At 43.4% G+C, this 123850-nt stretch overlaps 1 protein-coding gene across 1 annotated transcript; it reads right to left on the bottom strand.

The window, feature by feature from the left end:
- Positions 1-54899: 54899 nt before the first annotated feature.
- On the bottom strand, positions 54900-119916 carry LOC311119670 (uncharacterized protein; the record flags this gene model as incomplete). The annotated part of the gene is made up of 4 exons (XM_084194338.1): positions 119212-119916; positions 117971-118068; positions 117658-117835; positions 54900-55642 (listed from the first exon to the last, which is right to left on the bottom strand). The coding sequence occupies exons 1-4, from the start codon at positions 119756-119758 to the stop codon at positions 54900-54902; spliced, it is 1566 nt and encodes a 521-aa protein (XP_084050464.1). The 5' UTR covers positions 119759-119916.
- Positions 119917-123850: the final 3934 nt, after the last annotated feature.

Raw genomic sequence — 123850 nt, 5'->3', positions numbered from 1 at the left:
GTCTGTTCCATACCCACTTTCTCTGCTTACCTCATGTCAAAATAAAAGTCCCCCACAAGTTCTTCCTTTTTTTGTGCACACATGCCATGCTTTTATTTTTACAAGAGCAGCTATACTCACTGGTGTCGTGTTCAGTCTCCTCCTCCTCTCCTTCCTCTTCCTCCTTCACCTTTTATTGAGATAGCATCCTCTTCCTCTCTAAAATGTTCTTCCTCTTCTTTCACTGTAATATCCTCCTCTTCTTTAGCAGGGGAGTAGCTAAGTTCATGGTTGGGGGATGTTAGCTAATTAGTGACTAGCATCAGCGATTAGCATTAGTGCTAGGCTGAGTATCAATCTCAACAAATAGAACAATGAAATTAAGTTGAAATTAACTAGTAGATACATAAACAGAATTGTGTTCAAAACACTCAGATTAATATATCCAAAATGTTCTAAAAGAACTTCAATGTTTCGGTTTTATATTAGCTAGCAAGCTACCGAGGTGGTTGAATCAGTAGCTTTGCTGTTGTTGTTGTTGAAGAAGCATCTTCTTCTATGGTATAATGGTGGTCCGCAAACAAACCTTCAGGGTGTTTGCCGCCACCTAATGTGCTGGAGTGTGTGGTCAATCATGGTTTACATGAGCTCTACATTGATATACTGTATACAATAAATATGAATAAAAAAAAAATTAAATAATTTTTTAACCTTTATTTAAACAGGAAGCCACCATTGAGACCAGGGTCTCTTTCCTGCACATAACATTTATAGACCAAATCTAATCAAAATCGGAAAGTACAAAACAAAGTAAAATACAGTTCAGACAATCCAGAAAAACAGTCACATTCCTCAGCCAATAGTTCCTCAATCAATATTGTATATTGCCCAAATGTAAAGAATTTAGGTAAAATCTTTATTTTATTTTCAAACAAAACGTTAGTTTTTCATGTATTTTATTAAAGAATAAAATGATATGTAAAAGTACAAAGAGAATCATGTGTTGATCATTACAGATTTTTAATGAGTGAGTATTTTAAACACAAGGTTACAACAATATCAAGATATGCAGTTGGGTCTATACTGCGCCTACATTTTGTAACAATACATAATGTAGATGTACAGTACCAGTCAATGTATGGACACACCTACTCATTCAAGGGTTTTTCTTTATTTTTACTATTTTATACATTGTTGAATAATGGTGAAGACATCAAAACTATGAAAAAACATATGGAATCATGTAGTAACCAAAAAGTGTTGAACAAATCAATATATATTTTATATTTACATTCTTCAAAATGGCCACCCTTTGCCTTGATGACAGCTTGGCATTCTCTCAACCAGCTTCATGAGGAATTATTTTCCAACAGTCTTGAAGGAGTTCCCACATACAGTGGGGAAAAAAAGTATTTAGTCAGCCACCAATTGTGAAAGTTCTCCCACTTAAAAAGATGAGAGAGGCCTTTAATTTTTATCATAGGTACACGTCAACTATGACAGACAAAATGAGAAAAAAAAATCCAGAAAATCACATTGTAGGATTTTTTATGAATTTATTTGCAAATTATGGTGGAAAATAAGTATTTGGTCAATAACAAAAGTTTCTCAATACTTTGTTATATACCCTTTGTTGGCAATGACACAGGTCAAACGTTTTCTGTAAGTCTTCACAAGGTTTTCACACACTATTTTGGCCCATTCCTCCATGCAGATCTCCTCTAGAGCAGTGATGTTTGGGGCTGTCGCTGGGCAACACGGACTTTCAACTCCCTCAAAGATTTTCTATGGGGTTGAGATCTGGAGACTGGCTAGGCCACTCCAGGACCTTGAAATGCTTCTTACGAAGCCACTCCTTCATTGCCCGGGCAGTGTGTTTGGGATCATTGTCATGCTGAAAGACCCAGCCACGTTTCATCTTCAATGCCCTTGCTGATGGAAGGAGGTTTTCACTCAAAATCTCACGATACATGGCCCCATTCATTCTTTCCTTTACACGGATCAGTCGTCCTGGTCCCTTTGCAGAAAAACAGCCCCAAAGCATGATGTTTACACCCCCATGCTTCACAGTAGGTATGGTGTTCTTTGGATGCAACTCAGCATTCTATGTCCTCCAAACACGACGAGTTGAGTTTTTACCAAAAAGTTATATTTTGGTTTCATCTGACCATATGACATTCTCAATCCTATAGAAAATGTGTTATTGTGGGAAGCTTGTGGAAGGCTACCCGAAACGTTTGACCCAAGTTAAACAATTTAAAGGCAATGCTACCAAATACTAATTGAGTGTATGTAAACTTCTGACCCACTGGGAATGTGATGAAAGAAATAAAAGCTTAAATAAATCATTCTCTCTGACATTATTCTGACATTTCACAATCTTAAAATAAAGTGGTGATCCCAAGATAGGGAATTTTTACTAGGATGAAATGTCAGGAATTGTGAAAAACTGAGTTTAAATATATTTGGCTATTTTGCAGAAAAATAGCCCCAAAGCATGATGTTTCCACCCCCATGCTTCACAGTAGGTATGGTGTTCTTTGGATGCAACTCGGCATTCTTTGTCCTCCAAACACGACGAGTTGAGTTTTTACCAAAAAGTTATATTTTGGTTTCATCTGACCATATGACATTCTCCCAATCCTCTTCTGGATCATCCAAATGCACTGTAGCAAACTTCAGACGGGCCTGGACATGTACTGGCTTAAGCAGGGGGACACGTCTGGAACTGCAGGATTTGAGTCCCTGGCGGCGTAGTGTGTTACTGATGGTAGGCTTTGTTACTTTGGTCCCAGCTCTCTGCAGGTCATTCACTAGGTCCCCCCGTGTGGTTCTGGGATTTTTGCTAACCGTTCTTGTGATAATTTTGACCCCACGGGGTGAGATCTTGCGTGGAGCCCCAGATCGAGGGAGATTATCAGTGGACTTGTATGTCTTCCATTTCATAATAATTGCTCCCACAGTTGATTTCTTCAAACCAAGCTGCTCACCTATTGCAGATTCATTCTTCCCAGCCTGGTGCAGGTCTACAATTGTGTTTCTGGTGTCCTTTGACAGCTCTTTGGTCTTGGCCATAGTGGAGTTTGGAGTGTGACTGTTTGAGGTTGTGGACAGGTGTCTTTTATACTGATAACAAGTTCAAACAGGTGCTATTAATACAGGTAACGAGTGGAGGACAGAGGAGCCTCTTAAAGAAGAAGTTACAGGTCTGTGAGAGCCAGAAATCTTGCTTGTTTGTAGGTGACCAAATACTTATTTTCCACCATAATTTGCAAATAAATTCATTACAAATCCTACAGTGTGATTTTCTGGATTTTTTTCCCTTAATTTGTCTGTCATAGTTGACGTGTACCTATGATGAAAATTACAGGCCTCTCTCATCTTTTTAAGTGGGAGAACTTGCACAATTGGTGGCTGACTAAATACTTTTTTCCCCACTGTATGCTGAGCACTTGTTGGCTTTGTTTCCTTCACTCTGCGGTCCAACTCATCCCAAACCATCTCAATTGAGGTTCAGGTCGGGTGATTGTGGAGGCCAGGTCATCTGATGCAGCACTCCATCACTCTACTTCATCACTCTACTTCAGTACGGAAAACACTGGAAAGTCAATACACAAGACACATTCAGAGTCTCTACGGCCTACTGATCCACCATGTATTGGACCTACATCTGTCCTATGTCCTACTGTTCAGCCTACATCTGTCCTATGTCCCACTGTTCAGCAGCCTACATCCTTATCTCCTGTGTGCGTCCTCTCATGTCTTCTCATGTGACCTAACCAGGCAAAACTCTTTTCACATTGGGAGCAGTGGTACGGCTTCTCCCCTGTGTGTATTCTCTCATGCTGTTTCAGGTGACCTAACTGGGTAAAACTCTTTCCACACCGGGAGCAGTGATGAGGCTTCTCTCCTGTGTGTATTCTCTCATGTATTTTCAGGTACCCTAACCAGGCAAAACTCTTTTCACATTGGGAGCAGTGGTAGCACTTCTCCCCTGTGTGTATTCTCTCATGCACTTTCAGGTGTCCTAACTGGGTAAAACTCTTTCCACACTGGGAGCAGTGATGAGGCTTCTCTCCTGTGTGTGTCCTCTCATGTTGTTTCATGTTCCCTAACTGTGAAAAACTCTTTCCACACTGGGAGCATTGGAAAGGTTTATCTCGCTTCTCCCCTGTGTGTATTCTCTCATGCTCTTTCAGGTATTCTTTCCGGTTAAAACTCTTTCTACACTGGGAGCAGTGATGAGGCTTATCTCCTGTGTGTATTCTCTCATGTATTTTTAGGCTCCCTAACTGGGTAAAACTCTTTCTACACTGGGAGCATTGGAAAGGCTTCTCCCCTGTGTGTATTCTCTCATGTCGTTTCAGGTCCCTTAACTGGTTAAAACCCTTTCCACACTGGGAGCAGTGATGAGGCTTCTCCCCTGTGTGTATTGTCTCATGTCGTTTGAGGTCCCCTAACTGGTTAAAACCCTTTCCACAGTGGGAGCAGCGGTACGTCTTCTCTCGCTTCTCCCCTGTGTGTATTCTCTCATGCTCTTTCAGGTATTCTTTCCGGTTAAAACTCTTTCCACACTGGGAGCAGTGATAAGGCTTTTCCCCTGTGTGTATTCTCTTATGCACTTTCAGGTGTCCTAACTGGGTAAAACTCTTTCCACACTGGGAGCAGTGATGAGGCTTATCTCCTGTGTGTGTCCTCTCATGTATTTTCAGGCTCGCTAACAAGGAAAAACTCTTTCCACACTGGGAGCATTGGAAAGGCTTCTCCCCTGTGTGTATTCTCTCATGTCGTTTCAGATCCCTTAACTGATTAAAACCTTTTCCACAGTGGGTGCAGTGGAATCGTCTTGCTGGTTTGGACGTCTCTAGTTCCTCTGAATCTGGTCTTTCTCCTGCCAAAGACAGAGCGTTTATTTAAACAGAGACCTGAATGAAACCTCCACAACTCTGCATATTGGTTATTGATTTGGACACGTTAAAACTGTGTTTTGACATTGGGCTATCCCACCTTGCAAAATGTTGTTGAAAAGAAGACTATGCTCGAGGTCCAATCTATGTTCGGTTTTGGTTGAATGTGAAAGTTGAAGAGATTTCTCAGGTCGTTGTTTCAACGACTTGAAAACAACTTCATTCAACGTACTTGCAGCCTATAAACATTGACGCAGGATAACACATGCGTCTATGAACAATTTTATTAACAATCTTACATCACTCCAGTATTTCTTGACAATATTCAAGTGCTAATTGTCTTTATTCCACTACTGAAGAAGCATGACTCAAATCACCTACTCATATTTCAAACATCCAGCCTGACAAAATTTACATTTGTAATTATTCCATGCCTCCCTATTGGAAATGAATTATTGACAATACATACTGTGGGGAAAAAAAGTATTTAGTCAGCCACCAATTGTGCAAGTTCTCCCACTTAAAAAGATGAGAGAGGCCTGTAATTTTCATCATAGGTACACGTCAACTATGACAGACAAAATGAGAAAAAAATCCAGAAAATCACATTGTAGGATTTTTAATGAATTTATTTGCAAATTATGGTGGAAAATAAGTATTTGGTCAATAACAAAAGTTTCTCAATACTTTGTTATATACCCTTTGTTGGCAATGACACAGGTCAAACGTTTTCTGTAAGTCTTCACAAGGTTTTCACACATCTGCTAGCCCCGGCCCGCTAGCACACGCTAGCCGTGGCCTCTTACTCGCTAGTGCTTTAGCGGCCTCCGAACTATCCTATTGCTGTTCACCGGACCTTACGATAACTCAGCTATACAGCTGATGTCTGCTGGACTGTTCCTTTTTTACTACATCCTGTTTATGTTTAGCCTCAGCCCAAACATGGTTAGCTTATTGTTGTTTCGGTTATTTCTAATTGTACTATTTCACTGTAGATCCCCCAGCCCAGCTAAACCTGCCTTAGATAGCTCCTTTGTCCCACCCCCCATACACGCGGAGACCGACTCAATTGATGCCTCCAGTGATGCTATCTCTTTCATTGTTACCCAACGCTTAGGTTTACCTCCACTTTACTCATATCCTTCCATATCCTTGTCTGTACATAATGCCCTGAATCTTTTCTACAACACCCGGAAATCTGCCCCCTTTATTCTATGTACCCAACGCACTAGAAGACCAGTTCTTAAAGCCTTTAGCCGTATCCTTATTCTAGTCCTCCTCTGTTCCTCTGGTGATGTATAGGCTAACCCAGGCCCTGCAGCCCTCAGTATCACTCCTACTCCCCAGGCGCTATCATTTGCTGACTTCTGTAATCGCAAAAGTCTTGGTTTCTTGCACATAAATATCAGAAGTCTACTTCCTAAGTTTGAGTTATTCACTGCGTTAGCACACTCCGCCAACCCTGATGTTCTAGCAGTGTCTGAATCCTGGCTCAGGAAGGCCACCAAAAATTCTGAAATTTCCATCCCCAACTATAACATTTTCCGTCTAGATAGAACTGCCAAAGGGGGTGGAGTTGCAATCTACTGTAGAGATAGCCTGCAGAGCTCTATCATACTATCCAGGTCTGTGCCCAAACAGTTTGAGCTTCTGCTTCTAAAAATCCACCTTTCCAGAAATAAGTCTCTCACTGTTGCCGCTTGCTACAGACCCCCCTCAGCCCCCAGCTGTGCCCTGGACAACATATGTGAATTGATTGCCCCCCATTTATCCTCAGAGTTCGTACTGCTTGGTGACCTAAATTGGGATATGCTTAATACCCCGGCCATCCTACAATCCAAACTAGATGCCCTCAACCTCACGCAAATTGTTCTGACTTTTCGTTATTTAGCCCTCCGAAAAGGCTCACCAGGAAGCACACAATGTCATGACTCGTGTTTTGTCCTTAAATTTTATTTTAAATCCTATGACCACAGGTCATAAACCTGAATTACAACAAACAAATAATGACAATATATTATTCAAATATATAATGTAAATATTATTCAAATAATATAATATAATAATAATGCAAATAATGAAAATCAAAATAAGCCTACAACACCATCAAAATGTGGCTAATCAGGCTTAAAACAGTATTGACTACATCACCCAGAATGCCTAGCGCCAGAGGAGCATGCGCACAGCGACTCCGCCGTTGCCACGGATGCTGCCACAGGACACAGAACCCATGCCACCACATGCCTTGTCCAAAGGACCCACCCATGCACAAACGCAACACAACGCGGCGCTCCACCATGGATCACCGAACCAAACCTCCGCTATCACCACCGCCACCAGAAACCAGCAGAGTGCGCTGAACAATCAGCACAACGCAATGGCTGATAATGATAGCCTAATGCTATACAGCATCTGGGTCGCTGAGCTACCGCACCCAGCGAGCCACAAGTTACTCTCAGCCAACTAACACCGACACAGTGAGGTAAACGTTTAGTGCTCAAACATATAAGTGACTTAAACATTAATACTAGACTGTGAGTAGTTCGCAGTTACATACCAACGGGCTGTGTGCTCCTGATGATTGTCTGTCGTGAAATGATTACCAGGTGCCATAATTTAAGTCTCTAGTGAAGCTGCGCATGCGCACATAACGTAACATATCCGAGCATCTAAGAAACTTAAAGAAATCACTCATTCCCCATTTAATTGAACCCATCAGATCCATTTGCTTCTCTTTTATCTATTTATATATATATATTATTATTTTCTCTTGTTTCTTTTTCTGAGTGAGCTAGAAGTCTCAACACCTCCCACTTGGCCGACTGATCAAAGATCCAAGGAGGGCACAGTCTCTTGAGTCTCTCAGTGAGAATTTCAAACTAAAGGCATTTACAAACAAATATGTATTAACTAAGGAGGTAGGCTCCACCACCTTTCCTCCTACTGAGTGTAGGTTTGCCCTTGAAGCACTCAGTTGCCTCCCAGGGTTACCCGCTAGCTAAGCAAAGAACACAGAGTCACAGTCTTTGGGTACCCATGGCGAGGACTTATCTTACCTCCTCTTGGTCTTCAGCAGGAATCAAGATCACCAACCTCCGCACATCCCTGCGAATGACGATTGTCGTGTGCATGTTAGAGTCCTTTCTCCGGGCCCCGGGAACCATGGGAGCAGGAAGACCCATGCAGGTTGTTATGTCCGCATCCCGGACAACCCCCTTCTCGTCTGGATATGTTGTAGCAACCCGGCCGAGCCGGAACTGCCCCCTTAGGGCGTTCTGGTCCTCAATCCAGACTACGTCTCCAACCTTGATACTTCTCTCTGTTCAGTGCCACTTGTGTCGTATGAACAAGTTTGGTCCTGCCAGTTCACTCCATTTCTTCCAGAACCTGTCGACTCCAGCCTGGACAGCTCTCAGTCTGCGCCAAGAGCGGGTTTCCATGTCGATTCCGTGTATGTCTCCTCCCTGTCCGGTGCGCCCCAGGATAAGTGAGTTGGGGGTCAAGTACTCCACTGAGTCCTCTTGTTCCTGTGCCCTGGCGTCGATGGGTCGCTCATTAGTCAAGTTGGCTGCAGAGTAGAGAAGGGTCTGGAACTCCCCCCAGGTATAGCAGCCAGTTGTTCCGCCAAGACTGTTAAGAGCTCTTTTAAGGAGCTTGACAGCTGCCTCTGCTGCTCCATTCCTGTGTGGCGAGTCTGCAGGATGAAAGTCCCATTGCCACTCTGTGCTATTTTTGGCAGCCTTGTCTTCGATGGATGCCTTCTGCAAACAGGCCAGGTGCTTGTGTAGCTCCCTCAGAGCAGGCCTGGCGCCCACGAAGTTTGTGCCTCTGTCTGACCATAGCTTTTTGGGATGCCCCCTCAGAGCAGTGAACCGGGAGTAGGCCTGAAGAAAGCTCTCAGAAGACTGGTCGTCGACGAGATCAGCATGGACGGCTCTGGAAGTCATGCAACAATACACAATTCCCCAGACCTTTTTCTTGGTTCTTTTCTTAACAGCGTCCATCACTTCAAAGGGTCCAAAGAGGTCTAGTGTAGTGTACTCGAATGGGTTTGCTCTACTGGTACGTTCCTGAGGAAGAGCGCTCATCACTTGCTGGCACAGCCGGGCTCTTTGCTTCTTGCAAGTGATGCACCTGTTAACCACCTTCTTCACTGTCCTCCGACCTTGCACAACCCAGGCCTTTCTTTTAGTGTGCAGCAGTGTGGCAGCCACCCCTTCATGATTCGTTTCATGAGCTTCCCTCGCAAGCAAGGCCCCCAGCCACGACCGGAACGGGATTAAAGGTACAGCGGTTCCGTCTTCATTCCAAGACTGGACTCTACCACCACAAAGTAAGAGTCCATTGTTGTCATCTCTAATCACAACAAGGCGGTTTAAGGTCGAATCCTGAAAGTTCACGCCGTCTTGGGCTGCAAGGGCTAGGTCTTGGAAAGCCGCCGTTCTCTCTCCCACAGACAGCCTGGGGCCCTTCACCTCCCACTTTGCTGAGCTCGAGGCTTGGTAGCTTGTCCTCAGCCAGGATTCTGCAGCTCTTCGAACCCAGGCGATTGTTCCACACAATTTAGACAAGCTACTGAATCGTTCGGGCCCAACAAGGTGCACTAGAGCTACACCCCAGGGCTTCCTCTTTGGCCTCTCTACTGCTGGAGTTGGACCTTTGTCTTTCATCTGCGGTTGCGGTGCGGAGTCTTGCAAGTTTGCCCCAACATCAGTATTGCTGGGGCCTGAGAATTTCTCTGCCTGAGACCTGGTGACTACAGCTGAGAACGCTCTTCTCTGCAACCTTTTAACGTCATCAGCCACGCTGGTCACTATCTCACTGGCCGTTTTCACAGGCCACTCAGCCTCAGGCCAACTCAGGAACTCTGGGCCTTGTTGCCACTCTGACCCTTCATCGAGTTCCTCAGGCGTTGCTCCCCTTGTGATGATGTCTGCTATGTTCAGGTTGCCCTCAATCCACCTCCAGTCTTCCACTGGTCCACCCTTCTGGATTTCTCCGATGCGGTTAGCAAAGAAAGTTTGGTAGCCATAGCTATCCTTGTGAATTGCTCCCAGGATTGTTTGGCTATCCACGAAGTGGACCCAGCGTGCGACCTTGATGCGGCAGTGCTTTACAAGGTATTTTCTCAGGCGGATCGAAAAGACAGCACCACATACCTCTGCTTTAATCACGTCTCCTTTCTGGTTGAGAGGGGTAAGCTTTGCTTTTGACTCAACCAGCCTCACTACGACCCCATTCTGCGTCTCCCAACGGAGATAGAGCACCACGCCGTAGGAAGCCTCACTCCCATCTGAAAACATGACTCCCATTGGATGGCCTATGGTTCCGGTTGGTGTGAGGCTTCTTTCGAACCTGATCTGGGCAAGTCTCACATATTCTTCGAGGAGTCTTATGGAAGCCTCCCGTAGTTTTGGTGAGAGTGGGTAATCCCAGGTGTCCTTAACTGGCCTGCTTCTACTCACTTCTTGGTAAGCATCTCTCACAAGCATCACCCCTTTCTGTTTTGCGGGTGTGGCAAGACCAATGGGGTCGTAGAATCCAGCGATCTGGCTTAGCAGCATCCGACGGGTCAATGGGTTTGGAGTTTTACCTCTGACCTCCTCTTCGCGCAAATCGACTCCTGTCCTCATCTTTCCTCTCTTCTTTGAGAAATTTACGGAGATCATCACCCGAAGTTTGTCAGTCTCTGGTTCATAGCCGACTCCAAGTGCTTTGCTTTCTTCGTCCCGCATCTGGTTGGGTAACACCAGTGTTTTGGGCACACTCACAGTTGTCTTACCGATACTGGCATCAGTTGTGGTTGCGGACCTCCCACTTTGGCCTGATAAGACCCATGGCTTAAGGGAGAAACCTCCAGCCTTTAAGATATTTTCCACTCCTTTGGTGATTTTCTCCAGTATCCGCAAGTCATTGTGGGACGTCAAGATGTCATCCACATAACTATCTTCTACCACAACTCTGCGCTCCTCAACCATGGCTGCAAACTGGGGCAGGTTGGCTGTTTCTCTCATTGCCATCTGGGCGATACAACCAGCAGGTTTATCGCCAACGTTGACCCTGACGACAGCAAAGACTTCGATCACCTCCTCAGGATTGTCTCTCCAGAGGAATCGATGGAGGTGTACTTCTTTGTCTTCTAGCCAGACAGAGTTGTACATTTTTTTCACATCGCCCAGGGCAGCGTACAACCCAGTCCTGAATCTCAGAAGCACGCCCCGTATCTGATTTAGGACGTCAGGACCCTTGTACAGTAGATCATTTAAACTTATTCCCATGAATTCTTGGCTACTGTTCCAGACGATTCTTACAGGGGTAGTGGTTGAGTGAGGATTAGGAGCAACTAAATGACTGATATACCACTTAGGTCCCTTCCAGCTATCGATTTCCTCTTGGGTGACTTTAACGGCAGCCCCTCTTGAGACCATATCGTGGATTTGCTCTCTGTACGCAGCCTTCCATTCCGGCTCCCTCTCCAGTCGTTTCTCAGTGTTTAAAAAGGTCGCTTCCACTGCACGTCGATTGTCAGGCAGCGTTGCGGGATCTCCTTTCCACGGGTAAGCTGCGTCCCAGTGAGGGGATTCGCTGTGCTTGTCAGCTTGCACGTAGGTGAGACATTCCTTTATTTTCTCCAAGTCTCTTTCCTCTCCTAGGGTCATTTCCTTGCCTCCAGGGGGGCACCTACCGCATCTGCAGCCACCACACTGAGGGTCACAGGCAGCGCCAATACTGTCCCACTTGAACCATTCAAAAACGTCTTTGTTGGTAGTTGCAGTGTTTCGGAGGATTGCGTCCTCTCGTTCCACCGAAACTCCACAGGGTCCTTACGTCTTCACGAGAATCTCTTTGTACGCCCTAGAAGCTGTTCTCATTGACCTAGCGAAATGTGTTTCAGACCTGTGCACTGCTAGGTCTATCACTTCAAAGAGGTCAGGATGCGTTCCACCAACAGTCTTCCCAAGGGGGCCATCCCAGAGGACGAGGTCTCCAACTACTCTGACTGGCTGTGGGACCAGGCGACCCTCCCTGTGGCTAATCAACAGGTCGATCTTTCCGGGCCGGACCAAGTCCTTGAGTGGAACATTTGGAAAGAACTTCTGCAGTTGCTGTGGCGTTACAGCCTGGTTCACTTTCGCAACATCTTCCAAGCCGTAACAAAGGAGTTTGTGCTCTGCTATTGTACCTTTGGGAGTTTTTACTCTTAGCCTCAGGGTATACTTCTTGGTAGTAATGGTTTTCTCCATCCCTCCAACACCTTGGACAATCAACTTAATGTTCTCACCATTTAGCTTAAGACGCTCTGCTGCTTTATTAGAGATATAATTAGTATCTGAAGCGAGGTCAATCAACGTACCGACTAGCTGGCCAGAATTTGTCGTCACATCCAACAGCATCATAATGACAGGGCACTCTTTTGGCTCACAACCAGTGCTAGCACACACTTTTGTCGTGATCTTATTTGAAAAGGCTTCTTTGAACTCTGCTCGCAGCTCTGGAGAAAGTTTGGCAAAGAGCTCCTCCTGTTTGTTGGTTAGTCCAAGCCCCCTTTTCCCCAATTTTGCCTCGCTCTGTTCTCCGCTCTTTTCCTCTTTCTTCTTGATCTGTGGCTTTGGACAGAGCAAGTAATTGTGGTCTGAAGAGCCCTCTTTCTGACAGTCATCCTTTGAGCATAGATACTTTTGTGTGCAGCCGCCATCGTCACCATGAAGGCGCAAGCACTTAAAGCATGCTCCTGCTCTCCTCAGCTGAGCCTTCTTGCCTGTCAGATTGAGCTTCTTGAAGACCTTGCAGGCGAACAGCCTACCTCCGTGCTCGTTGTCTCCACATGTGATGCATGAGCTTGGTTGAGAGCCCTTTAGGGTGTTTCCTGATGTGGCTCTGGTGAATGCCCTCCTTTCCTTTTTCTTTTCGCTTGACCTCTCAGTATTGTCCGCCGGGCTAGGCTGTAGCTGGTCTAGCTCCTCGAGAATGTCCTCCTGCTTTTTCAAGTATTGCAGTAGACAGTCGAAGTGGTTGCGTGGTGAAAACCCGCTTCCAGGGTCATTTTTGTGTGTTATCCACTTTTCTTTCAGGGAGTCAGGAAGCTTACTTTCAATCGACTGCACAACCACTCGGTTCTTTACAGCATCTTCCTCCCCTAAGACTTGTAGGTCACGAAGAGCTCTCTCCACGGCTTGAATCAGTTCGATTGTCTTCCTCGGATGGTTTCCTTTAATGGGGAAAAGTCCTTGCACTTCTTGTGCAATCAGCAGCACTATTTTCGGCTTATTTCCGTACTTGTTGTCCAGGAGCCTGAACACGTCATTGGCGGATCCACAGCTGGACAATACGAGGTCCCTCTTGACTTTTTCATCTAGGCTTCCCAGGAGATGGAATTTCCTCACATTTTCCAATCCATGAGGGTTTCCCAGACGTTGCAAGTCCTCCCATTCAGCTTTCCAGCGGTAATAATCCCTCATATTACCAGCAAACATGATCTGGGGCCTGTAGTTGTAAGCCCCAACTGGCTCCTCCTGCTCCACAATTGGTTCTCTTCCCAGTTTCTCTTCGTTGTCAGATTGAGAACCGCCTTTCCATGCCCACTCATCCCACAGTTTTTCACGCCTTTTCTTCAACTTCCGGATCTGGTCCTTTGACTCTGTTGCCTTGGACCGAGGGATCAAATCCTTCCACTCATCCAATCCTTGTTCGAAGTTGTAGACCTCCCGTTCCAGGTTCCTATGAATCAATTCACATTCCCTCCTGGTCATATGGTGGTGATCGGTTGCCTCGGCCTGGTCCATGGCTGATCCAGCCTCTTCAGTGAGGGTGGTAATTTCCGCCTCAGCGAACCTTGTCCAGAAGTTGATCAGGATGATTTGTTCAGTTTCATCAAACTTACAGTCACATTCTGCTGTTTTTCCGTCAATGTTTTCCGCCTTCTTTTTGACTTCATCGTCGTCCACTTCTCTCAGGGCCATGGCATACTCAAATCCTGCATCTCTGACTCTGGAGTGATCCACTTTAAAGTTCCTCCACTCACTTCTCATTTCACTTTCCCCCAGTGCACTAGCTCTGGAGACGAGGTAATTGGCTCTTCTAGTGAACGCAGTCTGGGCTGCTGACCGCTTCTGTTTTAGCCTCTCCAGCTCCTCCTCTGATGCTGCCATCTTGCCAACTTTTCTAGCGTTTAACTCAAATTCACGTGTTTTCCGCCAACTGGGTTTTAAGTAGTCCTTTAACTGTAGACTCTATCCTCTTCTTGGCTTTCACTCATTAATGATTTGCCTAGTAAGTCAGCAGATGAGCAGACAGCTTTATGGGTGGACTGTTAGCTTATCAGAAGTTAGTCTCATGACGAATGTTCTAGTCCTTGCATTATCCATGTAAAAGGAGAACCTTGGTTTATGACTGTTCGGACTTTTCGTTATTTAGCCCTCCGAAAAGGCTCACCAGGAAGCACACAATGTCATGACTCGTGTTTTGTCCTTAAATTTTATTTTAAATCCTATGACCACAGGTCATAAACCTGAATTACAACAAACAAATAATGACAATATATTATTCAAATATATAATGTAAATATTATTCAAATAATATAATATAATAATAATGCAAATAATGAAAATCAAAATAAGCCTACAACACCATCAAAATGTGGCTAATCAGGCTTAAAACAGTATTGACTACATCACCCAGAATGCCTAGCGCCAGAGGAGCATGCGCACAGCGACTCCGCCGTTGCCACGGATGCTGCCACAGGACACAGAACCCATGCCACCACATGCCTTGTCCAAAGGACCCACCCATGCACAAACGCAACACAACGCGGCGCTCCACCATGGATCACCGAACCAAACCTCCGCTATCACCACCGCCACCAGAAACCAGCAGAGTGCGCTGAACAATCAGCACAACGCAATGGCTGATAATGATAGCCTAATGCTATACAGCATCTGGGTCGCTGAGCTACCGCACCCAGCGAGCCACAAGTTACTCTCGGCCAACTAACACCGACACAGTGAGGTAAACGTTTAGTGCTCAAACATATAAGTGACTTAAACATTAATACTAGACTGTGAGTAGTTCGCAGTTACATACCAACGGGCTGTGTGCTCCTGATGATTGTCTGTCGTGAAATGATTACCAGGTGCCATAATTTAAGTCTCTAGTGAAGCTGCGCATGCGCACATAACGTAACATATCCGAGCATCTAAGAAACTTAAAGAAATCACTCATTCCCCATTTAATTGAACCCATCAGATCCATTTGCTTCTCTTTTATCTATTTATATATATATATTATTATTTTCTCTTGTTTCTTTTTCTGAGTGAGCTAGAAGTCTCAACACAAATTATCAACGAACCTACCAGGTACAACCCTAAATCCGTAAACATGGGTACCCTCATAGATATCATCCTGACTAACATACACTCTAAATACACCTCAGCTGTCTTCAACCAGGATCTCAGAGATCACTGCCTTATTGCCTGCGTCCGTAACGGGTCCGCGGTCAAACGACCACCCCTCATCACTGTCAAACGCTCCCTAAAACACTTTAGCGAGCAGGCCTTCCTAATTGACCTGGCCCAGGTATCCTGGATGGATATAGATCTCATTCCGTCAGTAGAGGATGCCTGGTTGTTCCTTAAAAGTAATTTCCTCTCAATCTTAAATAAACATGCCCCATTCAAAAAATACAGAACTAAGAACCGATATAGCCCCTGGTTCTCCTCAGACTTGACTGCCCTTGACCAGCACAAAAACATCCTGTGGCGTACTGCATTAGCATCGAATAGCCCCCGCGATATGCAACTTTTCAGGGAAGTTAGGAACCAATATACACGAGCAGTCAGGAAAGCAAAGGCTAACTTTTTCAAACAGAAATTTGCATCCTGTAGCACTAACTCCAAAAAGTTTTGGGACACTGTAAAGTCCATGGAGAATAAGAGCACTTCCTCCCAGCTGCCCACTGCACTGAGGCTAGGAAACACTATCACCACCGATAAATCTACAATAATCGAGAATTTCAACAAGCATTTTGCTACAGCTGGCCATGCTTTCCATCTGGCTACCACTACCCCGGCCACCAACTCTGCACCCTCTGCTGCAACTTGCCCATGCCCCCCCCCCCGCTTCTCCTTCACACAAATTCAGACAGCTGATGTTTTGAAAGAGCTGCAAAATCTGGACCCCTACAAATCAGCTGGGCTAGACAATCTGGACCCTTTCTTTCTAAAACTAGCCGCGGAATTTGTCGCAACCCCTATTACTAGTCTGTTCAAACTCTCTTTCATAACGTCTGAGATCCCCAGAGATTGGAAAGCTGCCGCGGTCATCCCCCTCTTCAAAGGGGGTGACACTCTAGATCCAAACTGCTACAGACCTATATCCATCCTGCCCTGCCTTTCGAAAGTATTTGAAAGCCAAGTTAACAAACAGATCACCGACCATTTCGAATACCACCGTACCTTCTCCGCTATGCAATCCGGTTTCCGAGCTGGTCATGGGTGCACTTCAGCCACGCTCAAGGTCCTAAACGATATTATAACCACGATTGATAATAGACAGTACTGTGCAGCCGTCTTCATCGACCTGGCCAAGGCTTTCGACTCTGTCAACCACCGCATTCTTATTGGCAGACTAAATAGCCTTGGTTTCTCAAATGACTGCCTCGCCTGGTTCACCAACTACTTCTCAGATAGAGTTCAGTGTGTCAAATCGGAGGGCCTGTTGTCTGGACCTATGGCAGTCTCTATGGGGGTGCCACAGGGTTCAATTCTTGGGCCGACACTTTTCTCCATGTATATCAATGATGTCGCTCTTGCTGCTGGTGACTCTCAGATCCACCTCTACGCAGACGACACCATTTTGTATACATCTGGCTCTTCATTGGACACTGTGTTAACAAACCTCCAAACGAGCTTCAATGCCATACAACACTCCTTCAGTAGCCTCCAACTGCTCTTAAACACTAGTAAAACTAAATGCATGCTTTTCAATCGAACGCTGCTGGCACCCGCCCACCCTACTAGAATCATCACTCTCGACGGGTCTGACCTAGAGTATGTAGACAACTACAAATACCTAGGTGTCTGGTTAGACTGTAAACTCTCCTTCCAGATTCACATAAAGAATCTCCAATCCAAAGTTAAATCTAGAATCGGCTTCCTATTTCGCAACAAAGCCTCCTTCACTCATGCTGCCAAACATAGCCTCGTAAAACTGACTATCCTACCGATCCTTGACTTCGGCGATGTCATTTACAAAATAGCCTCCAACACTCTACTCAGCAAATTGGATGTAGTCTATCACAGTGCCATCCGTTTTGTCTCCAAAGCCCCATACACTACCCACCACTGTGACCTGTACGCTCTTTTTGGCTGGTCCTCACTACATGTTCGTCGTCAAACCCACTGGCTCCAGGCCATCTATAAATCACTGCTAGGCAAATCCCCGCCTTATCTTAGCTCATTGGTCACCATAGCAGCACCCACCAGTAGTCTGCGCTCCAGCAGGTATATCTCACTGGTCATTCCCAAAGCCAACACCTCCTTTGGCCGCCATTCCTTCCAGTTCTCTGCTGCCAATGACTGGAACGAATTGCAAAAATCTCTGAAGCTGGAGACTCTTATCTCCCTCAATAACTTTAAGCATCAGTTGTCAGAGCACCTTACCGATCACTGCACCTGTACACAGCCCATCTGAAATTAGCCCACCCAACTACCTCATCCCTATATTGTTATTTATTTTGCTCTTTTGCACCCCAGTATCTCTATTTGCACATAATCTCTTGCACATCTAGCATTCCAGTGTTAATACTATTGTAATTATTTTGCACTATAGCCTATTTATTGCCTTACCTCCATAACTTGCTACATTTGCACACACTGTATATATATTTTCTGTTGTATTTTTGACTTTATGTTTTGTTTTACCCCATATGTAACTCTGTGTTGTTTTTATTGCACTGCTTTGCTTCATCTTGGCCAGGTCATGGTTGTAAATGAGAACCTGTTCTCTACTGGCTTACCTGGTTAAATAAAGGTGAAATAAAAATAAAAATAAAGTGTGGTTCTGGGATTTTTGCTCACTGTTCTTGTGATCATTTTGACCCCACGGGGTGAGATCTTGCATGGAGCCCCAGATCAAGGGAGATTATCAGTGGTCTTGTATGTCTTCCATTTCCTAATAATTGCTCCCACAGTTGATTTCTTCAAACCAAGCTACTTACCTATTGCAGATTCAGTCTTCCCAGCTTGGTGCAGGTCTACAATTTTGTTTCTGGTGTCCTTTTGTCCTTTTTACAGCTCTTTGGTCTTGGCCATAGTGGAGTTTGGAGTGTGACTGTTTGAGGTTGTGGACAGGTGTCTTTTATACTGATAACAAGTTCAAACAGGTGCCATTAATACAGGTAACGAGTGGAGGACAGAGGAGCCTCTTAAAGAAGAAGTTACAGGTCTGTGAGAGCCAGAAATCTTGCTTGTTTGTAGGTGACCAAATACTTATTTTCCACCATAATTTGCAAATAAATTCAATTGCTGGTTTGGACGTCTCTGGTTTCTCTGAATCTGGTCTTTCTCCTGCCAAAGACAGAGCGTTTATTTAAACAGAGACCTGAATGAAACCTCCACAACTCTCTTGCTAGGAGGTTTAATCCAAATCAGATCCCTCAAAAACCCGAGGCCAGTTTACAAAACAATTCTCATTTAAAATAATCTTGGCAGGGATGATTGGTTGGGTTACTTTCTAAATGTAATCCGTTACAGTTGCTAGTTACCTGTCAAAAAGTGTAATCAGTAAAGTAATATTCCATTCCGTTACTTTTAGATTACTCCCCTTAATGCATTAGTAGAAGACAAAAATGTATATTCCCAATTGAAGAACATCTATTGCAGGATAAATCAACGTTAAAGATAATTATTATTCATTATTTTTGTACACCTTTTTACTCCCCAATTGGTAGTTACAGTGTTGTCCCATCGCTGCAACTCCTGTACGGACTCGGGAGAGGCGAATGTCGAGAGCCGCACTGCTTTTCTTGACACAATGCTGGCTTAACGCGGAAGCCAGCAGCACCATACGTGTCGGAGGGAACACCGTACTGTTGCGCCCGGCCGGCCACAGGAGGAGCTAGAGCGCGATGGGACAAGGACAAACCCAGGCCGGCCAAACCCTTCCCCTGAGCCGGATGACGCTGGGCCAACTGGGCGCCGCATCATGGGTCTCCCGGTTCACGGCCGGCTGGGATCGAACCAGGATCTGTGGTGACGCCTTAGAACGCTGCATGCTTTTGAGCACTACTGAAAAAGTACTATTTACATGTGAAAGACGAAATGCTGCATTTACTACAGGCCTATTGTTTACCTTTGTGTTGGGGACACTTTGATATCTTGATAATATGCAGCTGTTTAAAGGGCAAAATCCACAGATGAAACAATAACAAAACGGTCGACCCTGCCTCTGTTTTGGTAAACAGCTGAGGGATGGAAGAAATGTAATGTAAGATGAATAGAGAGAGCTATGGATGCAAGGACTGACCATCCATGATATCAACATTATTGTTTTAAACATGTTATGAGGCTATATAGTGTTTGTTTACATTTACAATGTTTAAAAGCTTGGATAAAAACAAAACTAGCCTTCCACAAGCTTCCCACAATAAGTTGGGTGAATTTTGGCCCATTCCTCATGACAGAGCTGGTGTAACTGAGTCAGGATTGTAGGCCTCCTTGCTCGCACATGCTTTTTCAGTTCTGCCCACACATTTTCTATAGGATTGAGGTCAGGGCTTTGTGATGGCCACTCCAATACCTTGACTTTGTTGTCCTTAAGCCATTTTGCAACAACTTTGGAAGTATGCTTGGGGTCATTGTCCATTTGGAAGACTCATTTGCGACCAAGCTTTAACTTCCTGACTGATGTCTTGAGATGTTGCTTCAATATATCCACATAATCTTCCTTCCTCATGATGCCATCTATTTTGTGAAGTGCACCAGTCCCTCCTGCAGCAAAGCACCCCCACAGCATGATGCTGCCACCCCCGTGTTTCACGGTTGGAATGGTGTTCTTCGGCTTGCAGGCTCCCCCATTTTCCTCCAAACATAACGATGGTCATTATGGCCAAACAGTTCTGTTTTTGTTTCATCAGACCAGAGGACATTTCTCCAAAAAGTATGATTTTTGTTTCCATGTGCAGTTGCAAACCGTAGTCTGGCTTTTTTATGGCGGTTTTGGAGCAGTGGCTTCTTCCTTGCTGAGCGGCCTTTCAGGTTATGTCGATATAGGACTCGTTTTAAATGTGGATGTAGATACTTTTGTACCTGTTTCCTCCAGCATCTTCACAAGGTCCTTTGCTGTTGTTCTGGGATTGATTTGCACTTTTCGCACCAAAGTACATTCATCTCTAGGAGACAGAATGCGTCTCCTTCCTGAGCGGTATGACGGCTGCGTGGTCCCATGGTGTTTATACTTGCGTACTATTGTTTGTACAGATGAATGTTGTAACTTCAGGCGTTTGGAAATTGCTCCCAAGGATGAACCAGACTTGTGGAGATCTACCATTTCTTTTCTGAGGTCTTTTCCCATGATGACAAGCAAAGAGGCACTTAGTTTGAAGGTAGGCCTTGAAATACATCCACAGGTACATCTCCAATTGACTCAAATGATGTCAATTAGCCTATCAGAAGCTTCTAAAGCCATGACATAATTTTCTGGAATTTTCCAAGCTGTTTAAAGGCACAGTCAACTTCTGACCCACTGGAATTGTGATACAAATTAATTATAAGTGAAATAATCTGTCTGTAAACAATTGTTGGAAAAATTACTTGTGTCATGCACAAAGTAGATGTCCTAACTGTGGAGTGGTTGAAAAACGAGTTTTAATGACTCCAACCTAAGAGTATTTAAACTTCCGACTTCAACTGTGTATATATATATATTGGAGGGTATTTAAACTTCCGACTTCAACTGTATATATATATATATATATTGGAGGGTATTTAAACTTCCGACTTCAACTGTATATATATATATATTGGAGGGTATTTAAACTTCCGACTTCAACTGTGTATATATATATATATATATATATATATTGGAGTGTATTTAAACTTCCGACTTCAACTGTGTATATATATATATTGGAGTGTATTTAAACTTCCGACTTCAACTGTGTATATATATATATTGGAGTGTATTTAAACTTCCGACTTCAACTGTGTGTGTGTGTGTATATATATATATATATATACACACACACACACTACCGGTCAAACATTTTAGAACATTTTCATATACAGTACCAGTCAAAAGTTTTAGAACACCTACTCATTCAAGGGTTTTTCTTAATTTTTACTATTTTCTACATTGTAGAATAATAGTGAAGACATCAAAACTATGATGAACTATTGCCTTACCTCCATAACTTGCTACATTTGCACACACTGTATATATATTTTCTGTTTTATTTTTGACTTTATGTTTTGTTTTACCCCATATGTAACTCTGTGTTGTTTTTATCGCACTGCTTTGCTTTATCTTGGCCAGGTCAGTTGTAAATGAGAACTTGTTCTCAACTGGCTTACCTGGTGAAATAAATGTGAAATAAAAAATAAATAAAAAATGAAATAACACATATGGAATCATGTATTAACCAAAACAGTGTTAAATCAAAATATATTTGAGATTCTTCAAAGTAGCCACCCTTTGCCTTGATGACAGCTTTGCACACTCTTGGCATTATTTCAACAGGTATTTCAATGCATTTCAATTAACAGGTGTGCCTTGTTAAAAGTTCATTTGTGGAATTTCTTTCCTTCTTAATGCATTTCAGCCAATCAGTTGTGTTGTGCCAAGGTAGGGGTGGTATACAGAAGATGGCCCTATTTGGTAAAAGACCAAGTCCATATTATGGCAAGAACAGCTCACATAAGCAAAGAGAAATGACAAGTCCATCATTACTTTAAGACATGAAGGTCAGTCAATACGGAACATTTCAACAACTTAAAGGAAAATAGAATAATCAGAAGAGTTGTCAGTCCAAAACAACAGTCAGAACAAAGCCTCTGTATTCTCTCATGTCATCTCAGGTCCTCTAACACTACACAGCCCATTCAAATCAGAAAAGCTTGATGATGAGTTGGTTAACTGAATAAGTTGTGCTAGAGCAAAAACCAAAACACGCACCCAGCAAACAAATCCACAAACCCAATCCACTATAATACATGCTGTACGGAAAACACTGGAAAGTCAATACACAAGACACATTCAGAGTCTCTACGGCCTACTGACCCACCATGTATTGGACCTACATCTGTCCTATGTCCTAATGTTCAGCCTACATCCTTATGTCCTGTGTGTATTCTCATGTCTTCTCATGTGAACTAACTGATTAAAACGCTTTCCACACTGGGAGCAGTGATGAGGCTTCTCTCCTGTGTGCGTCCTCTCATGTCTTCTCAGGTCCCCTAACCAGGCAAAACTCTTTTCACATTGGAAGCAGTGGTAGGGCTTCTCCCCTGTGTGTATTCTCTCATGCTGTTTCAGGTGTCCTTTCAGGTTAAAACTCTTTCCACAATGGGAGCAGTGATGATGCTTATCTCCTGTGTGTGTCCTCTCATGTATTTTCAGGCTCGCTAACGAGGAAAAACTCTTTCCACACTGGGAGCAGTGGAAAGGCTTCTCTCGCTTCTCCCCTGTGTGTATTCTCTCATGCTCTTTCAGGTATTCTTTCCGGTTAAAACTCTTTCCACACTGGGTGCAGTGGTGAGGCTTATCTCCTGTGTGTGTCCTCTCATGTCTTTTCAGGCTCCCTAACAAGGAAACATTCTTTCCACACTGGGAGCATTGGAAAGGTTTATCGCCTGTGTGCGTCCTCTCATGTCTTTTCAGGCACCCTGATGAAGAAAATCTCTTTACACACAGGGAGCAGTGGTAAGGCTTCTCCCCTGTGTTCAATCCCTTGTGGCATTTCAGGTGCCCTAACTGGGTAAAACTCTTTCCACACTTGGAGCAGTGGTCCAGCTTTTCTCCTGCTTGTATTCTCTCATGTTGTTTCAGGTTCCCTAACTTGTTAAAACCCTTTCCACAGTGGGAGCAGTGGCGGGGTCTTGCTGGTTTGGAGGTCTCTGGTTCCTCTGAGTCTGGTCTTTCTCCTGCCAAAGACAGAGTGTTTATTTAAATAGAGACCTGAATGAAACCTACACAACTCTCTTGCTCGGAGGTTGAATCCAAACCAGATCCCTCGAAAACCAGAGGCCAGTTTACAAAAAAATGTCTAATTTAAAAGATCTTGGTGTAATTTGAAAAACAAAAGATGTAGAGTTCCAACTAGAATCTTGCTCTCATGGAATGTCATGTTTTTAGGCTGAGCAGAGCACTAGAATAACAGATATTGAGGACTACAGTATTTCAATCAATGTCATAGGCTGCATTTGATCCACTGTTAATAATGTTTTGTTGGGAGGCCCACTCTATGATGGCAAACATCTTACAGATACTGAGAGATTCTGGTCCCTAGTGTTAGCGCAAAGACTAGAAGTCTACAAGTAACAGTAGCATAGAATATCTGTAGACGTCCAGTCATTTCACTAACGCTAGTTAGCGCTGGCTCGCCATACATCTAACTTTATTCATGCTACAAACAGAGACAGAAAAATGGTTTCCACAAGTTAATCAGACTATGTAAGGAATCCCCAACACAAAGTGTCATACCTGCCAAAATAAAGGAATCCCCAACACAAAGTGTCATACCTGCCAAAATAAAGGAATCCCCAACACAAAGTGTCATACCTGCCAAAATAAAGGAATCCCCAACACAAAGTGTCATACCTGCCAAAATAAAGGAATCCCCAACATAAAGTGTCATACCTGCCAAGATAAAGGAATCCCCAACATAAAGTGTCGTAACTGCCAAGATAAAGGAATCCCCAACATAAAGTGTCGTAACTGCCAAGATAAAGGAATCCCCAACACAAAGTGTCATACCTGCCAAAATAAAGGAATCCCCAACACAAAGTGTCATACCTGCCAAAATAAAGGAATCCCCAACACAAAGTGTCATACCTGCCAAAATAAAGGAATCCCCAACACAAAGTGTCATACCTGCCAAAATAAAGGAATCCCCAACATAAAGTGTCTTGGTCGTTCGGACCCCACAACAGCTTCAATGTGTCTTTGCATAGATTCTGCATGTTTCTGGAGCTCTATTGGAGGGATGCATCACAATTCCTTGATGAGAAATTCAATCATTTGGTGTTTTGTTGATGGTGGTGGAAAACGCTGTCTCAGGCGCCGCTCCAGAATCTCCCATAAGGGTTAAATTGGGTTGAGATCCAGTGACTGAGACACAAACTCCCTTTAAACCCCCTACGCTCCTTTGAGACCCCTCTTTCAAAGTCTCTGAGATCTCTTCTTATAGCCATGGTAGCCAAGATAATGGTCAACTGGGCATTTTTATACATGACCCTAAGCATGACTGGATGTTAATTGCTTAATTAACTCAGGAACCACAGCTGTGTGGAAGCTGCTTTCAATATACGTTGTATCCCTCATTGACTCAAGTGTTACCTGTATATTGAATCCTCAAAACATTTGGGAAATTACATACTCATACAATTTCTCAGAGAAAGATATTTTAACAATAGTGGTGGTGGTGGGTTTTGCATCAAAAGTGTCAGAGCGGGATCTCTACTAGTTTTAATGTTATGGCTCATTTTATACAGAGAAATTGGCAAAGTAGGAAATGTTACCAATCACAGCTCTCCTTTGACCTGCAAATCACCAGCAGAGGGCAAACTATTTAAATACATTTTTACATTCATTATGTTGGTAATGCTTAACAAGTGTATCATATCTCTAAAAGAAGCAGAGATCCCACGCTGGAACTTTGATATGTCCATAGAGTATATTATGCTCAACAATATATTGACTAATTAGCCAAATAATATTGTATATTTTCAATATTAATGTTTATATTTTTCAATAGTAATAAATTAATGTAAGAAATGTTTTATTGAAATCAAAATACTAATCATACTACAGAGCAAGCGGTAAAGATTAATATGACACCAATTCTCATCTTTCAATTTTTGCTTTTGTAGCACCTACAGATGAAACATTATGGAGTCTTAAAGGAGGCTTCACCTACAGATAAAACATTATGGAGTCTTAAAGGAGGCTTCACCTACAGATGAAACATTATGGAGTCTTAAAGGAGGCTTCACCTACAGATGAAACATTGTGGAGTCTTAAAGGAGGACTGTAGCATCTAATGATTAAACATTATGGAGTCTTAAAGGAGGACTGTAGCACCTACAGATGAAACATTATGGAGTCTTAAAGGAGGACTGTAGCACCTACAGATGAAACATTATGGAGTATTAAAGGAGGACTGTAGCATCTAATGATTAAACATTATGGAGTCTTAAAGGAGGACTGTAGCACCTAATGATGAAACATTATAGAGTCTTAAAGGAGGACTGTAGCACCTACAGATGAAACATTATGGAGTATTAAAGGAGGCCTTGGTATGGATTAAATGTCCTGAGAATTACAGAGTAGGAAGCCAAGTCTAGAAAAAGGCCTTTCATTCAATCATATTTCAAAGCTTTTACAAAGGGCTTACAGAGCTGGTTCTTCCACTTACAGCTGTCTCCCAGTATTAGTTATGAATACTCTTCATAACTTGAATTTGTCTTAATGCTTTTATGATATTTAAAGTAGGATTAGGTTTTATTTGAGTAGGATTAGGTTTTTCGTCGTTTGGTTCGCAATGGGCCTTGCATGCATGCATCATTTCTGTCTATATAATGCTTTGCTGAACTGTACGGTTTGTTCGAATTTCTCATGTGATTTTTATATCTTGCTATTGTTCCTTCTCTGTCTCATTATTACTTTAGGTATCCCATGTTTTAGGTTATAGAAAAATAACTTCTAACTTTATGATATAGCCTAGAACTCGGTTAGATTCATTCATTGTTTGATCATGATATAGCACGGCACGAGAAATCTAACCTGCATTAACCTGAGTGTCTTAATGGGCCAAGTCATATTCATATCAAATAGAGAGGAAATCTAACCTGCATTAACCTGAGTGTCTTAATGGGCCAAGTCATATTCATATCAAATAGAGAGGATAGAACATGTGGGCAATAAGACACCGGAGTGTCCGCTATAAAAATACACTTCAGCTATTGTCCCAGATCATCCAATGTTCAAGAGAGAAAATAATAATGTCTAACCGGATATTTTGCACTGCTTTGGTGAGACTCTTAGCTCTGTCTACAGCGCATTCGGAAAGTATTCAGACCCCTTGACTTTTTCCACATTTTGTTACATTACAGCCTTATTCTAAAATTGATTAAATTGTTTTTTTCCCCTCCTCAATCTACACAAAATACCCCATAATGAAAAAGTGACTCCAAATTGATCTCCAGTGCATCCTGTTTTCATTGATCATACTTGAGTTGTTTCTACAACTTAATTGGAGTCCACCTGTGGTAAATTCAATTGATTGGACATGACTTGGAAAGGCACACACCTGTCTACATAAGGTCCCACAGTTGACAGTGCATGTCAGTGCAAAAGCACAGCCATGAAGGAGGTCGAAGGAGTTGTCCGTAGAGCTTCGAGACAGGATTGTGTCGAGGCACAGATCTGGGGAAGGGTACCAAAAAATGTCTGCAGCATTGAAGTTCCCATGAACACAGTGGCTTCCATCATTCTTAAATGGAAAAAGTTTGGAACCACCAAGACTCCTCCTAGAGCTGGCCGCCCGGCCAAACTGAGCAATCAGGGGAGAAGGGCCTTGGTCAGGGAGGTGGCCAAGAACCCGATGGTCACTCTGACAGAGCTCCAGAGTTCCTCTATGGAGATGGGAGAACATTCCAGAAGGACAACCATCTCTGCAGCACTCCACCAATCAGGCCTTTATGGTAGAGTGGCCAGACCGAAAGCCACTCCTCAGTAAAAGGCACATAACAGCCCGCTTGGAGCTTGCCAAGAGGCACCTAAAGACTCTCAGACCATGAGAAACAAGATTATTTGGTCTGATGAAACCAAGATTGAACTCTTTGGCCTGAATGCCAAGCGTCACATCTGGAAGAAACCTGGCACCATCCCTACGGTGAAGCATGGTTGTGGCAGCATCATGCTGTGGGGATGTTTTTCAGAGGCAGTGACTGTGAGACTTGTCAGGATTGAGGGAAAGATGAACGGAGCAAAGTACAGAGAGATCCTTGATGAAAACCTGCTCCAGAGCGCTCATGACCTCAGACTGGTGCGAATGTTCACCTTCCAACAGGACAATGACCCTAAGCACACAGCCAAGACAATGCAGGAGTGGCATCGGGACAAGTCTCTGAATGTCCTTGAGTGGCCCAGCCTGAGCCCGGACTTGAACCTGATCGAACATCTATGGAGAAACCTGAAAATAGCTGTGCAGCGACACTCCCCATCCAACCTGACAAAGCTTGAGAGGATCTGCAGAGAAGAATGGGATAAACTCCCCAAATACAGGTGTGCCAAGCTTGTAGCGTCATAGCCAAGAAGACTCGAGTCTGTAATCACTGCCAAAGGTACTTCAACAACGTACTGAGTAAAGGGTCTGAATACTTATGTAAATGTGATATTTCAGTATTTTCCTTTATAAATTAGCAAAAACCCTGTTTTTGCTTTGTCATTATGGGGTATTGTGTGTAGATTGATGAGGGGGAAAAAAGATTTAATCCATTTTAGAATAAGGCTTCAACCTAACAAAATGTGGAGAAAGTTAAGGGGTCTGAATCCTTTCCTAATGCACTGTGCAGTAAACTAGTGTTCCCCATGTTGAAGCCAGCATAACGCGATGTTAATGAAAATGGATTAGTGACGTACTAGTGGCAGACATGACAAAATGTTTACCATCCAATTTTACTTCAAAGTTAACTGTAATATAGAATAAGTAATTATATTAACCCATATTTTAAGATGGCATAATATGGACATCTTAGGGTAAGCAACGGTCATCACACTGGATTAATTATATACTAAAAACATATCAAGCTCATTTAGATCTTCCTGTGTGTGTGTATCATGACCGTGAACACATCTTGCTTTGACAATTTAACATTTCCTAACCAGCACCAACGTTAGGCTACTGCAACCTCTGCAGCCTCACTCTACCCGTGATATCAAAGTCATTTTTATAAGGTGCGAAAATAAAATTAACGATTTGGTATCATTTTGATTATGAAAGATTGAATAAGTTTGGCTCAAACTGTTTGCTTGGAATGATTTGTAGCTATCGTTTCTGTTGGAGCATTAGAGAGCATCCGACTCAGTTTCCCTCCCAGAAAACACGCGGTACAGTTAAGTGGTATCTATTCGGTAAGAAAATTCAGGCGGAAACAGAAGGGTGGGTGGCTTGACCACGTTTTGCGAATGACGGATCACTTGACCGCAGTCTTTAAGACGACACATTAGTTCAATAGTTCAACAACTACAGAGTTTGTGCACCTCTTTTTATAATACCACTTACTGGTGTTAATCACCTCTCCAGTCTCCTCTTCTTCCTCCAATGTGACAGTAATCTCCCCCTCCTCCTTCACTCCAAAAACTGCATCCTCCTCTTTCACTCTGAAACCTTCTTCCTCCTCTTTCACTGTAACTTCTTCCTCTTCTTTCACTGTAACTTCTTCCTCTTCTTTCACGGTAACAGCTTCACCCTCTACTTCTGTTTTAACTGTGACATCCTCCTCCTCTTCTTTCACTGTAACGTCTTTCTCCGTCCAGCAGACCTCCTCTTCTTTAGGAGGAGGAGAGTAGTTTAGTGAGCTCATGGTCGGGGATGTTATCAAGCTAGTTAGCATTAGCCTCGTGTTACTTAGCCAGATAGCTAATAACGTAAATGTGAAATCAAATGGAGTAACTGCTAAATACACAGACAGTGTGTTTAAAACACTGATGTTAATATACACAAAAATTGTCTAAAGAGCTTCAATATTTTGGTTTTATGTTGGCTAGCAAGCTACCAAGGCGGCTGAATTGTTAGTTTTGAAAAAGCGTCCCGTCCCGTCCACTAGAATATACGTCACTCAAGAATCATCACCTGAAAGACTCACATCGCCATCTGCTGACTGGAGTGGGAAGAAGCATCACCTGAAAGACACACATCGCCATCTGCTGACTGGAGTGGGAAGAAGCATCACCTGAAAGACACACATCGACATCTGCTGACTGGAGTGACGCAGTTGAACAAAAAATATATTCTGGCAAACAATGTAAACAAATAATTTTTAAATAACCGATTGTCTTACAGGTAATAATAACAAAACTAGAGCCTGCAGAACTTGCTACGGACAGACCTCTCCCCATCTTTTTTTATTTAACTAGGCAAGTCAGTTAAGAACAAATTCTTATTTACAATGACGGCCTACACCACCAAACCCGGACGACGCTGGGCCAATTGTGCACCACCCTATGGGACTCCCAATAACGGCCGGTTGTGTATACAGCCTGGAATCGAACCAGGGGGTCTGTAGTAACACCGCAAGCACTGAGATGCAGTGCCTTAGACCGCTGCGCCACTCGGGAGCCCATTGAATCTATATGTTTTGACCATGATAGTTTACAATCTAAGGTAACGCCAAGCAATTTAGTCTCCTCAACTTGTTCAACAGCCACACCATTCATTACCAGATTCAGCGGAGGTTTAGAACTTAGGGAATGATTTGTACCAAATACAATGCTCTTAGTTTTAGAGATGTTCAGGACCAGTTTATTAGTGGCCACCCCATTCCAAAACATACGTTTTTTCAACAACAGGTTATGGTCAATAATATCAAAGGCTGAACTGAAATCTAACAGTACAGCTCCCACAATCTTCTTATTATCAATTTCTTTCAACCAATCATCAGTCCTTTGTGTCAGTGCAGTACATGTTGAGTGCCCTTCCACATAAGCATGTTGAAAGTATGTTTTTAATTTGTTACAGAGAAATAGCATTGTTTTTGGTCAAACACCATTTTTTCCAACAGTTTGCTAAGAGCTGGCAGCAAGCTTATAAATGTAGGTCTACCGTTAGAACCAGTAAAGGCCGCTTTACCATTCTTGGGTAGCAGAATGACTTTGGCTTTCCTCTAGGCTCAGATTAAAGATATGCCAGATAGGAGTGGCTATAGAGTCAGCTACCATCCTCAGTAGCTTTCCATTTAAGTTGTCAATGCCAGGAGGTTTGTCATTATTGATCGATAACAATACTTTTTCCACCTCTCCCACACTAACTTTACAAAATTCAAACTTTCAATGCTTTTCTTTCATTATTTGTTTTTTTTATGCATGAATACGATGGCTCACTGTTCCTTGTTGGCATTTCCTGCCTAAGTTTGCCCACTTTGCCAATTAAGTAATCATTAAAATAATTGGCAACATCAAATGGTTTTGTGATGAATAAGCCATCTGATTCGATGAAAGATGGAGTTGAATGTCATTCTACCCATATTTCAGTTAAAGTACTCCAAATCTGTTTTCCATCATTCTTTATATCATTGATCTTGGCTTCATAATACAGTTTTCTTCTTCTTTTTGTTGAGTTTAGTCACATTATCTCTCAATTTGCAGTAAGTCAACCAGTCAGATGTGCAGCCAGACTTATTAGCCACTCCTTTTGCCCCGTCTCTTTCAACCAGACAGTTTTTCAATTCCTCATCAATCCACGGAGCCTTTACAGTTCTAACAGTCAGTAACCAAACAGGTGCATGTTTATCAATAATTAAAATAAACCCTGCTATAATGAACCCTGTTATAATGAACCCTGTTATGACTTTTCCTTTACAGGGGATCTGCAGTTCAAACAATAACAAAGCGGATACCCCACCACTGTTTTGGTAAAAAGCTGAGGCTGGAGAAATACAACCACTCTCAAATTCCCAGAGCTATGGATGCAAGATGATATTTTAAATTCTAGTTTATCCACGTTTTCAGGCGAACAGTGTTTACAATGTTTACAAACCAATGGAGTTAAACAGGTTGGTTTCTGATGGGGTACGGCAGTTGAACTAAGCTCATTAGGCATGTATACGTTTATATTCTTAAAAAGAGTCAATGGGTACATAAATCATTAATTTAAAAGTTTGAAATTGGATGTAGCAAATCGCTTATTTCCCCTTTAAAGTCGCTCAGAAAAAAACAAAGCTCTGACTAGGAACAATTATATTTCAATGGTGATTCAACTCTTATTTCCAATTCGGAAATATTTCTACATCTCCGACTTTCCGACCTGAAAATCACTGATGTCATGATTTGACCTCTTCCCCCCCCCCCCCCTCCCCCCTCCCAGAGTTCCCAGTTTACCACAAGTTTACCTGTTTTAATAGACGCAAATCACTGTCACCACGCACTCCTTAGGCTATATGCTATCAATTTCTATGGAGGGCTTCACGTGTTATGGTTAAAAGCAGGTCTTGAACTTGAGGGCGTGTGTGACGATGTAGTTCTAACCCTTGTTATAGCGAATGGCAAAAAGCATCGGCTACCCGTTGTTGGCTTATAAATGGTGATAAACAAAACAATGATCCACGGTGCAAGTATCATTATCCCACAGAAAATATGGCTGTTTTAAATGCTCCGGAATTGAGTGGTAGGTTGTGCCTATAAACAGTTTTGATGTCCAGGAGTGGGGAATTGCATTGAATCAGGCTATTCGTTTCAGTGCAGTTGCGTTCTTCCCCATAACCTATAGCCTAAACCGAACCCTTACAATAAAATATTGCAGTTTTTGAAACTGCTGTAAAAGTGCAGTAACGGCAGTCGACTGTGGTATTTTGGACGCAGTAATTGCAGTTATACTGCTCTCTGATTGCATTTTTTTTTCTGTAAGGGAACCCGAACACGTCCCAGCCTATTTTGATCATAGATCAAGACTGAACAATTCGGCTAGTTTATATTTATTCTGGATTTGACCATTTATAGCCCAACTTCTAGGATCTTTTGACTTCTCCCCGCGGCTGTTTGTTATGTTTCCGGTTAGGATAAATGTAGTCATATGAATACGTTCAGAATGTTGTCCTGTTAATTTGAAAAGACTAACCATTGTGATTAATGATATTTACTATCTTCTGCTTTTTATGAATAAACATGAATCGGTAAAAAATTATAATTGGTTTCGATGTTCCGCATTTGTCCTTTGAATGTTCCTTTGTTTTTCATAAATGACTACTGCTTTATACCCGAACACGTTTTTAAAGTTCCCCCGAGGCTTATTCCTTGTAAAGATCGGGCTATGCATACTGAGTATAATAAAAACAGATGTCTAGACAAGAAGAAGGGAACGGTGTGAGGCGAAAACGCACTATAGGCAAGTCTCTGTCTCCAGACAAATAGTGCGCATGTATTGTGACATGGCGTGAGTTGTTTAGGCTAACTTTTGTTTGTTCATGTTGATCAATTCCCCGTTGTATCATCACCGGTAAATGTTCACCGTTAATTCCCGTCTTTTATCATCTACAAGGTTTATTTACGAGTAATTTGTGTTAACGCAATTCAAACTGCTATACTTGATGAACAACTTTTGTTTTATTTCATACCATTTACGAGTTTTGTCAATTTCTTAATTGTTGTGTACAAAACAAAAATCAACCAGCATTTACATATTTCTTTTTCAGCTACATTACTCTCATCATTGACATCAATTTTAATCAGCAATGACAAGAGAGAAACAAGAAGAAACCCGCACACTGCTCCTGATAGTATAGACTGCTCTTTATCTTTAGGTATCTGCCTCGAGGCCTTCGTCAGAGCTTCTGTGAGTGTTTTGAATTTGCACCTTTATGTAGACGTTGCTCCACCCACATCCGTTCAATGCATCCAATGGGGTTGGAGTCGAGGGAAAATAAAACAAGTTTTACTAAATAAAACAATGTGCCTTTCATAAGTATTCTACTGAAGTGTGTACATAAAACGTATTAAAACACGTCTGTAAAACCACAACGAGCACATCGATCTATCAAGTAAGTTTTCATAACTCATTGGGTACAGTGCAAGAAAAAACATCGGAGTAGTCTGAAGTGGCGGCATTAGTTCACGTTCTCATTTACAACATAACATGCATGGACATTTCATCATTTAGACCTTTAGGGAATAATGTCTGGAGGGTGAAAATCCCAAAACATTCTCTTTTGCTCAAGAGTTATTTATATCGCCTCGTCTGTCTGATATCTTGACTCCCTTTTTGACACTAAATCTAAAAAGGTAGAAATGTCATGTTTTTGGCCATTAAAATGTACTGCGACTGGATAATCCCTGTCGTTTCTTCCGGTTGAACTTTTATGTTCACGAATTCTCTGGTTTGAGAGAACGAGAGGTTTTATCTACATCCCACAGCCCACATGGACATTTAATCATGGAGATGACATGGGTGGAGGAGCACCTAATAATGCCATTTATTTGGAACCGTCTTCCTGTATTTGGGTGGCATATCGTTGCACTGTGCGCAGCCTCTGCATTTATAGCTGCCGTTCGGAAGAGGGCGTAAACGAGCCTGGCTCATTTTCTTTTGTGGCTGGCAGTTGGCATCGACCAACATGTCGCGTAAATTGCGACCTCTCCTTTGTACAATAAGTGGCCTATTAAGACACTCAGGTTAATGCAGGTTAGATTTCTCGTGCTGCGCTATTTCATTTTAATTTTAATTTCATTTTATTTCACCTTTATTTAACCAGGTAAGCCAGTTGAGAACAGGTTCTCATTTACAACTGCGACCTGGCCAAGATAAAGCAAAGTAGTGCAATAAAAACAACACAGAGTTACATATGGGGTAAAAAAAAAACATAAAGTCAGAAATACAACAGAAAATATATATACAGTGTGTGCAAATGTAGCAAGTTATGGAGGTAAGGCAATAAATAGGCTATAGTGCAGAATAATTACAATATTATTAACACTGGAATGCTAGATGTGCAAGAGATTATGTGCAAATAGAGATACTGGGGTGCAAAAGAGCAAAATAAATAACAATATAGGGATGAGGTAGTTGGGTGGGCTAATTTCAGATGGGCTGTGTACAGGTGCAGTGATCGGTAAGGTGCTCTGACAACTGATGCTTAAAGTTATTGAGGGAGATAAGAGTCTCCAGCTTCAAAGATTTTTGCAATTCGTTCCAGTCATTGGCAGCAGAGAACTGGAAGGAATGGCGGCCAAAGGAGGTGTTGGCTTTGGGAATGACCAGTGAGATATACCTGCTGGAGCGCAGACTACGGGTGGGTGCTGCTATGGTGACCAATGAGCTAAGATAAGGCGGGGATTTGCCTAGCAGTGATTTATAGATGGCCTGGAGCCAGTGGGTTTGACGACGAACATGTAGTGAGGACCAGCCAAAAAGAGCGTACAGGTCACAGTGGTGGGTAGTGTATGGGGCTTTGGAGACAAAACGGATGGCACTGTGATAGACTACATCCAATTTGCTGAGTAGAGTGTTGGAGGCTATTTTGTAAATGACATTGCCGAAGTCAAGGATCGGTAGGATAGTCAGTTTTACGAGGGCATGTTTGGCAGCATGAGTGAAGGAGGCTTTGTTGCGAAATAGGAAGCCGATTCTAGATTTAACTTTGGATTGGAGATTCTTTATGTGAGTCTGGAAGTTGAGTTTACAGTCTAACCAGACACCTAGATATTTGTAGTTGTCCACATACTCTAGGTCAGACCCGTCGAGAGTGGTGATTCTAGTCGGGTGGGCGGGTGCTAGCAGCGTTCGATTGAAAAGCATGCATTTAGTTTTACTAGTGTTTAAGAGCAGTTGAAGGCTACTGAAGGATTGTTGTATGGCATTGAAGCTCGTTTGGAGGTTTGTTAACACAGTGTCCAATGAAGGGCCAGATGTATACAAAATGGTGTCGTCTGCGTAGAGGTGGATCTGAGAGTCACCAGCAGCAAGAGCGACATCATTGATATACACGGAGAAAAGTGTCGGCCCAAGAATTGAACCCTGTGGCACCCCCATAGAGACTGCCATAGGTCCAGACAACAGGCCCTCCGATTTGACACACTGAACTCTATCTGAGAAGTAGTTGGTGAACCAGGCGAGGCAGTCATTTGAGAAACCAAGGCTATTTAGTCTGCCAATAAGAATGCGGTGGTTGACAGAGTCGAAAGCCTTGGCCAAGTCGATGAAGACGGCTGCACAGTACTGTCTATTATCAATCGCGGTTATAATATCGTTTAGGACCTTGAGCGTGGCTGAAGTGCACCCGTGACCAGCTCGGAAACCGGATTGCATAGCGGAAAAGGTACGGTGGTATTCGAAATGGTCGATGATCTGTTTGTTAACTTGGCTTTCGAATACTTTCGAAAGGCAGGGCAGGATGGATATAGGTCTGTAGCAGTTTGGATCTAGAGTGTCACCCCCTTTGAAGAGGGGGATGACCGCGGCAGCTTTCCAATCTCTGGGGATCTCAGACGTTATGAAAGAGAGGTTGAACAGACTAGTAATAGGGGTTGCGACAATTTCGGCGGCTAGTTTTAGGAAGAAAGGGTCCAGATTGTCTAGCCCAGCTGATTTGTAGGGGTCCAGATTTTGCAGCGCTTTCAAAACATCAGCTGTCTGAATTTGTGTGAAGGAGAAGCGGGGGGGGGCATGGGCAAGTTGCAGCAGAGGGTGCAGAGTTGGTGGCCGGGTTAGTGGTAGCCAGATGGAAAGCATGGCCAGCTGTAGCAAAATGCTTGTTGAAATTCTCGATTATTGTAGATTTATCGGTGGTGATAGTGTTTCCTAGCCTCAGTGCAGTGGGCAGCTGGGAGGAAGTGCTCTTATTCTCCATGGACTTTACAGTGTCCCATTATTACAGTGTCCCACAGTGTCCCAGTATTTTAAACATAAGGTTACAACAATATCAAGATATGCAGTTGGGTCTATACTGCGCCTACATTGTGTAACGATACATCATGTAGATGTACAGTACCAGTCAAATGTTTGGACACACCTACTCATTCAAGGGTTTTTAATTCATTTGTACTATTTTATACATTGTAGAATAATAGTGAAGACATCAAATATGAATCAACACTTATGAAATCATGTAGTAACCAAAAAGTGTTAAATAAATCAATATATATTTTATATTTGAGATTCTTCAAATAGCCACCCTTTGCCTTGATGACAGCTTTGCACACTCTTGGCATTCTCTCAACCAGCTTCATGAGGAATTGTTTTCCAACAGTGTTGAAGGAGTTCCCACATATGCTGAGCACTTGTTGGCTTTGTTTCCTTTACTCTGCGGTCCGACTCATCCGAAACCATCTCAATTGGGTTGAGGACGGGGGATTGTGGAGGCCAGGTCATCTGATGCAGCACTACATCACTCTCCTTCTTGGTAACATAGCCCTTACACAGCCTGGAGATGTGTTGGGTCATTGTCCTGTTGAAAAACAAATGATTGTCCCAGTAAGCGTGAACCAGATGGGATGGCGTATTGCTGCAGAATGCTGTGGTATCCATGCTGGTTAAGTGTGCCTTGAATTCTAAATAAATCACAGACAGTGTATCCAGCAAAGTACCCCCACACCACCTCCTCCATGCTTCACGGTGGGAACCCCACATGCAGAGATCATCCATTACCCTACTCTGCGTCTCACAAAGACACAGAGGTTGGAACCAAAAATCTCAAATTTGGACTCATCAGACCAAAGGACAGATTTCCACCAGCCTAATGCCCATTGCTCGTGTTTTGTGGCCCAAGCAAGTCTGTTCTTCTTATTGGTGTACTTTAGTAGTGGTTTCTTTGCAGCAATTCGAACATGAAGGCCTGATTCACACAGTCTGCTCTGAACAGTTGATGTTGAGATGTGTCTGTTACTTGAACTCTGTGAAGCATTTATTCGGGTTGCAATCTGAGGTGCAGTTAACTCTAATGAACTTATCCTCTGCAGCAGAGGTAACTCTGCATCTTCCTTTCCTGTGGCGGTCTTCATGAGAGCCAGTTTCATCATAGAGCATGATGGTATTTGCGACTGCACTTGAAGAAACTTTCAAAGTTCTTGAAATTTTCAATATTGACTGACCTTATATGTCTTAAAGTAATGATGGACTGTCGTTTCTCTTTGATTATTTGAGATATTCTTGCCATAATATGGACTTGGTCTTTTACCAAATAGGGCTATCATCTGTATACCCCCCCCCTACCTTGTAACAACACAACTGATTGGCTCAAACGCATTAAGAAGGAAAGAAATTCCACAAATGTACTTTTAAGAAGGCACGCCTGTTAATTGAAATGCATTCCAGGTGACTACCTCATGAAGCTGGTTGAGAGAATGTCAAGAGTGCGGAAGCTACAATCTATCTGCAACATTAAAGCTGATCTACCCTTTGGGGTAGAGTTTGGGAAACCTTCCTCTAACTGGATTTGTCTTTTCTCAAAAGGAGAGCAGCAGTATGATACGATATACTTTGTCCATTTACATGGAAATTCATTTTGTGAAGTCAGAAAACAAATCCACAAACCCAATCCACTATAATACATGCAGTACGGAAAACACTGGAAAGTCAATACACAAGACACATTCAGAGTCTCTACGGCCTACTGATCCACTAGGTATTGGACCTACATCTGTCCTATGTCCTACTGTTCAGCCTACATCTGTCCTATGTCCTACTGTTCAGTATCCTACATCTGTCCTATGTCCTACTGTTCAGTCCTACATCTGTCCTATGTCCTACTGTTCAGCCTACATCTGTCCTATGTCCTACTGTTCACCAGCCTTCCTATGTCCTACTGTTCAGTATCCTACATCTGTCCTATATCCTACTGTTCAGTATCCTACATCTGTCCTATGTCCTACTGTTCAGTATCCTACATCTGTCCTATATCCTACTGTTCAGTATCCTACATCTGTCCTATGTCCTACTGTTCAGCAGCCTACATCCTTATCTCCTGTGTGTATTCTCATGTCTTTTCATGTGACCTAACTGGTTAAAACTCTTTCCACACTGGGAGCAGTGATGAGGCTTCTCTCCTGTGTGAGTCATCTCATGTCTTCTCAGGTCCCCTAACCGGGCAAAACTCTTTTCACATTGGGAGCAGTGGTAGGGCTTCTCCCCTGTGTGTATTCTCTCATGCTGTTCCAGTTGTCCTTTCCGGTTAAAACTCTTTCCACACTGGGAGCAGTAATGAGGCTTATCTCCTGTGTGTGTCCTCCCATGTCTTTTCAGGCTCGCTAACAAGGAAAAACGATTTCCACACTGGGAGCATTGGAAAGGTTTATCGCCTGTGTGCGTCCTCTCATGGAATTTCAGGCACCCTGATGAGGAAAATCTCTGTACACACAGGGAGCATTGGTAAGGCTTCTCCCCTGTGTGTAATCTCTTATGCTCTTTCAGATGCCCTAAATGGGCAAACCTCTTTCCACACTTGGAGCATTGGAAAGGTTTATCGCCTGTGTGTATTCTCTCATGTTGTTTCAGGTCCCCTAACTGGTTAAAAACCTTTCCACAGTGGGAGCAGTGGCGGCGCCTTGCTGGTTTGGACGTCTCTGCTTCCTCTGAGTCTGGTCTTTCTCCTGCCAAAGACAGAGTGTTTATTTAAATAGAGACCTGAATGAAACCTCCACAACTCTCTTGCTAGGAGGTTGAATCCAAATCAGCCCTCCTTTGACTTGCAAATCACCAGCAGAGGGCAAACTATTTAAATACATTTTTACTTCCATTATGTTGTTAATGCTTACCAAATGGATCATATCACTAAAAGAAGCAGAGATCCCACGCTGGAACTTTGATATGTCCATAGACTATATTATGCTCAACAATATATCGACAAATTAGCCTAATAAAAGTGTATATTTTCAATATTAATGTTTATATTTTTTGAGAATAAAATGGACGATTTAAGATTACGGTTATCCTACCAACGGGACATTAAAAACTGTAATATCTTATGTTTCACGGAGTCGTGGCTGAACGACAACAATGACAACATTCAGCTAGCAGGCTATACGCTACATCGGCAGGACAGAACGTCTGACTCTGGTAAGACAAGGGGCGGCGGTCTGTGTATATTTGTAAACAACAGCTGGTGCACAAAATCAAATACTAAGGAAGTCTCGAGGTTTTGCTCGCCTGAGGTAGAGTATCTTATGATAAGCTGTAGACCACACTATTTACCAAGAGAGTTTTCATCTATATTTTTCATAGCTGTCTATTTACCACCACAAACCAATGCTGGCATTAAGATTGCACTGAATGAGTTGTACAAGGCCATTAATCAACAGGAAAACGCTCATCCAGATGCAGCGCTCCTAGTAGCCGGGGACTTTAATGCAGGGAAACTTAAATCCGTTCTACCTAATTTCTACCAGCATGTTAAATGTGCAACCAGAGGGGAAAAAACTCTAGACCACCTTTACTCCACACACAGAGACGCATACAAAGCTCTCCCTCGCCCTCCATTTGGCAAATCTGACCATAACTCTATCCTCCTGATTCCTGCTTATAAGCAAAAACTGAAGCAGGAAGCACCAGTGATTCGGTTAATAAAAAAGTGGTCAGATGACGCAGATGCTAAGCTACAGGACTGTTTTGCTAGCACAGACTGGAACATGTTCCGGGATTCTTCAGACAGCATTGAGGAGTACACCACATCAGTCACTGGCTTCATCAATAAGTGCATCGATGATGTCGTCCCCACAGTGACCGTACGTACATACCCCAACCAGAAGCCATGGATTACAGGAAACATCCGCACTGAGCTAAAGGGTAGAGCTGCCGCTTTCAAGGAACGGGACTCTAACCCGGACGCTTATAAGAAATCCCGCTATGACCTCCGACGAACCATCAAACAGGCAAAGAGTCAATACAGGTCTAAGATTGAATCATACTACACTGGCTCTGACGCTCGTCGGATGTGGCAGGGCTTGAAAACTATTACAGACTACAAAGGGAAGCACAGCCGCGAGCTGCCCAGTGACACAAGCCTACCAGACGAGCTAAACCACTTCTATGCTCGCTTCGAGGCATGCAACACTGAAGCATGCATGAGAGCACCAGCTGCTCCGGACGACTATGTGATCACGCTCTCCGTAGCCGATGTGAGTAAGACTTTTAAGCAGGTCAACATTCACAAGGCCGCAGGGCGAGACGGATTACCAGGACGTGTACTCCGAGCATGTGCTGACCAACTGGCAAGTGTCTTCACTGACATTTTCAACATGTCCCTGACTGAGTCTGTAATACCAACATGTTTCAAGCAGACCACCATAGTCCCCGTGCCCAAGAACTCTAAGATAACCTGCCTAAATGACTACCGACCCGTAGCACTGACGTCTGTAGCCATGAAGTGCTTTGAAAGACTGGTCATGGCTCACATCAACAGCATAATCCCAGAAACCCTAGACCCACTCCAATTTGCATACCGCCCCAACAGATCCACAGATGATGCAATCTCTATCGCACTCCACACTGCCCTTTCCCACCTGGACAAGAGGAAAACCTACGTGAGAATGCTATTCATTGACTACAGCTCAGCATTCAACACCATAGTGCCCTCTAAGCTCATCACTAAGCTAAGGACCCTGGGACTAAACACCTCCCTCTGCAACTGGATCCTGGACTTCCTGACGGGCCGCCCCCAGGTGGTAAGGGTAGGTAACAACACATCTGCCACACTGATCCTCAACACGGGGGCCCCTCAGGGGTGCGTGCTCAGTCCCCTCCTGTACTCTCTGTTCACCCATGACTGCATGGCCAGGCACGACTCCAACACCATCATTAAGTTTGCTGACGACACAACAGTGGTAGGCCTGATCACCGACAACGATGAGACAGCTTATAGGGAGGAGGTCAGAGATCTGGCCGTGTGGTGCCAGGACAACAACCTCTCCCTCAACGTGACCAAGACAAAGGAGATGATTGTGGACTACAGGAAAAAAAAGAGGACTGAGCACGCCCCCATTCTCATCGACGGGGCTGTAGTGGAACAGGTTGAGAGCTTCAAGTTCCTTGGTGTCCACATCACCAACGAACTATCATGGTCCAAACACACCAAGACAGTCGTGAAGAGGGCACGACAAAGCCTATTCCCCCTCAGGAGACTAAAAAGATTTGGCATGGGTCCTCAGATCCTCAAAAAATTCTACAGCTGCACCATCGAGAGCATTCTGACTGGTTGCATCACCGCCTGGTATGGCAACTGCTTGGCCTCTGACCGCAAGGCACTACAGAGGGTAGTGCGTACGGCCCAGTACATCACTGGGGCAAAGCTCCCTGCCATCCAGGACCTCTATACCAGGCGGTGTCAGAGGAAGGCCCTCAAAATTGTCAAAGACTCCAGCCACCCTAGTCATAGACTGTTCTCTCTGCTACCGCACGGCAATCGGTACCGGAGTGCCAAGTCTAGGTCCAAAAGACTTCTCAACAGCTTCTACCCCCAAGCCATAAGACTCCTGAACAGCTAATCATGGCTACCCGGAATATTTGCACTGCCCCCCCACCCCATCCTTTTTACGCTGCTGCTACTCTGTTAAGTACTTATGCATAGTCACTTTAACTCTACCCACATGTACATATTACCTCAACTACCTCAACTAGCCGGTGCCCCCGCACATTGACTATGCAACGGTACCCCCCTGTATATATAGCCTCCCTACTGTCACTTTATTTTACTGTATATATAGCCTCCCTACTGTCACTTTATTTTACTTCTGCTCTTTTTTTCTCAACACTTTTTTGTTGTTGTTTTATTCTTACTTTTTTTGTTTAAAATAAATGCACTGTTGGTTAAGGGCTGTAAGTAAGCATTTCACTGTAATGTCTGCACCTGTTGTATTCGGCGCATGTGACCAATAAAATTTGATTTGATTTGATTTATATTTTTTCAATATTAATACATTTACGTAAGAAATGTTTTATTGAAATAAAAACACTAATCATATTACAGAGCAAGGGGCAAAGCTTAATATGACACCAATTCTCATCTTTCAATTTTTGCTTTTGTAGCACCAACAGATGAAACAGTATGGAGTCTTAAAGAAGGCTTCACCTACAGATGAAACATTATGGAGTCTTAAAGGAGGCTTCACCTACAGATGAAACATTATGGAGTCTTAAAGGAGGCTTCACCTACAGATGAAACATTATGGAGTCTTAAAGGAGGCTTCACCTACAGATGAAACATTATGGAGTCTTAAAGGAGGCTTCACCTACAGATGAAACATTATGGAGTCTTAAAGGAGGACTGTAGCATCTAATGATGAAACATTATGGAGTCTTAAAGGAGGACTGTAGCACCTACAGATGAAACATTATGGAGTCTTAAAGGAGGCCTGTAGCATCTAATGATGAAACATTATGGAGTCTTAAAGGAGGACTGTAGCACCTACAGATGAAACATTATGGAGTCTTAAAGGAGGCCTGTAGCATCTAATGATGAAACATTATGGAGTCTTAAAGGAGGCTTCACCTACAGATGAAACATTATGGAGTCTTAAAGGAGGACTGTAGCATCTAATGATGAAACATTATGGGGTCTTAAAGGAGGACTGTAGCATCTAATGATGAAACATTATGGGGTCTTAAAGGAGGACTGGAGCATCTAATGATGAAACATTATGGAGTCTTAAAGGAGGACTGTAGCATCTAATGATGAAACATTATGGAGTCTTAAAGGAGGACTGTAGCATCTAATGATGAAACATTATGGAGTATTAAAGGAGGACTGGAGCATCTAATGATGAAACATTATGGAGTCTTAAAGGAGGCCTGTAGCATCTAATGATGAAACATTATGGAGTCTTAAAGGAGGCTTCACCTACAGATGAAACATTATGGAGTCTTAAAGGAGGACTGTAGCATCTAATGATGAAACATTATGGGGTCTTAAAGGAGGACTGTAGCATCTAATGATGAAACATTATGGGGTCTTAAAGGAGGACTGTAGCATCTAATGATGAAACATTATGGAGTATTAAAGGAGGACTGGAGCATCTAATGATGAAACATTATGGAGTATTAAAGGAGGACTGGAGCATCTAATGATGAAACATTATGGAGTCTTAAAGGAGGACTGTAGCATCTAATGATGAAACATTATGGAGTATTAAAGGAGGACTGGAGCATCTAATGATGAAACATTATGGAGTCTTAAAGGAGGCCTTGGTATGGATTAAATGTCCTGAGAATTACAGAGTAGGAAGCCAAGTCTAGAAAAAGGCTTTTCATTCAATCATATTTCATTGCTTTTAGAAAGGGCTTACAGAACTGGTTCCTCCACTTACAGCTCTCTCCCAGTATTAGTTATGAAGATCAGATGTTAATGAAGCAATGAAGACCATATTGAAGTGTCTTGAGTTTTGTTTGCGTGTTCGACAGTCTTGTAACGATAGGGGGATCACTGGGATAGGCAATGTAACATCCATAAGGTTTTTAGGAAAAGTTTTTGTAAAACATCGTATCATCTTGAACATTTCTCTCTAAAGCTAACTTTCATCAAGGTTTTATATGGTCTATAATTGGTTTCTCTGGTTTTCATTGTCAGGATGGTTTTTCAGCGTTACGATATCCGTAACATCCATAACTGTTGTGGATGGGATGGATATTGATGCATCAGATCTTAGCTTGTGCATTCACCACATTGAGTTTATTCTGAGATGTATTCTTCAGAGTTTTACCGAAGCAACTGTTGATATCTTGAAAATGATGTGCTGTTTGCTCAGTTTAACTTCTTGTGATCTAAAATATTTGTCATTCAAAATAAATGTGATTGAGAATAGCATTGACTCTGACATTCTTAATTATTCCTATTTAAAGCTACAAATTTAGGATATTAAACACTTCATTAGAATAGCTTCGAAAATACTCTTCATAACTTGAATTTGTCTTAATGCTTTTATGATATTTAAATGAGTAGGATTAGGTTTTTGGTCGTTTGGGTCGCAATGGGCCTTGCATGCATGCAATCATTTCTGTCTATATAATGCTTTGCTGAACTGTCTGTAAGACGACACATTAGTTCAACAACTACAGAGTTTGTGCCACTGTTTTTAAAATACTACTTACTGGTGTTAATCAGCTCTCCAGTCTCCTCTTCTTCCTCCAATGTGACAGTAATCTCCCCCTCCTCCTTCACTCCAAAAACTGCCTCTTCCTCTTTCACTCTGAAACCTCCTTCCTCTTCTTTCACTGTAATTTCTTCCTCTTCTTTCACTGTAACAGCTTCATCCTCTACTTCTTGTTTAACTGTAACAGCCTCCTCTTCCTCCTCCTCTTTCACGAGGGCTTCTTTCTCCGTCCAACAGACCTCCTCTTTTTTAGCAGGAGGAGAGTAGCGTAGTGAGTTCATGGTTGGGGATGTTAGCTAGCTAGTTAGCATTAGCCTAGTGTTAGTTAGCCAGATTTTTTAAAACATATATAGTCATTTAGCAGACGCTCTTATCCAGAGAGACTTACAGTTAGTGAGTGCCTACATTTTTCATACTGGCACCCCGTCGGAATCGAACCCACAATCCTGGCGTTGCAAGCGCCATGCTCTACCAACTGAGCTACAGGAGGCCAGATAACTAATAACGTAAATATGAAATCAAATGGAGTAACTGGTAAATACACAGACAGTGTGTTTAAAACACTGATGTTAATATACACAAAAATGGTCTAAAGACCTTCAATATTTTGGTTTTATGTTGGCTAGTAAGCTACCAAGGCGGCTGAATTGTTAGTTTTGAAAAAGCGTCCCGTCCCGTCCACTAGAATATACGTCACGCAATAATCATCACCTGAAAGACTCACATCGCCATCTGCTGACTGTAGTGGGTAACACAGTTGAACAAAAACTATATTCTGGCAAACCATGGGCCTCATTCACCAATATCTACGTAAGAATTTTCTAAACTTTGTTCTTTAATAAACTCCCTAAGAAATGTTTAAGTCGGATTCATGACATGTTCTTAAACAACAGAATTGTTCGCACCTGTCTCCTTAGGATTGATGAATCCCACGTCTTCGTAATTGAAAGCGTGTGCCAGTTGTTCCTAATTAGCATTATTCCCATATAAGGACATGACACTTCAGGGCGGTGTGCAAGAAAAGTTGGAGAATGTCCAAAAGACGCACAGACGGTGGTGGTCCACCGATCACCAAACGAAAAAAGGAACTTCAGTAATCCTGAAATAGAAATTCTACTGCAACACAAACGAGGCATACTATTTAGTAGTGTTTCCAGTGGTTTTAAAGCCACCAACAAAACGGAGGCATGGAAGGAGATCACGGATTCCGTGAACTCTGTTTCTGGACAACGTCGCTCGTTTGAAGATGTAAAAAAGAAATGGTTTGATTTAAAATCAGAGACCAAAAAATCCATTGGCAAACATAAGAGACATATGCTTAAACTGGAGGGGGGCATGCAGGCCCTGAGGTATCTGAGATTGACCAGCGCATTGGGGCCATTATTGGTGAGAAGGCACTCTCAGGTGTGCCATCATCGGAACAACTGGACACTGACCAGGGCCCTATATCAACAGCTTCATATCCTCCAAGGCCATCTTCAGGAAGCTTAGTGAAAGCAAGTCTTTCTGAATTTATACAATTTCATGCCATAATTTAACTGAAAGCAATGGTGAAACGATTGGAAAGGAATTTTACACCAGTTTGTCAAACCAAATGTGGGCCTATGTGACTGTGAATGAGTCCTCACCTGAATTCCTAGTTTATTCAGTTTGAAATCCTATTGCTTTTGCAGTAGGCCTATATTGAACAAACTGAAACTTCTAAAAAATCAGTGCACTGTGACTGTTTTACTTTCAGTAGGGTTTTTTGTTATTTCCAGATCTCCAATCCAGGCAACCCCTCTGTGAAGAGGAACCTGCCACCATTCGGCCTTCCTGCAGTAGGCCTGCCTCTGTATGTGCCCCCAGGTTCCGTCCAACTGCACGTGTCATCTCCGATGAGGTCTTGGATAACCAGGAGCGGATTGCGCGAAGTCTCTGTGAAATCGCTTCTACTCTGGCCACAATATCAGAAACACTCAAAGACATAAACACACATTTTTTTTAAAATATAAAGAACGCGCACTGAAACCTGTGTCATTTCATGTGTTTAATTCGTGGTATTTAAAAGGACAAAACAAATCAAAAACGAGAAATGATTTGTTGTCTGACTTCCACGCCAAGTCGGTTGTCTGGTCCCAGCAATGGGGTCAGGAGGCACATCCTGGTGTGGTGGCGGAAGTAGAAGTGGAACACCACGCTTCACAGCGATGTTGTGGAACACACAACAGGCCATGATTATTCTGCAAACCTAAAAAAAACAGTGTAAAAGATCATCAAAAGCTAGAAAAACTCAATAAAATGAATTGTTGGAATTAGATTATCCTACAACATGTTCTCAATTTTTCAAACCTGAATAAAACAAGTAGTCCTACTCACCTTCTCTGGCTTGTAAAGCAGCTTCCCCCCTGCTGTGTCCAAACGCATCCAGCGTCCCTTCAGAATACCAATGGTTCGCTCAATGCTGGAGCGGGTGCCTGTGTGCCTCTGGTTAGAAGAGGCCTCTTGGTGCGTCTGAGGGTTTGTTAGTGGCGTCATTAGCCAGGGCATACCGCCAGATCTCCTAATGAAACAAGTAATTAAATGAAGAAACCCACTTTTTTTTAAACCAACAATTTGAATTTGAAATGACTGAACGGTGCTTCCCAATGAGCCATGCGTCTCCAGCAGCTCCTTGTTCCGGGCGCATTCCCACAGAACTGTCCTGCAAAATATATAAGAGTCATGTGCACCTCCTGGGAAGCGGGAGACCACGTTCAAGAGATGGTTGTCGGAGTCGCTTGATGACTTGTACATTGATTTGAGTGATATTGCTTGCGGTTGAGGTACGGGAACGGGTCTGGTGAGAGCGCCTTAATGTATTTACATTACATTTTAGTCATTTAGCAGACGTTCTTATCCAGAGCGACTTACAGTTAGTGAATGCATACATTATTTTTTCTTACCCCCTGTGGGAATCGAACCCACAACCCTGGCGTTGCAAACGCCATGCTCTATCAACTGAGCTACATCCCTGCCGGCCATTCCCTCCCTTACCCTGGACGACGCTGGGCCAATTGCACGCCGCCCCATGGGTCTCCCGGTCGCGGCCGGCTGCGACAGAGCCTGGATTCGAACCAGGATCTCTAGTGGCACAGCTAGCACTGCGATGCAGTGCCTTAGACCACTGCGCCACTCGGGAGACAAGTGCACACGTGAGTGCAGTCTATTAATGCGCACGTGAGTGCAGTCTATTGCCCTGATTTACGTTGTGCAGACCCGCAATAGAGTAGAACCCTCTCTTGACCGTCAGCTGTTGTTGCGCTGTGTAGGGGAAGAAAATATATTGTGTGGCCAGTTGATTTGATTTATTTATTCCATCCACAACTCGTGGGAGAGCGCGGCTGATGGATGGCTGTGATATGCCCCACCCGGTCTGCTAACTCCCGCTGAAATGTCCCAGTGGCTAAAAATCCCCAAGGTGGAGAGTGCCTGCACATGAGGCGGTAACGGGATTGGACCGTTGGGTATGGCTTCGCAGCGCTGGCTCCAAAGTATCACACAGCTCCATTAAAACGTGTCTTGGAAGCCGAAAACCGTCCGATCAAAGGACTCGTCAGTCTCTGCAAATAAATCAACGTGATCCTCAAAGATGCGTTCCCTTCTCAGAGCTCGGCAATGTTCGTCAAGCAGCAATAGATGTGCCATTTGGATTGCATGACTGATGTGCAGAAACAGGCCCATTTTAAGCCCTATAAATAGCGCGACCAATCACCACATAATGCAGGATTTAATCAGCTTAATGGCTGATGTAAATTGCAGTGTTAGTGTTTTTCTTTGCATACTATGATTTTTTTTTTCTCCAACAAATTATCAGAAATACATTACAGTAAAATACTATCATTGTAAACGACTGTAGAATTAAATGAAATGCAGTAACCAATTATTTGGAGCAAACTGTCATCACTCAAATGTGCGTAAGAATGCTCTTGAGTGGGCGTGGATTTTGTTCTTAGCTAAGAACAAATCCAAGATGAGAAAACATTAGTTAATGTCAGAATCTTCGTAAAAAGTGTGTAAGTAGGGTTTATGAACACATTACTTCGTAAGAACGGTTGGTGAATGAGGCCCAATGTAAACAAATAATTGGTAAATAACCAGTTCTCTTACTTCTTACAGATAATAATTTCCTCTACGCAGATGTAGAAGCTGAAAAGGGATTTGTACATTATGAATAAATCCTGTAATGAATAGGCCATATGTATATTAAAAATAAACCCTGTTATGAATAAACCATGTTATGAATAAACCCTGTTATGAATAAACCCTGTTATAATAAACCATGTTATGAATAAACCCTGTTATGAATAAACCCTGTTAGAAAAGGTAATAAAATCAAATTGTATTTGCCACATGCGCCGAATACAACAGTGAAATGCTTACTTACAAGCCCTTAACCAACATGGCAGTTTTTAAGAAAATAAAAAAGTTTTACCTGAAGAAATAGATAAGTATGTGTTAAAAATAATCCGCACCCCACCCGATTTGGTAAAATCTGAGGCTGGAGAAATACAACCCCTCTCAAATTCATACTGCTATGGGACGCAAGAACTGACCATCCGTGATATTTCAATTCTAGTTTATCCATGTTTTCAGGCTAACCTTGTTTACATTGTTTACAACCAATGGAGTTAAACAGGCTTGTTGGGTTCTGATGAGGTACGACAGTTGAACAAAACTCATTGGGCATTTTATTTACAAGTTACATTCTTAAGAGTCAATGGGTATATATCATTAATGTAAAAGTTTGAAATTGGATGTAGCAAATCGCAGATTGTCCCCTTTTTAAAGTAGCTCGGAAAAACAAGCTCTGACTGTGAAAAAAAAGCTTTCAATGGTCATCCAACTCTTATTTCCAATTCGGAAAATGGTGCATCTTTCTATATCTCCGACTTTCCGACCTGAAAATCACTGATGTCATGATTTGACCCCTTTTTCCCTGGAGTTCCCAGTTTACCTGTTTAACAGACACAATCACTGGCACAATACACTCTTTAGGATATATGCTCTGACTGTGAAAACTTATATTTCAATGGTCATCCAACTCTTATGTATAATTTTTTACATTATTAGCTCGCACCATTGAGAGCATCATGTCGGGCTGTATCACCGCCTGGTGCAGCAACTGCACCGCCCGCAACCGCAGGGCTCTCCAGAGGGTGGTGCGGTCTGCCGAACGCATTACCGGGGGGCAAACTACCCGCCCTCCAAGACACTTACAGCACCCAATGTCACAGGAAGGCCAAAAAGGTCATCAAGGACATCAACCACCCGAGCCACTGCCTGTTCACCCCGCTATCATCCAGAAGGCGAGGTCAGTACAGGTGCATCACAGCTGGGACCGAGAGAATGAAAAACAGCTTCTATCTCAAGGCCATCAGACTGTTAAATAGCCTTCACTAGCACATTAGAGGCTGCTGCTGCCTATTGAAATCACTGGCCACTTTAAGAAATGGAACACTAGTCACTTTAATAATGTTTACAGTCACTTTAATAATGTTTCCATATCTTGCACTACTCATCTCATATGTATATACTGTATTCTATTCTATAATATTCTACTGTATCTTAGTCCATGCCACTCTGTCATTGCTTGTCCATATATGTATATATTCTTAAATCCCATTCCTTACTAGTTTTGTGTGTATTGGGTGTATGTTGTGAAATTGTTAGATATTACTGCACTGTCGGAGCTAGAAACACAAGCATTTCGCTACACCCACTATAACATCTGCTAAACACGTGTATGTGACAAATACAATTTGATTTGATTTTATAGCTGCCATTCGGAAGAGGGCGTAAACGAGCCTGGCTCATTTTCTTTTGTGGCTGGCAGTTGTCGTCGACCAACATGTCGCGTAAATTGCGACCTCTCCTATGTACAATAAATTGTGGTTTTCTTAAATTCAGCTGGCAGAGCTGGGTCCGATGATAAAACATGCCAGTGTTTTCTTGACAGCATCTCCCACTTTGCGCGAGTTCAAAATATGTGGTTGAGTGACTTTTTAGATCACCCAGTAGTGCTATCTGCAGGGTTAGCTCCAGGTAAATATTGCAATCCTTTAGCCATTCCTGGACCTGTGTCCATAAACAAGCTACAAATGGACAGTACCAAAACAAACGATCTAATGATTCTGTCTCCCCTATATAAATAACATTCTATTGGTAGCAAGAATTTTATATAATAATTTAAATTGAAAGATTGAGTCTTTACTGTAGCAGTAAAGTGTCTTTCACATATGATGGCAATGCTTTTTGCACATGAGATTTAATAAAAGAGTCTACAAAGCTCGACAATGGCTCTAGCATTGAGTCTATTCCTGCAACCACTGGCAAGGAGGTAGCTCAGTTGGTGGGGCACGGTGTTTGCAACGCCAGGGTTGTGGGTTCGATTCCCACGGGGGGCCCGTATGAAAAAAAAAAAAAAAAAGAATAACTGTAAGTCGCTCTGGATAAGAGCGTCTGCTAAATGACGTTAATGTAAATGTCTGCCTGGATAATTGCCTTTTTGTGTTTTAGGTTTGTGTAATTTAGGCAAAATGTACAGGCACGGACGTATGGCACATTTGCAGCAAAGGTATTCATGTTCAGGTTTTGAGACGAGGTTGTTTAATAGGGCTTGCTCCAGATCTGAGACACTATCCTAGGTTAGGTTCGGTTTTATGGGTATTATGACTCATACTGTGGTACTCCATTGGAAGTCATGAAGTTATTCATTAATGAATGTGAATAAGTGCTGCGCTTACCATATTTATATGATCATGTTAAAAATGAATGTTGGTGTAATAATTTAAATGAATGTTGGTGTAATAATATAAATGAATGTTGGTGTAATAATTTAAATGAATGTTGGTGTAATAATATAAATGAATGTTGGCGTAATAATATAAATGAATGTTGGCGTAATAATATAAATGAATGTTGGCGTAATAATATAAATGAATGTTGGCGTAATAATATAAATGAATTTTGGCGTAATAATATAAATGAATGTTGGCGTAATAATATAAATGAATGTTGGCGTAATAATATAAATGAATGTTGGTGTAATAATATAAATGAATGTTGGTGTAATAATATAAATGAATGTTGGCGTAATAATATAAATGAATGTTGGTGTAATAATATAAATGAATGTTGGTGTAATAATATAAATGAATGTTGGTGTAATAATATAAATGAATGTTGGCGTAATAATATAAATTAATGTTGGCGTAATAATATAAATGAATGTTGGTGTAATAATATAAATGAATGTTGGTGTAATAATATAAATGAATGTTGGTGTAATAATATAAATGAATGTTGGCGTAATAATATAAATTAATGTTGGCGTAATAATATAAATGAATGTTGGTGTAATAATATAAATGAATGTTGGTGTAATAATATAAATGAATGTTGGTGTAATAAGCCGATCTAATCATATGTATAACAATGTTGGTTTTGTATTCAGTTACACAGTATGTAAATCAACGTATAACATTTTTGACATGCGTTTTTCTGGATTTTTTGTTGTTATTCTGTCTCTCACTGTTCAAATAAACCTACCATTAAAATTATCGACTGATCATTTCTTTGTCAGTGGGCAAACGTACAAAATCAGCAGGGGGATCAAATACTTTTTTTGGAACACCTGTGTGGGATCAACACTCAGTTTTCTATAGAGACGTTCATTAATGAGTTGTCTCTGAATGTTTTATTTGTATTTTTCATAGTCTAAAATGACCACAAAATGACCACATCGAACCCACAACCCTGGCGTTGCAAACACCGTGCTCTACCAACTGAGCTACCTCCTTGCCAGTGGTTGCAGGAATAGACTCAATGCTAGAGCCATTGTCGAGCTTTGTAGACTCTTTTATTAAATCTCATGTGCAAAAAGCATTGCCATCATATGTGAAAGACACTTATACCACACCATATTTAGATGATCATGTTAAAAATGAATGTTGCCGTAATAATATAAATTAATGTTGACCCTATCCCCTCCTCTCTTCTCCAGACCATTTCCGGAGACCTTCTCCCTTACCTCAACTCGCTCATCAACTCATCCTTGACCGCTGGCTATGTCCCTTCCGTCTTCAAGAGAGCGAGAGTTGCACCCCTTCTCAAAAAACCTACACTCGATCCCTCCGATGTCAACAACTACAGACCAGTATCCCTTCTTTCTTTTCTCTCCAAAACTCTTGAGCATGCCGTCTTTAGCCAACTCTCTTGCTATCTCTCTCAGAATGACCTTCTTGATCCAAACCAGTCAGGTTTTCAAGACTGGTCATTCAACTGAGACTGCTCTTCTCTGTGTCACGGAGGCTCTCCGCACTGCTAAAGCTAACTCTCTCTCCTCTGCTCTCGTCCTTCTAGACGATTGGCGTAATAATATAAATTGAATGTTGGCGTAATAATATAAATGAATGTTGGCGTGATAATATCAATGAATGCTGGTGTAATAATATAAATGAATGTTGGTGTAATAATATAAATGAATGTTGGCGTAACAATATAAATGAATGTTGGTGTAATAATATAAATGAATGTTGGCGTAATAATATAAACGAATGTTGGCGTAATAATATACATGAATGTTGGCGTAATAATATACATGAATGTTGGCGTAATAACATAAATGAATGTTGGCTTAATAATATAAATGAATGTTGGCGTAATAATATAAATGAATGTTGGCGTAATAATATAAATGAATGCTGGCGTAATAACATAAATGAATGTTGACGTAATAATATAAATGAATGTTGGCGTAATAATATAAATGAATGTTGGCGTAATAATATAAATGAATGTTGGTGTAATAATATAAATGAATGCTGGCGTAATAATATAAATGAATGTTGGCGTAATAATATAAATGAATGTTGGCGTAATAATATAAATGAATGTTGGTGTAATAACATAAATGAATGTTGGCGTAATAATATAAATGAATGTTGGCGTAATAATATAAATGAATGTTGGCGTAATAATATAAATGAATGCTGGCGTAATAATATAAATGAATGATGGTGTAATAATATAAATGAATGCTGACGTAATAATATAAATGAATGCTGGCGTAATAATATAAATGAATGTTGGTGTAATAATATCAATGAATGTTGGCGTAATAATATAAATGAATGTTGGTGTAATAAGCCGATCTAATCATATGTATAACAATGTTGGTTTTGTATTCAGTTACACAGTATGTATTCATTCATACTCATTTTAGAAGTGATGCTCTCTACCCTGACACTTGTTGTAACCATGTCTGATGGAATTACCAAGTTTTCACTTAAGTGTTTAAAAATTGCTATTCATAAATCGCAATTGCAATATCTGGCCAAAAAGTTGCAGATAGATATTTTGTCAAAAATCATGCAGCCCAATCAACTTTGCATCTTAAGAGCTTCAATGTTTCGGCTATGTTGGCTAGCAACTGGGTCCGATGATAAAACATGCCAGTGTTTCTTGACAGCAGCCTAATTGGCTAGCAATGTACCGGGGTGGCTGATTAGCCGTCCTTGTTGTTGAAGAAATGTCCCGTCCATTAGATTATACGTCACAATGGCAGCATTGCCTGAAAGACCCACATCGCCACCTGCTGACTGAAGGTAGTAACACATTTAGGTAAAATCTTTATTTTATTTATAAACAAAACGTTTGTTTATGTATTTTATTAGAGAATAAAATGATATGTAAAAGTACAAAGAGAATCATGTGTTGATCAGAACAGATTTTTAATGAGTGAGTATTTTAAACATAAGGTTACAATAATATGAAGATATGCAGTTGGGTCTATACTGCGCCTACATTGTGTAACGATACATCATGTAGATGTACAGTACCAGTCAAATGTTTGGACACACCTACTCATTCAAGGGTTTTTCTTCATTTTTACTATTTTATACATTGTTGAATAATGGTGAAGACATCAAAACTATGAAAAAAACCACATATGGAATCATGTAGTAACCAAAAAGTGTTAAACAAATCAATATATGTTTTATATTTACATTGTTCAAAATGGCCGCCCTTTGCCTTGATGACAGCTTGGCATTCTCTCAACCAGCTTCATGAGGAATTATTTTCCAACAGTCTTGAAGGAGTTCCCACACATGCTGGGCACTCATTCCAAACCATCTCAATTGAGGTTCAGGTCGGGTGATTGTGGAGGCCAGGTCATCTGATGCAGCACTCCATCACTCTACTTCTTGGTTTAAATAGCCCTTACACAGCCTGGAGGTGTGTTGGGTCATTGTCCTGTTGAAAAACAAATGATAGTCCTACTAAGCGCAAACCAGATGGGATGGCGTATCGCTGCAGAATGCTGTGGTAGCCATGCTGGTTAAGTGTGCCTTGAATTCTAAATAAAATCACTGAAAGTGTCACCAGCAAAGTACCCCCACACCACCTCCTCCATGCTTCACGGTGGGAACCACACATATGGTGATCTTCCGTGTCCTTTAGTAGTGGTTTCTTTGAAGCAATTCGACCATGAAGGCCTGATTCACGCAGTCTCCTCTGAACAGTTGATGTTGAGATGAATACTGTGGTAGCTCCAGGTGACTACCTCATGAAGCTGGTTGAGAGACGGGATGCCAAGAGTGTGGAAGCTACAATCTATCTGCAACATTAAAGCTGATCTACCCTTTGGGGTAGAGTTTGGGAAACCTTCCTCTAACTGGATTTTTCTTTTCTCAAAAGGAGAGCAGCGGTACGATACGATATACTTTGTCCATTTACATGGAAATTCATTTTGTGAAGTCAGAAAACAAATCCACAAACCCAATCCACTATAATACATGCTGTACGGAAAACACTGGAAAGTCAATACACAAGACACATTGAGTCTCTACGGCCTACTGATCCACCATGTATTGGACCTACATCTGTCCTATGTCCTACTGTTCAGTATCCTACATCTGTCCTATGTCCTACTGTTCAGTCTACATCTGTCCTATGTCCTACTGTTCATCCTACATCTGTCCTATGTCCCACTCTTCAGCAGCCTACATCCTTATCTCCTGTGTGCGTCCTCTCACGTCTTCTCATGTGACCTAACTGGGTAAAACTCTTTCCACACCGGGAGCAGTGGTACGGCTTCTCCCCTGTGTGTATTCTCTCATGCTCTTTCAGGTATTCTTTCCGGTTAAAACTCTTTCTACACTGGGAGCAGTGATGAGGCTTATCTCCTGTGTGTATTCTCTCATGTATTTTTAGGCTCCCTAACTGGGTAAAACTCTTTCTACACTGGGAGCATTGGAAAGGCTTCTCCCCTGTGTGTATTGTCTCATGTCGTTTGAGGTCCCCTAACTGGTTAAAACCCTTTCCACAGTGGGAGCAGCGGTACGTCTTCTCTCGCTTCTCCCCTGTGTGTATTCTCTCATGCTCTTTCAGTTGTCCTTTCAGGTTAAAACTCTTTCCACACTGGGAGCAGTGATAAGGCTTTTCCCCTGTGTGTATTCTCCCATGCACTTTCAGGTGTCCTAACTGGGTAAAACTCTTTCCACACTGGGAGCAGTGATGAGGCTGTTCCCCTGTGTGTATCCTCTCATGTATTTTCAGGCTCGCTAACAAGGAAAAACTCTTTCCACACTGGGAGCATTGGAAAGGCTTCTCCCCTGTGTGTATTCTCTCATGTCGTTTCAGGTCCGTTAACTGATTAAAACCTTTTCCACAGTGGGTGCAGTGGAATCGTCTTGCTGGTTTGGACGTCTCTGGTTCCTCTGAATCTGGTCTTTCTCCTGCCAAAGACAGAAAGTTTATTTAAACAGAGACCTGAATGAAACCTCCACAACTCTGCATATTGGTTATTGACTTGGACACGTTAAAACTGTGTTTTGACATTGGGCTATCCCACCTTGCAAAATGTTGATGAAAAGAAGACTATGCTCGAGGTCCAATCTATGTTCGGTTTTGGTTGAAAGTGAAAGTTGAAGAGATTTCTCAGGTCGTTGTTTCAACGACTTGAAAACAACTTCATTCAACGTACTTGCAGCCTATAAACATTGACGCAGGATAACACATGCGTCTATGAACAATTTTATTAACAATCTTACATCACTCCAGTATTTCTTGACAATATTCAAGTGCTAATTGTCTTTATTCCACTACTGAAGAAGCATGACTCAAATCACCTACTCATATTTCAAACATCCAGCCTGACAAAATATACATTTGTAATTATTCCATGCCTCCCTATTGGAAATGAATTATTGCCAATACATACAGTGGAGAAAAAAAGTATTTAGTCAGCCACCAATTGTGCAAGTTCTCCCACTTAGAAAGATGAGAGAGGCCTGTAATTTTCATCATAGGTACACGTCAACTATGACAGACAAAATGAGAGAAAAAATCCAGAAAATCACATTGTAGGATTTTTAATGAATTTATTTGCAAATTATGGTGGAAAATAAGTATTTGGTCAATAACAAAAGTTTCTCAATACTTTGTTATATACCCTTTGTTGGCAATGACACAGGTCAAACGTTTTCTGTAAGTCTTCACAAGGTTTTCACACACTGTTGCTGGTATTTTGGCCCATTCCTCCATGCAGATCTCCTCTAGAGCAGTGATGTTTTGGGGCTGTTGCTGGGCAACACGGACTTTCAACTCCCTCCAAAGATTTTCTATGGGGTTGAGATCTGGAGACTGGCTAGGCCACTCCAGGACCTTGAAATGCTTCTTACGAAGCCACTCCTTCGTTGCCCGGGCGGTGTGTTTGGGATCATTGTCATGCTGAAAGACCCAGCCACGTTTCATCTTCAATGCCCTTGCTGATGGAAGGAGGTTTTCACTCAAAATCTCACGATACATGGCCCCATTCATTCTTTCCTTTACACGGATCAGTCGTCCTGGTCCCTTTGCAGAAAAATTGCCCCAAAGCAAGATGTTTCCACCCCCATGCTTCACAGTAGGTACGGTGTTCTTTGGATGCAATTCAGCATTCTATGTCCTCCAAACACGACGAGTTGAGTTTTAACCAAAAAGTTATATTTTGGTTTCAACTGACCATATGACATTCTCCCTATCCTCTTCTGGATCATCCAAAAGCACTCTAGCAAACTTCAGACGGGCCTGGACATGTACTGGCTTAAGCAGGGGGACACGTCTGGCACTGCAGGATTTGAGTCCCTGGCGGTGTAGTGTGTTACTGATGGTAGGCTTTGTTACTTTGGTCCCAGCTCTCTGCAGGTCATTCACTAGGTCCCCCCGTGTGGTTCTGGGATTTTTGCTCACCGTTCTTGTGATCATTTTGACCCCACGGGGTGAGATCTTGCGTGGAGCCCCAGATCGAGGGAGATTATCAGTGGTCTTGTATGTCTTCCATTTCCTAATAATTGCTCCCACAGTTGATTTCTTCAAACCAAGCTGCTTGCCTATTGCAGATTCAGTCTTCCCAGCCTGGTGCGGGTCTACAATTTTGTTTCTGGTGTCCTTTGACAGCTCTTTGGTCTTGGCCATAGTGGAGTTTGGAGTGTGACTGTTTGAGGTTGTGGACAGGTGTCTTTTATACTGATAACAAGTTCAAACAGGTGCCATTAATACAGGTAACGAGTGGAGGACAGAGGAGCCTCTTAAAGAAGAAGTTACAGGTCTGTGAGAGCCAGAAATCTTGCTTGTTTGTAGGTGACCAAATACTTATTTTCCACCATAATTTGCAAATAAATTCATAAAAAATCCTACAATGTGATTTTCTGGAGAAGAAAAAACATCTCAATTTGTCTGTCATAGTTGACGTGTACCTATGATGAAAATTACAGGCCTCTCTCATCTTTTTAAGTGGGAGAACTTGCACAATTGGTGGCTGACTAAATACTTTTTTTCCCCCACTGTATATCTGATTATCTGTGGTACTAAAGAGATGTGCAGTAACCTAGGTATATCTGGTTATCTGTGGTACTAAAGAGGTGTGCAGTAACCTAGGTATATCTGGTTATCTGTGGTACTAAAGAGATGTGCAGTAACCTAGGTCTATCTGGTTATCTGTGGTACTAAAGAGATGTGCAGTAACCTAGGTATATCTGGTTATCTGTGGTACTAAAGACGTGTGCAGTGCCCGAAGCACGCAGAAGGAGCGAGTGACACACAGTCTACGAGCCCGGCTGGTTGTGTGACTTGTGATGGGTTGTAAATCATCAAGACTCTACTGTCCTCAGAACTGGATCATTAGAAACTGATTCACATGAGTTTCTCATCCTCCTGTCTTAATAGGCCTAGGCTACTGTATGTCACATGATCTGTCAGGCCTAGGCTACTGTATGTCACATGATCTGTCACATGATCTGTCAGGCCTAGGCTACTGTATGTCACATGATCTGTCACATGATCTGTCAGGCCTACGCTACTGTATGTCACATGATCTGTCAGGCCTAGGCTACTGTATGTCACATGATCTGTCACATGATCTGTCAGGCCTAGGCTACAATATGCGTTGTAGATACAATGCCTTGCAAAATTATTCATCCCCCTTGCCGTTTTTCCTATTTTGTTTTATTACAACCTGTAATTTAAATGGATTTTTATTTGGATTTCATGTAATGGACATACACAAAATAGTCCAAATTGGTGAAGTGAAATGAAAAAAATAACTTGTTTCAAAAAATTATAAAAAATAAATAACGGAAAAGTGGTGCGGTCATATATATTCACCCCCTTTGCTATGAAGCCCCTAAATAAGATCTGGTGCAACCAATTACCTTCAGAAGTCACATAATTAGTTAAATATAGTCCACCGGTGTGCAATTTAAGTGTCACATGATCTCAGTATATATACACCTGTTCTGAAAGGCCAGAGTCTGCAGCACCACCAAGCAAGCGGCACCATGAAGACCAAGGAGCTCTCCAATCAGGTCAGGGACAAAGTTGTGGAGAAGTACAGATCAGGGTTGGGTTATAAAAAAATATCAGAAACTTTGAACATCCCATGGAGCACCATTAAATCCATTATTAAAAAATTGAAAGAATATGGCACCACAACAAACCTGCCAAGAGAGGGCTGCCCACCAAAACTCACGGCCCAGGCAAGGAGGGCATTAATCAAAGAGGCAACAAAGAGACCAAAGATAACCCTGAAGGAGCTGCAAAGCTCCACAGCGGAGATTGGAGTATCTGTCCATAGGACCACTTTAAACCGTACACTCCACAGAGCTGGGCTTTACGGAAGAGTGGCCAGAAAAAAAGCCATTGCTTAAAGCAAAAAATAAGCAAACACATTTGGTGTTCGCCAAAAGGCATGTGGGAGACTCCCCAAACATATGGAAGAAGGTACTCTGCTCAGATGAGACTAAAATTGAGCTTTTGGCCATCAAGGAAAACGCTACGTCTGGCGCAAACCCAACATCTCTCATCACCCCGAGAACACCATCATTGTTCTAACTTTCTGATATAGCCTAGAACTCTGTTAGATTCATTCATTGTTTGATCATGAAATAGCGCAGCAGCAGAAATCTAACCAGCATTAACCTGTGTCTTAATGGGCCAAGTCATATTCATATCAAATAGAGAGGAAATCTAACCTGCATTAACCTGAGTGTCTTAATGGGCCAAGTCATATTCATATCAAATAGAGAGGAAATCTAACCTGCATTAACCTGTGTCTTAATGGGCCAAGTCATATTCATATCAAATAGAGAGGAAATCTAACCTGCATTAACCTGAGTGTCTTAATGGGCCAAGTCATATTCATATCAAATAGAGAGGAAATCTAACCTGCATTAACCTGAGTGTCTTAATGGGCCGAGTCATATTCATATCAAATAGAGAGGAAATCTAACCTGCATTAACCTGAGTTTCTTAATGGGCCAAGTCATATTCATATCAAATAGAGAGGAAATCTAACCTGCATTAACCTGAGTGTCTTAATGGGCCAAGTCATATTCATATCAAATAGAGAGGAAATCTAACCTGCATTAACCTGAGTGTCTTAATGGGCCAAGTCATATTCATATCAAATAGAGAGGAAATCTAACCTGCATTAACCTGAGTGTCTTAATGGGCCAAGTCATATTCATATCAAATAGAGAGGAAATCTAACCTGCATTAACCTGAGTGTCTTAATGGGCCAAGTCATATTCATATCAAATAGAGAGAAAATCTAACCTGCATTAACCTGAGTGTCTTAATGGGCCAAGTCATATTCATATCAAATAGAGAGGAAATCTAACCTGCATTAACCTGAGTGTCTTAATGGGCCAAGTCATATTCATATCAAATAGAGAGGAAATCTAACCTGCATTAACCTGAGTGTCTTAATGGGCCAAGTCATATTCATATCAAATAGAGAGGAAATCTAACCTGCATTAACCTGAGCGTCTTAATGGGCCAAGTCATATTCATATCAAATAGAGAGGATAGAACATGTGGGCAATAAGACACTGGAGTGTCCGCTATAAAAATACACTTCAGCTATTGGCCCAGATCATCCAATGTTCAAGAGAGAAAATAATCATTTCTAACCGGATATTTTGCACTGCTTTGGTGAGACTCTTAGCTCTGTCTACAGCGCATTCGGAAAGTATTCAGACCCCTTGACTTTTTTTTTTGCTATGAGACTCCAAATTGAGCTCAGGTACATCCTGTTTCCATTGATCATTCTTGAGATGTTTCTACAACTTGATTGGAGTCCACCTGCAGTAAATTCAATTGATTGGACATGACTTGGAAAGGCACACACCTGTCTACATAAGGTCCCACAGTTGACAGTGCATGTCAGTGCAAAAGCACAGCCATGAAGGAGGTCGAAGGAGTTGTCCGTAGAGCTTCGAGACAGGATTGTGTCGAGGCACAGATCTGGGGAAGGGTACCAAAAAATGTCTGCAGCATTGAAGTTCCCCAAGAACACAGTGGCTTCCATCATCCTTAAATGGAAAAAGCTTGTAACCACCAAAAGACTCTTCCTAGAGCTGGCAGCCCAGCCAAACTGAGCAATCGGGGGAGAAGGGGTTGGTCAGGGAGGTGACCAAGAACCCGATGGTCACTCTGACAGAGCTCCAGAGTTCCTCTGTGGAGATGGGAGAACCTTCCAGAAGGACAACCATCTCTGCAGCACTCTACCAATCAGGCCTTTATGGTAGAGTGGCCAGACGGAAGCCACTCCTCAGTAAAAGGCACATGACAGCCCGCTTGGAGCTTGCCAAAAGGCACCTAAAGACTCTCAGACCATGAGAAACAAGATTCTTTGGAGGAAACCTGGCACCATCCCTACGGTGAAGCATTGTTGTCACAGCATCATGCTGTGGGGATGTTTTTCAGAGGCAGGGACTGGGAGACTTGTCAGGATCGAGGGAAACATGAACGGAGCAAAGTACAGAGAGATCCTTGATGAAAACTTGCTCCAGAGCGCTCAGGACCTCAGACTGGGGCGAAGGTTCACCTTCCAACAGGACAACGACCCTAAGCACACAGCGAAGACAACGCAGGAGTGAAAACGGGACAAGTCTCTGAATGTCCTTGAGTTGCCCAGCCTGAGCCCGGACTTGAACCTGATCGAACATCTCTGGAGAGACCTGAAAATAGCTGTGTTGTAGCGTCATAGCCAAGAAGACTGAGTAAAGGGTCTGAATACTTATGTAAATGTGATATTTCAGTATGTTTCTGTATAAATGTGCAAAAACCCTGTTTTTGCTTTGTCATTATGGGGTATTGTGTGTAGATTGATGAGGGGAAAAAACAATTTAATCCATTTTAGAATAAGGCTTTAACGTAACAAAATGTGTAGAAAGTTAAGGGGTCTGAATCCTTTCCTAATGCACTGAGCAGTAAACTAGTGTTCCCCCATGTTGAAGCCAGCATAACGCCATGTTAATGAACATGGATTAGTGACGGACTAGTGGCAGACATGACAAAATGTTTACAATCCAATTTTACTTCAAAGTTAACTGTAATATAGAATAAGTAATTATATTAACCCATATTTTAAGTTGGCATAATATGGAGATCGTATGGTAAGCAACGGTCATCACACTGGATTCATGATTTACTAAAAACATATCAAGCTCATTTAGATCGTCCTGTGTGTGTGTCATGACCGTAAACACGTCTTGCTTTGACAATTTAACATTTCCTAAACAGCACCAACGTTAGGCTACTGCAACCTCTGCAGCCTCACTCTACCCGTGATATCAAAGTCATTTTTATAAGGTGCGAAAATAAAATTAACGATTTGGTATCATTCTGATTATGAAAGATTGAATAAGTTTGGCTCAAACTGTTTGCATGGAATGATTTGTAGCTATCGTTTCTTTCGGAGCATTAGAGAGCATCCGACTCAGTTTCCCTCCCAGAAAACACGCGGTACAGTTAAATGGTATCTATTCGTAAAATACTACTTACTGGTGTTAATCAGCTCTCCAGTCTCCTCTTCTTCCTCCAATGTGACAGTAATCTCCCCCTCCTCCTTCACTCCAAAAACTGCCTCCTCCTCTTTCACTGTAACTTCTTCCTCTTCTTTCACGGTAACAGCTTCACCCTCTACTTCTGTTTTAACTGTGACATCCTCATCTTCCTCCTCTTCTTTCACTGTAACGTCTTTCTCCGTCCAGCAGACCTCCTCTTCTTTAGGAGGAGAGTAGCTTAGTGAGCTCATGGTCGGGGATGTTATCTAGCTAGTTAGCATTAGCCTAATGTTAATTAGCCAGATAGCTAATAATGTAAATATGAAATCAAATGGAGTAACTGGTAAACACACAGACAGTGTGTTAAAAACACTGATGTTAATATACACAAAAATGGTCTAAAGAGCTTCAAAATTTTGGTTTTATGTTGGCTAACAAGCTACCAAGGCGGCTGAATTGTTGTTGTTGAAAAAGCGTCCCGTTCCGTCCACTAGAATATACGTCACGCAAGAATCATCACCTGAAAGACTCACATCGCCATCTGCTGACTGGAGTGGGAAGAAGCATCACCTGAAAGACACACATCGCCATCTGCTGACTGGAGTGGGAAGAAGCATCACCTGAAAGACACACATCGCCATCTGCTGACTGGAGTGGGAAGAAGCATCACCTGAAAGACACACATCGCCATCTGCTGACTGGAGTGGGAAGAAGCATCACCTGAAAGACACACATCGCCATCTGCTGACTGGAGTGACGCAGTTGAACAAAAACTATATTCTGGCAAACAATGTAAACAAATAATTGGTAAATAACCAGTTCTCTTACTTCTTACAGATAATAATTTCCTCTACGCAGATGTAGAAGCTGAATAGGGATTTGTACATTATGAATCAACCCTTTTATGAATAGGCCATATGTATATTATTTACATTTACATTTTCGTCATTTAGCAGACGCTCTTATCCAGAGCGACTTACAAATTGTCATCACAGTCTTATTGGCACTGAAAGGTATAGATAGTTAGACATAGAGCTGTAACATCCTGCTAAGTGACCAATAAAGGAGCTGCTATATAAGGAGAAGGGATGTTATTGGTGCCAGAAGCAGACTCAGTCAAGACAAGCCAATAGGCTACAGATGTGGCTTGGCTGTTCAATAGTTACATTTGGTGCATTATCCCCCCCCCCCTTCCCCTGTACTGCTGTTTGGAAGCAGGTTGAGACTAGGTGAGCCATGCATTGAGTCTGGATTTTGAAAACCTTAAGAAATGTTTTGTGAATCCATATTATAAATAAATCCTGTCATAATCAAATCAAATTGTATTGGCCACATGCGCCAAATACAACAGGTGCAGACATTACAGTGAAATGCTTACTCACAGCCCTTAACCAACAGTGCATTTATTTTTTTATAAAAAAGTAAAATAAAACAAACAAAAATTGTTGAGAAAAAAAAGAGCAGAAGTAAAATAAAATAACAGTAAGGAGGCTATATATACAGGGGGGTACCGGTGCAGAGTCAATGTGCGGGGGCACCGGCTAGTTGAGGTAGTTGAAGTAATATGTACATGTGGGTAGAGTTAAAGTGACTATGCATAAATAATTAACAGAGTAGCAGCAGCGTAAAAAGATGGGGTGGGGGGGGGCAGTGCAAATAGTCCGGGTAGCCATGATTAGCTGTTCAGGAGTCTTATGGCTTGGGGGTAGAAGCTGTTGAGAAGCCTTTTGGACCTAGACTTGGCGCTCCGGTACTGCTTGCCATGCGGTAGCAGAGAGAACAGCCTATGACTTGGGTGGCTGGAGTCTTTGACAATTTTGAGGGCCTTCCTCTGACACCGCCTGGTATAGAGGTCCTGGATGGCAGGAAGCTTGGCCCCAGTGATGTACTGGGCCGTACGCACTACCCTCTGTCGTGCCTTGCAGTCGGAGGCCAAGCAGTTGCCATACCAGGCCGTGATGCAACCAGTCAGGATGCTTTCGGTGATGCAGCTGTAGAATTTTTTGAGGATCTGATAGTAAACCATGTTATGAATAAACCCTTTTATGACAAAGTTGAAGTCGGAAGTTTACATATACTTAGGTTGGAGTCATTCAAACTCGTTTTTCAACCACTCCACTAATTTCTTGTTAACAAACTATAATTTTGGCAAGTCGGTTAGGACATCTACTTTGACATGCATGACACAAGTAATTTTTCCAACAATTGTTTACAGACAGATTATTTCACTTATAATTCACTGTATCACAATTCCAGTGGGTCAGAAGTTTACATACACTAAGTTGACTGTGCCTTTAAACAGCTTGGAAGATTCCAGAAATTGATGTCATGGCTTTACAAGCTTCTGATAGGCTAATTGACATAATTTGAGTCATTAGCATAGTCCCCTGTAGCTCAGTTGGTAGAGCATGGCGCTTGCAATGACAGGGTTGTGGGTTCGTTTCCCACGGGGGGGGGGGGGGGGCAGTATGAAAAATGTATGCACTCACTAACTGTAAGTCGCTCTGGATAAAAGCGTCTGCTAAGTGATTAAAATGTAAATGTAAATGAGTCAATTGGAGGTGTTCCTGTGGATGTATTTCAAGGCCTACCTTCAAACTCAGTGCCTCTTTGCTTGACATCATGGGAAAATCAAAAGAAATCAGCAAAGACCTCAGAATTTTTTTTTGTAGACCTCCACATCTGGTTCATCCTTGGGAGCAATTTCCAAATGCCTGAAGGTACCACATTCATCTGTACAAACAATAGTATGCAAGTATAAACACCATGGGACCACGCAGCCGTCATACCGCTCAGGAAGGAGACGTGTTCTGTCTCCTAGAGATGAACGTACTTTGGTGCGAAAAGTGCAAATCAATCCCAGAACAACAGCAAAGGACCTTGTGAAGATGCTGGAGGAAACAGGTACAAAAGTATCTATATCCACAGTAAAACGAGTCCTATATCGACATAACCTGAAAGGCCGCTCGGCAAGGAAGAAGCCACTGCTCCAAAACAGCCATAAAAAAGCAAGACTACGGTTTGCAACTGCACATGGGGACAAAGATCTTACTTTTTGGAGAAATGTCCTCTGGTCTGATGAAACAAAAATAGAACTGTTTTGCCATAATGACCATCGTTATGTTTGGAGGAGGAAAAAAAAGGGGGTCATTGCAAGCCGAAGAACACCATCCCAACCGTGAAGCACGGGGGTGGCAGCATCATGCTGTGGGGGTGCTTTGCTGCAGGAGGGACTGGTGCACTTCACAAAATAGATGGCATCATGAGGAAGGAAAATTGTTTGGATGTATTGAAGCAACATCTCAAGACAAAGAACACCATCCCAACCGTGAAGCACGGGGGTGCCAGCATCATGCTGTGGGGGTGCTTTGCTGCAGGAGGGACTGGTGCACTTCACAAAATAGATGGCATCATGAGGACGGAAAATTGTTTGGATATATTGAAGCAACATCTCAAGACATCAGTCAGAAAGTTAAAGCTTGGTCCCAAATCGGTCTTCTAAATGGACAATGACCCCAAGCATACTTCCAAAGTTGTGGCAAAATGGCTTAAGGACAACAAAGTCAAGGTATTGGAGTGGCCATCACACAGCCCTGACCTCAATCCTATAGAAAATGTGTGGGCAGAACTGAAAAAGTGTGTGCGAGCAAGGAGGCCTACAAACCTGACTCAGTTACACCAACTCTGTCAAGAGGAATAGGCCAAAATTCACCCAACTTATTGTAGGAAGCTTGTGGAAGGCTACCCGAAACGTTTGACCCAAGTTAAAACAATTTAAAGGCAATGCTACCAAATACTAAATTGAGTGTATGTAAACTTCTGACCCACTAGGAATGTGATTAAATAAATAAAAGCTGAAATAAATCATTCTCTCTACTATTATTCTGACATTTCACATTATTAAAATAAAGTGGTGATCCTAACTGACCTAAAACAGGGAATTTTTACTAGGATTAAATGTCAGGAATTGTGAAAAACTGAGTTTAAATATATTTGGCTAAGGTGTATGTAAACTTCCGACTTCAACTGTACATTATTAATAAAAGGAATCCTCTGTTTGTTCTTTTTTCACATGAATAGTTCCACTGTTACCTGTTATAATGACCCATGTATGTATACTAAACCTATTTTTTTTGACAAAATGTTTTAAAAAGGTATAATCTTCGTAAATGATATCATCGGTAGGACTGGTGGAGTTGTCGCACATGCAGCTAACAAAAAACATATGGAAATGTCTGCTCTACCCAAAATTACAACAAAATAATTGCAGCCTTAATGCAAAACATGGAAGAGGAAAGTGGAAGGGGGAGAAAGTAAGGAACTTGTCTGTCGGCCTTTCATTCAAGAACATAATTGGTTAAAGAAAACTGTGATAAAAATAAAGAAAAGTATACCAGTTTCATTTAAGGACCAAAGGATTGACAGCCATCCCATATAGATTGCAAAATAGTTGGGAAGAGATTTTTGACGTACCGATCCCATGGCAGAGTGTTTATGAAGTGATACGGAAAAAGAACACCGGATTCAGGAATGGCTAAAGGATTGCAATATTTACCTGGAGCTAACCTTGCAGATACAGTGGGGGAAAAAAGTATTTAGTCAGCCACCAATTGTGCAAGTTCTCCCACTTAAAAAGATGAGAGAGGCCTGTAATTTTCATCATAGGTACACGTCAACTATGACAGACAAAATGAGACAAAATAATCCAGAAAATCACATTGTAGGATTTTTAATGAATTTAAATGTGGGAACTCCTTCAAGACTGTTAGAAAAGTATTCCAGGTGAAGCTGGTAGAGAGAATGGCAAGAGTGTGCAAAGCTGTCATCAAGGCAAAGGGTGGCTATTTGAAGAATCTCAAATATAAAACATGTTTTGAATTGTTTAACACTTTTTTGGTTACTACATGATTCCATATGTGTTATTTCATAGTTTTGATGTCTTCACTATTAGTCTTCAATGTAGAAAATAGTCCAAATAAAGAAAAACCCTTGAATGAGTAGGTGTTCTAAAACCTTTGTCCGGTAGTGTAAGTATTCACACCTGAGTCAATACTTTATAGAAGCACCTTTTAGCAGCGGTTACAGCTGAGTCTTTCTGGGTAAGTCTCTAAGAGCTTTCTAAACCTGTATTGTGCAACATTTACTATTATTATTTTACAAATTCTTCAAGCTCCGTCAAATTGGTTGTTGATCACTGCTAGACAACAGTGGCCATAAGTGCCATTGATGATGAGGGAGGACATTTACATTTTAGTAATTTAGCAGACACTCTTATCCAGAGCGACTTACAGTTAGTGAGTGCATACATTATTATATACAGTGGGGAGAACAAGTATTTGATACACTGCCGATTTTGCAGGTTTTCCTACTTACAAAGCATGTAGAGGTCTGTAATTTTTATCATAGGTACACTTCAACTGTGAGAGACGGAATTTAAAACAAAAATCCAGAAAATCACATTGTATGATTTTTAAGTAATTAATTTGCATTTTATTGCAAAAAGTTAATTGCTTTGCCACATTTTTTTGCATTATTACTTTAGTTCCTTGTTGCAAACAGGATGCATGTTTTGGAATATTTTTATTATGTACAGGCTTCCTTCTTTTCACTCTATCATTTAGGTTAGTATTGTGGAGTAACTACAATGTTGTTGATCCATTCTCAGTTTTCTCCTATCACAGCCATTAAACTCTGTAACTGTTTAAAAGTCAGCATTAGCCTCATGGTGAAATCCCTGAGCGGTTTCCTTCCTCTCCGGCAACTGAGTTAGGAAGGATGTCTCTATCTTTGTAGAGGCTGGGTATATTGATACACCATCCAAAGTGTAATGGAATGAAGGAATATTCAATGTCGTCTACCCATAGGTGCCCTTCTTTCCGAGGCATTGGAAAACTTCCCTGGTCTTTGTGGTTGAATCTGTGTTTGAAATTCACTGCTCGACTGAGGGACCGTACAGATAATTGTACAGTATGTCTGGGGTACGGAGATGAGGTAGTCATTTAAAAATCATGTTAAACACTATTATTGCACACAGAGTGAGTCCATGCAACTTATTATGTGACTTGTTGAGAAGATTTTTACTCCTGAACTTTCTTAGGCTTGTCATAACAAATAGGTTGAATTCTTATTAACTCAAGACATTTCAGCTTTTCATTTTTAATTAATTTGTTTCGAAAAACATGATTCCACTTTGACATTTTGGGGTATTGTGTGTATGCCAGTGACTAAATTAATCTCAATTTAATCCATTTTAAATTCAGGGTTGTAACAACAAAATGTGAAAAAGTGGAAGAGGTATAAATACTTTACAACATTTTATAAATCATATAATTGGTTTGTTACGTTGTCTAAGTAGTTAACTAAAAATCTCCAATACGAACAGCTCTTAGTTGTGTTATTCACTCCTCTTCACGTCATGTAAGAGAACAGCTCTTAGTTGTTCACAATAATCCACGGGGTTGAGTGCCTTGTTGTTTAAATTCAATAACACCATAGAGATTTCAATCATATCAGTCTATCTTACCTTATAGGCCTAACTCAATATTAGGGACCTAATAACACCATAGAGAATCAAATCAAGCTTTATTTATACAGCACATTTCAGACATGGAATGGAACACAATGTGCTTCACAGGAAAAAAACTAATAAAAACAATTAAAATGAAACTAAATATTTACTACACAAATATAAGAGGATAAAAAACTAAAGAATTACAATAAAAACTGCACGACTAAAAAGCATCCTGAGGAAAAGCACCACTAAAAAGGTGTGTTTTAAGATCTATTTTTTAAAATGCCACAGTTTCGTTCCCCCTCAGGTTCTCTGGCTATTCCAGAGGCTGGGAGGCATAGTAACTAAAGGCTGCCTCTCCATGCCTCTTGGTCCTAGGCTTTGGGATGGTTAAAAAGGCCAGTGACACTGCAGGCCTTTTCTCTAATCAGAGCTTTCTGCCTCTCCCCAAGACAAAACTCACTGCTGTTAATCAGATATCCATCCTCCTCCTTCTCCTCTTTCACTGTGACAGTCATCTCCCCCTCCTCCCCTTTCACTGTGACAGTCATCTCCCCCTCCTCCCCTTTCACTGTGATATCCTCCTCTTCCTCTTTCACAACAATGTTCAGCCCCAGAGCTTCTTTCTCCAACCAGCACACATCTTCTTTTGTACGGGGCGAGTAGCTTATTGAGCTCATGGTTGTGGACGTTAGTTGGCTAGCTAGTTAATTAGCATTAGCGTAGTGCTAGGCTATCTTAACAAGCTAGCTGAATAACAACATATATATATGACTAGTAAGCACACAGACTGTGTGTTTATAACCCTGCTGTTAATAGTGGTCCTCTGTAGCTCAATTGGTAGAGCATGGCGCTTGTAACGCCAGGGTAGTGGGTTCGATCCCCGGGACCACCCATACGTAAAAATGTATGCGCACATGACTAAGTCGCTTTGGATAAAAGCATCTGCTAAATGGCATATTATTATTATTATTATAATATACACAAAATGCTTTTTCAGTTCTGCCCACAAATGTTATATAGGATTGAGGTCAGGGCTTAGTGATGGCCACTCAAATTCCTTGACTTTGTTGTCCTTAAGCCATTTTGCCACAACTTTGGAAGTATGCTTGGGGTCATTGTCCATTTGGAAGACCTATTTGCGACCAAACTTTAACTTCCTGACTGATGTCTTGAGATGTTGCTTTAATATATCCACATCATTTTCCTTCCGCATGATGCCATCTATTTTGTGAAGTGCACCAGTCCCTCCTTCAGCAAATCACCCCCACAGCATGATGCTGCCACCCCCGTGCTTCACAGTTGGGATGGTGTTCATCGGCTTGCAAGCGACCCCCCCACCCACCCCCTACCCCCTTTTTCCTCCAAACATAACGATGGTCATTATGGCCAAACAGTTCTATTTTTGTTTCATCAGACCAGAGGACATTTCTCCAAAAAGTACGATCTTCGTCCCCATGTGCAGTTGCAAACCGTAGTCTGGCTTTTTTATGACGGTTTTGGAGCAGTGGCTTCTTCCTTGCCAAGCGGCCTTTCAGGTTATGTTGATATAGGACTCGTTTTACTGTGGATATAGATACTTTTGTACCCGTTTCCTCCAGCATCTTCACAAGGTCCTTTGCTGTTTTTCTGGGATTGATTTGCACATTTCGCACCAAAGTATGTTCATCTCTTTGAGACAGAACGCGTCTCCTTCCTGAGCGGTATGACGGCTGCGTGGTACCATGGTGTTTATACTTGCGTACTATTGTTTGTACAGATTAACGTGGTACCTTCAGGCTTTTGGAAATTGCTCCTAAGGATGAACCAGACTTGTGGAGGTCTACCATGTTTTTTCTGAGGTCTTGGCTGATTTATTTTCATTTTCCCATGATATCAAGCAAAGAGGCACTGAGTTTGAAGGTAGGCCTGGAAATACATCCACAGTTACACCTCCAATTGACTCAAATTATGTCAATTAGCCTATCAGAAGCTTCTAAAACCACGACATCATTTTCTGGAATTTTCCAAGCTGTTTAAAGGCACAGTCAACTTAGTGTCTGTAAACTTCTGACCCACTGGAATTGTGATATAGTGAATTATAAGTGAAATAAACTGCCTGTAAACAATTGTTGGAAAATGTACTTGTGTCATGCACAAAGTAGGTGTCCTAACCGACTTGCCAAAACGATAGTTTGTTAACAAGAAATTTGTGGAGTGGTTGAAAAACGAGTTTTAATGACTCCAACCTAAGTGTACGTAAACTTCCGACTTCAACTGTATATGACATGTAATAACTAGTAAGCACACAGACTGGGTTTAAAACCCTGCTGCTAATATACAGTTGTGGTCAAAAGTTTTGAGAATGACACAAATATACATTTTCACAGAGTCTGCTGCCTCAGTTATGATGGCAATTTGCATATACTCCAGACTGTTATGAAGAGTGATCAGATGAATTGCAATTAATTGCAAAGTCCCTCTTTGCCATGAAAATGAACTTAATCCCCCAAAAACATTTCCACTGCATTTCAGCCCTGCCACAAAAGGACCAGCTGACATCATGTCAGTGATTCTCTCGTTAACACAGGTGAGAGTGTTGACGAGGACAAGGCTGGAGATCACCCTGTCATGCTGATTGAGTTAGAATAACAGACTGGAAGCTTTAAAAGGAGGGTGGTGCTTGAAATCATAATTGTTCTTCTTCTGTTAACCATGGTTACCTGCAAGGAAACACGTGCCGTCATCATTGCTTTGCACAAAAAGGGCTTCACAGGCAAGGATATTGCTGCTAGTAAGATTGCACCTAAATCAACCATTTATCGGATCATCAAGAACTTCAAGGAGAGAGGTTCAATTGTTGTGAAGAAGGCTTCAGGGCGCCAAAGAAAGTACAGCAAGCGCCAGGACCGTCTCCTAAAGTTGATTCAGCTGCGGGATCGGGGCACCACCAGTGCAGAGCTTGCTCAGGAATGGCAGCAGGCAGATGTGAGTACATCTGCACGCACAGTGAGGCGAAGACTTTTGGAGGATGGCCTGGTGTCAAGAAGGGCAGCGAGGAAGCCACTTCTCTCCAGGAAAAACATCAGGGACAGACTGATATTCTGCAAAAGGTACAGGGATTGAACTGCTGAGGACTGGGGTAAAGTAATTTTCTCTGATGAATCCCCTTTCCGATTGTTTGGGGCATCCGGAAAAAAGCTTGTCCGGAGAAGACAAGGTGAGCCCTACCATCAGTCCTGTGTCATGCCAACAGTAAAGCATCCTGAGACCATTCGTGTGTGTGACCTTAATCCCATTGAGAACTTGTGGTCAATCCTCAAGAGGCGGGTGGACAAACAAAAACCCACCAATTCAGACAAACTCCAAGCATTGATTAGGCAAGAATGGGCTGCCATCAGTCAGGATGTGGCCCAGAAGTTAATTGACAGCATGCCATTGCAGAGGTCTTGAAATAGAAGGGTCAACACTGAAAATATTGACTCTTTGCATAAACAATGTAATTGTCAATAAAAGCCTTTGACACTTATGGAATGCTTATAATTATACTTCAGTATACCATAGTAACATCTGAGAAAAATATCTAAAAACACTGAAGCAGCAAACTTTGTGAAGACCAATACATTCTCAAAACCTTTGACCACGACTGTACATGAAATGGTCAAAAGAGCACCGATGTTTTGGTTTCTATGTTTGCTAGCAAGCTACCGAGGAGGCTGATGAGTCTGTGTTGTTGTTGAAAAAGCTTCCTGTCCACTGGACTATACGTCACGCAAGAAACAGCTCTTGAAAGACTCACATCGTCATCTGCTGACTGGAGTGGGTAACGCAGTTTGGGAAAATATTCACTATACTGTGTTCATTCTGCCAAATAATATCATGTCATTTCAAAATATGGTGAGCTGGATGGTAGACGGGGTTGATCATGGTGATGGTGAGTTGGCTGGTAGACAGGGTTGATCATGGTGAGTTGGATGGTAGACAGGGTTCATCATGGTGAATTGGATGGTAGACAGGGTTCATCATGGTGAATTGGATGGTAGACAGGGTTGATCATGGTGAGTTGGATGGTAGACAGGGTTGATCATGGTGAGTTGGATGGTAGACGGGGTTGATCATGGTGAGTTGGATGGTAGACAGGGTTGATCATGGTGAGTTGGATGGTAGACAGGGTTGATCATGGTGATGGTGAATTGTCCTCAGACATTGTTATCAGTCTTCAGATCCCTCTAGCTTGCTCGCTAAGCAAACCAAATAAATCTACCTGCCAACATTTCTGTAATCTCTGGTGAACAGACTTAACTGGTATCATAGCATCTGTCAACAGACTGTGGGACGGCAGCGACTTAAGGGACTTTTCTGACCACATCCCAACTAGTCAACATGTTAAACGGACCCTTGCCTTAACCCTAACGATAGACTTGCAGAGAGAGGGGGAGGAGCTACCGCCCTGCTTTCTCTGAGCTGACCAATCCTGTTGTTGGGAAACACCCACACCATTCTGTTGTTGGGGTACGTACGCCCACACCATTCAAACACAGACTATTTCACTCACATTGCAGTTATTTAAAGTTATCAGAGGGTGGACCCCTTGTTGACAGTACATCAAATGACACTAAGGAAAACCACATTAAGAACGCTTGAGGTGGCAAAACTCACCCTGTAGGGGTTCTCTCCGGTGTGTGTACACTAGTCTACCATTAACTGGATTGAGCTAACAAAAGTAGAAAGGTAACCCAACAGTGTGGTGTTTTCTCTTGTGTAAAGCCAGGCTTCCTGACTGAGTGAATCTCTTCCCACATTGATCACAACCAAAAGGCTTCTCACCTGTGTGTTTTCTCTTGTGTTCAACCAGGCTTCCTGACTGAGTGAATCTCTTCCCACACTGATCACAACCAAAAGGCTTCTCTCCAGTGTGTATTCGCTGGTGAACTTTTAAATCCCCTGAAGTAGTACAACTCAGCCCACAGTCTGAGCAGTGGTAAGGCTTCTCTCCTGTGTGTATTCTCTTGTGTAAAGCCAGGCTTCCTGACTGAGTGAATCTCTTCCCACATTGATCACAGCTATAAGGTTTCTCTCCAGTGTGTGTTCGCTGGTGAACTTTTAAATACCCTGAAGTAGTACAACTATGCCCACAGTCTGAGCAGTGGTAAGGCTTCTCTCTTGTGTGTATTCTCTTGTGTATTACAAGTCCACGTGAAGTGGTTAAGCTAATGCCACAGTCTGAGCAGTGGTAAGGCTTCTCTCCTGTGTGTATTCTCTTGTGTTCAGCCAGGTGTCCTGACTGAGTGAATCTCTTCCCACATTGATCACAGCTGTAAGGCTTCTCTCCTGTGTGTATTCTCTGGTGTATTTTAAGTCTTGCTGAAGAGGTGAAACTCTTTCCACAGTCAACGCAGCGGTGAGGTTTCTTCCCTGTAAGTCTCTGCTGGTGTTTCTTGAGGTGTTCTGATCTGGAGAGACTCTTCTCTGCCTCGTCAGCATCATGATGTTGGTTAGCCTCCTCAGATGATAAGCCCCTTCTACTGAGAGAGCGACGGTTAGGGCTGTCCCCTGTGAAACAAAGACGGACAGTTAGGGTTCCTTCTTCATATCGAAGTTAGTTCAAGGCCCAGCTTTCCAAACTCTTGTGATCGGATATGAGCATTTTGGATGGGTTAAAATCATCAATGTAACCAATGGGGTAGGAGTGCTTCTAATGAGTCTACATTTTAAGAAGGTATTTAATGGTAATTAAGGACATCTAGGGAGTGTCCCAAAATAAATGTATCTAAGAGCATAAACCCACTCTGTCCCGGTGTTTTCCTGCAGTCGACCAGCAGCACAGACACCCTCTTCAGACCCAGCAGTAAGTTACCAGGAGAGGCACGACCTGGGGACCCCAAGAGGGGGAGGGGGGAGGAGGGTTGGAGGGAGAGGGAGGAGGGGGGTGGAATAGGTGTTTCCTGTAAATCCCAAAAAGAGGGTAGTGGAGTTCAAGTTAGTACACTAAGGGTAAAACAACACAACAATGGTATGATGAGGTCTTGCATTTAAATGGGGACGGCCACAACGGAGTGGTAACAATGCCCCCTTGCTGTTTAAGACTTAATGGACACCAAATAATTTTTTCAAAACTCTGCTTCTTCATTCCGGTCCGTTGAACAACAGGAAGTTACCAAACTACAGAAGATGAAAATTGTGGTTTTCAACGATGGGTTTATAATATAGCTTGCAACTTGTAAACGATTACCCATTCCTAAAAGTGAGTACTACTTTCACAGCATGTTAAAAATAATACACATTGTCTGTTTGCTTGCTACACAGATTTGCAGTGCTCAAATATTGTAACTGTAAGTAACACGCACGATATGAACCCGGGGCTCCCACGGGAGAAACCAATATCTTACACTTCAGACCAATAGGACATTCCCTATCGGGAAAAAGGGCAAATTGATTTAGCTAATTTTTTATTTTAGACTCTGTAATGATGCAATGTCATGGTATTGTGGGGACAGAGTTAGAGTTACTAGATAATTAGTCTGGTGCCAGGAAGTCTACATTCCTTATGTCAGAGTAGATTAGTGATGGTCAGGGTAGTGTGAGTGATGGACAGGATGTAGTGACCTGAGGTCAAAGGGCAATAAGAACAGAGACAGGGTATAGACAGCGCTCCTTGATCTGATCTACAGGCTATTTGATCTGATCTACAGGCTATTTGATCTGATCTACAGGCTATTTGATCTGATCTACAGGCTATTTGATCTGATCTACAGGCTATTTGATCTGACCTACAGGCTATTTGATCTGACCTACAGGCTATTTGATCTGATCTACAGGCTATTTGATCTGATCTACAGGATATGCATCAGACTATTTTGAAATGTTAACCTAATATAATACATTGTCTTTAGAACGTCTGCACTCCCTTGAACCTTTTTCACATTTTGTTACGTTACAAAGTGGGACATTTTTTTGTCATTGATGTGCTAATTTCAAATTGTCAATGTGGCTTTGATTGGATAGTTGATGTTACGTTGGAATGCTTCATGTTGATGACAGTTGTTGATTCGCCCTCAACATGAAACATACGGACCGCAGCCCGTACCTCCAAACGTCTTTGTTGTAACATTTGAAAGTGGAAAAAATATACACTGCTCAAAGAAATAAAGGGAACACTAAAATAACACATCCTAGATCTGAATGAATGAAATAATCTTAAATACTTTTTTCTTTACATAGTTGAATGTGCTGACAACAAAATCACAAAAATTATCAATGGAAATCAAATTTATCAACCCATGGAGGTCTGGATTTGGAGTCACACTCAAAATGTAAAGTGGAAAACCACACTACAGGCTGATCCAACTTTGATGTAATGTCCTTAAAACAAGTCAAAATTAGGCTCAGTAGTGTGTGTGGCCTCCACGTGCCTGTATGACGTCCCTACAACGCCTGGGCATGCTCCTGATGAGGTGGCAGATGGTCTAGGATCTCCTCCCAGACCTGGACCAGCATATGGTCTCACAAGGGGACTGATCTCATCTCGGTACCTAATGGCAGTCAGGCTACCTCTGGCGAGCACATGGAGGGCTGTGCAGCCCCCCAAAGAAATGCCACCCCACACCATGACTGACCCCCTGCCAAACCGGTCATGCTGGAGGATGTTGCAGGCAGCTGAACGTTCTCCACGGCATCTCCAGACTCTGTCACGTCTGTCACGTGCTCAGTGTGAACCTGCTTTCATCTGTGAAGAGCACAGGGCGCCAGTGGCGAATTTGCCAATCTTGGTGTTCTCTGGCAAATGCCAAACGGCCTGCACGGTGTTGGGCTGTAAGCACAACCCCCACCTGTGGACGTCGGGCCCTCATACCACCCTCATGGAGTCTGTTTCTGACCGTTTGAGCAGACACATGCACATTTGTGGCCTGCTGGAGGTCATTTTGCGGGGCTCTGGCAGTGCTCCTCCTGCTCCTCCTTGCACAAAGGCGGAGGTAGCGGTCCTGCTGCTGGGTTGTTGCCCTCCTACGGCCTCCTCCACGTCTCCTGATGTACTGGCCTGTCTCCTGGTAGCGCCTCCATGCTCTGGCCTATAATTTCCACCTGTTGTCTATTCCATTTGCACAACAGCATGTGAAATTTATTGTCAATCAGTGTTGCTTCCTAAGTGGACAGTTTGATTTCACAGAAGTGTGATTGACTTGGAGTTACATTGTGTTGTTTAAGTGTTCCCTTTATTTTTTTGAGCAGTGTATATTCAATTATAATTGTTTTTAATTGATGTGCTAATTTCAAATTGTCAATGTGGCATTGATTGGATAGTTGATGTTACGTTGGAAAGCTTTATGTTTGACAGTTTGCGATAAAACACATTTAAAAAAGGGTGGGTGTCATGTTTTGGCAGACAAATGTACTAAAATGTAATAACATACAGTACCAGTCAAAAGTTTGGACACCTACTCATTCAAGGGTTTTATTTTATTTTTTACATTGTAGAATAATAATCATGTTGTAACCAACAAAGTGTTAAACAAATCCAAATTCCAGGTGACTACCTCATGAAGCTGGTTGAGAGAATGCCAAGAGTGTGCAAAGCTTTCATCAAGGCAAAGGGTGGCTATTGAAGAATCTCAAATATAACATGTTTTTTATTTGTTTAACACTTTTTTGGTTACTACACGATTCCATCGGTGTTATTTCGTAGCTATGATGTCTTCAATACTATTCTACAATGTAAAAAATAGTAAAAATAAAGAAAAACTCTTGAATGAGTAGGTGTGTCCAAACTTTTGACTGGTACTGTATATATTTTTTTCCACTTTCAAATGGTACAACAAAGACGTTTGGAGGTAGAGGGCTGCGGGCTCTGAAAGAGATCATTGCAGCGCGGTCCGTATTTTTCATGTTGCAGGCGGTCAGACAGAAAACGTTGTGATAAATATACTTGTCCCGCAGATTATTTGGAAACTGTGTCTTTCTGCTGTGTATGCGTTAGCCTAGCTATTGTACTAAAAGCACCTCTGTCAAATTATTCACACACTAGCCTACTAGGCTACCAATGAATGGGCGAATAAATCACATGGCAGTTATCTTTCCAAGGAAATTCACTTAAATATAATTAGGCTATAGTTTACTACAGTGTCTGTTAATAGAAAGAAGTTGGGGACGCTCAACCAACGTGAGTCGAGGTGAAATCCCAAAATGTGATTATCAATATAAAGCAAAAGGCGCAACATGGGGATCGAGCGTTGAGTCTTCTCCTTCTCAATATATATTAATTATCCATTTATTTGTCTCTGACTGAAAATATTCCCGCTCCTAAAAGACAGGCTATACCCTACATGCAAAATATAGGTCAAGAGAAAGTGCAACGGACCGCTCATCTTTCTTGCCGTTTCAAGTTCAGCAGCCATACCCCTCCTTTCCTAGTTCAGCAGCCATACCTCTCCTCTCCTAGTTCAGCAGCCATACCCCTCCTTTCCTAGTTCAGCAGCCATACCTCTCCTGTCCTAGTTCAGCAGCCATACCTCTCCTCTCCTAGTTCAGCAGCCATACCTCTCCTCTCCTAGTTCAGCAGCCATACCTCTCCTCTCCTAGTTCAGCAGCCATACCTCTCCTCTCCTAGTTTAGCAGCCATACCTCTCCTCTCCTAGTTGGGCATGCCAGATTAGGTGAGCGTATGGTCTCAATTAAATAGAGTAGTCTATATATGAATGGACGGATAAGCACGGCAGTTATATTCCCAAGGAAATTAACTTCCTAAATATTATTAGGCTATACAGTTCCTATGGAAAGTCTACACCCACTATAACTTCTTTCACAGTTTGTTGCTTTAAAAAGTGGGATTGAAATAGATTTGATTATAATTTTTTGTAATTGATCTACACAAAATACTCCATAATGTGAAAGTGAAAACAAAATTCTACAAATTTGTACAAACAAATAACTAAAATATAGTCATTGCATAAGTATTCACCCCCTTTGTTTAGGTAACTTTAAATTAGTTCATAAGTAAAGTTGGTGGTAAGAAATCACATAATAAGTGATATGGACTGTAAAATAATAGCAGTTAACATAATTTTTTTGAATGACTAACCCATCTTCTGTTAATAATGATATTGTGTATGGTGTATTAAGCCACCCAGACACATCAAAGATTTTCACAATAATCCCCAATAATGACCACCTGCAACCCTGTACATGTGACTATTCACAATAATGACCACCTGCAACCCTGTACATGTGACTATTCACAATGATGACCACCTGCAACCCTGTACATGTGACTATTCACAATAATGACCACCTGCAACCCTGTACATGTGACTATTCACAATAATGACCACCTGCAACCCTGTACATGTGACTATTCACAATGATGACCACCTGCAACCCTGTACATGTGACTATTCACAATAATGACCACCTGCAACCCTGTACATGTGACTATTCACAATAATGACCTGCAATCCTGTACTCAGTAAGCTGCTAGTAGAGTAGCCTACAGTCAACTGGTAAGCTGCTAGTGGAGTAGCCTACAGCCAACTGGTAAGCTGCTAGTGGAGTAGCCTACAGCCAACTGGCAAGCTGCTAGTAGAGTAGCCTACAGCCAACTGGCAAGCTGCTAGTGGAGTAGCCTACAGCCAACTGGCAAGCTGCTAGTGGAGTAGCCTACAGCCAACAGGCACAAAACAATGTAAATTTAATACAAACCTAAACTTGTATTACATGTAGCTATTATTCAAATATGCCATTTCTTTTAAATGAGCTAACAGTGGTGTTACCACTGTTTAACAGGATTATTTTTTGCTTTTATCCAAAATGGAGAGTCACTGCTATCCCCATTGTGAATATTGCTATTCGGGGGTCTAGGCACACATGGAACGATGAGGGTATCATGTTACCAACAGGTGCATATTGCTCCAAAAGATCAGAGTCCGCCCAAGCCCATACCAACAAAAAAACCCAGTGATCTCTGGATTGGCCTTAACCCCCCACTTTACCCAGACCACGTGCTGTTTCCCTAGGTCAGGGATGTCAGAGACTAATTATAATATGCTTTACCACAGGGGTGTCAAACGTGCGGCCCGCGGGCCGGATCAGGCCCGCAAACGGGTTTAATCCGGCCCGCGAGATGATTTTGAAAAAAAAAAGATTTTTTAAAAAAAATTTTAAAGTATAAAAATGCGCTGCAATTTTTCAATAAAATAAACTGCTGTTCCAATTGCGTCCACTGGATGGCGCAATTGCAATTGTGTTTATACCGGGGCAGAGCAAGTAGGTCAAGCACGTGCAGCCAATGAGCTACTTTGTTTTGCCCGCGATATTTATTACGGCTTCTACTTTTAACATGATGTGCTTTGGCACCCTCATTGCCCCAATATGTCTCTGTCAAAAAAGAGAAAAGTGGACGCAGAGTGCAGAGTGTTCCAAGAAAAATGGTCATCCTATTTAATCACGGAATTGAATGGGAAAGCTGTATGTTTGGTGTGTTCAGAGCATGTTGCAGTGCTGAAAGAATATAACTTTCGTCGCCACTATGTGAGTCTTCATGCCGACAAATATGACAACTTTCAAGGACAGCGGAGATGAGAGAAGGTGAATGAACGAACTGTTGGCGGGTCTGAAGAAACAGCAGTCTGTGTTTACTCACAGCCGAGACATCAGTGACGCTGCAGTGAAAGCTAGCTACCTCATTGCTAATGAAATCGCAGTGGCTTCAAAACCATTTAGTGAGGGTGAATTTGTAAAAACATGCATGATGAAGGCAGCGGAGATTGTGTGCCCTGAAAAGCGGCAGGCTTTTGCAAATATCAGCCTGACAAGAAACACAGTTGCAGACAGGATTTCCGATCTTTCAGTGGATTTGGACAGCCAGTTGAAGCAAAAAGTAAAGTCATTTATTGCGTTTTCGGTTGCAATTGATGAAAGCACGGACATTACAGATGTTGCACAACTGGCCATTTTTTCATCCGCGAAGTTGATGACACATTGACCGTCACCGAGGAGTTCGTGGAGTTGGTGCCGATGACGGATACAACGACAGCAGCTGATATTTTTACCGCACTCGTCGGCGCGCTGGACAGGGTCGGAGTGGACTGGTCCCGCGCTGTCAGCCTGGCTACAGATGGTGCGCCCTCAATGATCGGGAAAAAAGCAGGCGTTGTGACAAAGTTCAGAGAGAAAGTGCAATCTGCAAATGGAGGACGTGATTTTTTGACTTTTCACTGTATTTTGCACCAGGAGGCTTTGTGTTGCAAGTCATTAAAGATGGATAACGTCATGAAGGTGGTCATCCAAACTGTTAATTTCATCCGATCCAGCAGCCTGAATCACTGTCAGGTTGAAAGCCTTCTCAGAGAGAAAGACCACATCTATGGCCTGCCATACCACACTGAGGTAAGACGGTTAAGCCGAGGTGCTGTGCTGAGGCGTTTCTTTGATTTACGAGAAGAAATTGAACAGTTCATGGAAGAAAAGGGCAAACCAGTGTTAGAATTTCATTCCGCAGAATGGATGCCGGACCTTGCATTTATGGTGGATGTTACAGAGCACCTGAATTACTTGAACAAACAGCTGCAAGGGCGCAACAAAGTTGTCACGCAGTATTATGACAGCATACGTTCTTTCAAGTTGAAGCTGTCATTGTGGGAGACGCAACTTGCCAGTGGTGATGCAGCTCACTTCCCCTGTCTGAAAAATGTGTGCGCGACCCAACATGTGGCAGACATGAAGCGGTTCAAAGATAGAATAACTGGACTGTTACGGGAGTTTGAGCAACGCTTTCAGATTTATGTTTATATGTTTTTATGTTGATGTGCTATTGTTTTTAATTGATTTTATTTTATTTGTATATTTAACCTATTATTGACTCTGTGGTTCTTGCACTTGTTTGGGGAACAGGATTTCATTATTTTTATCTACATTTCTGCCTGAGAAATGACACCCTGATATAGTTCTGTGATCTGTGAAACAGTTCTGTTAATCACTGAGGCATTGTGTGTTTGTGTGTTCTTTTTCTTTAGAATTTTCAAATAAACTTGACGTGTTTTATGATTAATAGTGATGTTGTGCTTGTACTATTTTGGACACACTGTCCTCAGGCTCCAGCTTTATGTTGTATGTTGATCGTATTAAAACAAAGAAAACAATCTGAAGTTGTTGTTTTTAAGTTATATATATACCATGATTTTTCCGGTCCGGCCCACTTGGGAATAGATTTTCCTCCATGTGGCCCCTGAGCTAAAATGAGTTTGACACCCCTGCTTTACCCAGACCATATTCCACTCCTGCGTTGTCTTGGCTGTGTGCTTAGGGTCGTTATCCTGTTGGAAGGTAAAACCTTCGCCCCAGTCGGAGGTCCTGAGCGCTCTGGAGCAGGTTTCATCAAGGATCTCTGTACTTTGCGGTGTTCATCTTTCCCCTCAATCCTGACTAGTCTCCCATTCCCTGACGCTGAAAAGGATCCCCACAGCATGATGCTGCCACCACCATGCTTCACCGTAGGGATGGTGCCAGGTTTCCTCCAGACGTGACGCTTGGCATTCAGCCAAAATAGTTTAATTTTGGTTTCATTAGACCAGAGAATCTTGTTTCTCATGGTCTGAGAGTCATTTAGGTGCCTTTTGGCAAACTCCAAGCGGGCTGTCGTGCCCTTTACTGAGGAGTGGCTTCCGCCTGGCCACTCTACCATAAAGGCCTGATTGGTGTAGTGCTGCAGAGATGGTTGTCCTTCTGGAAGGATTTCCCACCTCCACAGGGGAACTCTGGAGCTCTGCCAGAGTGACCATCGGGTTCTTGGTCACCTCCCTGACCAAGGCCCTTCTCCCCTGATTGCTCAGTTTGGCGGGGCTGCCAGCTCTAGGAAGAGTCTTGGTGGTTCCAAACTTTTTATATTTAAGAATGATGGAGGCCACTGTGTTCATGGGAACATTCAATGCTGCAGAATTTTTTTGGTACCTTCCCCAGATCTGTACCTCGACACAATCCTGTCTCGGAGCTCTACGGACAACTCCTTCGACCTCATGGCTTGGTTCTTGCTCTGACATGCACTGTCAACTGTGGGACCTTATATAGACAGGTGTGTGCCTTTCCAAATCATGTCCAATCAATTGAATTTACCACAGGTGGACTCCAATCAAGTTGTTGAAACATCTAAAGGATGATCAATGGAAACAGGATGCACCTGAGCTCAATTTTTAGTCTCATAGAAAAGGTTCTGAATACTTATGTTTTCGCTTTGTCATTATGGGGTATTCTGTGTAGATTGATGAGGGAAAAAAATAATTCAATCCATTTTAGAATAAGGCTGTAACATAACAAAATCTGGAAAAAGTCAAGGGGTCTGAATACTTTCCGAATGCATTGTTTACAATAGCTTTAAGCTTGACGAGGCAAACGTGACATTGACTCTGCACATGGCTAAATTGGAGGAGTATTACATTTTAGTACTATTATTAGTTTAACTGAGGGTGTGACATTTTAGTCATATCTTACTCACACATTTCTTTATCAAGTTTGGACTCACCTACTCATTCAAGGGTTTTTCTTTATTTTGAAAATGTTTTACATTGTAGAATAATAGTGAAGACATCAAAACGTCATACACATTTTACTGGTTGAAAAATGTGACGGTTTAGGTTTACTTTCAAAGTTACGTACTACGAAGAAAAGAAAAAAACATTCAGGCGCATCTGGATGGAATTTAGCTAATGTTAACAGTTAGGTAGGTAGCTGATAGTATGATGGATATTACAAAGTGGCTTTGACGGGGCACAACGGCAGCATTGTCGTTCTGGATAACAGCATCTACTAAATGACTAAAACATTTTTAAATAAACAACTCGTAGCTATGGAATACTAATTTATCTGTTATCACACGCAGCGTAGGACGGCACTCTTGTGGGAAGACAGCTTGGTAGCTGCGTCCAAGCTGCATTGTACCGATAAGTCGTTGGTAGTGCATTGTCCATTATTGTTTGCTTTCTGCGATTGGAAATGCATTGTATTGGCATGAGGAAGTGTTATTACGGTAATTAGCAACTGTTTTGCATTGGATTGTTGGGTATTGTGCATGTAGCTGTGTAGCGTTGTCATGACTTGCTATTTATGAATTGTCCATGTTTGTAAAGCGGTGCAGTAGCCTGTATTCTTGCTGCAAGACAGCCGTGCGTGGCTGCAAATACATTGTGTGTAATTGTACTATCGATTATTATTTATCCTGTGTTATCAGCAAGCGAAAATAGTTGTGCCCCCTTAGTCATTTCTGATGCCCCCTTGCCGAGTTCATCCTGCCGCCGGGCCTAGCTACGAGTAACCAGCTAAACTACACAAATGATTTTCCAAAAGTCAAGGACCATTAAATGCGCGCAGTGTAAAAGCAGGAAGTAGGCCACAAAGACCCTTATAAAAATGATTAAATTAATCTAAACTCACCTGATTCATTGTAGAAACGTGTGTTTATGGTCGATTGCAGAGTTGAGGCTAAGTTAACTAGATGTTTATCTCTAGTCTATGGACCTTTTAGATCAGGGAGGTAGAGGACCGAGACGTTATATTTCAATATGTGACTCTCTGCCTAAAGTCATAAGACAAAATGGAGAATAGCGAACATGTGACTCCACCTTCACTTCCGTTCGAATGAAAAATAGGACTTCCGCCAACATACAAATAATACTCCATCAGTAGGCTTCTGCTTAGCTCATTTTCAAAAGTTACCGTCCGATATCATTTTAACATTCCTCCTTTGATCAATCATGTTGTCTGGTGTTCTACTCTGCACGGAGCGTAAAGTCACAAGAGAAAAGAGCCAGGCTCCGCCTTCACTTCCGTTCAACTGAAACGTTGGGATTCGGCCAACATTCAAATAATACTCCAGTCGTAGGAAGCCTTCTGCTTTTAGTAGCTCATTTTCTAAAGTTAACGCAGTTTCTCTGGACCCCGCAAGGTTGGACTTTGGGCTTCTCCCTAATATTAAAATAAAATAGAATGTTTCAGCCAGATATCCACTCACAAACCGATCGCTGTACATCGTGCTGAAATAGCGACATGTCTATGCGGCTGCATGCCTAATTAATCGATGATAGTGTTCCTGTGGTGCAAGAGAATGTAAAGCTTTGCTTTAGCTAATGGATAAAGGTTTATTGGTAGGCCTCTATTTGGTCGTCATTTTCTCATGTTTACATTTTAGTAATTTAGCAGACGCTCTTATCCAGAGCGACTTACAGTTACTGAGTGCATTTTTTAAATATATATACTGGCCCCCGTGGGAATCGAACCCACAACCCTGGCGTTGCAAACGCCATGCTCTACCAACTGAACTACACAGGGCTTAATGTTTCACGAAATCTATACACGGTGTCATAATGCTGCAATTTCTTTAGACTGCTGGCTGGTGGCAATAATGTCATTACTTGTTCAGTAATTAAAGCTGGACATTCAAACATTGCAGATTTTAAAATAAATTGTCCATGTATACTAATCAGCTACCAATTGATTTTTAAAATAATATATAACTGTCCTGTAGCTGCTACCTGAACCTGCATGACATGAACCCTCCTCGTGCTCTCTCCCAGCTTGGATAGAACGCTGTTGTGCTTAAAACCAGTCTATTAATGCCAAATAATACTGTCAGCACGCCCTCCAAACATTAGCTTACTAGGGATTGTTTCATTATTCAGTGTACTATCTATAGCTACTGTGCCTTCAGAATGGATCCATACCCCTTGACTTATTCCACATTTTGTTGTGTCTCTCCCAGCTTGGATAGAACACTGCTGTGCATAAATATATTTAAATTAAATACAGAAATATCTAATTTACATACACTACCGGTCAAAAGTTTTAGAACACCTACTCATTCAAGGGTTTTTCTTCATTTTTACTATGCTCTACATTGTAGAATAATAGTTAAGACATCAAAACTATGAAATAACAGAAATGGAATCATGTAGTAACCAAAAAAGTGTTTGTATTTGTATTTATTAGGGATCCCCCGTTAGTTCCTGCCAAAGCAGCAGCTACTTTTCCTGGGGTCCAAAAATCAAAACAAATCAAAATATATTTTATATTTGAGATTCTTCAAATAGCCACCCTTTGCCTTGATGACAGCTTTGCACACTCTTGGCATTCTCTCAACCAGCTTCATGAGGTAGTCACCTGTAATGCATTTCAATTAACAGGTGTGCCTTCTTAAAAGTTAATTTGTAAGGGGGGTATACAGAAGATAGCCCTATTTCGTAAAATACCAAGTCCATATTAAGAACAGCTCAAATAAGCAAAGAGGAACGACAGTCCATCATTACTTTAAGTCAATACGGAACATTTCAAGAACTTTTAAAGTTTCTTAAAGTGCAGTCGCAAAAACCATCAAGCTCTATGATGAAACTGGCTCTCATGAGGACCGCCACAGGAATGGAAGACCCAGTTACCTCTGCTGCAGAGGATAAGTTCTATATCGTGGAGCTCCGCCCCATAGGGGAGCTCTGCTCCTAGTGGTTTACCCTCTGCCCTAAGGCAGCAACAGCCAGAGACAAAATTATGCACACACCTGCAGCCAATAGGAGCACAGGTGTCCCTATAAGAGGGGATGCCTCCCCTCAATCAGCCTCCCTTTATCTTCAGCGACTGGATGACTAGACTGAAGAGCCAAGAAGAGACGAAGCACGAAGACTCAGGACGAAAAAACGCCGTTGATATTCCAGTCATCAACGTCGTCTAAATGAGCACACCGGGAGATTTTCCACCCCCAAAAGCTCTTTTCAGAGCTCAGTGCAGATGCACTTCCATGGCGGCCGGTGACCACCACGAACTGTGTTTCGTGTGTTTGGGATCCCAGCATGCCAAGGAAGGCGTCTGCAGTCCCCCGAATTGCGCCTCCTGCGCCCTCCTTTCTTTAAAGGAGAGGAAGCAGCGTTGGGCGTTTTTCAGGGAGGACATCCCCCTAGAGGACGTGCTGTCGATACTAGCCTCTGCTTCAGAGGCGTCGTCCGACGGTGCAGACTCGGGGGAAGATAGGGACTTTGAGGAGGGGTCTGGCATTCCAATGGAACAGTCGGACCCCATCCCTCATATATTCAAGCCCCCCTTTCCTCTGGAGAGCGAGAGGGCTTGTAGTCCCTATAGCGAAGGGGATACGAGCTCTGAGAGATCAGAAGCTTTCTCTTTCGCTGCAGCCTCTCTGAGAGCAGATTTTCCGGGTCTCATTGAGAGCTGCGCAACGTCTGGAGATAGGGCTGCCCACTCTTCCCTCCGCACCGGAGGTTGATATGATGGAGGGCGGTCCTTATTCCAGGCCAAGGAAGGCGGCAGAGCCAGTGGCTCCTGCCATGCCTTCTTTGGCTAGGTACGTTGAGGCTCGTGGGAGGCACCTTTAGCGGCGCGTTCGCCAGTAAAAGCGTATCTCCCATTCACGAGAGTGGAAGGAAGATTCCAGGGTCAGGGAATCCCCAGGTTAGAGAGCGCCATATCTCGTACCGGGTTCGAGCCCTTGGCCCTCTTCCAAGAAGGCCACGTTGCCATCCCAGAAGGACCGACTCACAGCGTCGCTGTTAGAGAAGTCCTTTGGGTTGGGAGCCCAAGCTGTAGCAGCAGGTAACAACATTGCCCTCTTGGCGGCCTCTCTCTCCCGTTTAACCACGGGCAAGACAGAGCTGGCACCGGAGGAGGTGGAGGAGGCGTCCAGAATTTCTGGCGCCATACTCCACCTGACACAGGCGTCCGCAGTCTGCGCGGGGAGGTCCATGGCCACTTCGGTGGTCGGGGAACGACACCTCTGGTTGTCCTTGACATCCATGAAAGAGGCAGACAGGACGTCTCTAGAAGAGGAGAAGAAACAGCTGGCCAAGCACCTGCCGTTGGCAGGACGACTCGGCCCCGCTCCATCCCAAAGGCCATCTACCTCCGCCCCTCCAAGTAGACCGGGGTCTACGGCGAGGCGGCGTAATCGGCGTCATCCGGCGGCAACGAGCAGCAAGGGAACGGGCCCCGCCCTTCCAGCAGCTACGGTAGCCCCACTACAGCCGGCGAGGGAGGTGAAGAGGACACCGACCTGGCCCTCCAAGGGAGGCAAGAGGAGGCGTACGTGATGGGATGCGGGGGAGTGGATAGAGGACGCATCGATGGTGTCGAACGTGCCCACTGTTCCCCCCCACCCTTCGGTTGAAGGGATGGGTGTTGATGTAAATGCCTTTGTTGATGTATTTAATAAAGAGTTGGCTCCACCTGACTTTGTCAAAAAAGAGCCTCTTTTCCATAATACGTCCGAGAGCGTTCAAATCTCACCCTCTATTCCTTACCACTCTAAGAGCCGTTCAGCCCACAGAGGGTGCGTTGCTGAACAGGCACTTAGAGTAGGTATCCATAAGACCTCAATCAGGTCGTCACATCACACTTCACATATAAGAAGTGCTTTACATAGAAGGCAGCAGTCCCGGTCAGATTCTGACATGAGGACGCAGCCGCTATTTGGGGATGGCGCACTAACACAGACTAAGGTCTCCGCTAGTACGAGCCAGACCCATGCTGCGTTCACGGAGGGCCCGATTACCGCGGTCACGAAGGTGTCCAGAGTATCGGCGCCCCCAGGCATTGTAACACAGCAGCTATCTGGGGACGGCGCATTATCGCAGACCAAGGTCTCGGTTAATGCGATTCAGACCCATGCTACATTCACGGAGGGCCGGATTACTAGGGTTATGGGTATAACCAAAGTATCAGCTCCCCTGACAGAACAAGCCAGTACTCACCACACTGAGCGTGAATCAACCCACCAGGGGTGCAGAGTTGAACACACACAGAAGGTGAAAGTTAAGAAGGTATCAAGGCGCCGCCTTGTTTTACCTCATAGACACCTCATACTACAGACTTCTAGGAGTACTGTAGTGAAGGGCTCTGATAGCGAATTGCAGTCACCTAAGATGACGCAATCGCTTGCTGGGGATGGTGCCCTGCCGCAGGCTGTGACCTCGGTCAGCGCAATTCAGACCCGCGATGCGTTCAAGGAGGGCAGGAATACGACGGTTACGGGTTTAAACGACGTCCCTGCTCCTCTTTCTTTCTCAGAACGCATTGATGGTTCCTCTCCCTTTCACGGGAGGCCCACCTTGGGCTGTTCCACCACTTCAATGTCGGGGAACAGTGGCGGTAAGGGCCATAGAGGAATACAGGTCCTTCCTACTGGATGCACCACAGCTTCGTGCTCAGCCACTTTCTCTGCATTGTTGGCAGTGGCGAAGAAGCTGCACCCTCTCACGCTGGCTAGAACAGACGTTGCAGAAGGGTTATGCCCTCCAATTCCACCGGACCCCACCCCCGTTCAGGGGAGTGGTGGAGACGGTGATGAAAACGCCAGACAAAGTGGCCGCTCTGATGACAGAGATTACGGAACTTTTGGCGAAGGAGGCGGTGACAGTAGTTCCCCGGGAGCAAAGGAACAAAGGGCTATATTCGCCTTATTTCCTAGTGCCCAAAAAGACGGGGGGAGTGAGGCTGATTTTGGACTTACGCATTCTCAACGAGAGCATAACCAAACGGCCCTTCCGAATGCTAATGACAAAACGTCTGCTGGAATGTGTCCAGAGAGGGGACTTTTGTACGAGCATAGACCTAAAGGACGAGTACTTTCATGTGCCGGTTCAGCCAACACAGGAAGTTTCTGCGGTTCGCCTTTCAAGGGGTGACGTACGAATACACGAGGATGCCATTTGGGTACGCCCTGGCACCTCGCACATTTTCCAAATGTGTGGAGGCGGCATTGGAACCGTTGCGTCGTCAGGGAATACGGCTACTAGCCTACCTGGACGATCTACTGGTTCTCGCCCCTTCAGCAGAGCTGGCGATCACTCACACAACACAGACAGTGATGCATCTCACAAGTCTGGGGTTTGCTGTGAATTGGAAAAAGAGCGCGCCCTGGCCCACTCATCAGATTGTCTACCTGGGGATACAGCTAGACACTGTGAGGATGAGGGCTCGAATTTCGGACCCCCGAAGGGTAGCCTTGTTGCTAGCCCTGAGGAAGTGTCGTCCGAATCACACGGTGACGGCGCTGTCGATCATGTCACTTTTGGGTCTCATGTCGTCAGCCCACTCTGTGGTTCCGCTGGGACTCCTGCATATGCGCAGGATGCAGCGATGGTTCGCCCAACTAAGACTAGACCCATTGCGTCAACGTCATCGGTTGGTGGGGGTTCCCCTCTCGCTCAGTGCAGATCTGAACTATTGGAGAAACCCGCGCGTTCTCACGCACGGAGTCCCGATAGGAAAGGTGTCCTCTCACATCCCAGTATTCACGGATGCGTTCCTGACGGGATGGGGAGGGACATGTCAGACCCAAGCGATAGGAGGTGTGTGGCCTCAATCAGGTCGTCATATCAACCTCTTGGAGTTGGAAACGGTTCGACTGGTTCTGACCCACTTCGCGTCTACCCTTCGGGGTCGCGATGTGCTGGTCTGGTCAGACAACCGGACCACAGTAGCTCACATAAATCACCAGGGAGGAGTCAGGTCTCCTGCTCTCCATCGGGCGGCAGAGGAATTGTGGCTGTGGGCTCACGAGCACCTTCGCTCATTGCGAGCAGCACACATTCCGGGCTACTTGAACGTAGGAGCAAACCTCATGTCAAGAGGGGGTCCTCGAGACGACGAGTGGTGTCTGCATCCGGACATTGTTCTCCAGATTTGGGAACAATTCGGGAGAGCCGAGGTGGACCTATTCGCGTCACGCGTGAACGCGCAATGTCCTCTGTGGTTCTCTCTGAGGGAACAGGACGAACCGCCACTGGGAAGGGACGCCTTTGCGCACCAACCGTGGCCGAGAGTTCTCCTGTATGCATTCCCTCCGCTGTCCTGCATTTCCCACTGCTAGCCAGGGTGAGGTCAGGGGGGCTGTCAGTGATACTGATAGCGCCCGATCGCCCGGGGGCTCCTTGGTTTGCGGAGATGAGTCAGATGTTGATTGCGCCACCTTGGCCAATTCCACATCGACGGGACGCGTTGTCTCAGGCGGAAGGCACGATAGGGAAGTTGCCCATAATTGGCCAACCACTGAAGGCCTGGCTGCTGAGAGAGACAGGCTAGAGCGCCGTGGGTTATCTGATGCAGTGATCAGGACCATACAGGGTTCACGTGCCAGTTCCACTTCTAAGATGTATGCCAGTAGATGGAACGTGTTTTCACGATGGTGTGTTACACAAGGTGTAGACCCCATGAGCTGTCAGGTGGAGAGTATTCTCTCTTTTCTATAGCTCATGTTTGATAAGCAAAAATCGCCGGCCACTATTAGGGTGTTTGCAGCAGCGATTTCAGCTTGTCATGAGGGGTTTGGCAGAGACAATGTCTTTAGCCACCCTCTAGTGAAACGCTTCCTATTAGGAACGCGGCGACTTAGGCCAACACCTAGAGTCACGCTTCCTCAGTGGGATTTGGCTTTGGTACTCGAAGCGCTATGTAAGTCGCCGTTCGAGCCATTGAATCAAATACCCCTCAAGATGCTGTCTATTAAGACAGCACTGTTGCTCGCTTTGACTACAGCTAAGCGGATCAGTGATTTGTGTGCTTTTTCGACGAGACCTGACTGCTTGGCCATCAATGGTGACCTGAGCAGAGCAGTGTTACGTCCTAAACCGGCATTTGTGCCGAAGGTTATTAAGAGTTCATATAGGTCACAGACCGTGGAGCTGTGGGCTTTTTCTCCTCCTCCTCATAGAGAGAGGAGTGAGGAGAAGCTCCATCGCCTGTGCCCGGTACGTGCTTTGGCGTGTTACGTCGAGCGCACAGCAGCGATTAGGTCATCGCCTCAGTTGTTTGTGTGTCACGGTGCGGCTGCACTAGGTAGACCACTTTCAAAACAGCGGTTGTCTCACTGGCTTTGTGAAGGCATTGAGACAGCTTATGAGGCAGCGGGGCGGCAATTGCCTCAGGGTATCAGAGCTCACTCCACTCGTGGGGTAGCGGCTTCTACTGCCCTTTTCAGAGGAACAGGGGTAGAGGATATCTGTAGAGCAGCATCATGGTCGATGCCGTCTCCATTTATCCGTTTCTCTCTCTTAGATATGTCTTCTAACTCTCTGGCTCGATCTGTACTCAGCGTGGCTGAAGGGAAATCTTGAGCAAGAAAAGAGAGGAGAAGCAGGACTGTGGACACAGGTTTCCATCAGGTCCGCTTTGGTTAGGAAGACGTGTTTTTGGACAGATGTGTTTTCTAACTCTTTGGCTCGGTCTGTACTCAGCATAGCTGAAGGGAGATCTTGAGCTAGGAAGAGAGGAAAAAGCAGGACTATGGACAAGGTTTCCATCAGGTCCGCTTTGGATAAGAAAACATATTTTGTAGCATGACTCCTGACTGACAGGTTCAGTACAGTAGAAGCATGCGTTGATTGACAGAATGTGAGGTCATCTATCTGCTTGTTCAGTTTAGTATGACCCATGTTTTGTTCCTGCACACTAATCTCTGGGATTCCATTGAGTGAGTGAGGCGGTCTACCGCGTTCACAAATGTAGAGTGACATTTGGTGTCATTCCATTAGTGGTTGGTAGTGTTTTCACAGGATATTGAGGCACATCTATCTGCTAGTACAGATTAGTATGGCTTCTATTCTGGTGATCTGCCCACTAGTCATTGGCATTGCCATTGGACTAGGTGGGGCGGGTCTTTAACCGATGATGCGGTATATTGTGACGCCCGTAGGCTTTTTTAGTTGCAGTACTGCGGGACTTGGTTGCAGCCATTGCCAGGCCTGACCTTTTCGTTTCGATGGGAAGTGTTAGGTTCGGCAGGGAGTACATTTTGGAGCGCTACGCTCCGCCTTAAACCACTAGGAGCAGAGCTCCCCTATGGGGCGGAGCTCCACGATATAGAACGATTAGTTACCGGAGTGTAACTCCAGTTCTATGAGTGGAGCGGAGCCCCATAGGACTTAAGGCCCTGCCGACCCTCTCTAGTCTCGCTGAAGATAAATATCTCGGGAGGCTGATTGAGGGGAGGCATCCCCTCTTATAGGGACACCTGTGCTCCTATTGGCTGCAGGTGTGTGCATAATTGTCTCAGGCTGTTGCTGCCTTAGGGCAGAGGGTAAACCACTAGGAGCAGAGCTCCCCTATGGGACTCCGCTCCACTCATAGAACTGGAGTTACACTCCAGTAACTAATCGTTCATTAGAGTTACCAGCCTTAGAAATTGCAGCCCAAATAAATGCTTCAGAGTTCAAGTCACATACACACCTCAACATCAACTGTTCAGAGGGGACTGTGTGAAATCAGTCCTTCATGGTTGAATTGCTGCAAAGAAACCACTACTAAAGAACACCAATAAGAAGAAGAGACTTGCTTGGGCCAAGAAACACGAGCAATGGACATTAGACCGGTGGAAATTTGTCCTTTGGTCTGGATTCCAAATTGGAGATTTTTGGTTCCAACCGCCATGTCTTTGTGAGACATGGTGTGGGTGAACGGATGATCGCATGTGTATTTCCCACCGTAAAGCATGGAGGAGGAGGTGTTATGGTGTGGGGGTGCTTTGCTGGTGACACTGTCTGTGATTTATTTAGAATTCAAGGCACACTTAACCAGCATGGCTACCACAGAATTCTGCAGCGATACGCCATCACATCTGGTTTGGGCTTAGTGGAACTATCATTTGTTTTTCAACAGGACAATGACCCAACACACCTTCAGGCTGTGTAAGGGCTATGTTACCAAGAAGGAGAGTGATGGAGTGCTGCATCAGATTACCTGGCCTCCACAATCCCCCTACCTCAACCAAATTGAGATGGTTTGGGATGAGTAAGACCGCAGAGTGAAGGAAAAGCAGCAACAAGTGTTCAGCATGTGGGAACCCCTTCAAGACTGTTGGAAAAGTATTCCAGGTGAAGCTGCTTGAGAGAATGCCAAGAGTGTGCAAAGCTGTCATCAAGGCAAAGGGTGGCTATTTGAATCTCAAATATAAAATATATTTTGATTTGTTTAACACTTTTTTGGTTACTACATGAGTCTACAATGTAGAAAATAGTCCAAATAAAGAAAAACCCTTGAATGAGTAGGTGTTCTAAAACCTTAGACCGGTAGTGTAAGTATTCACACCTGAGTCAATACTTTATAGAAGCACCTTTTAGCAGCGGTTACAGCTGAGTCTTTCTGGGTAAGTCTCTAAGAGTTTTCTAAACCTGGATTGTACAACATTTCCCCATTATTATTTTACAAATTCTTCAAGCTCTGTCAAATTGGTTGTTGATTGTTGCTAGACAACAGTGGCGGTAAGTGCCGTTTATGATGAGGGAGGACACTATTTTATATTTTTTATGAGAATTGGCCTTATTTCTATTACAGCATGTTGGATGACTGTCATTCATATTCCATTCACCCAGTTCAATGTAACATCGATAGGTTTAGGCTACTACATGATACTCAAATGTTCCCTATTCCCATCATGAGGTTGCTACAACCTAGTCTATGAATGAAAGTTTACAACGTAGGTGCACACAGGTCGAGAGAAACATTTGAGATGACAGACAGTGACACATGGACAGACAGTGACACTTTCAATACCGCCTTTCACACTCTTGCCTGCATCTAATCTAGGGTGTAATCATTTGTCCAATAGTTGCAAACAAGTTTCTAATGGACAAATTCAGGTATGTTTATCCCCGTTTCGTTTGCTTCCGTTTAAGAAATGTTTTTTCAACAGAAATCGGCGGAATGAATACACCCCTGATCATGCATAAACAGAGTTTACGTTCATAACAGCTACGTTGTATTCATTCTAGCCTCTATGCACTCTCCTCCTCTCACCTTTTCCCTTCGTTTGTGGACTTCAATTAACAACATCAGCTGTATGTGACCAGGCTAAAAAACACTTTCCAAGCCAAACCGCTACACACAGCCTACATCATTGTCCCCATATTAGCTAAAGTAACGTCCTAGTCAACATAGCTAATAGAACTAATGCGTTAGTAAACCCGCTACAATCATGCAGTAACGTTACAGTGTACAGTGAAGGAAAAAAGTATTTGATCCCCTGCTGATTTTGTACGTTTGCCCACTGACAAAGAAATGATCAGTCTATAATTTTAATGGTAGGTTTATTTGAACAGTGAGAGACAGAATAACAACAAAAAAATCCAGAAAAACGCATGTTAAAAATGTTATAAATTGATTTGCATTTTAATGAGGGAAATAAGTATTTGACCCCCTCTCAATCAGAAAGATTTCTGGCTCCCAGGTGTCTTTTATACAGGTAACGAGCTGAGATTAGGAGCACACTCTTAAAGGGAGTGCTCCTAATCTGAGCTTGTTACCTGTATAAAAGACACCTGTCCACAGAAGCAATCAATCAGATTCCAAACTCTCCACCATGGCCAAGACCAAAGCGCTCTCCAAGGATGTCAGGGACAAGATGTAGACCTACACAAGGCTGGAATGGGCTACAAGACCATCGCCAAGCAGCTTGGTGAGAAGGTGACAACAGTTGGTGCGATTATTCGCAAATGGAAGAAACACAAAATAACTGTCAGTCTCCCTTGGCCTGGGGCTCCATGCAAGATCTCACCTTGTGGAGTTGCAATGATCATGAGAACAGTGAGGAATCAGCCCAGAACTCCAAGCGGGCTGTCGTGCCCTTTACTGAGGAGTGGCTTCCGTCTGGCCACTCTACCATAAAGGCCTGATTGGTGGAGTGCTGCAGAGATGGTTGTCCTTCTGGAAGGTTCTCTGATCTCCACAGAGGAACTCTGGAGCTCTGCCAGAGTGACCATCGGGTTCTTGGTCACCTCCCTGACCAAGGCCCTTCTCCCCTGATTGCTCAGTTTGGCGAGGCTGCCAGCTCTAGGAAGAGTCTTGGTGGTTCCAAACTTTTTATATTTAAGAATGATGGAGGCCACTGTGTTCATGGGAACCTTCAATGCTGCAGAATTTTTTTGGTACCTTGACATTTTTTGGCAAACGTGACATTGACTATGCACATGGCTAAATTGGAGGAGTATTACATTTTAGTACTATTATTAGTTTAACTGAGGGTGTGACATTTTAGTCATATCTTACTCACACATTTCTTTATCAAGTTTGGACTCACCTACTCATTCAAGGGTTTTTCTTTATTTTGAAAATGTTTTACATTGTAGAATAATAGTGAAGACATCAAAACGTCATACACATTTTACTGGTTGAAAAATGTGACGGTTTAGGTTTACTTTCAAAGTTACGTACTACTACGAAGAAAAGAAAAAAACATTCAGGCGCATCTGGATGGAATTTAGCTAATGTTAACAGTTAGGTAGGTAGCTGATAGTATGATGGATATTACAAAGTGGCTTTGACGGGGCACAACGGCAGCATTGTCGTTCTGGATAACAGCATCTACTAAATGACTAAAAAAAATGTTAAATAAACAACTGGTAGCTATGGAATACTAATTTATATGTTATCACACGCAGCGTAGGACGGCACTCTTGTGGGAAGACAGCTTGGTAGCTGCGTCCAAGCTGCATTGTACCGATAAGTCGTTGGTAGTGCATTGTCCATTATTGTTTGCTTTCCGCGATTGGAAATGCATTGTATTGGCATGAGGAAGTGTTATTACGGTAATTAGCAACTGTTTTGCATTGGATTGTTGGGTATTGTGCATGTAGCTGTGTAGCGTTGTCATAACTTGCTATTTATGGATTGTCCATGTTTGTAAAGCGGTGCAGTAGCCTGTATTCTTGCTGCAATACAGCCGTGCGTGGCTGCAAATACATTGTGTGTAATTGTACTATCGATTATTATTTATCCTGTGTTATCAGCAAGCGAAAATAGTTGTGCCCCCTTAGTCATTTCTGATGCCCCCTTGCCGAGTTCATCCTGCCGCCGGGCCTGGCTACGAGTAACCAGCTAAACTACACAAATTATTTTCCAAAAGTCAAGGACCATTAAATGCGTGCAGTGTAAAAGCAGAAAGTAGGCTACAAAGACCCGTTATAAAAATGTTTAAATTAATATAAACTCACCTGATTCATTGTAGAAACGTGTGTTTATGGTCGATTGCAGAGTTCAGGCGAAGTTAACTTGATGTTTATCTCTAGTCTACGGACCTTTTAGATCAGGGAGGTAGAGGACCGAGACGTTATATTTCAACATGCGACTCTCTGCCTAAAGACAAAATGGAGAATAGAGAACATGTGACTCTACCTTCACTTCAGTTCGAATGAAAAATTGGACTTCCGCCAACATACAAATAATAATAGAGCATAGTCTGCTTAGCTCATTTTCAAAAGTTACCGTCCGATATCATTTTAACATTCCTCCTTTGTTCAATCATGTTGTCTGGTGTTCTACTCTGCACGGAGCGTAAAGTCACAAGAGAAAAGAGCCAGGCTCCGCCTTCACTTCCGTTCAGCTGAAACGTTGGGATTCGGCCAACATACAAATAATACTCCAGTCGTAGGAAGCCTTCTGCTTTTAGTAACTCATTTTCTAAAGTTAACGCAGTTTCTCTGGACCCCGCAAGGTTGGACTTTGGGCTTCTCCCTAATATTAAAATAAAATCGAATGTTTCAGCCAGATATCCACTCACAAACCGATCGCTGTACGTCGTGCTGAAATAGCGACATGTCTATGCGGCTTCATGCCTAATTAATCGATGATAGGGTTCCTGTGGTGCAAGAGAATGTAAAGCTTTGCTTTAGCTAATGGATAAAGGTTTATTGGTAGGCCTCTATTTGGTCGTCATTTTCTCATGTTTACATTTTAGTAATTTAGCAGACGCTCTTATCCAGAGCGACTTACAGTTACCGAGTGTATTTTTTAAAATATATACTGGCCCCCGTGGGAATCGAACCCACAACCCTGGCGTTGCAAACGCCATGCTCTACCAACTGAACTACACGGGGCTTAATGTTTCACGAAATCTATACATGGTGTCATAATGCTGCAATTTCTTTAGACTGCTGGCTGGTGGCAATAATGTCATTACTTGTTCAGTAATTAAAGCTGGACATTCAAACATTGCAGATTTTAAAATAAATTGTCCATGTATACTAATCAGCTACCAATTGATTTTTAAAATAATATACAACTGTCCTGTAGCTGCTACCTGAACCTGCATGACATGAACCCTCCTCGTGCTCTCTCCCAGCTTGGATAGAACGCTGCTGTGCTTAAAACCAGTCTATTAATGCCAAATAATACTGTCAGCACGCCCTCGAAACATTAGCTTACTAGGGATTGTTTCATTATTCAGTGTACTATCTATAGCTACTGTGCCTTCAGAATGGATCCATACCCCTTGACTTATTCCACATTTTGTTGTGTCTCTCCCAGCTTGGATAGAACACTGTTGTGCATAAATATTGTAGCTCCTCCAGTGACAGGCATGAGGCAAGAGGTCTTGATTTGAATACAGGGCTTTAATGCTGGTCAACCCGTGAGAACTGGTTTAAAGAAAGAAAAAATACATTAACAAAATAATGCCATATGCATGTCTCACACATCTGGCGTTATAATCAAGCTCATACAGCTAGACACTTTATGTATATTTTACACCAAAAAATGACGCACGTAAACACAAACACCCTCATAGCAAAATAAATAGTCAACAAACCTCATTGCTGCTTATCACACAGAGGTGCTAAACATCCTTTTAAATGTCCTTTATCTTCTTCTGTATACTTTCTTTGTAAGTATGCACTTAAACACGATAACAGTTGAAAAATAATTCGCTTTTTGCGGTAAAGTTTCCTCGGTGCGTCGCTAAAGGCGCTCGGGTGACAACACTCGGGCGGAACCAATAATTAGTTCCGTCCTGCTGTAAACGTACAATTCAGAATAAATTAAATAATAAAAAGGGCAAATACATGAAATAAACTAAAGTGCTAGTACATGAAATAAACTGGCGACAGAGGCAGTTACACAATGTTTATCTGTAGTCTACGGACCTTTTAGATCAGGGAGGTAGAGGACCGAGACATTATATTTCAACATGTGACTCTCTGCCTAAAGTCAAAAGACAAAATGGAGAATAGAGAACATGTAACTCCACCTTCACTTCCGTTCGACTGAAAGAAAGGACTTCCGCCAACATACAAAATAATACTCCAGCAGGAGGCTTCTGCTTAGCTCATTTTCAAAAGTTACAGTCCGATATAATTTTAACATTCCTCCTTTGTTCAATCATGTTGTCTGGTGTTCTACTCTGCACGGAGCGTAAGGTCACAAGAGAAAAGAGCCAGGCTCCGCCTTCACTTCCGTTCAACTTAAACGTTGGGATTCGGCCAACATACAAATAATACTCCAGTCGTAGGAAGCCTTCTGCTTTTAGTAACTCATTTTCTAAAGTTAACGCAGTTTCTCTGGACCCCGCAAGGTTGGACTTTGGGCCTCTATATATAAAATAACATTGAATGTTTCAGCCAGATATCCACTCACAAACCGATCGCTGTACATCGTGCTGAAATAGAGACATGTCTATGCGGCTGCATGCCTAATTAATCGATGATAGTGTTCCTGTGGTGCAAGAGCATGTAAAGCTTTGCTTTAGCTAATGGATAAAGGTTTATTGGTAGGCCTCTATTTGGTCGTCATTTTCTCATTTTAGTAATTTAGCAGACGCTCTTATCCAGAGCGACTTACAGTTACTGAGTGCATTTTTTAAAATATATACTGGCCCCCGTGGGAATCGAACCCACAACCCTGGCGTTGCAAACACCATGCTCTACCAACTGAACTACACGGGGCTTAATGTTTCACGAAATCTATACACGGTGTCATAATGCTGCAATTTCTTTAGACTGCTGGCTGGTGGTAATGTCATTACTTGTTCAGTAATTAAAGCTGGACATTCAAACATTGCAGATTTTTAAATAAATTGTCCATGCATACTAATCAGCTACCAATTGATTTTTTAAAATAATATACAACTGTCCTGTAGCTGCTACCTGAACCTGCATGACATGAACCCTCCTCGTGCTCTCTCCCAGCTTGGATAGAACGCTGTTGTGCTTAAAACCAGTCTATTAATGCCAAATAATACTGTCAGCACGCCCTCGAAACATTAGCTTACTAAGGATTGTTTCATTATTCAGTGTACTATCTATAGCTACTGTGCCTTCAGAATGGATCCATACCCCTTGACTTATTCCACATTTTGTTGTGTCTCTCCCAGCTTGGATAGAACACTGTTGTGCCTAAATATTGTAGCTCCTCCAGTGACAGGCATGAGGCAAGAGTTCTTGATTTGAATACAGGGCTTTAATGCTGGTCAACCCGTGAGAACTGCTTTAAAGAAAGAAAAAATACATTAACAAAATAATGCCATATGCATGTCTCACACATCTGGCGTTATAATCAAGCTCATACAGCTAGACACTTTATGTATATTTTACACCAAAAAATGACGCACGTAAACACAAACACCCTCATAGCAAAATAAATAGTCAACAAACCTCATTGCTGCTTATCACACAGAGGTGCTAAACATCCTTTTAAATGTCCTTTATCTTCTTTTGTATACTTTCTTTGTAAGTATGCACTTAAACACGATAACAGTGGAAAAATAATTCGCTTTTTTGCGGTAAAGTTTTCTCGGTGCGTCGCTAAAGGCGCTCGGGTGACAACACTTGGGCGGAACCAATAATTAGTTCCGTCTTGCTGTAAACGTACAATTCAGAAGAAATTAAATAATAAAAAGTGCAAATACATGAAATAAACTAAAGTGCTAATACATGAAATAAACTGGCGACAGAGGCAGTTACACTCCCACCAAATCACAAGTGATTTCTTAAAACTTGGAGACAAACCTACTGCATGAATAAATTAAATGAAACTCTGTCCTAATAAACAACTAATAAACTGTGTGTGAGTGTATGATAGAACCATCAGTCTGCTTCTAGCAATGTAACTGTTTTCTGAATGGGTCTCTCCAGGTAAACAGGTTTGGCTGTACGCTTTCCTCTTCCATCCAGGGAGGAGTCACTGATGAGTAACTTGAGTCTCCTCACTCTTTCATCACTTCCAGGATACACCTCGATGACTCTTGCTAGCTTCCATTGGTTTCGTGGTGTGGCAGCATCTTGTAACAGAACAATGTCACCGACCTTTGCATTTCTGCGATCTTTGGTACACTCTGTCATGATAGTGCTTGACGAGCAATGCAGAAACATGACTGTCTCTAGGAAGTACTGCTGGATGCCTCACATGTGGATGTAGGGCAGCATTAGCTAAGCGGCCTCCTACTCTGATTACACCTTGATCATCCAGGAACGGACATAGTTTGTGCAACTGGTTGGCTTTGTCTTTGACCTTTGTCTCCTTATGATGTCTAAGGCGTTGAATTTCTTGAGAGAGAGTTGCTTCCTGGACCATCTTGATTATGGTCAGCTCCGCCTCTTTCCTTTCCTCCAAGTTCGAGGCCTCACAGGACTTTGGCTTGAGACCTTTGATTTCCTTAGCACGGCGCTTGAGTCTGGCAACAGCCTTCACCATTCTTGCCCAGTCTGAGAACTTGTGTAGACGATCTAAAATTGTTTTTGCTTCTTCTGCCTGAGTGTCATGAACCTGAGCTTTCTTGACCTCTGGGTCACTGCTCTCGATCTCTCCCACCATGACAACTCCAGTTGGTAGCTCTTTTTGCCAAAGAAGGTCTGGACCTGTCTGGATAGTATCTTTGGATTCTCACACCAGCCAAGTTTTTTAGATCTTGCAACCAAGACTCCCACAGGGGTCGAAGGTCATCAGGCAAAGGATCATCCCAACTGAGCTTGTCACGACATATCTGCTGCAGGATCTGCTTTCCTACCAGGATGAAGGGTGCCACAAATCCAAGTGGGTCGTACACCGAGGCAACTGTGGACAAGACCCCTCTGCAGGTAAGTGGATTTTCTTTGACAACCACGCTGAACTGCAGCTCATCAGAAGTCACACACCACTGTACTCCTAGTGCTCTTTCCATGTGTGGTTCTCCCAACATCATGGTCAGGTCCTTGACGGCTTTAGCACACTCTTCCTCAGGAATTGTGGCTAAGACTGCTTTGCTGTTGGAGATGAACTTGTGCAATCAAAGTTTGCCTGTGCGACAAAGCTCTCTTGCTTCCTTCACTAGTTGGATTGCTTGGTTTTCAGATTCTACACTTTCCAATCCATCATCGACGTAGAAGTTCTTCTGGATGAACCTGATGGTTTCTTCTCTAAAGCGTCCTTGTCCTTGAGCGGCAAGGTGCTTCAGGCCATAGTTAGCACATCCAGGTGATGAAGCTGCACCGAACAAGTGGACCTTCATTCGATAGATGGAGGGCTGGGCTTTAAGATCTCCATCCTTCCACCACAAGAATCTGAGGTAATCTTGGTCCTCTGGCTTAACATGGAACTGGTGGAACATACGTTCTATGTCACACATAACTGCCACACGACCCTTTCTGAACCGACACAAAACTCCCACCAAGGTGTTTGTTAACTCTGGGCCAGTCAGGAGATGGTCATTCAAGGCTGACCCTTGAAACCTTACAGAGCAGTCAAAAACGACACGGATCTTACCGGGCTTTTGGGGATGATACACCCCATGGTGGGGGATGTACCACGCTGGGGTCTTGCTAATATCCTCTTCAGGGACAAGCTCGGCGTCTCCACAAGCTATTGTCTCATCCGTAAAGGCCCAACAACCTGCCCGCTTGACCCCATCCCCTCCTCTCTTCTCCAGACCATCTCCGGTGACCTTCTCCCCTACCTCACCTCGCTGATCAACTCATCCTTGACCACTGGCCATGTCCCTTCCGTCTTCAAGAGAGCGAGAGTTGCTCCCCTTCTCAAAAAACCAACACTCGATCCCACTGATGTCAACAACTACAGACCAGTATCCCTTCTTTCTTTTCTTTCCAAAACTATTGAGCGTGCCGTCTTTAGCCAACTCTCTTGCTATCTCTCTCAGAATGACCTTCTTGATCCAAACCAGTCAGGTTTCAGGACTGGTCATTCAACTGAGACTGCTCTTCTCTGTGTCACGGAGGCTCTCCGCACTGCTAAAGCTAACTCTCTCTCCTCTGCTCTTGTCCTTCTAGACCTGTCTGCTGCCTTTGATACTGTGAACCATCAGATCCTCCTCTCCACCCTCTCCGAGCTGGGCATCTCCGGCGCGGCTCACTCCTGGATTGCGTCCTACCTGACCGGTCGCTCCTACCAAGTGGCGTGGCGAGAAGCTGTCTCCGCACCACGTGCTCTCACCACTGGTGTCCCCCAGGGCTCAGTTCTAGGCCCTCTCCTTTTCTCCCTATACACCAAGTCACTTGGCTCTGTCATATCCTCACATGGCCTCTCCTATCATTGCTACGCTGACGATACACAACTAATCTTCTCCTTTCCCCCTTCTGATAACCAGGTGGCGAATCGCATCTCTGCATGTCTGGCAGACATATCAGTATGGATGACGGATCACCACCTCAAGCTGAACCCTGGCAAGACGGAGCTGCTCTTCCTCCCGGGGAAGGACTGCCCGTTCCATGATCTCGCCATCACGGTTGACAACTCCGCTGTGTCCTCCTCCCAGAGTGCGAAGAGCCTAGGCGTGACCCTGGACAACACCCTGTCGTTCTCCGCCAACATCAAGGCGGTGACCCGCTCCTGCAGGTTCATGCTCTACAACATTCCGAGAGTACGACCCTGCCTTACACAGGAAGCGGCACAGGTCCTAATCCAGGCACTTGTCATCTCCCGTCTGGACTACTGCAACTCGCTGTTGGCTGGCCTCCCTGCCTGTGCCATTAAACCCATACAACTCATCCAGAATGCCGCAGCCCGTCTGGTGTTCAACCTTCCCAAGTTCTCTCACGTCACCCCCCTCCTCCGCACACTCCACTGGCTTCCAGTTGAAGTTCGCATCCGCTACAAGACCATGGTGCTTGCCTATGGAGCAGTGAGGGGAACGGCACCTCTGTACCTTCGGGCTCTGATCAGTCCCTACACCCAAACGAGGGCATTGCGTTCATCCACCTCTGGCCTGCTGGCTCCCCTTCCTCTGCGGAAGCATAGCTCCCGCTCAGCCCAGTCAAAACTGTTCGCTGCTCTGGCACCCCAATGGTGGAACAAGCTCCCTCACGACGCCAGGACAGCGGAGTCACTCACCACCTTCCGGAGACATTTGAAACCCCACCTCTTTAAGGATTACCTGGGATAGGATAAAGTAATCCTTCTACCCCCCCCCCCCAAAAAAAAAAAAAATTGTAAAGTGGTTATCCCACTGGCTATAGGGTGAACGCACCAATTGGTGAGTCGTTCTGGATAAGAGCGTCTGCTAAATGACGTAAATGTGCCCTTGAGCAAGGCACTTAACCCTAATTGCTCCTGTAAGTCGCTCTGGTTAAGAGCGTCTGCTAAATGACTAAAATGTAAAATGTAAATGTAATGTAAATGTCTTATAGTCTCTGCAGTACTGCTAATTTCCCTTTAACTTCTTCTCCAGACATCTGAGACGGTGGATGCCACATACCTTGTTATCTGGTAAGTTTGGTCTTCCTTTCTTGAAGGGAAGTGGCATTTCATAGTGCCCATCATCCTTGAGTCTGATGCCACTCTCCATAATTGACATGAACTGGAGATCCTCTTGAGAAAGGTGTTCATCTTCTGAAGCCCTTTCTACAAAATCAGATTCCAACACCTTGATGACGACGTCTGTTGGAAGGACTACTTCTTTGATCTGTGTTCTACAGACATAGTGCACTTCGTTTGGGAGATTTGGAAGAACTGATGTCACTTGCTTCACAATGACTTGATGGCTTATTCCAAAGGCATCTCCAAAGTCAAGACATGGGTTGCCATAGCCGACTACACTCCAACCCAAGTCTGTTCTCTGAGCAAAGGGCTAATTTTCTTCCACCAGCAACCACTTGTCTTGGTACAAGAGCTTGAGGACAGTTGTAGCCAATTAGTAGGCCGATGTCACAGCTCTGCAGAGGAGCAATTTCATCTGCAATGTGCTCAAGATGAGACCATGCCTTGGCAGTCTCTGGTGTGGGAATATGATCTCTGTTTACATTTACATTTACATTTTAGTCATTTAGCAGACGCTCTTAACCAGAGCGACTTACAGGAGCAATTAGGGTTAAGTGCCTTGCTCAAGGGCACATTAACGTCATTTAGCAGACGCTCTTAGCCAGAGCGACTCACAAATTGGTGCGTTCACCCTATAGCCAGTGGGATAACCACTTTACAATTTGGGGGGGGGGGGGGGTTAGAAGGAATACTTTAGCCTATCCCAGGTATTCCTTAAAGAGGTGGGGTTTCAAATGTCTCCGGAAGGTGGTGAGTGACTCCGCTGTCCTGGCGTCGTGAGGGAGCTTGTTCCACCATTGGGGTGCCAGAGCAGCGAACAGTTTTGACTGGGCTGAGGGGGAGCTGTGCTTCCGCAGAGGAAGGGGAGCCAGCAGGCCAGAGGTGGATGAACGCAATGTCCTCGTTTGGGTGTAGGGACTGATCAGAGCCTGAAGGTACAGGGGTGCCGTTCCCCTCACTGCTCCAAAGGCAAGCACCATGGTCTTGTAGCGGATGCGAGCTTCAATTGGAAGCCAGTGGAGTGTGCGGAGGAGGGGGGTGACGTGAGAGAACTTGGGAAGGTTGAACACCAGACGGGCTGCGGCATTCTGGATGAGTTGTAGGGGTTTAATGGCACAGGCAGGGAGCCCAGCCAACAGCGAGTTGCAGTAGTCCAGACGGGAGATGACAAGTGCCTGGACCAGGACCTGCGCCGCTTCCTGTGTAAGGCAGGGTCGCACTCTCCGAATGTTGTAGAGCATGAACCTGCAGGAGCGGGTCACCGCCTTGATGTTGGCGGAGAACGACAGGGTGTTGTCCAGGGTCACGCCTAGGCTCTTCGCACTCTGGGAGGAGGACACAGCGGAGTTGTCTACCGTGATGGCGAGATCATGGAACGGGCAGTCCTTCCCGGGGAGGAAGAGCAGCTCCGTCTTGCCAGGGTTCAGCTTGAGGTGGTGATCCGTCATCCATACTGATATGTCTGCCAGACATGCAGAGATGCGATTCGCCACCTGGTGATCAGAAGGGGGAAAGGAGAAGATTAGTTGTGTATCGTCAGCGTAGCAATGATAGGAAAGGCCATGTGAGGATATGACAGAGCCAAGTGACTTGGTGTATAGGGAGAAAAGGAGAGGGCCCAAAACCGATCCCTGGGGGACACCAGTGGTGAGAGCACGTGGTGCGGAGACAGCTTCCCGCCACGCCACTTGGTAGGAGCGACCGGTCAGGTAGGACGCAATCCAGGAGTGAGCCGCGCCGGAGATGCCCATTTCGGAGAGGGTGGAGAGGAGGATCTGATGGTTCACAGTATCAAAGGCAGCAGACAGATCTAGAAGGACAAGAGCAGAGGAGAGAGAGTTAGCTTTAGCAGTGCGGAGAGTCTCTGTGACACAGAGAAGAGCAGTCTCAGTTGAATGACCAGTCCTGAAACCTGATTGGTTTGGATCAAGAAGGTCATTCTGAGAGAGATAGCAAGAGAGTTGGCTAAAGACGGCACGCTCAATAGTTTTGGAAAGAAAAGAAAGAAGGGATACTGGTCTGTAGTTGTTGACATCAGTGGGGTCGAGTGTTGGTTTTTTGAGAAGGGGAGTAACTCTCGCTCTCTTGAAGACGGAAGGGACATGGCCAGCGGTCAAGGATGAGTTGATCAGCGAGGTGAGGTAGGGGAGAAGGTCACCGGAGATGGTCTGGAGAAGGGAGGAGGGGATGGGGTCAAGCGGGCAGGTTGTTGGGCGGCCTGCAGTCACAAGTCGCAGGATCTTATCTGGAGAGAGAGGGGAGAAAGAAGTCAAAGCATAGGGTAGGGCAGTGTGAGCAGGACCAGCAGTGTCATTAGGCTTAACAAACAAGGATCGGATGTCGTCAACCTTCTTTTCAAAGTGGTTGACGAAGTCATCCACAGAGAGAGAGGAGGGGGGGAGGGGGGGGGGAGGATTCAGGAGGGAGGAAAATGTGGCAAAGAGCTTCCTAGGGTTAGAGGCAGATGCTTGGAATTTAGAGTGGTAGAAGGTGGCCTTAGCAGCAGAAACAGATGAAGAAAATGTAGAGAGGAGGGAGTGAAAAGATGCCAGGTCGGCAGGGAATTTAGTTTTCTTCCATTTCCGCTCCGCTGCCCGGAGCTCTGTTCTGTGAGCTCGCAATGAGTCATCAAGCCACGGAGCTGGAGGGGAGGACCGAGCCGGCCGTGAGGATAGGGGACACAGAGAGTCAAAGGATGCAGAAAGGGAGGAGAGGAGGGTTGAGGAGGCAGAATCAGGAGATTGGAGGGAGAAGGATTGAGCAGAGGGAAGAGATGATAGGATGGAAGAGGAGAGAGTAGTGGGAGAGAGAGAGCGAAGGTTGCGGCGGCGCATTACCATCTGTGTAGGGGCAGAGTGAGTAGTGTGGGAGGAGAGTGAGAGAGAAAAGGAAACAAAGTAGTGGTCGGAGACTTGGAGGGGAGTTGCAGTGAGATTAGTAGAGGAGCAGCATCTAGTGAAGATGAGGTCAAGCGTATTGCCTGCCTTGTGAGTAGGGGGGGACGGTGAGAGGGTGAGGTCAAAAGAGGAGAGGAGTGGAAAGAAGGAGGCAGAGAGAAATGAGTCAAATGTGGACATAGGGAGGTTGAAATCCCCCAAAACTGTGAGGGGTGAGCCATCCTCAGGGAAGGAACTTATCAAGGCGTCAAGCTCATTGATGAACTCTCCAAGGGAACCTGGAGGGCGATAGATGACAAGGATATTAAGCTTAAATGGGCTAGTGACTGTGACAGCATGGAATTCAAATGAGGAGATAGACAGATGGGTTAGGGGAAAAATTGAGAATGTCCACTTGGGAGAGATGAGGATTCCTGTACCACCACCCCTCTGACCAGATGCTCTCGGGGTATGCGAGAACACATGGTCAGACGAGGAGAGAGCAGTAGGAGTAGCGGTGTTTTCAGTGGTGATCCATGTTTCCGTCAGCGCCAGGAAGTCGAGGGACTGGAGGTTGGCATAGGCTGGGATGAAGTCAGCAGGGATGCAGGGATGAATTCTCTTGAGTAAGTTACTGGCAGGTAGATTATCTTATCGGAGTAGAATCCTCTTATTTGTAGATAGTCCCTTCTGCTAGGCACCACTGTATTTCTTGAAGCCATTGTGGAGAGCTTTAACTGGACTGGTTCATTTTTAGTGTGAAGCACCTTTGCTGTCTCTTCAAGGATGAAGGTCGTGTCACTCTGTGTATCGAGAAGAGCGTACACAAGAACTTCATGATTTGGCTTACTTGTAGTGGACAACCACACAGGAATGACTGAGGATGTATGGGTGCCTTTAACATTCTGGATAACTCTGTTAGATGTTACCTCGCGTGGTGGTTTTGTCACCCTTTCTTGTGAACGATCTGTCGTTCCTTCTCTTGACTTGTCACTCTCCATTTCTCCATCAGTCCTTGTTGACATTCCTCTTTCTTTGCTGCGATTATCGTGTAGGCAGGTTGGATGTCCTTTCTCACAAGTATCACAGATCCTTCTATTTTCACACTCCTTTGAGCGATGGCCAGGCTTCAGACAGCCAAAGCACAACTTCATCCCTTGAACAAACTTGACTCGCTCAGAGATGGTTTTATTCATAAATTTCCAACACTTGTGTAGACTGTGACCTGACTTCTCACAAAAAACACAGCTTGTGGAGGAAGCTTTTTCATCTGAGTTAGTTGCTAGTACCTTTGCTCCGAGAGCTCTGCTCTTTAAAAACCTTGATCTGCTCACCTTCAGCAGGTTTCAGAGCATGGAGAGATGTTATTGGGTTATTAGCTATCTTAGCTTCACGTGTGAGAAACTTTACAAACTGCTGGAAGCTTGGGAATGTGTGACTTTCTTCCTCCACTTCTATGACCTTTCTGTTCCATCTCGAGGTCAGCCAGTCTGGAAGCTTTGCAAGTAACTTCTGGTTCTCATTGCAGTCATTAAGTACTTCGAGGCCTCTGATCTGAGTCATAGCAGCCTCACAGCTCCGAAGAAAATCAGCAAACTCTTGAAGTTCGATACTGCCTTCGGAGCTTATCTTGGGCCATGCCTCCAGCTTATCTCTGAATGCTTTGGCTATGAGGAATGGATTTCCATATCTTTCCTCAAGAATCCTCCATGCTGCGTGATAGGCTGACTCTGAACCAAGCAGGAAGTAGCTCTCTATCGCCTTTTTAGCAGGTCCACCCACATACTTTCGCAAGTAATATATATTTTCTTCGGCTGGAATGTTTTTCCGATCAAATGAGTGTCTGAAATGAAACCTTCCAGTCATTGAATCTGAGTGGGTCGCCATTGAATATTGTTGGTTCAGGTATAGGAAGACGACCTGCACTGATGGACTCTGCAAGTGCTCTAACAAGAGCTGCTGTGCTGTCATCCTGCTTTGAATGTGCCCGGTCTTGTGGTGAAGAATGGTGCTGCAACAGATTATTTTCATGTTTAACTTCTTCCTTTTCCTTCATACAGACACTTTGATGGAGTAGACTGCTTATTTCTTTATCTGAGCACTCACTCTGATCATACACTCGCTGACGTGCCTTAGCAGCCTTTAACTTTTTAACTGTCTCTAGTCGCTCCAGTTGTCTCCGCTTTGCATCTAGCACCTTTTGTCTCTCTGCAGCTTCAGCTTCAAGCCTTTCCAATTCCTCAATGCAACACTCTTGTTCTAGTAGTACTTCTAGAGTAGCTTCATTGGCAGCAACTTCAGCAGCGGCATCTTGTCTGCTAACAGAAATCTGACTTGAATGTCTGGAGCTGCTTTGAGCATGAGAGGACTTAGTGCATTGGGATTTGATACTTATCTTGTCTGAGGCTACAGACTTGAATATAGACGATGTCGCCCTGTTGCCTCGTTGTTCATCTCCTCCACCGTTATCTGCTGTCTCCAAACTATCTTTTTTGCAGTTTGGATGATCTTCCTGGTTACTGCATCACAGGTGTCAATTCTGCGACGTGTGTCATGGTCAGGGTTGTCTATGCGCCTTAACTCATCATAAGCAATGTTCAGATTCTCTGAGGCAGCACTTATTTTGCTTATGTGTTCATGTAGCAGGTTGTTTGAGCATTGTCCACTCAAAGCTTGCTTGGCGTCTTTAGCAATAGCCTTCCACTCCTCATAGCTCACAGTGAAACGGTGAGCAAATCTTCTTATTTGCTCATTGTACAGTTCTTGGCCCTTTTCTGTTAACTTTCGGTCTCTTTGGCTTCTTCGTGGTTCTTGTGAGGAAGTGTGGTCATTAGCTCTTGTGCCTTTAGTAGCCTGTGGTTGCATGTCTATGTACTGCTGCTCTATACTTTCACCTACATTAACCTGCTTTCTCCCAGAGGTAAGACTCTGACATTGTTACTTGGTGTACTTAAATTTGGGTTAAATCTAATTTGGCCTGTAGCTAAGTGATTCAGCTCCCATTAGCTATTCACATTTATACTATTTTTACCACTAATATTATTTTTTAGAACATATTCACATCTACTTCACACAAATCAATATCACGTTGTTCTATGAAATGCAAAATTCAGTCTCTTGGTTGTAGCTTAGTTAACACTTAAACATACACACAACTATACCGTATGAATATGAAGGCAAAAATGTGTCAGTCTCTTGTCGGAAATAGTTTAAGCTTCTTTGCATCAGCTGGATTCATGGTAAGGCGCCTGGATTCTTCTGTGGATGCTGCGGCTGTGTAAATGTCAGGAGCAGATGCACACTCTTGGATGTAGAGATGTCCCTTCTTGTCCATGGATCACGGCTCTTTGGTACTGTCTTCCTCGTCTACTCATGCAGAGCAGATGAGTTCTCACTGTAGCTCCTCCAGTGACAGGCATGAGGCAAGAGGTCTTGATTTGAATACAGGGCTTTAATGCTGGTCAACCCGTGAGAACTGGTTTAAAGAAAGAAAAAATACATTAACAAAATAATGCCATATGCATGTCTCACACATCTGGCGTTATAATCAAGCTCATACAGCTAAACACTTTATGTATATTTTACACCAAAAAATGACGCAGGTAAACACAAACACCCTCATAGCAAAATAAATAGTCAACAAACCTCATTGCTGCTTATCACACAGAGGTGCTAAACATCCTTTTAAATGTCCTTTATCTTCTTCTGTATACTTTCTTTGTAAGTATGCACTTAAACACGATAACAGTGGAAAAATAATTCGCTTTTTGCAGTAAAGTTTCCTCGGTGCGTCGCTAAAGGCGCTCGGGTGACAACACTCGGGCGGAACCAATAACCAGTAAATCTTGCTGTAAACGTACAATTCAGAAGAAATTAAATAATAAAAAGTGCAAATACATGAAATAAACTAAAGTGCTAATACATGAAATAAACTGGCGACAGAGGCAGTTACAGTTACAATAATATCAAGATATGCAGTTGGGTCTATACTGCTCCTACATTGTGTAACAATACATCATGTAGATGTACAGTACCAGTCAAATGTTTGGACACACCTACTCATTCAAGGGTTTTTCTTTATTTTTACTATTTTATACATTGTTGAATAATGGTGAAGACATCAAAATTATGAAAAAACACATATAAAATCATGTAGTAACCAAAAAGTGTTTAACAAATCAATATATATTTTATATTTACATTCTTCAAAATAGCCACCCTTTGCCTTGATGACAGCTTAGCATTCTCTCAACCAGCTTCATGAGGAATTATTTTCCAACAGTCTTGAAGGAGTTCCCACATATGCTGAGCACTCATTCCAAACCATCTCAATTGAGGTTCAGGTCGGGTGATTGTGGAGGCCAGGTCATCTGATGCAGCACTCCATCACTCTCCTTCTTGGTTTAAATAGCCCTTACACAGCCTGGAGGTGTGTTTTGGGTCATTGTCCTGTTGAAAAACAAATGATAGTCCCACTAAGCGCAAACCAGATGGGATGGCGTATCGCTGCAGAATGCTGTGGTATCCATGCTGGTTAAGTGTGCCTTGAATTCTAAATAAAATCACTGACAGTGTCACCAGCAAAGCACCCCCACACCACCTCCTCCATGCTTCACGGTGGGAACCACACATGTGGTGATCATCCGTTCACCTGCTCTGCATCTCACAAAGACACAGAGGTTGGAACCAAACATCTCAAATTTGGACTCATCAGACCAAATGACAGATTTCCACCAGCCTAATGTCCATTGCTCGTGTTTCGTGGCCCAAGCCTCTTCTTATTGGTGTCCTTTAGTAGTGGTTTCTTTGAAGCAATTCGACCATGAAGGCCTGATTCACGCAGTCTCCTCTGAACAGTTGATGTTGAGATGAATACTGTGGTAGCTCCAGGTGACTACCTCATGAAGCTGGTTGAGAGACGGGATGCCAAGAGTGTGGAAGATACAATCTATCTGCAACATTAAAGCTGATCTACCCTTTGGGGTAGAGTTTGGGAAACCTTCCTCTAACTGGATTTTTCTTTTCTCAAAAGGAGAGCAGCGGTACGATACGATATACTTCGTCCATTTACATGGAAATTCATTTTGTAAAGTCAGAAAACAAATCCACAAACCCAATCCACTATAATACATGCAGTACGGAAAACACTGGAAAGTCAATACACAAGACACATTCAGAGTCTCTACGGCCTACTGATCCACCATGTATTGGACCTACATCTGTCCTATGTCCTACTGTTCAGCCTAAATCTGTTCTATGTCCTTCTGTTCAGCAGCCTACATCCTTATGTCCTGTGTGTATTCTCATGACTTCTCAGGTGACATAACCGGTTAAAACTCTTTCCACACTGGGAGCAGTGATGAGGCTTCTCTCCTGTATGCGTCATCTCATGTCTTCTCAGGTTAGCTAACCAGGCAAAACTCTTTTCACATTGGGAGCAGTGGTAGGGCTTCTCCCCTGTGTGTATTCTCTCATGCTCTTTCAGTTGTCCTTTCAGGTTAAAACTCTTTCCACACTGGGAGCAGTGATGAGGCTTCTCTCCTGTGTGTATTCTCTCATGTATTTTCAGGCTCGCTAACTGGGTAAAACTCTTTCCACATTGGGAGCATTGGAAAGGTTTATCTCGCTTCTCCCCTGTGTGTATTCTCTCATGCTCTTTCAGGTTTTCTTTCCGGTTAAAACTCTTTCCACACTGGGAGCAGTGATGAGGCTTTTCCCCTGTGTGTGTTCTCACATGTCGTTTCAGGTCCCTTAACTGATTAAAACCTTTTCCACAGTGGGAGCAGTGGAATCGTCTTGCTGGTTTGGACGTCTCTGCTTCCTCTGAGTCTGGTCTTTCTCCTGCCAAAGACAGAGAGTTTATTTAAACAGAGACCTGAATGAAACCTCCACAACTCTCTTGCTAGGAGGTTTAATCCTAATCAGATCCCTCAATAACCCGAGGCCAGTTTACAAAACAATTATCATTTAAAATAATCTTGGCAGGGTTGATTGGTTGGGTTACTTTCTAAATGTAATCCGTTACAGTTGCTAGTTACAGTGGGGGAAAAAAGTATTTAGTCAGCCACCAATTGTGCAAGTTCTCCCACTTAAAAAGATGAGAGAGGCCTGTAATTTTCATCATAGTTACACGTCAACTATGACAGACAAAATGAGAAAATCCAGCAAATCACATTGTAGGATTTTTAATGAATTTATTTGCAAATTATGGTGGAAAATAAGTATTTGGTCAATTACAAAAGTTTCTCAATACTTTGTTATATACCCTTTGTTGGCAATGACACAGGTCAAACGTTTTCTGTAAGTCTTCACAAGGTTTTCACACACTGTTGCTTGTATTTTGGCCCATTCCTCCATGCAGATCTCCTCTAGAGCAGTGATGTTTTGGGGCTGTCGCTGGGCAACACGGACTTTCAACTCCCTCCAAAGATGTTCTATTGGGTTGAGATCTGGAGACTGGCTAGGCCACTCCAGGACCTTGAAATGCTTCTTACGAAGCCACTCCTTCGTTGCCCGGGCGGTGTGTTTGGGATCATTGTCATGCTGAAAGACCCAGCCACGTTTCATCTTCAATGCCCTTGCTGATGGAAGGAGGTTTTCACTCTTTGGATGCAATTCAGCATTCTTTGTCCTCCAAACACGACGAGTTGAGTTTTTACCAAAAAGTTATATTTTGGTTTCATCTGACCATATGACATTCTCCCAATCCTCTTCTGGATCATCCAAATGCACTCTAGCAAACTTCAGACGGGCCTGGACATGTACTGGCTTAAGCAGGGGGACACGTCTCGCACTGCAGGATTTGAGTCCCTGGCGGTGTAGTGTGTTACTGATGGTAGGCTTTGTTACTTTGGTCCAAGCTCTCTGCAGGTCATTCACTAGGTCCCCCCGTGTGGTTCTGGGATTTTTGCTCACCGTTCTTGTGATCATTTTGACCACACGGGGTGAGATCTTGCGTGGAGCCCCAGATCAAGGGAGATTATCAGTGGTCTTGTATGTCTTCCATTTCCTAATAATTGCTCCCACAGTTGATTTCTTCAAACCAAGCTGCTTACCTATTGCAGATTCAGTCTTCCCAGCCTGGTGCAGGTCTACAATTTTGTTTCTGGTGTCCTTTGACAGCTCTTTGGTCATGGCCATAGTGGAGTTTGGAGTGTGACTGTTTGAGGTTGTGGACAGGTGTCTTTTATACTGATAAAAAGTTCAAACAGGTGCCATTAATACAGGTAACGAGTGGAGGACAGAGGAGCCTCTGAAAGAAGAAGTTACAGGTCTGTGAGAGCCAGAAATCTTGCTTGTTTGTAGGTGACCAAATACTTATTTTCCACCATAATTTGCATTAAATTCATTAAAAATCCTACAATGTGATTTTCTGGAGAAAAAATATCTCAATTTGTCTGTCATAGTTGACGTGTAACTATGATGAAAATTACAGGCCTCTCTCATCTTTTTAAGTGGGAGAACTTGCACAATTGGTGGCTGACTAAATACTTTCCCCCCACTGTACCTGTCAAACAGTGTAATCAGTAAAGTAATATTCCATTCCATCAGCAGACTATATGATCTATAATATCAACAGCCGCACTGAAGTCTAACAAAACAGCCCCCACAATCTTTTTAACATCAATTTCTCTCAGCCAATCATCAGTCATTTGTGTACGTGCTGTGCTTGTTGAATGCCCTTCCCTATAAGTGTGCTGAAAAGTATGTTGTCAATTTGCTTACTGTAAAATAGCATTTTATCTGGCCAAACACAACTTTCCCCAAAACGTTACTAAGGGTTGGTAACAGGCTGATTGGTCGGCTATTTGAGCCAGTAAAGGGGGCTTTACTATTCTTTGGTAGCGGAATGACTTTTGCTTCCCTCCAGGCCTGAGGGGGCACACTTCTAGTAGGCTTAGATTGAAGATATGGCAAATAGGAGTGGCAATATTTATTAGACCTAATTGATAAATAGACTAGTCAGTATAGGATCCATTTATTAGACCTAATGGATAAATAGACTAGTCAGTATAGGATACATTTATTAGACCTAATGGATAAATAGACTAGTCAGTATAGGATACATTTATTAGACCTAACTGATAAATAGACTAGTCAGTATAGGATACATTTATTAGACCTAATGGATAAATAGACTAGTCAGTATAGGATACATTTATTAGACCTAATGGATAAATAGACTAGTCAGTATAGGATCCATTTATTAGACCTAATGGATAAATAGACTAGTATAGGATCCATTTATTAGACCTAATGGATAAATAGACTAGTCAGTATAGGATACATTTATTAGACCTAATGGATAAATAGACTAGTCAGTATAGGATACATTTATTAGACCTAATGGATAAATAGACTAGTATAGGATACACTTTAAATGTACATTATTGTTATTTGATAGGCTACTAGACCTAAAGAGGCATTCTGCAGTTCAAACAACAAAAACGGTGTCACCCTGCCACTGTTTTGGTATACAGCTGAGGGATGGGGTCAAACATTAAATACACTACATGACCCAAATGATGTGGCCACCTGCTCATCGAAAAATATCATTCCAAAATCATGGGCGTTAATATGGAGTTGGTCCCTCCTTTGCTGCTATAACAGCCTCCACTCTTCTGGGAAGGCTTTCCACTGGATGTTGAACATTGGTGTGGGGACTTGCATCCATTCAGCCACAATAGCATTAGTGAGGTCGGGCACTGATGTTGGGCGATTAGGCCTGGCTCGCAGTCGGCGTTCCAATTCATCCCAAAGGTGTTCGATGGGGTTGAGATCAGGGCTCTGTCCAGGCCAGTCAAGTTATAATAAAAAATAATAATATGCCATTTAGCAGACGCTTTTATCCAAAGCGACTTACAGTCATGCGTGCATACATTTTTGTGTATGGGTGGTCCCGGGGATCGAACCCACTACCTTGGCGTTACAAGCGCCGTGCTCTACCAGCTGAGCTACACCAATCTCAACAAATAATTTCTTCATGAACCTCGCTTTGTGCACAGGGGCATTGTCATACTGAAACAGGAAAGGGCCTTCCCCAAACTGTTGCCACAACGTTGGGAGCACAGAATCGTTTAGAATGTCATTGTACGCTGTAGCGTTAAGATTTCCCTTCACTGGAACTAAGGGGCCTAGCCCGAACCATGACAAACAGCCCCAGACAATTATTCCTCATCCACCAAACTTTACAGTTGGCACTACGGTAGCGTTCTCCTATAGCCACCTCCTATTTGTACTGGACTCCAAGTGCATCCTCAAATCAACCAATCACTCTAATCTTAATTCCAAGCCTTAGACGTCCACAGACTAACCCATCTTTCCCAGTATAATACAACTTTACTATTTCCTTTGGGCAATACATCCTTCACCACTGAACAAAAATATAAACGCAACATGCAACAATTTCAAAGATTTGACTGAGTTCCAGTTCATATAAGGAAACCAGTCAGTACCTGGTGTGACCATTTGCCTCATGCAGCGTTACACCTTCACATAGAGTTGATCAGGCTGTTGATTGTGGCCTGTGGAATGTTTTCCCACTCGAGCTGCTGCATATTGGTGGGGAACTGGAACACGCTGTCGTACACGTCATTACAGAGCATCCCAAACATGCTCAATGGGTGACATGTCTGGTGAAAATGGTGGCCATGGAAAAACAGGGACAGTTTCAGCTTCCAGGAATTGAGTACAGATCCTTGCGACATGGGGCCGTGCATTATCCTGCTGAAACATGAGGTGATGGCGGTGGATGAATGGCACGACAATGGGCCTCAGGATCTCGTCACATTATGAATAGTATAGCACGGTAGTGTGATGTTATTGGTCCGTTTTAAAGGCCAATCCCAGACCTGAATAGTATAGGGTGCTTCATTATTCGTCCCTTCCAGGGGAACTTTCAATTATTTAGAACAGCCATGGAGTGGTCTTGGTGTCTGGGAATAGTTGGTTATCAATGTAATACCATAACCATCCTTCACCACACTCTCTGGATTTACTCTGCTGGTTGTCCTGGTAACAGATACCAGTCTATCTTCATGTCAACTAACAGAACTCTGCTGGTTGTCCTGGTAACAGATACCAGTATATATTCATGTCAACTAACAGAACTCTGCTGGTTGTCCTGGTAACAGATACCAGTATATATTCATGTCAACTAACAGAACTCTGCTGGTTGTCCTGGTAACAGATACCAGTGTATCTTCATGTCAACTAACAGAACTCTGCTGGTTGTCCTGGTAACAGATACCAGTCTATCTTCATGTCAACTAACAGAACTCTGCTGGTTGTCCTGGTAACAGATACCAGTATATATTCATGTCAACTAACAGAACTCTGCTGGTTGTCCTGGTAACAGATACCAGTCTATCTTCATGTCAACTAACAGAACTCTGCTGGTTGTCCTGGTAACAGATACCAGTATATATTCATGTCAACTAACAGAACTCTGCTGGTTGTCCTGGTAACAGATACCAGTCTATCTTCATGTCAACTAACAGAACTCTGCTGGTTGTCCTGGTAACAGATACCAGTGGGCAGATCTATTTTATTTGTTTAAACTAAACTACAGCACTTACTTTGATTAGTCAAATCTGCTCCTTTCTTCTCTTCTCCTCCTCTCACAGTTCCACTCAGCCCCGTTGTTTTCCTGCAGTCCACCAGCCGCACAGACAACCTCTTCAGACCCAGCAGTAAGGCGCTACTGGGAGAGGTACGACACGGGGACTCTGGGAGGGCGGAAGGGCTAGCGTTGTCCTGGTAACCATATAGAGGGGACACAGACACATATCATTATGGATGCTGATGTCACTGTTGTCATGAGGTGCTTTACAGAAACCCAGCCCAGACCCCGATAGAGCAAGCTGTATGCTAGACCAGACCAAGCTGTACCATTTGGTGTTCTGATCTGGAGAGACTCTTCTCTGCCTCGTCAGTATCAGGATGTTGTTGAGGCTCCCCAGAGGATACATGATAGTCACGTCTCTCTCCTGTATGAACGAGAACATCAAACAGATGGTAAACATGTGACCTCAGGGTCTAAAAAGGGCCTAAAATGTCTAGTTCCATCCTGATAAAAAATATAGATATTGTAAAATGTAAAAAGCATGTCAAACATCCTTCCTCCAAATGAAGTTTCTATGTTGTTTTTGGGCTGTCAAGGAATCGCCTAATAATAATATTATAATAATATGACATTTAGCAGACGCTTTTATCCAAAGCGACTTACAGTCATGTGTGCGTAAATTTTTACGTATGGGGTGGTCCCGGGGATCGAACCCACTACCCTGGGCGTTACAAGCGCCGTGCTCTACCAATTGAGCTACAGAGGCCCACGATTTGATTGGTCCTCAACTCGCAGCTCAGACACTTGATTCAGGATAAAGTGGAGTCAGCAGGTTTGGAGCTGAAGGATTTGTTGCCATAGAAACGTACAAGGCTAACAGGTAAGCAACCTTCAACGGTTATCCTGAGTTGAATCCAGTGAGTTGAATTCAGAATTGACCAAAATCAGCTCACTAACTCCTCTATCCCACTACATAGAGTTAAACATGCTGTTCTGATGGGGTTGATGACCGTTGAACTAAAGTTGTTGGGCATTTAGAAGTTATATTTGTCAAGAATCACTGGCTACAACTCTCTCGTATGTGTCACCAGTTTCTTGGACTTCTCCTCTGCTTTTAAACTCTTAGATGTGAAGTTCTGGATCCCAGTTACATTTTGTGTACAAAGCGCTCCGTGAATTTCATAGGGTCCCGTGCCTCATAGCGCCAGAAAGCCCCATCTGTCTGCTGTCTGTTTTGCATTCTCTCAGCGGACCTGACTTGAACTGTCAGGTTTCAGACCCCAACATTTGCATAGGTAGTTACGTGTCACATTTTCTGGCTATCCAGAAAAATGATCAATTATCTCTTCCTCTGAGCAAGTGAGACCAGCTTGGGAGACAGCTCCCAGTGTGGAAAGATATTTACCCGCTGACTTCACAAAATGATTTTCGATGTAAATGGAGTATAAAGTATCAATCATTTAAAAGTTATAAAATGCATACACCAATCACAGATTGCCCCTTTAACAATTCATACAGAACTGAACAACACATTCGAGTGCAGAACCTTTTTTAGACAGTTACTCACTGGTGTTAATCAGATATTCTGTCTCCTCCTCTTTCACTCCCAGAACGTCTTCAACCTTCTCTTTTATTGAGATAGCCTCCTCTTCCTCCCAAAAAGGTTCGTCTTTCACTGTAACATCCTCTTCTTCTTTCACAATAACAGCCTCCTCTTCCTCCTTTTTTATTCTGAAATCATCTACCTCCTCTTCTTCCACTGTGACAGCCTCTATCCCCTCTTCCTCTTTCACTCCAAACGGATCTCTCTCTTCTTTCACTATAACATCCTTCTCTTCTTTCAATGTGATATCCTCCTCCTCTTCTTTCATTCTGAAAGCTTCTACCTCCTCTTCCAGTGTTACAGCCGTTATTCCCTCTTCCACTCCAACATGCTCCACTTCTTCTTTCACTGTGATAGCCTCCTCTTCCTCCTTTTTCATTCCGATAGCTTCTTCCTCTCCTTTCACTGTAATATCCTCCTCTTTTACGACAATGTTCATCCCCAGAGCTTCTTTCTCCGTCCAGCAGACCTCCTCTTCTTTAGCAGGAGGAGAGTAGCTTAGTGAGCTCATGGTCGGGGATGTTAGCTAGCTAGCATTAGCTGGTTAGCATTAACGACTAGCCTAGTGCCGGGCTCAATATCAATCTTAACAAGCTAACACATTTAACATCTAGCAAATGACGTTAAAGTTAAGAAGTTGATACGTAAACATAATTGTGTTTAAAACGCTGAGACTAATATACACAAGAATGTGCTTAAATGTTTCATTTTCATGTTGACTAGCAAGCTATCGAGGTGGATAAGTAGCCGTGTTGCTGTTCTTAGCATCCCGTCCACTAGATTATACGTCACGCAAGAAGCACCTGAATGACTCACATCGCCATCTGCTGACTGAATTGGGTAACGCAGTTTAACAAAAAAGATTCTGTCAAACAACGTCATAACAAATCATTTCAAAGTAAGGATTTTCCTCACTTCTTATCGGAGGAAACCGGAAACAGGAGCCATTAGGGCAGGGTTTCCCAGATTCGGTGAGTCCATAAATTTTTCATACTGGCGCTTGTAACGCCAGGGTAGTGGGTTTGATTCCCGGGACCATCCATATGTACAATGTATGCATGCATGACTGTAAGTCGCTTTGGATAAAAGCGTCTGCTAATTGCCTTATATTATTATTATTGATATACCTCTTTCCACACTGGGAGCAGTGGTAAGGCATCTTCCATGTGTGTGTTACCACATGGTCTTTCCCTAACTGGGTAAATATCTTTCCACACTGGGAGCATTGATAACGTTTCTCTTAGGTGTGGATTCTTTCATGCTCTTTTAGTTGCCTTGACCAGGTCAATTTAAATCCACAGTGGGAGCAGTGGTAAAGCTTCACTCCAAAGTGTATTCTCTGATGTATTTTCAGAGTCCCTAACCGGGTACAACACTTTACACACTGGGAGCATTGGAAAAGCTTCTCTCCTGAGTGTGTCCTCTCATGTGATTTTAGGCACCATGATGAGGAAAATCTAATTTCACATCGGGGGCAGTGGTAAGGCTTCTCCCTTGTGTATTATCTCGTGTCTTTTCATGCTCCCTAACTCTGTAAAACTCTTTCCACACTGGGAACATTGAAAGGTTTTTCTCCTGTGTGTGTCCTATCATGCCTTTTTAGGTTCCCTAACTTGCTAAAACTATTTTTACACTGAGAGCATTGGAAAGGCTTCTTTCCTGTGTGTGTCCTCTCATGCGTTTTCAGGCTCCCTACCAAGGTAAAACCCTTTCCACACTGTGAACATTGGAATGGTCGTTCTCCAGTGTGTATTCTCTTATGATCTTTCAGATGCGATGACTGAATAAATCTCTTTCCACCCCGTGAGCACTGAAAAGGTCTCTCTAAAGAATGTGTTCTCTCATGTGATTTCAGGTTCCCTAGCTGGGTAAATCTCTTTCCACAATCTGAGCAGTGGTAGGGCTTCTCCCCTGTGTGCGTTCTCAAATGCGTTTGCAGGTTCACAACACGGGTAAAACCTTTTCCACACTGAGAGCATAGGAATGTTTTTTCTCCTGTGTGTGTCCTCTCATGTGTTTTCAGGCTCCCTTCCAAGGTAAAACCCTTTCCACACTGTGAGCATTGGAATGGCTTTTCTCCAGTGGGTATTCTTTCATGCTCTTTCAGGTAACATACCCACTTAAAACTCTTTCCACAGTGGGAACACTGGTGTGGTCTCACTGGTTTGGGCATCTCTGGTTCGCCTGAAGGACTCTTACCGATGTGAGAGTGAGAGTCTGCCAAAGACAAACAGCGTATCTAGTTAAACAGAGACCAGGATCATATAAATGTTTACATATTTTTTCATTTTGAGCTGTGAAACATTTTGCTATGTTGCGCACTAATAAACACGACCCTGAATGAACCCTCCACGTGGTAAAACTGTCTTCCTCTGAGGTTTAATCCAAAACTAGATCCCTCAATAACCTGAGGTCAGTGTTTTAGATTGTTTAATCCAGATCCAAATGATCCTTCGCTGTCTTGATTCTGTCCTTATCATCATTTGAAAAGAAAATGAAAGCCAAGATTTCACCCAAACGTCATGAAATCAGACAGGAGTGGGGTTGTAATAATATAGCATATACTGTATGACGTGGCATCATAGAGATTTTCAGATTAGTCTGTGTAACACTTTACATTTACATTTTAGTCATTCAGCAGATGCTCTTATCCAGAGCGACTTACAGGATCCATTAGGGAAGGGTTTCCCAGATTCGGTCCTCGGGACCCCAAAGCACGTGTTGGTTGTTGCCTTGGCAACACTACACTGCATTAGGGTTAACCTTTTACTGCAGTGGGCTAAATCAGGGTCACACATTCTTGGTAGTCTTAAACAAATCTGCTTTGAATCACACCTCACACACATTGTTATGGGCTTAAAAAAAAAAAAGACACCTGTACCATGTCAGATATAGAGTTGAAATGTATTACATTTTGAGTTTGCGTCCCGATATTACACTTCATATACATCACAGAACACTGAAATACTGTATAACAAAACTGTTTAACATAGAAATACCAGATTTTCAGAGTTACATTCGTAAGATTTTATGAATTATGAAATTATGAAAAATATGAATAACATTCCTTACTTATAGCTAAATATTAAGGACCTAATAAAACCATTGAGATTTAAAAAACAAATGATGTAGAGCTTCTGTCACGGTTTCGGCCGAGGCTGCTCCTCCTCCTGGTTCGGGCAGGCTCCGGCGTTCGCCGTCCCCGGAATACTAGCTGCCACCGTTGTATGTTTCGTGTGTTGATTGCTTTGGTCTGTCTGGTACACCTGTGTCTATTTGTGTCCTAATTACGTGTCCTATAAGTTCCGTGTTTTGTGTTAGGTAGATTGTGTGTTGTTGTCCGCGTGTCGTTTGGAGCTGCGTGGTTTGCGCTCTTTATGTTGTGTTCAGTTTTACGCATGTTGCGTATTTCTCTCGCCTCTGTTTTCGAGGTCGTGCCTTGTATATATTTTCACTTTGTACGAGTAAAGTTTGTTGGACTAAACCTCAGTGTCCTGCGCCTGACTCCTCATCACATCCACATCGGTTCCAGACTGACAGAACAACACACCTACTATGGAGTCAGCAGGATCAGCGACGGCACCCAGGTCGCTAGAAGAACGGCTCAGTTATCAGGACTCCATGATCCGGCAACTGGAGGCCGTTCTGGGCGAGGTGTCCAACACTCTGCACCGGTTGGCTAATGGAGAGGTGCCAACGTCCTCATACACCATCCCATCACCACCGGTCAGTCCTCCTCTCTCAGCGCCGGAACCCAGTGGTATTCGGCTCTCGCTCCCGAGGGCATATGACGGTTCTGCAGCCGGGTGTCAGGGGTTTCTCCTGCAGGTAGAACTATACCTGGCTACTATACACCCAGCGCCCTCGGGATACGAGAGCGTCTCCGCCCTCATCTCCTGTCTATCCGGAAAGGCGTTGGAGTGGGCCAACGCCGAATGGAGGGGAATAGATGCAGCTACCATCACCTACGCTGAGTTCTCCCGCCGCTTCCGGGCAGTCTTCGATCACCCACCTGAAGGGAAGGCGGCGGGGGAGCGTCTGTTCTACCTCCGACAGGAGAAGAGGAGCGCACAGGAGTTCGCACTGGAGTTCCGGACGTTAGCTGCGGATGCGGGATGGAATGAGAGGGCCCTCATCGACCAGTACAGGTGTAGCCTGCGAGAGGACGTTCGTCGTGAGCTGGCCTGCAGGGACACCAACCTATGCTTCGACCAGCTGGTGGACATCTCCATCCGGCTCGACACCCTTCTGGCCACCCGCGGACGTCCCGAGTGGGGGTCATCCATTCCATCCTCCAGCACCTCCGAGCCAATTCCCATGGAGCTCGGGGGTGCTGGCGCTAGAGAGAGGAGGAGGGAGAACCCGAGGGGGGCCACCCCCTGCACCAACTGTGGCCGTGGAGGACACACCGCGGCCAGGTGCTGGGGAGGGTCTTCTGAGAGGGGGGACAACAGGTCACGCACTGGGGAGTCATTTCAGGTGAGTAGGCGCCCCACTTACCCAGAGCTCTCTGTTGGTCACATGAGTATTCCTGTGCGTTTTCCACAGGTGGCACCTCATTCCCAGCATAAGGCGCTAGTAGATTCAGGCGCAGCTGGGAACT

Source organism: Coregonus lavaretus (genome assembly GCF_964263955.1).
Source record: "Coregonus lavaretus genome assembly, contig: HAP1_SCAFFOLD_488, whole genome shotgun sequence".
Classification (NCBI taxonomy): domain Eukaryota; kingdom Metazoa; phylum Chordata; class Actinopteri; order Salmoniformes; family Salmonidae; genus Coregonus; species Coregonus lavaretus.
This window is presented reverse-complemented; position numbering and strand designations above follow the sequence as displayed.